The sequence below is a fragment of the Electrona antarctica genome, assembly GCF_951216825.1.
Source record: "Electrona antarctica genome assembly, chromosome: 21".
In the NCBI taxonomy this organism is placed as follows: Eukaryota; Metazoa; Chordata; class Actinopteri; order Myctophiformes; family Myctophidae; genus Electrona; species Electrona antarctica.
In genome coordinates this window covers 23,443,168-23,565,063 of record NC_136802.1, presented here as the reverse complement: position 1 = coordinate 23,565,063, position 121,896 = coordinate 23,443,168, and the positions used below count along the sequence as shown (strand labels likewise).

Here is a 121,896-nt window from a genome sequence, read left to right as displayed (position 1 = left end):
TTCTTTAATGTGTTTGTACTCTCTACACTTAGGTTACCAAGTCTATTTATGTATTATTTATGTTCACTAGAACTAGAACCATTGATGATATGCACACGGCTGCCATCTTGCCAGCAAGGTGCTACCTAGGTGCAACTTCCCATAGACAGCCCATTCATCCAAACAGAAGTCCTATTTAATTCACCAACATGTACGAAAAGCTTGAATTATCATCTTACTATCTGCAAAGTGTTTGTTTCATAAAAATCCACTGATACTGGTTAAGGTCATTTACTAGTCTCATGAATGTCATCTATTCTGGTCAAGGTAATTTATACTGGTGAAGGTCATTTATACTGGTCATGGTCATTTATACTGGTGAAGGTCATGTACGAGTCTTATGAAGGTCATTTCTACTGGTCAAGGTCATTTCTACTGGTCAAGGTCATTTACTAGTCTTATGAAGGTCATTTATACTGGTCACGGTCATTTATACTTGTCAAGGTCATTTATACTGGTCAAGGTCATTTACTAGTCTTATGAAGGTCATTAGTGTCGGAGGGCATACTAGTATGTCGTTTTTTACGATTTCGGAGGATTTGAAAAAAGGTGAATATCACGGAAAAGCGAAAGGCTATAGTCCATGGTGTCGGAGGGCATACTCTAGGGGGCCATTTTTCACGATTTCGGAGGATTTGAAAAAAGGTGAAAATCACAGAAAAGCGACAGGCTATAGTCCATGGTGTCGGAGGGCATACTATAGTATGTCGTTTTTCACGATTTCGGAGGATTTGAAAAAAGGTGAAAATCAGGGAAAAGCGAAAGGCTATAGTCCATGGTGTCGGAGGGCATACGTCTAGGGTGCCATTTTTCACGATTCCGGAGGATTTGAAAAAAGGTGAAAATCGTGGAAAAGCAAAAGGCTATAGTCCATGGTGTCGGAGGGCATACTATAGTATGTCGTTTTTTACGATTTCGGAGGATTTGAAAAAAGGTGAAAATCAGGGAAAAGCGAAAGGCTATAGTCCATGGTGTCGGAGGGCACTGTCAAGTGGCATTTCTTCCAAAGCCTAGTGGGAATATGCATGCACAGTTTCACCACAATCGGACGCTGCGTTTAGTAGTTGTGGCGATTTGTACAAAACAGGTACAAGGCGGGCTACTCCTGAAAAGTTTAGAAGCCAATTGTAGCCAATGAGGGTGGATTATGAGAAATCAAACAAACCCGTCTTGATCACATGACTATGGAGAGCATGTGTACCGATTTGCGTGAAATTTGGATAAAATCTGAAGGAGTAATATTAGAAAATGTGTTTAACATATGTCGGCCTCCTGGTGGCGCTATAAAGAGCAGATGTGAAAAATTCCAGGCAAAGGTTTTTCCTTGGCTTCTAGGGAGTTGGCATACAAAGTTATCCACAGATCCGTGCAGTTGGGCCTCATTCACACGTACACAACAAATGTTTGGTCCGTGTGTGATGTCTGATTGCTGTTTGATTGCTGCTCCAATTCATTTTCAATGGGAGTCACATGGTCTGACCAAACATTTTTGTTTGATGAGGGGGGAGCAATCGGCAATCAGCAATCAAACACAAATGGTTGATCAAACCATGTGACTCCCATTGGAAAAGCATTGTGGTGGCCCAAAAAAACGACCAAACATTGCTTGATTGGTGTTTGGTACGTGTGAACTAGGCCTTGGAGGTAAAAACACTTTTTGGCCAGTTATAGCGCCACCATGAGGCTGAGTTGAAAATGTTCATGTGGCATTTCTTCCTCGGCCTAGTGGGAATGTGCGTGCACAATTTCACGGATATCACACGATGTGTTCATGAGTTGCAGCATTTTGTTTGAAACTGGGCACTCCTGCGAACTTTGGAAGCCAATCTTAGCCAATCAGGATGGAGTCTGAGAAATCTGAAACACCCGTTTCGTTGAATGGCTCTAGAGAGACTGTGTACCAATTTGCGTGATGTTTGGACCAAATCTGTAGGTGTACTGTCCAAAAACTTGTTTTGCACAAAGCGGCCTCCTGGTGGTGCTATAACAGGCCGTTCTGGAAATTTTGGGGCAGAGGTTCATCGTTGGCATCCAGGGAGTGTGTGTGCAAAATGTGGCATCGACCGGGTTAACGGTGCCGGAGATTAGCTGTTCACAGACGGAAGGACGGATGGACGGACGGACACACACACACACACACACACGGACGGACGGACGGAGTGCAAAACATACTCTCTCCCCATGCCTTCGGCCTGGTGGAGACAATCAAGAACCTAACATCTAACAGTAGAATAATATCCAAAGAAAATCTATTCAAATGTATATGGGCTGTATGTTTGTAACAATTTTGGAAATCTACAATGTAAAGTTCCACAGGGAAAGTCAAAGTCTGCATTGAGGAACACAGGTCCACATGAGGGGAGAGAAAACAGTCTGCATTGAGGAACACAGGTCCACATGAGGAGAAAACAGTCTGCATTGAGGAACACAGGTCCACATGAGGGAAAAAAAGTCTGCATTGAGGAACACAGGTCCACATGAGGAGAAAACAGTCTGCATTGAGGAACACAGGTCCACATGAGGAGAAAACAGTCTGCATTGAGGAACACAGGTCCACATGAGGAGAAAACAGTCTGCATTGAGGAACACAGGTCCACATGAGGGGAGAGAAAACAGTCTGCATTGAGGAACACAGGTCCACATGAGGAAAAAAAAGTCTGCATTGAGGAACACAGGTCCACATGAGGAGAAAACAGTCTGCATTGAGGAACACAGGTCCACATGAGGAGAAAACAGTCTGCATTGAGGAACACAGGTCCACATGAGGAGAAAACAGTCTGCATTGAGGAACACAGGTCCACATGAGGGAAAAAAAGTCTGCATTGAGGAACACAGGTCCACATGAGGAGAAAACAGTCTGCATTGAGGAACACAGGTCCACATGAGGAGAAAACAGTCTGCATTGAGGAACACAGGTCCACATGAGGAGAAAACAGTCTGCATTGAGGAACACAGGTCCACATGAGGGGAGAGAAAACAGTCTGCATTGAGGAACACAGGTCCACATGAGGAAAAAAAAGTCTGCATTGAGGAACACAGGTCCACATGAGGAGAAAACAGTCTGCATTGAGGAACACAGGTCCACATGAGGAGAAAACAGTCTGCATTGAGGAACACAGGTCCACATGAGGAGAAAACAGTCTGCATTGAGGAACACAGGTCCACATGAGGGGAGAGAAAACAGTCTGCATTGAGGAACACAGGTCCACATGAGGAGAAAACAGTCTGCATTGAGGAACACAGGTCCACATGAGGAGAAAACAGTCTGCATTGAGGAACACAGGTCCACATGAGGAGAAAACAGTTTGCATTGAGGAACACAGGTCCACATGAGGAGAAAACAGTCTGCATTGAGGAACACAGGTCCACATGAGGAGAAAACAGTCCTAAAACAATCATACACTCATCATATTGTTGCTTTGGTTTAAACCTTTTATGTCCAAAACCGTTACTTTTCATGAGATGTTAAAAAATCACACCCGTGTGAACTGAGTGGTGTAAGGTCTTATATAGACTGATCAGCTGTGGTCTGACGTAATGTCTGATGTAATGAAATCACACCCGTGTGAACTGGGTGACCATAGCAACCATGCTCATTTTTTGGTACGAACAGACAGACAAACAGACAGACACGTAAACTAACAAAGCCAGTTGTAGGAGTGGTTTACACCACTCAAAAATATATAGAAATAAATAAACTGTATTCCAATGGATTCAATGTAGGTCTATTATTTTAGTCGCAAGATCAAGAAAATACCCAAAATAGTGGAGCTCACAATAATAATAGCACACCTTCTAAGTTTGTAGATTTTCAATACTTTTGCATGACACTGTCATACAACAAAGCATTAGGGGGGGAAACTAAAATGATGAAATATGGAGATCCAAGTTTTCTGCCTGACAGTGTTCAAAGTGATCCATTCATTATTAAAGCGCTATTAAGGAAATGCTTTTTCCTTGCCTGGCATTGTTTTGCATATCAGCACAGGTGATACTGTCTGTATGTTGGTAATAATTCAAAGGTAACCATAGTTTGCTCCACATTCAGCACAGGTTGTCCTTAACCTGCTTGGTTCCTGCTAGGAACCATGTTCTGGGCATCTCATATTAGGTGAACATTTGGCAAAAACCTGATGAATCTTGAAAGCAGTTAGCAACAACACTTATTTCCACACCCAGGGTGTAGGACCTATAGTGACCTTTACTGTTCACTATAATTAAGCCCACAATTGAGGATGCTAGAAGTTATTATTACCGATTATCTCTGATGGTCACATATGGAGGAAAGTATACTTTCAAAAACAATAAGGTCAGTTAAAAAGCATCCAGGATATCAGACATTTCCCAGACACTCACTTGTAATGTAATGTAAGATTCCGTGATGACAGTGCACTGAATGTCCACGCAAAAGGTCCTTTCCCCAATTAAAATCCACATGTCACCAATGAACTGCATGTCCATGAAGGACAATAGGCGTGTTGCAGGAAAATCCTCATCCTTTGTTTTAAAAAGCACCTCCCTGACCATCATCTCATCATACTGTCTGGAATTGTATGGGACCCATAGGCTCTGAAAAGGTTGTGACCATCCAAGCAGAACACATGGAAGAACATCGTCATCAAAATTACTCTCATGTCCTCCTGTAAAGTGTGTGTGTGTGTGTGTGTGTGTGTGTGTGTGTGTGTGTGTTTTCGTCTTATCCACATAGAATACCCATACTGGCCATGTCCTAATAGGCTATCATTCAGCGAAAATAGGAGACCTACAAGCTCACAACGCATCATATTTTAGACTGGCTATTTTAGGCAAAGACATTTGATGTAGAGGGTTCTAGTATAGACCCTTGGGGGACTCTGGTCAGTTGAGTATTTACTGTAAGTGGTTAAATACATTATATAGGAATATATATATAAATATATAGGATACCATCATACTGCTTAGCAAACAAAATAGTTATAGGAAGTAATAGCAAACTTCCTTCCTAGATATCCAAACTGGAATTGGCAAACTCAAGTGAGACAGCCATCGACATCAGGATAGAATTCTGGCTCTGCAGCTGGTGTCCATACTTTACAACCAGGCGCCTTTGTGACAAGGGTCCTCAAGTTGCAATGGGTTTCATGGAAACATCGTCCGGCCAGAGAGGGGTAAGTGTGAGTCACCCAGATCCAGAATGAGCGTGGTAGCACCCCTGGCCGATGAAGAGGACCTATCAACACTCTCTACAACTACTGTGGGGGTACCAGAGAACAAGTGCGTAAAGCAGAATTTTGTGAGGCCCCAGGGCCCCTTCTGAGTGGCTTGAGAACATTTTTCCTATGATCTTGCACCCCAGGCTTCAGATAGCAAAAGGATATGAGCTAATGTTTTGGGAAATGTTATTGTTCAACCTCCAAGCCAGTCTGGTCCAATCAAATGTTTCTTGATACTTCGCTATCCTTTGCGATGGGGATAAGGGACAACTGGCAGCAGATATGGATGTCAACTCTCGCTTACCTCCAGAGAAGGTAAGCGACAGGTGCTAATGTACAGCGTGCGCACACACACACACACACACACACACACAAATGGTAAATGGTGCATTTATATAGCGCCTTTATCCAAGGCGCTTTACATAGATTGTGCATTACATTCACCCATTCACACACACATTCATACACCGATTGCGGCGGAAGCCATGCAAGGTACCAACCAGCACATCGGGAGCAATTTGGGGTTCAGTGTCTTGCCCAAGGACACTTTGACATGTAGACAGGAGGAGCCGGGATTCGAACCACCGACACATGGATCATTGGACGACCTGCTCTACCTCCTGAGCCACAGTCGCTCAGGAGGTACACACACACACACACACACACACACACACACACACACACACACACACACACACACACACACACACACACACACACACACACACACACACACACACACACACACACACACACACACACACACACACACACACACACACACACACACACACACACACACACTTTTTAACAGTTTGCAGAATTAAAGTAAATGTCAAGCACAACTCAATACAAAAAACTGTTTACTGTGAGTGGACAACCCAATAAAGCACTACACTTGTTTACAAGAGGGTCCACCTTGTTCAATTCATCATAACATTTAGAGACATACAAATATACACTTCTATAGCCAAAAAACAGGAAATCATCATCATCATAAAGGAGGTAAAAAGGGAAAAGAAAACATACAGTGTCTGAGGGGAAAAAGGGGTGGGTGGGGGATTCAGATTTTACGGGGGGCAGTTTCGAATTGCAGCCATCCGTAGGTGCCCTTTGAGAGCGGAGTCAAGGGATTTGCATGCCTTAATGACCGTTGGTAGGGCGTTCCACATTTTGGTGGCATGGAGCAAAATTAATTTAGTGTTTAGTCCCTTGTTTGTGCCAAATCTGGGTTGCACATGGTTTGTTGAGCTCCCTCTGGTGTTGTGGGTGTGGACTTCGTTGACATTAAGGAAGTATTTAGACAGGTACATGGGTATCTTGGTGGTGTATCGATGCAGATTCGTCATACTGAAATTTGGAAGCCTAGGCCATGCATGTACATAAACTGGCCACGAGTGGCCTAACATTAGCTGGCATGACAAAGAGCAAGGCCAAACAACTTGCCAAATACTGTTCTGTTTCGGCTGTTATTTATTTTATTTAACCTTTATTTAACCAGTAAAAACACATTGAGACTACGTCTCTTTTACAAGTGGGAACTGGCCAAGAGGCAGAAACAAAACTAGACTTCAATACTATATCATAAATGTTAAAACATCCATAATACACCTCAAAGAACTTCTGTTATAGGCAGTTTGTCTGTGTGGAGAAGGTGCCATGTGTATCCTTAGGAGTCCATGAACTCTCAACCCTGTTATATTTGTTTTGCTGTAAAATTAATTGTATTTTTCTGATTCAAATAAAGAACTATAGTGTGTGTGTGTGTGTGTGTGTGTGTGTGTGTTACATTTGAGGGCTTTTTTACTAACAGCATCGTAACACATGAATGAATGAATAAAACTTTATTTACAAAAAAACTACTAATAGATGTCCAAAAAGGAGTAGGAAGAAGTACTGTACAAACGTATCTAATACTCCTAGTCAGTCGACTTTTTTTAGCATGGCTCTGGAAGAGGTGCATGTATGTGTGTCTGTCTGTCCATGCAGAGCTAATCTCGTAAACCACACTGTCACTTGGCTAATATGAAATATATATTTTAAATCAAGTAGAATTCATTAAAGCACAGATTGGCCATTGGGACAGATGACATACTGCACACAATATGTAATCAATATATGATTATGTCATTAATACTGAACTCAACAATAACAATATTTTCCCCAAAAATATATGAGCATGATAAATCCCTTCAGGTAGATCACTGATTCTCAACCTTTTTTCAAGGACCCCCAGTCTGATATGATTTATATTGTTAAGACTCAAATTTACACTGTAAAAGACTGCACAAATGGAATCAATTCGTTTTTTTCACCATTTGTACAGTCTCAGTGTTACAGACCTGTAGAGGTTCCTCGACCCCACGTTGACAATACCGATATAGATAATGGTTAAATCGCATTGCAGTTATGTTAAGTACGTACATGAGTCACATGGTCAACTGCTGGACAGCAACCTGGCCTCCAAAACCAGGAGATGGAGCCAGCAGAGGTCCAATGAATCATGTTAAGACAATTCCGTCTCCCTCATTCTCTGCAGCCTCCCCTCCTTGGAACTCACCTCCCTCCTACCCACCCCGGCCTCTTAGTCACTGCGCGGATGTGTCACTGTTTCTATCAGTTTAGAGGTTCATGCCCACTGAAGCGCAGCGAGGGAGGTGATCTCCAGAGTGCCAAAATCGGTGCCAAGACTCAAGTCCTCTCCCCCCTCCTTTACCCCCTTAAACCCCAACATCCCTCCATTCCCAATGGAACCCAACCACCACCACCACCACCCCGGCCCCCGGGTCGTGTGATGGGGCTAATGACCCCGCCTCCGCACCATGGCCACGCAGCTCCAGGGGTATAAATGGAAGGTGCAACAGGGAGAGAGGAGGAAGGAGAAACGGGGTGATCGAATCAAAAAGAAAGATGGACTCGTCTGTGATGAACTGGGCACTCACCTTCATGATGGGCACTCTGCTGTGGAGTGCCGGTTGCTCAGCGGCACCCATGGAGTGCAACTTCAACGCCAGAGGTAAGATGGCTGCAAGCTGCTTGTGTGCGGTGTACTCTTTCATCAGGACCTGTTCATTTTCCATGGGGTTTAGCCAGGGCTGCAACTATCGATTATTCTCTTTGCAAATATTCTATCAATTGTTATTGTCAATTGTGATGAACTGGCAGTTCATTTGCAGAATTGCAGATCTCAAGTTCACAACGCGTTGGAATATGATGCGTTGTGAGCTTGTAGATCACAATGCGTCCCCTCAAAAATCACTTGTTTGACTTAAAACACACATTTTGGGATAATGAAGTTGTTTAGTTTAATTAACCGTTACACCACTAGGGTCCATATGTCTTTTCTTCCCATTAATCATTCCATCAAGCCTGGATGTAAATGTGTTGCTTGGATTTGTATCTCACTCGATATTTCGTTCAACATAAAATCAATCTAATTTTGTCAATTGTCTCTTGACTTGAACTCACAAAAACTGTGCCGATAACCTTTGTCAATGCTTGACATTGTCCCATGCAGCGGTGTGTGTGCACGAGGGGAGACACTACACCCTGGGAGAGAGCTGGATGGAAAACGGCTGTCTGCAGTGCACCTGCCTGCACCCTATTGGTGTGGGCTGCTGTGAAACGTGAGTACACAAACAAACATGCACATGTTTGGTCTTCACCCTGGTTCACACTGTAGTGCAGCCAGCTTCAGGCAACACTTTTTATCAACTTGATCAGACATTCTGGTAACACTTGGATAATTATGGTTGCTATGCTTTATAACAGTAATCATAACACATACGGGGCAGCATTTTATAATGACTAAGGTCATGTATAACTAAGCAATGTAATCTGTTTATAACACTACAATTACAGGTAAGCACTCATAATGCAATTATACCATTATACAGCCTCACCATTATAAAGAGGTCAAGTATCATAATACTAAAGAGTTAAGTCTTAAAAAGACAAAAGAGTGGCTGCACACACTGATAGCCAAAGTGCCGATTATTTATTAGGATGCAGAGTCAGAACCAACGTTTCGGCAGTTTCTGCCGTGAGCTGGCACCACTACTAAGACTGGTGTGCGTTTAGCATCCTCCTGCAAAGTATCATAATACTTCATAACTACAGGACACTCACAGATCTTTTCTTATCTATATAATATGATCTACAAATGTGGAATGCCAGGGCTAACATTATCAAAGATGACCTTTTCCCTTCCAGACATTGTTTTTTACTGTAGGTGGATAGTGATAACCATCAATTGAAACAAATTCTTATTAGGCAGTTTTTTGTTGATTCATTTAGATAAGCGTGCATCTAGTCAGTTACCGGTACACCACCCCAGATTTTTAACTTGAGCCAACCCCAATTGCTCCCCACCTCCAGTTTAAAATGCTTCTCAGATTGTGTAATCTCACCTCCTGAATCTCTAATTGAATAACAGATCCTTTTGTGCAGTAGTTGTAGATTGGCTGTCAGAAAAGTGATCTCTCTCTCTCTGGTCTCGCTCAGTGTTCATCGGCCAGTGGATTTCCCCCCATGGTGTGAGGTAAGCGTGGACGCGGTCACCTGTAAGGTGTCTCTGGTGCAGGCGTCCGACCGCCGTCTGCCCTGTACCCCAGGAGAGGAGAACCAGGACCCTCGCCATGGATCACTGAAGCTACAGCAGCAGCTCCTGGGATAGCCAGTCAGTCACTCAGACCAGTGATTAATGGACACCATCTGTTCCGTCGTCCTACACAACAGGCTCAACTACGCTATCGTTGCATTAACTCTGTATGCATTAACCATTTTTACATACCATGCATGTTAAGTGCACAACATTAATTAACCACATGGAGCATTCTTGGACTGCTCACAACGTTAACTTGTACAGTACATCAGCTGTTTTTGCTATTTTTGAAAATGTCTGAACTTCTTGACAATGGCAACATATATTCCCAAAATAGGGATGCCAGGTTGACAATGGTTAAGCAAATGAGGGAAATTATAAGTATACCGGTAGTAGTATTTATCATTGTCTGGACCAACTGCATTTTAGTAGATGACGGAAGGTGATATACTGTATAACTGCATGCACATACATATATATATATATGTGTGTGTGTTAATATATATTATATACACATAAATATATATTATGTGTGTGTTTTAAAGTAGTACTGCATATTATTTCTATAAAGGTTCATAGCAGAGATACCCAGCACTCTGAGAAAAATGTACTCTTTTATTTAAAGGCTTATCCAATATCATCCAATGCACTATTGTAAATATCAGCTCATAAAACAATATAGTAATATATTTGTTATGTATGGAAGCCTGTTTAATATCCAAATAAAATTATGATATTGGAAAGAAATGACTCCTGTATTCCTGTATTTCGAATCACACTTTAAGTTAATGAATAACATCTTGGTGCAGACTTCTTACACTGGAAAAGAGACAGTTATAAATCACTTGCATAATAAACCATTTTACATAATAATAAAGAGCAGAATGCATGTGGGCTGTTGAATACATGGATCCAGAATTAAATAAATACAGAAATGCAAAATGACCATGGATATAGTTGCACTTTACAAAAGGTGATACAGTATATCTCCCTAAAAAGGAAGAATGTATTAAAAGTTAGACTGCACTGCCAAATGCATGTTAAAATACATAAGCAAAAAGGCAAAAAAAAATAAAAAAAAATAAACTACTACATACTTTACATACTGTATGGAGTACATTTTAAATTCTGAATATACAAATGGAAATGTTCTCCCTTTTCCAAAAAAATACACTCCTCTTCCCTTATCCAACAATACAGTTTTGAGAAGTGAAAAAGAAAAATCACACACACACACACACACACACACACACACACACACACACACACACACACACACACACACACACACACACACACACACACACACACACACACACACACACACACACACACACACACACACACACACACACACACACACACACACACACACACGTTGGTCCCTGTAAACTCACATGCACACTCTCCCTCTCTCAGATGTTGATGCTGTTGCTCCCTGTAAACTGGGACATGTAGGACGCCAAGGCTGGATTGGTGGGCAGGACTTTGATGGGCAGATTCCAGCTGAATGTATCCACGTCCACATGCTCTGCCCCTGTCCAAACCGTGACTTCTGATTGGTTCTGCTGTACAGTGGGCGGCTCCATGGGCTCCCGGGCGGTAACAAACTCAAAGTGCAGACGCCACCTCAGAGTCACTGTAAAAGTCGGGTGTATATCAGACATTCATGTTAGTGGTCAGTTATTATCAATTTACACCAGTACACAACACCACAATAGGAATGAAGCTTGTCAATTAAAATTTCATGAGAACATTCCAGGTGACTGTGGGGGAATAAAGGACATTTTCCTTTCATCAGTTTACAGCAGGGTGTCCAGGGTGCCGGCGCTTGTCGTTGCAGTGCGTTGCAAGTGATTCAGTTCAAAGGAGCTTTATTGGCATGAGAAAACATTAGCATTGCCAAAGCAACTGTCAAAAAATATAATAAATAATACAATAAAAACAGCTATGTCACATTGGGTCGTTTATGGTAGCTAATACAGGGTATAACGCTCTTGGAAACGAATTTGTATAGTATAGTATAGCAGCACTCCTTTTCAGTCACTTTGGGACAAATAGCAGCATTTCTTTCCTCAAAACTATATACCAAATAGTATACCAAAAAAGCCCTAGATTTAAATGAAAAGGGTAGCAGTTCTGTTTATGTGCAAGAACGGCAAGCATAAACGTGTGGGTTTTGGGAACTTGACCGCTCGCACTGCACACAGATGTGTCGCTTTACATCAAGTCGCAAAAAGACCCGTTGCCGCGTAAACTCTGCGGTTTACGTTACTTCGCAAAAAACGTTGCTGTGGAAACAGATATTCTTTGCAGCTCGGTGCTTGTGTGTGGTATCATGGTATGACCAGTTAGTTGCATGCCGAATCATTGGTGTGGTTTGGGCTTTACAGTAGAACAGAACCTACCTTCTACCATAACAAGAGCATATTGAGAAGGGCTGTGCACTCAACAGAATGACAAGTAGCCTTTAGTGTCTTTTATCATACAGAGGAAATATATCTCAAATTTAAAAGAAAAACATGATAAGTACACAGGTCATACTGACCTATGTCTGTGCTGAACCCTGGTGTGACGTTGAGGGGGACGGGGAGGGAGAAGTGGCTGGAGGCAGTGTGGAGGCAGGACTCCATGTGGCGGCCATGGCCCGTCACACTGATCGCCTGGCCGGGTCGCCGCTGGTACTGCTGCTGGATTTCCTCCTCGCTCTGGAGGCTCACCGAGTACTGGGATACACAGAGTACGATTAACTTCATACTGTGTACAATACAGTTATGCCATTTTATGTTCATATATTCCGAAGACACATTGTAAAGCCTGATGTATACTCACTAACTTCATTGCACGAGATCTTCACGCAAAAAATTGCCAATCTACTACATTTTGTACAACATTTCTGTACAACATACACACCTGTAAGCAGGGGATATCGCCTTCTGAGAAGTTAAATGTGCCGACGATGTCTTCCCCTAGTCTGTAGATGGTTTTGAAGATGCAGAACTTTGCTACTTTCCCGCGCTGGTTGGTGATGTTGAACATGTCTGTGGGGGAGGAACAAAGGTTCACAGTTCAAATACTGTACCTGCACATTCAGCTATTGAAGACTTTTGACAACACACAGGGTTCCGGCACATTTTTACCAATAATATGTTGTAACTTTTCCAAAGTATTTTACCACGGTGGAACTTGTCGTTAGCTCTTCTAAGCCTTTATTTGACAGGTAGAAGCGGAAAGAGGCCGGAAATAAAAGAAGAGTAGGGGAGTGATATACAGCAAATTGTCTGGCCAGCTGGGAATCAAACCGGGGACTCGCTGTCTGGCATTAGAGCCCATGTGGTACATGCGCTAAATATTTGACTAGTGGGTCGCCCTCCGCACAATCACTCAATCAACTGCTTTTTCCATTGTCTTCCATATTTGTCTTATATGCTTTTGAATGTGAACTTGTAGAAGGTCCCAATGTGATAAGTCAAAGTGAAAACATGCAAGAGAAGGTCTTGAACTCACGGGCGCAGCGTCTTGAAGTGGTGATCATGAGCATGTCCAGGGCTCTCTCCAGGGGCCTGGCGTCCCTCCGGCTCCCCTCCTCCTCCTCCAGGAAGGGGTTGGCGGGAAAAACTTCCTCGTCCTGTGGAAATGGCGGCTCTGGCATGCCTATATGATAGCCATTTTACACATACATGGGTAAAACATACATACATATATATACACATATACATATACACATACACATACACATACACATACACATATACATATATTCTTGTGTGATCACATTTCACGTAAGTGTGAGTTCACATTTCCCTGGTGTTTTCTATGGCTTCAGAACATAAACAACATTCCCCATCAACAGTGAAGCATTTGAAGTTACACCAAGCTGAGGTGAGGTGAGATCGGGTTCAACACCTTACGCTTTGCCAGTGTTGCATTGGTCATTGCATGCGGCACCACGCCACAGCCTTCCCCCAAATATTTGTCAGGAGCACGCTCGCACACATTAACCTATTTAGACTGGCTGCCGTGGGCACGTTACTTTACCCTGACTGGTTTGCCGCGGCAGTTTTGTAATCATTTTCTGTACTTTTCCGGATTCAATTCTTTGAAGTTTCTCAGAAAGACTTTTTTTAGGGCGTCTTTCAAAAAACTGCCTTAGGAACACGCAGCAATGGGTATAAAACAGGTGAATGAAATCAAGTTTAATTTTTATTCATGCGGGGCTCGACACGTCATCATGCATCACGTTTTCGGGGAAGTAATTAAAATAGGCTTTTTATGGACTTTTGAAATAAAAAATTCCCATTGTTTTGGCATCTATCGTTAGGTATGCCCATATGATGTGAATAACGTAAGTGTGAATAACGTATTTTTCACTTCCCTACATCTTTAATATTGTGGACAAAAACGGTACTCTATAAATTAGGAGGTTTGCTCACCCTGCAAGACCAGCACTCTGAAGGGAACTCTGAGTAGCTTGATGGGAGAGTTGACCCTCTGGCAGCCGATGGTCAGCTTGTAAACGTACTTCACCGCCTGACCACGGAAACTAGGGGGACCATCGTTGGGCACGACCTCACTGTATGAATCTGAGGGAGAGAATATGTGTGAGGGAGGCTTAAACACTTACTGTCTACTTCATTGTACACCAAAATACCAAATCTACAAGCTTCCATTGCACTCTGTGATACATTATGAGCTTGTAGATCTGCTATCTTTAAAAACAAAAACACACAAAAAAACATTTGCCTATAATTATTACATGGCCAAAATAGGGACGCCAGGCTTGAAATGGTTTTAACAAGACCACAAAAGTAATGTGGAAGCAGACAAAGAGTGACTTACAGGTTTTGCTCTCACCAGGGTCCAGGCGTAGGTCACAGAAGAGGATCTTGGGCGGTGTGTCCAGCATGCACTGGCCTCGTTCTCCTGGGAAACACAAGAATCGGAGGTTAAAGGACAACTTTATTTTTTTTCAACCAAGATTCATGTTTAAGGTTGTTATTAGAGAAACTAAAAGATGAGTGTTCATTTTTTTTCATTTGCTGCTTTCTTTCGTTTTAGGGATTTTAGCTGTTTTTGACAGGGGGCGGGGGCATTCGAGCATGGGGCTAAATATGTATTTCTTTATCAAATTTTATAGCGATTTCTTTTTTTATTATTTACTATAGTCCTACTAGACCCCAATAAATTACATCTGGCCACAAAAGATCACAGGATCTACTGAATGTGAAGGTAGCCTACTGGGGGGGAAGCCACACTGTGTGTCATAGGCTAAATATGTCAGTTTGACACATTCAGTAGATCCTGTGATCTTTTGTGGCCAGATGTAATTTATTGGGGTCTAGTAGGGCTATAGTAAATAATAAAAAAAGAAATCGCTATAACATTTTGTAAAGAAATACATATTTAGCCCCATGCTCGAATGCCCCCGCCCCCTGTCAAAAACAGCTAAAATCCCTAAAACGAAAGAAAGCAGCAAATGAAAAAGAAAATACACTCACCTTTTACTTTCTCTAATAACAACCTAAAACATGAACCTTGGTTGAAAAAAACGAAAGTTGTCCTTTAAAACCACTTTCAACCTGGTGGCCCCATTTTAGGCACATAAGATTATTAGCTAAATAAATAGTCCCCAAGATCAGTGGCCAGTGACCAGATTATACACTTACCAACGTGACCTAAAAAGCCCAAACAAACAGATTATTCTGATAATTGTCACTGGGGTCAGTGCAAACATTGACAATTAATTAAATATAAGGTTACTGATTCCAAACTCCATCTCACTTCAAATCATGCATCTTCCTCCAACCTACCAGTAAAGTTATTTTGGGAGCATCAAAATAATGGTGTGCGGATTTTTTCATTTCTTCATTGTGACTTTATTTTGATCCAGCACCCAGCCTATAGGTTTAGATGTGCGTGTCCTTTTTGACTGTTTATTCAGCCTCCTCTACTACTCTTCCTCAAACACTACCATTCTCGCCATTTGTCTTTCCTTTCCTCCCACACTTCATCCATCAGTAGTGGATTCATCAACATCACTGACCTCTGCTTGGAATGAGCACTGTGTCACTCTCAGCCTGGACATCCTGCTTGTTGCCCTGCATCGGCAGAGCCACTCTGCCCTCACTGGCATGAAACTGACAGTGGATCTGGGCACTGGCCCATGCCAGCATCTCACTGTGATACAACGCAGGAAGACAAGGGAGCGGCATGGTTATTTTTCTAGAGACACATCTGAAATCTACAGAAAATTGGTTACGTCAAGTGCACAATTTAGAATTTAACGTGGACATCCTTGAGAAACAATAATCCTAACAATGGCCTTACCTGCTGGCAGAGGTAGAGAGGTGGGACATGGGGTTGGTGAAGGTTATGAGGCACTCCATAAGCTCCCCGGCCAGGAACACTGGACGTCGGGCCATGGAGGCCACGACCTCAATCATCTGGATAATACGAGACAGTCAAAAGTTCAGCTGAGAGTCGAGCTCATCTACAGTAGCCATAAAAGAATATTAAAGGAAACGCAGAAAATAAATGTAATCAAATGCTGCTGTGCTACAGTTAATGTCAATCCAGGTAATTTTACTGAAACCAATTATGCACATTTAGATGTTTATGAACTGAAAGGACAGTGCTTACTTGTCAAGTTGTCTACTCAGCAATAAGTCAACTTGTTTGTGGAGCTTGCCTTGTTTGTGGAGCTTGCCTCCTACTAACCTACTACTAGGTTACTCAATTTCCTGGACTGTTGTACAAACCTTGGTCTTGAATAGGACTGCAGCAGCCTTTATACGCACACAATCCTAAAACAACCTCTGTTCTTCTACTGGAGACGTACAGGACAAATACAATGTGAGGCTTTCTCCTACAGGCATCAAAACACAGCTAGCATAGACACGCTATAAACAATAACAATAATGGAGAATGCCAGATCCGCTGCTGCACTACCAAACACTAACCGCGGGGTTGGAACACGTAACTTTATCCACACAAAAACGAGGTAATACACTTTGCATTCTAGATGTTATGCAACAAGAAAACACTGAAGCATAGTCAATGCAGATACAATGCTATTCTGAACACGAATTAAACATGATGGAATAAAGTAATATCCCCATCGCAATGTTTTGGTTGGACTGACTGGACACCGAGAGAAAGCTCCGTGGCATAATGTGACGTAACGGACTCTACGATGAAAGCTGTAAAATGGGGGAATATCCTCACTCACTCGGATACATTTGACAGAGACCACATTAATTAGATGCATTGTGTACATCTGTCACAGCCTATACTTTGTACTTCAGTGCTATGTGTTTCAAGCAAACAATGTCACCCCAAACCGTTGCAATTTATTCGAAGTCAAACTTGAGCAGAGACTATGGCTTGCTGAACCTCCCCTATGTTTCCAGTGCATGTTGGTTCAGCCTCGCAGCAGGAGAGGCTCGGCTCGCGTTTTATTTACGGGAAGCGAATATTTTGTCGGGTGACGACCGGCTCCGTTCTTTTGGCAAATCTAGAACTTCCTGCCAGAGAGCTAGCAAATTTAAGACATCCGGTTGCTTTCAGAATAAAAGCGTGGTTAATTAAATAATTATTACATTACATTATTAGTATTGTTATTACATTACAGTTATTGTGAAGACACACATTATGTTTCTGTGTAAAAATAAGTAATTAAATAACGTAAAAAAGTTATCTAAATGGATAAATGCCCAAGTCCATGCACTGGAGTGCCCAAGTCCATTCACTGGAGTGCATGGACTTTATAAAGTGGACACTGGACAAAAATCCCTGCTATGTATCGACTAGTGTGACATACGCACATGTCCGGGGAGACCTCCTCTACAACACCACACTGTCCGCTAAGCAGCAGAGGTGTAAAACAAAAATTGGCACGCCATACAGCGAGGTGAAATATAAAAAAATGTCCCATTTCCAGACTAAAGTCAACTAAAGTGGACACTGGACAAAAATCCCTGCTATGTATCGACTAGTGTGACATACGCACATGTCCGTGGAGACCTCCTCTACAACACCACACTGTCCGCTAAGCAGCAGAGGTGTAAAACAAAAATTGGCACGCCATACAGCGAGGTGAAACATAAAAAAATGTCCCATTTCCAGACTAAAGTCAACTAAAGTGGACACTGGACACAAATCCCTGCTATGTATCGACTAGTGTGACATACGCACATGTCCGGGGAGACCTCCTCTACAACACCACACTGTCCGCTAAGCAGCAGAGGTGTAAAAATTAAATTGGCACACCATACAGCGAGGTGAAAGATACAAAAATATCCCATTTCCAGACTAAAGTCAACTAAAGTGGACACTGGACAAAAATCCCTGCTATGTATCGACTAGTGTGACATACGCACATGTCCGTGGAGACCTCCTCTACAACACCACACTGTCCGCTAAGCAGCAGAGGTGTAAAACAAAAATTGGCACGCCATACAGCGAGGTGAAACATAAAAAAATGTCCCATTTCCAGACTAAAGTCAACTAAAGTGGACACTGGACAAAAATCCCTGCTATGTATCGACTAGTGTGACATACGCACATGTCCGTGGAGACCTCCTCTACAACACCACACTGTCCGCTAAGCAGCAGAGGTGTAAAACAAAAATTGGCACGCCATACAGCGAGGTGAAACATAAAAAAATGTCCCATTTCCAGACTAAAGTCAACTAAAGTGGACACTGGACAAAAATCCCTGCTATGTATCGACTAGTGTGACATATGCACATGTCCGGGGAGACCTCCTCTACAACACCACACTGTCCGCTAAGCAGCAGAGGTGTAAAACAAAAATTGGCACGCCATACAGCGAGGTGAAAGGTCAAAAACTATCCCATTTCCAGACTAAAGTTAACTAAAGTGGACACTGGACAAAATCCCTGCTATGTATCGACTAGTGTGACATATGCACATGTCCGGGGAGACCTCCTCTACAACACCACACTGTCCGCTAAGCAGCAGAGGTGTAAAACAAAAATGTAACAACAGACATTGTAATTACTGGTGTTGGAACACTAATGTCTGCATGAATGGTAATGGTAGTACTATTACTGTGAAGTACTATGTAAATCGACCATTAACAGTCGTAGTTAAGTACTACCACTGGCCTATAACAGACTACTGATATGCAAAGGCTATGTAGATCACTACTATCACACGTGTGCCATATGTGTGAAACATTGATAGCTCTAAATTAGGTTGTTAACGGCATGCATGCACACTTGAGTACAGCCATTACTGCCCACACACACACACACACACACCAGGTGGAAAGTAACCAAGTACTTGATTTCATCCCCAACCAAACAACAACCCAACCATCTTTCTTCTGGCTGTCCACCACTGGCTGGGCGGTGCCCAGGTAATGAGGTGACAACGATCAATCGTTGTCACCTCATTACCTGGGCACCGTCACCTGGGCACCTGGGCAATCGTCGTATTACAAATGGAATGTCTTTGTTTCAACGATCAGCTCCCATTTGTTGTCATCAAACATGGGAGTGTCCTCCAGTTTTAATATAAATTGAGGTCAGATAGAACTGACTTTTAATTCCAAGTGACTTGCGAAGTTGCATGTAACATGGCAGTTTTTGGCAAGCGTCACACAGTGCTGCGATGGCCACACTCTGAGGTTTCCAAGAAGCGTCACAGGACAGTGATTCCGTCAGTGGACATCATCCAGGACAAAGAGGTACGTCTCATATGGCTATATATGGTGCGTGTCTTGAGTGTACAGGGTTTGATGAGGTCAGATCAACAACATATGGAATTTTAAAATGCATGTTGTAGTTCCTTTAAAAGGTAACTAGTAATGGGTAATATATTACTCAGAGGTCAGAGGTCAGATCAACATGCAATTCATTCTGTACTTGAGTGTACAGGGTTTGATCAACATATAGAATTTTAAAATGCATGTAGTAGTTCCTTTAAAAGGTAACTAGACATTGAGAATGTTATTGAATTAAACACAAGTCACAAGTTCTTTCCTAAATTCTGTGATGTCTTGCATTCTAAATGGATTTTGACTGTCTGTTTCTTTGCGCAGTTTGTTTTGATCATAGGCGATTCACACCTCAGAGCTCTAGTTGATGGGTTCGTGGACATGCCAGCCGGCCGGCTGGCATTCGGATTCATGTCAACGCCAGGTGGATCAGCGGACCATATCAGAGAAGAGATTTGCTCTTCAGCCCTTCCCTACTCACCCGACTTAGTCTGTCTTCTTGCACCCAGTAACAACTTGACATCCAGCAAAACGATTGAAGAGGCCGCCACAGCGTTTCAGAGACTGCTTCGCACAGCTGTCTACAAATGGCCAAAGGTATACAACCAGTGAAATCATGTCACCAAATACATATATGTCTCTTCCCATGCAGACTGTTATATTTCTTTCTTCTTTTTCATAGGTCTTTGTTCTGGATTTTCCCCTCCGTCGGGCTGATTTCGAGAAGGACATCAGCTTGGATTACCAGCAGCATCTAAAAAATGCGTACCACCGAATCTCTGCTCAAATGGGGATTAGATACATGTCTTCAGAAAGGAACTTCCCTCACTCAGAGAGGTAGGCCTACTCTATTTTTTCTTTATAAATGTTATCACACGATTTGGTAACATTTTTTTCACCCAGTGTCAATTATCTAATCTGTAATCCTGGGCTCTACACTCCCTCAGCCGGCTGTGGTGCAGTGACAGGATCCATTTGAGTGACGACCATGGCATGGTTGTCCTGAGTGAACTCATCTGGCAGACATCGTACAAAGTTCTACATGTGAAAGAGCCAGTGGCCCCGTACCGAGCAGTGCACAGTCTACCAGTTCGTCGCCATCGTACAGGCTGCCAGCAGACACAACCAGCTCCACATCCTCCCCGCCAGCACCACAGGCCCGCAAGGAAACGGGGTTCGACAGGTCATGCTGACAGGCAACGGGAACTGTCAGTAGCTGAACAGAAACTGATTTACCTTTTTAGTCTTTGTGCTTACTGTGATCATCTAAAAACAAACGTTTGAAATGTTTGGACTGAGCTGGGTTTGCTTTATATACGTACATCTAACTTTTGATCAATTTATGTGTGTGTGTGTGTGTGTGTGTACAATGTTTGCACTTTATGTTTGCAGTGATGTTTTGCACTATAGGTACTTACTGCATGTTGTACCTTTTTATACATTTGAGTGATGTGTGCACTTATAGGTACATTGCATGTTGTACCATATTATACATTTGAGTGACGTTTGCATTGAAGTACATTGCATGTTGTACCTATACTTTTGAGTAACGTTTGCACTTGGTACATTAAACGTCTTACCTTTTTATACATTTGAGTAATGTATGCACTTATAGGTATACGTTTGCACTTATAGTATCATTTTGAATTTTTGAGTGACGTTTGCACTGATTGACGTTTGTAGTTTTTGCATGTGTTTGAATAATGTTTGCTGTATTAACACAGATGCACACACATACAGTAAATTGATCAAAAGTTACTACTAAACTATTAAAGTAGATTCTCAGTCCACCTTAAGACAAATTACGTTTAAAAACAAATATTGTAGGGATTTGGAAACTTTTTTTGCAGAGTGAATTTTTCTTCTTCTGTGTAACAGTGAATGAGAAACACCGTAAGCAAACTGTATGCCTTTTTCTTTCCATTGAAAGTGTACACTGTTATATTAGCAATGATTAATTAAAAGGTATTTTTTTGTAACTTTCAAAGCCTTGTCTGTATTCTTTTATATTCTATTGTATTTTAGTCCACTTTTTGACCTTTCACCTCACCTTCAAAAGTCAGTTCTATCTGACCTCAATTTATATTAAAACTGGAGGACAGTCCCATGTTTGATGACAACAAATAGGAGCTGATCGTTGAAACAAAGACATTCCATTTGTAATACGACGATTGCCCAGGTGCCCAGGTGACGGTGCCCAGGTAATGAGGTGACAACGATTGATCGTTGTCACCTCATTACCTGGGCACCGCCCAGCCAGTGGTGGACAGCCAGAAGAAAGATGGTTGGGTTGTTGTTTGGTTGGGGATGAAATCAAGTACTTGGTTACTTTCCACCTGGTGTGTGTGTGTGTGTGTGTGGGCAGTAATGGCTGTACTCAAGTGTGCATGCATGCCGTTAACAACCTAATTTAGAGCTATCAATGTTTCACACATATGGCACACGTGTGATAGTAGTGATCTACATAGCCTTTGCATATCAGTAGTCTGTTATAGGCCAGTGGTAGTACTTAACTATGACTGTTAATGGTCGATCTACATAGTACTTCACAGTAATAGTACTACCATTACCATTCATGCAGACATTAGTGTTCCAACACCAGTAATTACAATGTCTGTTGTTACATTTTTGTTTTACACCTCTGCTGCTTAGCGGACAGTGTGGTGTTGTAGAGGAGGTCTCCCCGGACATGTGCATATGTCACACTAGTCGATACATAGCAGGGATTTTTGTCCAGTGTCCACTTTAGTTGACTTTAGTCTGGAAATGGGATATTTTTTGACCTTTCACCTCGCTGTATGGTGTGCCAATTACATTTTTACACCTCTGCTGCTTAGCGGACAGTGTGGTGTTGTAGAGGAGGTCTCCCCGGACATGTGCGTATGTCACACTAGTCGATACATAGCAGGGATTTTTGTCCAGTGTCCACTTTAGTTGACTTTAGTCTGGAAATGGGACATTTTTTTATATTTCACCTCGCTGTATGGCGTGCCAATTTTTGTTTTACACCTCTGCTGCTTAGCGGACAGTGTGGTGTTGTAGAGGAGGTCTCCCCGGACATGTGCGTATGTCACACTAGTCGATACATAGCAGGGATTTTTGTCCAGTGTCCACTTTAGTTGACTTTAGTCTGGAAATGGGATTTTTTTTTATGTTTCACCTCGCTGTATGGCGTGCCAATTTTTGTTTTACACCTCTGCTGCTTAGCGGACAGTGTGGTGTTGTAGAGGAGGTCTCCCCGGACATGTGCGTATGTCACACTAGTCGATACATAGCAGGGATTTTTGTCCAGTGTCCACTTTAGTTGACTTTAGTCTGGAAATGGGAAATTTTTTTATGTTTCACCTCGCTGTATGGCATGCCAATTTTTGTTTTACACCTCTGCTGCTTAGCGGACAGTGTGGTGTTGTAGAGGAGGTCTCCCCGGACATGTGCGTATGTCACACTAGTCGATACATAGCAGGGATTTTTGTCCAGTGTCCACTTTAGTTGACTTTAGTCTGGAAATGGGACATTTTTTTATGTTTCACCTCGCTGTATGGCATGCCAATTTTTGTTTTACACCTCTGCTGCTTAGCGGACAGTGTGGTATTGTAGAGGAGGTCTCCACGGACATGTGCGTATGTCACACTAGTCGATACATAGCAGGGATTTTTGTCCAGTGTCCACTTTAGTTGACTTTAGTCTGGAAATGGGATAGTTTTTGACCTTTCACCTCGCTGTATGGCGTGCCAATTTTTGTTTTACACCTCTGCTGCTTAGCGGACAGTGTGGTGTTGTAGAGGAGGTCTCCCCGGACATGTGCGTATGTCACACTAGTCGATACATAGCAGGGATTTTTGTCCAGTGTCCACTTTAGTTGACTTTAGTCTGGAAATGGGATTTTTTTTTATGTTTCACCTCGCTGTATGGCGTGCCAATTTTTGTTTTACACCTCTGCTGCTTAGCGGACAGTGTGGTGTTGTAGAGGAGGTCTCCCCGGACATGTGCGTATGTCACACTAGTCGATACATAGCAGGGATTTTTGTCCAGTGTCCACTTTAGTTGACTTTAGTCTGGAAATGGGACATTTTTTTATGTTTCACCTCGCTGTATGGCATGCCAATTTTTGTTTTACACCTCTGCTGCTTAGCGGACAGTGTGGTGTTGTAGAGGAGGTCTCCACGGACATGTGCGTATGTCACACTAGTCGATACATAGCAGGGATTTTTGTCCAGTGTCCACTTTAGTTGACTTTAGTCTGGAAATGGGATGTTTTTTGACCTTTCACCTCGCTGTATGGTTTGCCAATTTTTGTTTTACACCTCTGCTGCTTAGCGGACAGTGTGGTGTTGTAGAGGAGGTCTCCCCGGACATGTGCGTATGTCACACTAGTCGATACATAGCAGGGATTTTTGTCCAGTGTCCACTTTAGTTGACTTTAGTCTGGAAATGGGATTTTTTTTTATGTTTCACCTCGCTGTATGGCGTGCCAATTTTTGTTTTACACCTCTGCTGCTTAGCGGACAGTGTGGTGTTGTAGAGGAGGTCTCCCCGGACATGTGCGTATGTCACACTAGTCGATACATAGCAGGGATTTTTGTCCAGTGTCCACTTTAGTTGACTTTAGTCTGGAAATGGGACATTTTTTTATGTTTCACCTCGCTGTATGGCATGCCAATTTTTGTTTTACACCTCTGCTGCTTAGCGGACAGTGTGGTATTGTAGAGGAGGTCTCCACGGACATGTGCGTATGTCACACTAGTCGATACATAGCAGGGATTTTTGTCCAGTGTCCACTTTAGTTGACTTTAGTCTGGAAATGGGATAGTTTTTGACCTTTCACCTCGCTGTATGGCGTGCCAATTTTTGTTTTACACCTCTGCTGCTTAGCGGACAGTGTGGTGTTGTAGAGGAGGTCTCCCCGGACATGTGCATATGTCACACTAGTCGATACATAGCAGGGATTTTTGTCCAGTGTCCACTTTAGTTGACTTTAGTCTGGAAATGGGACATTTTTTTATGTTTCACCTCGCTGTATGGCATGCCAATTTTTGTTTTACACCTCTGCTGCTTAGCGGACAGTGTGGTGTTGTAGAGGAGGTCTCCCCGGACATGTGCGTATGTCACACTAGTCGATACATAGCAGGGATTTTTGTCCAGTGTCCACTTTAGTTGACTTTAGTCTGGAAATGGGATTTTTTTTTATGTTTCACCTCGCTGTATGGCGTGCCAATTTTTGTTTTACACCTCTGCTGCTTAGCGGACAGTGTGGTGTTGTAGAGGAGGTCTCCCCGGACATGTGCGTATGTCACACTAGTCGATACATAGCAGGGATTTTTGTCCAGTGTCCACTTTAGTTGACTTTAGTCTGGAAATGGGATTTTTTTTTATGTTTCACCTCGCTGTATGGCGTGCCAATTTTTGTTTTACACCTCTGCTGCTTAGCGGACAGTGTGGTGTTGTAGAGGAGGTCTCCCCGGACATGTGCGTATGTCACACTAGTCGATACATAGCAGGGATTTTTGTCCAGTGTCCACTTTAGTTGACTTTAGTCTGGAAATGGGACATTTTTTTATGTTTCACCTCGCTGTATGGCATGCCAATTTTTGTTTTACACCTCTGCTGCTTAGCGGACAGTGTGGTGTTGTAGAGGAGGTCTCCACGGACATGTGCGTATGTCACACTAGTCGATACATAGCAGGGATTTTTGTCCAGTGTCCACTTTAGTTGACTTTAGTCTGGAAATGGGATGTTTTTTGACCTTTCACCTCGCTGTATGGTTTGCCAATTTTTGTTTTACACCTCTGCTGCTTAGCGGACAGTGTGGTGTTGTAGAGGAGGTCTCCCCGGACATGTGCGTATGTCACACTAGTCGATACATAGCAGGGATTTTTGTCCAGTGTCCACTTTAGTTGACTTTAGTCTGGAAATGGGATTTTTTTTTATGTTTCACCTCGCTGTATGGCGTGCCAATTTTTGTTTTACACCTCTGCTGCTTAGCGGACAGTGTGGTGTTGTAGAGGAGGTCTCCCCGGACATGTGCGTATGTCACACTAGTCGATACATAGCAGGGATTTTTGTCCAGTGTCCACTTTAGTTGACTTTAGTCTGGAAATGGGACATTTTTTTATGTTTCACCTCGCTGTATGGCATGCCAATTTTTGTTTTACACCTCTGCTGCTTAGCGGACAGTGTGGTATTGTAGAGGAGGTCTCCACGGACATGTGCGTATGTCACACTAGTCGATACATAGCAGGGATTTTTGTCCAGTGTCCACTTTAGTTGACTTTAGTCTGGAAATGGGATAGTTTTTGACCTTTCACCTCGCTGTATGGCGTGCCAATTTTTGTTTTACACCTCTGCTGCTTAGCGGACAGTGTGGTGTTGTAGAGGAGGTCTCCCCGGACATGTGCATATGTCACACTAGTCGATACATAGCAGGGATTTTTGTCCAGTGTCCACTTTAGTTGACTTTAGTCTGGAAATGGGACATTTTTTTATGTTTCACCTCGCTGTATGGCATGCCAATTTTTGTTTTACACCTCTGCTGCTTAGCGGACAGTGTGGTGTTGTAGAGGAGGTCTCCCCGGACATGTGCGTATGTCACACTAGTCGATACATAGCAGGGATTTTTGTCCAGTGTCCACTTTAGTTGACTTTAGTCTGGAAATGGGATTTTTTTTTATGTTTCACCTCGCTGTATGGCGTGCCAATTTTTGTTTTACACCTCTGCTGCTTAGCGGACAGTGTGGTGTTGTAGAGGAGGTCTCCCCGGACATGTGCGTATGTCACACTAGTCGATACATAGCAGGGATTTTTGTCCAGTGTCCACTTTAGTTGACTTTAGTCTGGAAATGGGACATTTTTTTATGTTTCACCTCGCTGTATGGCATGCCAATTTTTGTTTTACACCTCTGCTGCTTAGCGGACAGTGTGGTGTTGTAGAGGAGGTCTCCACGGACATGTGCGTATGTCACACTAGTCGATACATAGCAGGGATTTTTGTCCAGTGTCCACTTTATAAAGTCCATGCACTCCAGTGAATAGCATTTATCCATTTAGATAACTTTTTAATTACTTATTTTTACACAGAAACATAATGTGTGTCTTATAGCATCATATAGCATCATTTAAATGCTTCATTTGTAGTTTTAATGTGCAAATTAAACTTTTTTTCAATACTCTAGAGGGTACTCTTATTTTGAAGAGATCGTCCACCGGAAGTCTTATATTTGCTCACTAGATTTGCCAAAAGAACAGTGCTGTGACGACCATAGAGTATATATAAGGTGACGACGGGTGACGACTACTGATATATTGACGAGTTCAAAAAAGTGCCCCCTAAAACTTCGTCACCTACAGAATCCGGGGACTCCGGGGCCGGGCACAATATTAGCGCACAGGACAGCAGTTGTATTAGCCCAAACATTTAGACTCTCTAAATGTTTGGGCTACAGTTGTATCATGTCTCACAGTCTGTTTATTTCTCTGGACTTTAATCATTTTCATTGTGTTGATTCATTGAATACATGGACAATAGGAACACAATGTAAAGAAGTCCCCTGGACGTTGTGTTATCCTTTTAGCCTTAGATATCCTTAGGCATTGTGCCTGTGCCTTAATTGTGCCATTTTTCATTTTCTGTCTAATAAAAGTATTCAATCAAACTGGATTCAAACTGTACAGACATTCACAGAAATGAATTCAATTTATTTGAGTAGCGGACCGGTAGTAAACTAGTTGAGTATCTATACTTCACGTCACTACATACATTTCAAAGATTATACTTTTGACACACACGAGTAGTTTTAAAGACTATTCCTGCTTTCGCCACAAGAGGGCGCTTGTAGTTAGTTTTATAAAGGTCAAGCAATCATCCCTTGCAATACAGAATTGTCCCTTATTTAGAAACTAAAAGACCCTTATTGAACTGATAAGGGAAAAGGCACACTTTTACCTTGTTCCTTACTTTAATCATTGACAAACAGTTTAAGTTTAAACTGATCATATATACACTCAGGTTGAACAGATCCAACAGGATCTGCCAGGCACCTGTGGGTGTCCACTGTAGGTCACTGTTGCTCCAACAGAGGTGAGGGGGTCAGTTATGTCCTCAGAGACGGTCAGAGTCAGACCGCACCCACTCCAGGGACACACCAGCTTGGACACAGATCGTTCAAGTCCGGTCACTGCGGCCAGTCTGATGAAACTCCAAAGCCCAGGAGCGGGTGTCCAGTTTCTAACTGGGGTTCCTTTTAAACCCAAGAAAGTGGGGCTCTGACTCCCAGGCTAACAGGATCTTGAGTCTCCTCAAATCAAGGAGCAGGGAACATCTAGCCAGCTCCCCAACATCCCTGTCATTCAGCATGCTCAATAGATGGGATATTCACATGCCATGTATCGTGAACGTGAACTCGGACAAGATGATGTTAATTTGTTCTTTCCATTCTCCTGCAATGTTGAACTTATGCACGAGACAAGAGTATGTCTATGAGAACACCCATATGCGTTTTGTGGCTATAATTTACATTGGGTTTTGGGGTGGTACCACCAATTTCCTCCACTCCTTCTCTCATACAGCAAGGCACATGTTATGTCCTTATCTTCTAGGCCTGACCACCACTCAAGAAATAAATCTATCCTGACAAGCATGTTTTTAATTACTCTCTCTTCCCTGGAAGCCAACTGGACATGATCACCTGCATAGCCCTGTACTGGGTTAGGGATAATCACACCGTGGGGGGGAGAAACAGACATAACCACTTTAACCACTGGTTGATGGCAATTATGAAATTCACTGCACTCCACTCCAGTCTTAATGCCTGTCTAAGTGGTTGAGTCAGCTGTTTCCCACAGATTACCTGGATGGAGGACTTACTGTAAATGTCTTTCAGGTCAATATACACTTGAGGTAGTTTTATTTCCTCAAGTCACCTGATCAGAGTCCCAAATGCATCTCTAAAATCAATCATCTATCCCTGTTTTAAGGCAGAACACATGCTCATTCATACCTTGCCTGTTAATAATATATGCTTTTTGCTTGTGGGACAAAATATCAGCATCTACTGACCACGGAATGATTCATTCTAGCCAGCATGCATTTCATAAAACCTTATATGTTGTTGGGAGGAATATGTCTCTCCATGTACGTAGATGGATCTTCAGGAATATTGTATTTCGTGGGAATATGATGGATAAGTGCTCCTTTTCAGGCCTCATGATCTCGCACTCCTATTCTCCAGACACATTCAAAATTGTTTAAAACAATTGTAACTCTGAAATGACACACACACACACACACACACACACACACACACACACACTTTAAAAACCTTTTAAAATAGTTCAAATTGCCGATCTACAAGCTCACAATGTAGATCGGCTAGTTGAACTATTTTAAAAGGTTTTTCAAAATAGTAAAAAATAGCAAATAAGTTTAGGGATAAGGGTGGCGCAAGATGGAGCCCTACATGTCTATAGAGACATGTTCGATGGTACCGAATTAATAACTCATCTCCTGAAATAAACCCAGATTAAGTAATTACAAAACAAGAATTGTGTGCGGATGTTTACTTGGACTGTAGTTCCACCTGCTATCACCATGGTCATTGGGGGGGGTCCCCAGCTAAATGATAATTAGGAACTAAATGGACCCTTAGGTGTCTGTAACTCAGAGTTAGACACTCTCAGAGTTAAATTAACTTTGATTTTACAATATAAATTGGGGTCTCAGAGATAGGCATGCCATTAAATGGGAGCCCGTAGCCTGTTGCATATGAAAGGGGGGGTCCTTGAAATGAAAATAGTTGAAAATCACTGCTAGAGCTGTACAAATCTTCTCTTATGGGGGTCCCTGGCATATCTTTTCTAATGGGGAGTCTGTGGGATAATGAGTGTCATTTTGGGGGTCCTTGACATGAAAAAGTTTGGGAACATGAATCAATTCGTTTTTGCATAAATGTTACATTTCAAGGCAAATTAAGGAATGCAGAATTAGGGCAAAAAGAGAAACATTCCAGAATCACTGCATTCTATATCTTTTTATTCAATGTCTTCTTTTTAAATAAGTGCTTTTAACAGGCAACCAGGATGCCATACAACAAAAATAACTCAGTCATAAGAACAGTGTAAGGGACACACTCTCAACCACCTGCTCATCTTTTCTCCACATGCATTCACAAAGCACAACTTCTTGTGCACAAAGGCGCGCGCGCACACACACACACACACACACACACACACACACACACACACACACACACACACACACACACACACACACACACACACACACACACACACACACACACACACACACACACACACACACACACACACACACACACACACACACACACACACACACACACACACACACACACACACACACACACACACACACACACACACACACACACACACACACACACACACACACACACACACACACACCATTGTGATTTGAACTCACACAATATCGCTCACAAATATGCTGCGATTCCCTGACTTGTAGAACACACCACAAGTGCACCATACACCTCTTGATAATGAAAGACGAAGCAAAACTGCCCACTCATTCAAAACAGCATCAAACATTGTAATTATCGCAACAGTAATACTAGGCATGACATTCCTCATCGTAGCATCATTATCATCAGTCAAAAAGCATTTACAGTAGGAAACATACACTGTCCAGCCATCTAGACCAGGAATAAAAGTGTTTTCATGCCAAAAAGAATTATTGTCATCGTTCATCTGTCATGTCACAGACCTCAGTGAGATCTATACATGTCCATTTACAGCAGAAATGACATCCAAGTTGTAACAACCCCAGCCCAGCAGAGGGCGTCAAGAGTCCACGTTACCAGGCAAGCCACTGGCTAGTGGTCAAAAAGGTCCATTATCCTTTAATGCAGTTACAGGCTCAAGCAGAACAAAAAGCATAGGAGTGTAAGGGGAGTCATCTGATCCTAGATCAGTCAATGGGGGGAGGGTTCTGCTTCCTCTAGACACATCCAATCTTTATTACTGTGCTCCATCTGCAGCAAATGACATGTTTGGAAAAGAAGTGGGGTATTGCTGAGTTGAAATCTGTGCAAACTAGTAAGACCCACTGATTTCCAGGACAGGGCAGATGATGCGAGGAGGCATCGGGAGCAGATCAGGACCACTACACGTCAGAAGGACCAGCGCAGACCTGAGCGGACCGACTGGTACTCCTCAACGCTCGCAGAATGTGGAGGGAACAATCAGCTGGCCGTTGCCATGGCAGAGCAAGAGTTTGGCATCCAGCTTGGTGACCGCATGAAATGGCCGTGGAGAAGGTGGCCGTGGCCGTGGAGAAGGAGCCGAATCCTACCACTCACAGTTCTACATTTCCTGCGGGAACTAACCAGGGAACGCGATGCTGGCTCAGTGGGGCCAGAAGAAAAGAAACCATCACCTGCTGAGGACACCCAAAGATAACAAGAAGCTTATAGAGGACAGTTCTGCAACCTACAAAACAAGGTGAACAGCAGAATGCCACGGCTAGCTAGTGAACCCACTGCCTTTTCCCCTGGTTCCCGGGTGGTTCCTGGTACATTTGGTGTTGAGCTCATGTCCGAGTCCCTGGCAGGGACCGTCCTGGCTCTGGGTTGGTGCCGGTGTTCGTCGTGGGGTTCAGGCCTTTGGTCCCCGCGTGGAGCAGCCCGCGGGAGGCTGTGTGGTCCCCGTTCAGGTTCTTGTAGGGGTTCCTCCGTGGCGGCGTGGCACGCAAACACATAGAGGGGAAGCGGAGGCCCGCCAGGCAGCAGCCAGGGCAGGAGATGACCTCCTCCTGTTCCACGGAGTGACCGCTACCGGAGCCGAACGGAGACGGGCCGGCAGGGTCGCCAGTGAGGGTGGAGTGGTAGCCGTTGGAGGTGGCCCAGCTGAGCGGGCTGCTGATGACCACGTTGTTATTGTCCAGGTTGGATAGCGGGGGGAGGCACGGTGGGCCGTTAGAAATGGTGGTACCCCATCCGTTGGAGAAAGGAGGCGTAGAGGGCTGGGAGGGTTTGGAGTATGGAGACGAGGAGGTGTCCAGTGTGTCCGGGGAGCTGGTGCAGTCCATGGGCTCCCCGAGGTCTCCGTACAGAGACAGAGTCTCGAGGGATTCGTCGGCCGGGTCGTCCCGCGGTTCCTCCTCTACAAGCAGCGACGTCTCATTGGTCCCTTCCTCTCTCTCACTCAGTCCCGACGTATCGGTGTCCACGGTGCACCCGCTAGATAGAGGTCCCCTGTCCTCTTCCGTGAGGACACCGAAAGGGCTTGACATGAGGTTCGGAGGAGGGGTGCAGGGCAGCGAGTTGCACCGCCGGTGCCTCCTGGGACAGACCAGGATTTCCGACGAAGGGGCGCCGTCGTTGCTGGGGGAGGGAGGAGGGGGGAGGGTGAAGGTCAAGGAGATGACCGACTTGCTGGGCGTGTCAAACAGCTTGATCTTGCCGCCCTTGAGGTCCTTCCGCTGAGAGAAGGGGTTCACCCGGGTTTGAGGGGTGGACTGCGGCAACGCAAGCGGTGGGGGGAGCACGTCCGATTTGCTGCGGCAGAGCCGGGTGTCAGTGGGGACAGACAGGGAGTGTCTGCGCAGGGGGTCCACTTCTGGATTCATTACTGAACATGACAGAAAAACAGAGACAGAGACGATGATGATTTCATTATGATGACTACAGTCACTTTAAGCTGCACAACACAACCATTGTGTTCTTAATTATAATAATAAATAAATTATATTTACAGTGCAAAAAAATCCTGGATTTTGGACCAGTAAAATGAACACTTAGGATTTTATAGTGTACAGCGTACGCACATAAAAGGCCCAAAAATAATTCACAGCTCAAACAGCTTCATGGGAAAGAAAATATTGTGCCTCCCTAAGAAAAAACATTAGCTCCAAACACAGGGCTCAAACACTAAGGAACAGGTGTATACTGTACAAACATCTTCATATATTTCTAGCCGTAGGCCACCCTGGGAGTCTGACTGGCCTCCAATAGTTAATAACAAGCATCTGGACCTCAGTCTGCACGACTATGTCTGAGCACCACAGCACTCCGGTGATAACATCTATGAGCTGGCAGTGCACCCCACAGACTGCTCTAAGACCCCCCTGGCTTCTAGGACCCCCAGAGAGACACATGGAACACACACACACACACACACACACACACACACACACACACACACACACACACACACACACACACACACACACACACACACACACACACACACACACACACACACACACACACACACACACACACACACACACACACACACACACACACACACACACACACACACACACACACACACACACACACACACACACACACACACGACTCACTCGGAGTCGCTGGCTCATCCTTTGGCGTTCTCTCAGCCTCTCTCCTTTCCAGCTCTGCAACAATCTGAGAGAAGGACGGACGGAGCTTTGCATTCATCTGGTGTGGGGGGGTGGGGGGTTGACAGAGACAGGACAGCAATAGAGTGAGTATATCGTTGCTGTCGGTTGGAAACCTTGTATGTCAAAAACAGTTCCTTTTAATCATTATTTGTAAAACATTTTAAAATTGTAAAAATAGCTGAGCTACGAGATCAAACTAATTTTGTGCGACAAGCTTGTATGTTGAAGTAGGGGCATTATGACGTCCACCTTTTGAGGAATAGATCTATTCCATCTCTATCTATAGATAATTACAAATGAATAGAGTGAAAGAGTTGCAATTTCTGCCTCCTGTGCAGCTTTTTGTTTTTAAATAGTGGCCATGACATGACATTCCATTCAACAATAGGTGTGCTAGTCATAACTGTAAAATATATATATATTTCCCCCCCCCCCTTTTTTTTTTACATGGCCCTGTAGTAGTCCGTGTGTGTACTCCTAGGTTTACACATCCCCCAATTGAGAAACATTGGCTTAAATGAGAATACTTCCAGTACACAAATTGTACTATATGGAGTCAAATGTAAATTAGTTCCTCAAAACACCTCCAGGGGGCTCAGTAAAACACCCACACAACACCAGCATTAACCATACATATTTCATCGCACAGGTGCAAATTAAGTATGCAATTAAGTATAAATCATGCTTTAGAGGTGTACATAGTTTAGCCACATGGCTCGGGTAGGTATAGATACTGTATTATATGTAGTTTCATGGCCTTGTGTTATGATTTGACGATGATAGTGTACAGAGTCATTGAGGACAGGGTGACATATACAGACAGACAGATGGCCTTGTTGCAATTGCTTCGCGGCTACTAATAACTGCTCCACTCCATTGAATACATGGATTAAAGCAAAATCAAATCTTACGACTGAAAATATTTGTCCTATTGTGCGATTTGTCAAACCAATAATATGTAAAAATCGCTGCTGCTGTCATACTGCCAATCAGGTGAAGAAATCACAGTCTGAGGCTTTAACCTATGACATATCCGAGACGATAAGGATTTTATGGAAGATGCTTCTGAAAATATTTCTAGTTTGACCACTTAAAAAATAACATCAGACTTACATTGCAGCAGGTGACGGCCAGCTCCAGGAAGTGAGAGGGACAGTCCCCGACCATGTGTTGGAAGGCCTCCAAATCCAGGCCAAAGTCCTACAGACACACACAATTCACAGTTTAGCATTTGAATGTGTGTCAGGTGAAAACCTGACCTCAGTAGGCGTTGTGCGATTGCTGCAACATCCACTCTGCTGTCATTTGTAACGGTCTCATAGCTAGGCTTAACCTCTTCTTGTTCTGCATTAGATTGTATAGCGTATATATATATGTCTGTATATACTTTACTGTCTTTTTGTTCTGCACCAGGCAAAATATCCTTTTAGGGCAGGGGTGTCAAACTGGTGATCCGCAGGCAATTAGCAGCCCGCGGAGACGTCCAATGCAGCCCACGACATGATAACACTACCTCTAACAGACATAATTAAAGTATACAGACGTATACACCCTATACTATAGGGTGTATACGTCTATACTTTTGTTGTTGTAATTTTGTGATGTTATTCTTCTGTACGTGGCCCTGTATCTGTAACTTTACTGCTGTGCTGTCTCTGGCGCCTGAATCCCCCGGCAGAATTAATAAAATAATAATAATTTTCAGGGAATGGAAAGAAGAACCTGTGTTCCAATAGATCCAATCTCCAATCCAATTATTTACCGTAGTCACAGCATTTTATTGGTAAAATATTTATAAGACCCACAGACAGACTTGACCACTTTAATTAAAAAAAAATAATGTTTGCCACTTCTGTGCCACACTCTTGTACAACAAAGGGAATTCATTATTTCATTCATACAAACAACCATAAAAAGTTTGAATATGGAGATTCCAAGTTTCTGCCTGACAGCGTGTTCTGCCAGTTGCGTGTGAGTGAGAGTGCATGTTGTGATGTGCACCGTGTTGGCAGGAAACCAGCTTGCTATTGGGTATTCTTATGCCAGTGAAACATAGCGGGCAGTGAAAAAAAATCAATACAAGGTCAAGAAGCAGCCACAGATGAACCGTTTGTTTTCTAAGATGTCAATATTCGGCCGCCCAGACGGTCCTCAAAACACCCTCATGGCCGTTTACAGACAAACATCAATGTGTAGTCCTTCCACACGTCCCAGTCCCGGCAGAGTAGTTCCGGAGCAACAGATTGTGTGGCCCTGGTCTTTCCCTAATGGGACTGATCCAGGGTAGCTACTGGGACGTAAGTCGGGACTTGATCACCTCGGCTGGGTCACCTGAGTGAGGGCTATGATGTTGCGAGACCCGAAACCCTGATGACCTTGGGATACATCACTGAGGATATGTCCCAGGTACATCCATGCAACGTTTTTTTTGTCTACTTTCTAAAGAATTACTTAATTATTATAGTTATAATGCACATTTTAAATGCACCTTCTTGGGGTCTAAGCAATTACATTATAGCAAAACAACATTAACCGTTTGTAACACTTTTGGAGAGATAATCACTTTAGTTTCAAATTCCTCGAACAAAACAGAAGTCATCTCAATTCATCTTCACCTAAACGGGCAAACGTGCTAAAAAAGCATCCGTGTCCAGAACCATGACCAGAACCAGAGGCTGAAAAGGGTGCAGTGCAGTTGAATCACCACTAGGTGGAGGCATATTCATCAGCAGCACCATATTGTTGCCCATTCCCAGGGGGCATGGATGTAATAATTAATCTGATGGGCCCTTAGTGAGCCCCATGGGACACATGTCCACCACAAATTCAATAAGATGCTTTACAAGTCCACCGTCTGCCTATAACCATTAGTTGAGTTTCTTTAAAAGAGATTAATTTGGAAAATGTGACACCCACTGATAAAATGATCACAGACAACAGAACATTAAAGTTCACTGTTTTTAAGGTTATCAGAGGCCATGCGATACCATTTTCTAGTCTGTGTCTAGTTTAGTGTATGCAATAAATCTGTTTTACTGTACCATTATTTTAAAATGTATATTGAAAATGTATATCGAAATAAAAAAATAAAAAAATCTGAAATAAATATTTTCATGATTTTTCAAAAATAGCAGACCTACAAGCTCGTAGCGCGCCACTCGGTGGCGCGCGATGAGCTTGTAGATCTGCTATTTTTCAATAGCTAAATTATAACAATGTTTATAACACCAAAAGGGGTTCCCGCCTGGGGTCACACAGGGGTCTATACTTGGTCCGTTCCCTTTGTCTGTTTAAACCAAATCTCTTTGCCAGAAATATCAGATCTCAAATACTGTAGCTCACGAGTTGCGACACAGAACTTCTATAGATCTGCTGTTTTTTTTGTTTGCCAATTATGACATGCCCAGAATGGTCAACGCTATGCTTCATGGTATCAGAAAAATTTAGCATTTATGGGTTTTATCAGTAAGTAGTCTATGATGCCTCCAAATAAAGCACAAAACTATGATACTGCTAACAACTATGCATCATATATTAAATGCAATATCGCTCTTGATGAAAACCTTGACAAAGCATGAAGAGTGACTGCCGATTATATTAAAACAGGTGAATGGTAGAAGCGATGTGATGAAAGACTCGTCACCGGTACCTCTGTGCGTGGCAGGATGTCAGGGTCAGCCTGTATCCTGGCAATAATCTCACACAGAATGATCCCATATGCAAACACATCCACCTGAGGAGAAACAAAGACAGGCCTGTGAACATCTCTCATCCCAAAACCTTCTCATCAACACTTATTCATAAAACACATTTTTGTTACCTACATACATGTTTTCCGATCAATTATTCGCCCCGTGTTTTGTTGCTGTTGCATTCCTTGACAGTGAATGAAGACAAAAAAAAAACTAAGAAAATACTTGGTGAATTGAAGAAAATAGGGTAGAAGATTAACAACAGCAAAACTATATAAGATTTATGTAAAATAAATCTCACAACTCTCAACTCTGACAGTATAATGCAAGTGTCTTGTATCTAACCCATGTCCACATTACTTGCATAACAAAAATGTTTTGCTCCACTTGTCTATTTAAAACATTTCCGGGACAGACAGTCTCATGTGTGAACGAGAAGCCTGTGAACTCTGCTTGCGTTGAACCCCAGACGCTCTCCTCATTCTGGCAAGAGACTGTTTACACCGGAAGTGTTTAAACAGTAGTGCAAAAATGAATGCATTTTGGGCGTATTTGAGGATATGGACTATACTGTGAGAGTTGTGTTGAGAGTTCAGAAAACAGATTTGATATCATTTTGTTGTTAATCTTCAATTCTTCCAAGTGTTTTGGGATTCTTCATTCACTGTAATAAAGGTAAAAACCACCATGAATTCAAGGCTTCACATGGCAAGCAATTGATAGAAAGGTCATTTTCGGGGAGAAGTATTCCTTTAACCGCATCTAAACAATCTAAACAATGTAAACAATCCTGTCATGATGTTAACCAGCAGAAACTGTCGACATACTAAAACAGCATTAGAAACGTTTGAATGCTATCAGACAATGAGAGTGATTAGCGCCACTTAGCTGTACCCTGTAAATACTAGTGTAGTTGCAACTACTGCCACAAAGCATTCCTCCCAGGGGTGTAACTTTAACATTTTGGACGCTAGCCCAGTCATTTTAGTTGATTGCCATCTGCCATGTCCACAGTCAAATCCCATTAGCCTCCATCCGAAATTGGCTGTGATGATGCATTTAGGATTAATCAAAATAAAAAGGTTAGACATAGGCCAGTTAGTGAAACCTCCCCCACATATTACTGAAACCACATTTTGTTTTGCATAAAAACAAAGACTAACTCAGTGATTCTCATGTTTGAGTGATTCTCATTAACACTTTTGATCCTCAAATGTGTATGTAGTTCACCAGACTACTTTTCTTTTACTCCAAATGTTCCAAAACATTCAGGATTTTTCTAAATCTTTTAAAAATATCAGATTGACAAGCTCACGGCACGTTGTGAGCTTGTTGTATAAATGCCATTTCTGAAGTATAAAATTGTTAAAAGGCTATATAAATGGTTAAAAGTATTTGAATGCTATGTCAACACATTTTTCTGGGGACACCTGGAACACACTCAAGGACCTCTGGGGGTCCCTGGACCATACTTTGAGAAGTAGGGTCTAAAGGCTAACATATCGGTTTCAATATCTGCTTTGTACGGGCTTTGTTTGACTGCTTGTCATCGTATCTATCATACTGTGTACTTTGAACTCTTGGAATATTACAGAGCTAGTGAAAGCAATCCGTCACTACCTTCTCATTATAGACCTCTCCTCGAAGCACTTCCGGAGCCATCCAATAGGGGGAGCCCACCACAGCCAGAGGCTCCTGGTCCTCAGTTTCACTGTAGACAGGGACAACACAGCATGGGTTAAGTGGTTAAGTGATGGAAAAATACAGAGTGACAGAAGAAGATTGAATAGTTGGATTATACACATTTAAATCAAATAAACAGTTATGACAATTTATTCTTATTCACAACATATATCACATCACGTCAAATAACAGTGTAGACCACAATGCCAGAAACTGTAGTTGCATGAATCAGGAGAAGACCATTTACTCCCCCCGCCCCCCCACCCATTTATCCATAATTTCCCGAAAACCTTCCCAAAACCTCCAAATTGTCAAATTCCTTTTCCATCCCTTTACCCCCTACTTGAACTTTTTAGAACGGTGCGAGAACCCAGGATTTCATATGGGGATTAAATGCCAAGCAAGCATGCCTAATGTCTAGCTCATAGAGGTTCAACGCCACAGCAGGGGTATTACTGGGTCAACCCTTGCAGTGTGTGTGTGTGTGTGTGTGTGTGTGTGTGTGTGTGCGCGCGCGCACGCGCACACACACACACACACACACATATATCTTCTCTATTATCCATAAGGCTAGAGCGTTTTTCAGTTAATGTGGCGATATTGTGGTGCAACTTTAAACGTACAAAAAGGAAGGAACTCACAAAAGTGCAAGGACAAATGTGCATGTATACACACACATGTAGACCCCCACACACACACGCACACACACCCCTGCTGGCAGACACTTCCTCTCTGTGCTATTTTCATCTGCTACTGTGGGCTATGATACTGCAAAAAATACAGGGAGGGAAGTGATGTTGGGAGAGAGAACTGACAGTCATGGCTCCCAATGTAAACATCATCGGACAGAGAGGGACAAGAACAAGAGATAGAACAAGAGCGAGAGACAGCGAGAGAGAGAGGGAGAGAGAGATAGAGCTTTAAAAAGTGGAGCAGCCGTGGTCAGACAGGGAGGGAGAATGACGGAATATGCAAGATCAAAGCAATTAAATGGGAAGACAGACAGAATAGCATCTTAAAGCAGAGGTCAATAAAAAAAAGTCAAATTTATATGCAAGTGTATAAGAGATGGAGTGAAGGAGAGAGAGGGAGAGGGGGGGGGGGGGGGGAGAGAGAGAGAGAAGGTAGTCTGGAATAGTTTGACCTTATTTGGAGTTCTGTCCTAAACCCTCCTGCCATCTCCTCTCTCCCTCCCCCACCCACCCTCCCTCCCACACTCACACTGCAAGTACAGCACCACTGCACCAGTAAAACAATTTCTTAGTTAGTTAGCATTCTCAGACGCAGTAAAGTTTGGAATGCACATGTCCACATTTACTGGGGATGTACCAATGAGACATTTTGGCCGATATCGACATCTAATATACGGTAATTAATTGCCGTTATGGCTGATAACCGATATAACCAACGTCGATATGATATGTATTAAAAAAATCAAATAATGTTGTCCATTCTGAAAAAACACTGAACACTGAATTTGAAAAAAGCAATGCCTCTTTATTCCAAAACTAGCGATGCACTGTTATTGAAATGTTGGCCCATATCCCAACATAAATAGCTTGAATGTAGTATAAGCTTCCCCAGAAAAAAGTGATAGACTTCGCAGCCTTCATCATCAGAAAAGGCATTTTCAGGCTTTATTTATTTAAACATAATTACAATATCTGCTAAAACTGATATTATTTTGATAGATTCGATACCGGTATTGTATTTTAAGGCCAATATCGGCCGATACCGATGTGATGACCGATAAATTGCCCATCCCTAATTTTTTCCACATTTAGAGTTAAATGGACACTCATGATTTTATAGTACACAGCTTCTGTACTGCATAGCTGTAACAAACAAACACACAGACAGACACTCTAAAAAAGGTAAATATTACAACATAGTGGTAGTTGAGAGCAGGCAGAAACGTTATTATTGATAATTAGGGCATGGCACAGAGCAGGTTCCAGCAGCAGCTGTCTCCTCTCAGCACCAGTAGAATGCTTACAAAATGACTTCTGCTGACACAGTCGCTAAAGAGACTGCGGGGGAGTATGACGGCGCTAATGGGATCTGTGTGTGTGGGGGAGGCACCAATATGTGTGCTTGTGGAGGATTCTAGGGGCAACCTCCCTGGCATTTCTTTGAGGTCAGGTTGGTCTTTCCGTTCCTCTGCCAAGCCATTTTAGAGCACTAACTATTCCCCATATCTTACAGTACATAAAATTACTGAACAGTCAAAGTTGGCTAAACATTCACCATTCAATCTTGGTCAAGAAGTCATGGACATTTGGAATTCGTTCATGAAATCAACCTTTTCAACAGGGCCTATTTTTTGTGGCTAGATTAAAATGAATATGTGCTTTAAAACCCATAAAAAATAACACCATTTGACAATAAATTAAATTAAATTGTGTTTTTTTTTCTGCTGAAATTAACGGAAACCCTGGCTTACCGGAAAACCTAACTCACTCACTACAGTATTCAGTGTATTTTAAAGCATTGAGACCATTTAAAAAGGTCTTTTACTTTTCAAAACCTTCTGTACCTCAAGTGCCCGGACCTGGATTTCTTTATGCGCTTTTGGTCATCATAACTTTCCCTTTTCCCTGAATATTATTCATCACTTCAATGAGCACCGGTGGTTTGAAGAATATCAGTAGGCCTAGCGCTCCTGTAACATTGAAGAATATCAGTAGGCCTAGCGCTCCTGTAACATTGAAGAATATCAGTAGGCCTAGCGCTCCTGTAACATTGAATATCAGTAGGCCTAGCGCTCCTATAACATTGAATATCAGTAGGCCTAGCGCTCCTGTAACATTGAATATCAGTAGGCCTAGCGCTCCTGTAACGTTGAAGAATATCAGTAGGCCTATCGCTCCTGTAACATTGAAGAATATCAGTAGGCCTAGCGCTCCTGTAACATTGAAGAATATCAGTAGGCCTAGCGCTCCTGTAACATTGAAGAATATCAGTAGGCCTAGTGCTCCTGTAACATTGAATATCAGTAGGCCTAGCACTCCTGTAACATTGAAGAATATCAGCAGGCCTAGCGCTCCTGTAACATTGAAGAATATCAGTAGGCCTAGCGCTCCTGTAACATTGAAGAATATCAGTAGGCCTAGCGCTCCTGTAACATTGAAGAATATCAGTAGGCCTAGCGCTCCTGTAACATTGAATATCAGTAGGCCTAGCGCTCCTGTAACATTGAAGAACATCAGTAGGCCTAGCGCTCATGTAACATTGAATATCAGTAGGCCTAGCGCTCCTGTAATATTGAAGAACATCAGTAGGCCTAGCGCTCCTGTAACATTGAATATCAGTAGGCCTAGCGCTCCTGTAACATTGAAGAATATCAGCAGGCCTAGCGCTCCTGTAACATTGAATATCAGTAGGCCTAGCGCTCCTGTAACATTGAAGAACATCAGTAGGCCTAGCGCTCCTGTAACATTGAATATCAGTAGGCCTAGCGCTCCTGTAACATTGAAGAATATCAGCAGGCCTAGCGCTCCTGTAACATTGAATATCAGTAGGCCTAGCACTCCTGTAACATTGAAGAATATCAGCAGGCCTAGCGCTCCTGTAACATTGAAGAATATCAGTAGGCCTAGCGCTCCTGTAACATTGAAGAATATCAGTAGGCCTAGCGCTCCTGTAACATTGAAGAATATCAGTAGGCCTAACGCTCCTGTAACATTGCTCTTCCAAACGACAACAATACGCTGTGGAAAATGGTCGTCAAGTGTACCGTGAGGTGAGACGCATTCAGTTGGCTAAACATGCCAGACCAGCAGTATGGTCCTAGCTTGGCCTTTATAGTCAATGCAGAGTGCAGACTGGAGGAGAATTGATGGCGATGAATAAAAAATGCCACATAAATGTCATGGCATAATAAAAAGCGCATCTGCCCTGAGCGAGTGGGAACATTCTATGCGGGTGTCAGGTACGTCATGACAGGACAGATTAAATATTGACACCGTCTCAGTGACTCAAACCACCCTGTCGGTCCAACCACCTTGTGCTCTTTTCCCCCTTGAAATGGGGATTGTTAATAATAGTTCCACCACAGATGGCGGGATGAGAACCCACAAGTTTGCATATTTTGGAAAATTACACTACATATTGGTGTAGTTCTGGTGAGTTCTTTTTTGTGTGCGTGTCGTTAGGTCTCGTCCAAGTGTCACTCCGCAAAGACATACAGGCAGAGACAGACAGACAGAAATACCTTTTTGAATGGGGCAACCACTCCTATAGACAGCTTTGTGTGTCCCTGGGTTCCTGGCTGGCTGTCCGAGCACGAAAATAGTGTTTGGTTGGTTAAGGTTTTCACGACCAAGTGTTACTGTTGTGCAGCCTAACACACACACACATTAACTATGATGATTTTGGGTGTGACAGTACAGTACAGTGACAGTACAGAACAGGGACCCCCTGGGGACCCCCACACGGTAACTCTGTCATTTCTTGGCCGTTTCGGATGCGGACCGGCTTGCCGGAACCGGGCCGGCACCCTGGGTGCGTTCCTGTGGGTTTGGAACTTCCGGGGACCCCCACACGGAGTTGCACCACTCACTTCACACGGGTGTGATTTTTCACACTACTTAGTTGACCAGAGTCCCTCAGGGCTCTATACTAGGTGTGCTACCATTTCCCGCTACACTACACAATCTCTAACTAAAGCTGAAAATAGCTGGTCTAAAAGCTGACAATGCATTGTGTTGCGATACATTGTGAGCTTCAGCTTGTAGATCTGCTATCGTCTCCAAAGGTCAGCCCAAGAATGGGTTCAATTATTTTCATACAGAGGAAGTGACCAGACAGTTGGCATTGCCACATGCATGGCATACAAGGGCCTGCAACAAGCACAATAAAGCAACACAGAGAGAGGAAGTGGAAGGTGGGGGGTGCTCAGTATATTGGGTGTGTCTTATCTAATCAGTGTGCGCGTGTGCTGATAGAAATTTGATGATTAGACTGTTAGGACTGACCTGTACTCCGGTATTTTCTCTGCCAGACCAAAGTCCCCCACGACGCATGAACACACACCACTCTCCCAGCGCACCAGGCAGTTCTATACAGAGGTACACAGGTCACACACACACACATCACTTTATGACTTCTGATAACTGTGTGTCTGATGCATATACTGTTAGAAGTGTGTGTGTGTATGTATATGTGTATGTGTATGTGTGTGTGGGTGTGTGTGTGTGTGTGGGAGCGTAGATTATTGTGCATTCATCCGTGTGTAATACATGTTTCTTGCTACCATGGAGGCATGGTCCCTCCGGAGGAGGTACTGTACCTGAAAACATGTACTAAGCTGTGTTTGGGGTGTGCGTGCATATACGCTTGTATTACTTATTGAATTGAATTGTATTACTATATACACGTCCCCACAAGTAGAGTCGAATTTGAGAACTACGTCATAAGTGCTCTAAACTAAACAAACATTCAAAATCCCATAGACTTGGCTGCTATATGACGTAATCATCAAAAGCCATGCATTGGAGGGGCTAGGGCCCCTCAAAGATGTGTTGATGTACAGTTAATACAAACATGGTGTGTGTGTGTGCTCATGTGTCAGCGTGCGACCATGCATGTGTCATTTGGGTCCGTGGCGTCACCTTGGACGTGAGGTCCCTGTGGAAGATGCCCTTGCTGTGGAGGTACGTCAGACCACGGGCGATGTCCAGGGCCAGGTCCTGCCGCACGTTCCATGACAGATACACGTCGCTGTCCAGCAGCTGCTCCACGTTGCCACCGTTGATGTACTGGAGGAGCCACGAAGAAACAAACCATTCATTAAACATTCTATAAATGCCTTCTAGACCAGCGGTTCTCAAACTTTTTCGTGTCGAGGACCCCCCAAATGATATGTAATTGCCCGCGGACTGGGGGTTGGGAATCGAACCCGGGTCTCCCACTTTGGGAACTAATCATCGACCGCTCGCTCACTCACCCAAAGGGGAACAAACCCCCACCCCAAAGTCAAGGGATAGATTAGGTTCTTGGGTTTCAGGCAGAGCTACTCTGCTACATACTGCTGGCACCATCATTTCATTGATTTCTCACGTCCATTACATTGTGAGTTGATGGGACACGTTGACAGAAGCCAGCCTGGACTGGGTTTACGTGTTCAGCCATGGGGTTTTCCAGCATGAGGCCTGGAGGTCGAGTGACGCCCTGTCTAATCCACTGGTTCTCAACCTTTGTCATGTCAAGGACCTCCAGTTAAATATGCAACAGGCCACAATCTACACTCAAAGATTGTACATTTGTATACTCTTGCATTCCATTTGGATGCCTGGTGATCCCCAGACCCGACGTCGATCCAGTAAATCGATCCAGTGTGATGACATGTCAATCAAGTACAGCCGACACAAGAACCCCAGCCCAGAGCTTCCTTCAGTCAGCTAGTATCGATCTACTGAAGTCACCATGTCGACATCAGGTCAGCCCAGCAGGTGAAGTGGCCTGAACCGCCTGACTTCAGTGTGTGCTAGACATCACTAACTAACCACTTCAACTCTGAGTGTACAAGAGGAACCAAATAATATACCCTTAGGTCCATTTGGTGTTTTTTTTTACAAAACTCTCAGAGATAAATTAACACTGAGGATTGAGTCCCAGATTTATATCTAAAAGGTATCAAATGGGGGTCTGTGGACTAATGCATATCAACCGGTGGGGTGGGTTCTTGAAATCTAAAAGGTTCAGAACCCCTGTTCTAACAAAGAGAGAATAGCTGCCGTGTTCACTTAGTCTAGCTTTAGGCATTGCTGTAACAAATGAGGGTAGGAGGTGTTCGTCATTTGCCCAAGCTGTTGCCAAGTAACACATGAAAAGGTTTTTTGCAGTTTGGCACTCTGATCTTAACCACTTTTCCCTATTTTGGGCATGTCATATGCAAAATGTTTGAGATAGGGCTTAAGTTGTTAAACTCGATATTTTAAACTTCTGCTGTTTAATTATGAATCTAATCTATAATGCAAAGCACTTGGGCATCAATGTGCAATAGTGAGCCATTTCAACTGAAAAACAAGAAATTATTGTATTCCAAAAAGAGACTCCCAGTTAACATGCAGCCTCAAAGCCCCACATCCCCCGTCTCCTACACAAACATTTTCCCACAGGACTTCAGGTCTCCTCTGAAAATCTTCAACCTTCACTGTGACTGGGATTTGTGCCTGACGGAAATATATTAACCACTCTATACACCAAATGTCTTCACGGAAAATAGCCGATCTACAAGGTCACAATGTGTCGTGTTGCAAGTTTGTAGATTGGCTATTTTCACAGAATGTTCGCCCCTGAATAGGGACGCTTGGGATGCTTCTATACTGTAAGATTTTCAGAGTTCACGATGGCGTCTTACCTCTGTTAGAGCGTGGAGCTGTCCTTCATTGACACACACTCCTATAAACCTGGAGGAGCACACATACACACACATAAATAAATACAAATACACGCAATTGCAATAGCAAACATCCAGATGTAACAAAAAAGGCAAATAGGAAAAGGGACACCACAACAAAGTGCTAAAAGAACAAAACTCGCAAGAAAGCACTTGTAATGTTAAGTTATACAAAACACACACATAATACCTGAGTATGTTGGGATGTGAGAGTCTGTTCATGAGTTGCACCTCCCTGAGCATGTTGGCTCTGTTACTGACCATAGTGTTCATTTTCAGAGCCATCACCTGACCGGACACTCTGTGCTGCACCTGGACACAGAGAGAGAGAGAGAGAGAGAAATAGGACAGGGAGAGAGACTCATTAAATCAAATGAATACAACAGGCGTTGACACTAAGGGTTGCCCACCTGCCCCTGGCAGGTAAATAAAACTTTCTGCATTAAGGTTTGCCCGACCGGGCAAGTGCTCATTTGAGAGCGGATGCAACAGTCTATAAACACAACACGAGATGTATGTCTAAACACCTGAACGTGGCCGGAGCGCTGTCTTCTGGTCTGTGGAATGTAAAGCACTGTTTACCACGGGGCCCATCAGATGTTTTCTTTATTAAGATTTTAAATGGACGTGCACCTCCACCACTGAAACAGTTCATAGGTCAAAGGGACAGTGGTGACAGAGCAACAAGGGCAACTGCCAGAGGGGCCTGCGAAGTGCCAACCAGATATAGTGTGTTTGGTAAAACAGTCTTCTCTGTTAGAGCCTCCCATCACTGGAACAGTCTCCCAACAGAAGTAAGAGAGACCTCCAACTATCTGACCTTCAAAGTCAACCTTAAGAGGTGGCTAAAAACTAATCAAATCTGTACGTGGACAGAACAACTAGTTGTTCTGTCCCCTGTACCATGTTTATTGTTCCTGTATTGTATGTTAAGTCTCTCCCATTTACATGAATGTGAAAACTGCCGTGTTGATTAATGAGCATTGTCCCTGTCAAATAAATAAATAAATAAAACAAATAGTCATGACACAAATAGTTAGTCACACGAGAGAGACTCGGAGTAGGACCGCTGCTCCTTCGCCTGGAAAGGAGCCAGCTTAGGTGGTTCGGGCATCTGGTTAGAATGCCTCTCGGGCGTCTCCCTAGGGAGGTCCTCGACGCACGTCCCACTGGGAGGAGACCCCGGGGGAGACAAAGGCGCAGTTGGAGGAAACACATCAACTCACTGGCCTTGGAACGTCTCGGAATACCCCAGGAGGAAGTCACTAATGTTGCTCTGGAGAGGGAAGTCTGGAGCACTCTGGTGGAGCTGTTGCCCCGCGACCCGACTAAGGATAAGCGGTTGAAGATGGTCCGGATGGATGGTCATGACATTTTTTTTAATCGCACAGCCCCAGAAAGTTAAAAAAAAATAAGTGTTAAATTGAACTGTAAAGGTCATTTCAAACGGGCAGTGATTTAACGTGCCTATAGTTTATTTTCAATGAGACCTGCGTTTTTTTTCTGTACGCGCGCAAGCGTATTTATGTGGGAGCGGTCCCGTGAAATTGTCGCATGCTCGTTTCGTGCACACGCCCGCGACTCACCAGACCTGGATTCTGTTTAGCTTTTTTTTAAAGTGGTGCAACCACTTCCTTAAGTGACTATGTGTGTGGGTGGCTGGCTGGCCGGGTGGCTGGGTGCGTCTGAGTACAAAAACAGCATGGTTGTTTTTCACCACCTGTGCGCAACCTAACACACACACAAACACACGCACATATTAACTGTATACATGGTGATTTCAGGTGTGCCAGTATAGTACAGTGACAGTACGGTACAGTAGAGGGACCCCCACACGGTAACTCTGTCATTTCTCAACCGTTTCGAACGCGGGGCGGCTCGCCGGAATCGGGCCGGCACCCTGGGTGTGTTCCTATGGAACTCCCCCCCCCCACCCCCACGGAGTTGCACCACTTACTTCACACGGGTGTGATTTTTACACTTGCGTTGTTGCGCCCCTCTTGAGCAGACCTGTAGCAGACCTGTAGCAGACCTGTAGCAGACCCGTCGTTGATCCAGGCAACAACATGTGCGTTCATCGCTTCCCGTTTGAAAGGCCCTCAAAGTGTTCAGTCAATCAAGTCTGTGTCGCGTAAAAAAGGTTTGAGACAGAGCAGGATCGTATGTGCTCTGCAGGTTTATTTCCAATGCACCCGTTTCTAAAGCCTTGTCTTTTGCAACTGTGCAAAAGTAGTCCTTTTAGCTCTTACAGCAGCAAGAATTAAAAAAAATATGGAGAGTGGTTTAAGGACATTTAAGACAGCAAAGAGAACACTTTCCACTTCAAACGTGTCTCCGCCTGTCAGCTGGTCACCACACAGACATACAGTTTTATATATATATATAATTTATTTTATTTTTAGCATATACTACCATACACTCCACACCATAAACAGCATTTACAATCATAATGTGACATGTTGTAGTTACACGAGCAGCACGCTTCATGCTACAATTGCCACAACACAGGATCATCCTTATACTAAATTACTATGGCAATGACATTTGGCACCAAGTTATCTTGGTACTGCTGATGCCGTGCAGACAGCAGGAAGGTCATTTAAGCTCATTCATTCATTCCGCAGCCGCTTTGTTCCTACTATACGCTGCTATGGCGATGTACTACGTCTGGTATGGTAACCATGGTGATACGATATGCTCCCCTTTGCATACGATCTCATCTGCCTGGAAGGGAAGCCCCCCCGAATACATTTAGATCTGTGAATTTGTGCAGACTGCTGCACTTACTGCGACAATGACTGTGCTGACTGCATGTCTAAGACCGACTGTGGGGGTGTGTGTCTGCGTGAGCGAGCACACGTGTATGCCATGGTACAACAGTGTATTAATGTCATGTTCACTGGTGAGTGGAGGGAATGAGACTACACACTACAAGCGATAGTGCTGTAAGCATGAAGATGGGATTAACGGGGGAAAGCGAGCATGGAAGTTATTCGAAGCGCTTGAACATGCATCTACGTGTGTATGTGCATGCAGGATGTAACGATTGGTTACAGCTCACGTATTATTGGCGTGCATTAACACAGTGAGAGTACGCTTGTGGGGGAGGGGTGCACAGGGATGAGAGGACAGAGTTAGAGCGAGGTGGGGGCTCGGTAGAAGAGAGGAGTGGGAGTCGCTGGAGAGACTGAAATAGGCAGATGTGATCCTGAAAGTGACACGGGCGAGGGAGTCATTGACTAGGTCCAGTAGGAAGCAGAGAGCTGGCGGCCTGGATTCTGAACTACGCCACAGGATCAGGATGGAGAAGGGAAATCCACAAAGCCTATTAGGGACCCGGCTAGAGTGCAGAGAGTAATGCTATTAATATACTCGCACGTCTGGGCTTTTAACCTAGTAAGATCAAGGATACCTGCTTCTGCCTCAACCGCCAGTCAGTGAGAGTCAAGCTCTCCTGAATTAAGTCCCCTTCCCACCGTGATACCAGACACGCTCTCTCTCTCACGACTTGAATGAACTAGGGCTGGGCGATATCACTTCAAATCAATATCATGATTTCAGAATTTTGCCTTGATTATGATTAATGAATGACTATTGCAAAAAGATTTAAAACAAAAAACTGCTTCCAAATTATTCCATTAACCTATATTAGCAAGATTACGTTTTTGGATTTTGATGATGTCACACCATGGAAGCAAGCATTGCCTAGCGATGGGAAGTTAAAATACGGTAACAATAATAATAATAATTCTGGATTATTACTCTTAAAAGGGGCATTGCACTCATTTTCAACATTTTACTATGTCATTAATGTACCTTAGAGCTGTTGTGTGGAAATAATAAAAAAGTTCCCCCATTCTGTGTTTCCTAGAACTAGAGGTCTGAAAAAAATCATTAACATGGTGAAACACATGGTGTGTTTCACCATGTTAATGATTTTTTTCATAATTACAGTTCTAGGAAATACAAAATGGGGGGGACTTTTTTATTATTTCCACACAACAGCTCTAAGGTATATTAATGACATAGTAAAATGTTTAAAATGGGTGGTTTTCCCCTTTAACATTTCGTGTTTGGCAAAGGAGGGTTTAATTAATACATATTCGAGATTTCTCGAGTTTGGCATAGATTGTGTTAATTACCCAGGCCGGCCCCGATCTGGTTCCATTCTCTCTCTCACAGGTTTCTAGCACAGGCACAGATGCACAGAGAAAAGATACTACTGTAGTAGTACAGTATTTCAGTGCTCCATCAGCCGTAGAGTCTGCTGCCGGAACGCAGTGCAGAGGATTAGAGGCTTCATAACGGCCTGTATGATAAATCACTGCTCTTTTCTGCTTCCATTGTACAACTGCAGATTTACTCCGAAAGCAGGAGCATACAGGGTTCATTGCAATGAGCGTGACAAAAGCAGATTTTACACTTTTCCAGCCCGATTTAACTATCAAACAACACTTTCCAAAAATAGCAACAATAGCTGATCTCTAAACTCACAACACGTGGGCTTGTAGAATACTCTCCCCCACGCGATAGTCGTTCGACAAAGTATAAATTATGGCTCAAGTGGACCGAGGATTTTCATGTGCATGCTAAAACTGTTAGCTCGGTGCCTCGCTCACTCTCTCTGACACACGCTTCACCCAAAATCTCACACCCAGCCTATAATGCAGATGTGAGCCAAGTGCTGATGCAGCATGTCCCAGCAGTAGGTGTGTTGCTATACTTGCTGGAGGAGCAGACAGCCTGCAGGCTGTGTCACACCATCACCGCCATTACAGTCCAGGGCATACATGGGCAACTGGCAGCCCCCACCTTCACTTAACCCATTTAGACCAGACGTCGACATTTAAAAAATGTCTTTTAAATCATGACAGTTTTCTGAAATACCTCCGTTTCTGTATCAGTGGTGCTCAATATTTGATGTCAAGGACCCCTAAAAATATACATGTATTTGGACGCCGACCACCATCTGAAAATATGTTGTTCCAGTGACCCCCCCGGAAGCAAAGATTTGAGTTAAAAACGTTCGCTGTGAAAGAATATATATTCAAAGATTTGCGCCACATTTTCACGATTTTTCAAAAATAGCAGATCTACAAGTTCGTAGAGCTCGGTGCCACACTATGAGCTTGTAGATCTGCTATTTTTCAATAGCTAAAGTATAACATACGGTAATCCTTAAAACCGCAAAAGGTGTTCCCGCCCAGAATGGGTTAATGCAGGTTAATATCAATATTATTGATTTGATATATATTAGATATATTTATTGAATTCAGTTACAATGCAACATGCAAACATGTCCCGCTTTAATTACTTCAGTCTATATATGTAGCTTAATGACTAGTATTAAAATGTTTGTCCTTTTTTGTCCAATGTATTTGTATTTAGTTCATAAAGTTAACATAACTATAACTAAATGCATTTGAAATGAAATAAAAATGTTACTTTTCGGGATTCCAATTAAAAAAATGTCTAAAAGTTCTTCAGGATTTAAATTATATAGCTAAAATAACTGATCTACAAGCTCAAAACGCGTGATCTGCTTTTTACGACAGAAATATGCAATGTGGCCCTCTGGCGTGAGTGTGGAAATATATTGGCTCTCTCCATCGTCAAAGTTGCCATCATTAGTCCAGGGGACGGACACAGGCTTTCTCTCTCTCAGTTGTGCGTCTGCGAGGTGTGCTTGCTTTGTTTTCTCAAGCGCGTGCATGCGTGTGCGTGTGTGTGTGCGTGCCTGTTGGGAGTCCTTGTCCGTTGGAAGAGTAGTCCAGTGGTTCTCAAACCAGGTGCCACAATATATACAGTAGCCTACTGTGTGCACACTCATTTACATACGTATTTACAGAGGCAAATTCTTGTGGATTGTCTATTGTCAAAAAAAAAGTATGAAATTACGTTTTTTTTCTTTTATTTGGCTTAGTAACTACAAATAAACATTTGCAAGGTGACAACCAGGCAAATGTTATCTTCTTGAAAAGATATGAATACTGTATGCATACATGTGACATGAGGTTTTTACTTTCCCTTTGGTGTGCCATGGGTACAACAGGATTGAAAACCACTGAAGGTGTGTGTCTTCAATAGGCGTCTCCATGGAATTGTTGCAAGAACACCGATGCATAAGCCCTACACAATGGTTACTCCACTCCACCTTATGGTGCAATCAGACAAGCATGCACCGCACGTGCACACTCTAGTGCCAGCTATCAGAGCTGAGACAGTGGTGAAGGGCACACCTCTCTCCTCTCAATCATGAACATGCACTCAGTCTTCCTAAAACATACTCCGTCTTGTAAAGTGCAGTTGTCAGCTGAAAAAGGTCACGGGCATCTTTCGCTCCGTCTCTCTCCGTCCCCCTCTCTCTCCCTGCAGTGAACATGTGCAGTAGTGTCTGTAATTAGCCAGCGGCAACGATGAGACAGACGGATAAAGAAAGAGGGAGAGAGACATGGAGATTTAATGCATGTCTGAGACTGCGAGCGGTACAGAGACAGCTCTCCAAGAGCAGAGACGGGGGGAGAGAGATGGAGAGAGTGGACGCGGAGAGGAGTAGAAATAGAGAGCAGAGGAGAGACAAGACATAGGAGAGAGAAAGAAAACTGGGTTTGCGGAGCACATCACTGCACATTGCGCTCTGCTGCTAAGGTCAAGAGTGTGTAGAGCACGAAAGAGAGGGAATGCATGACTACACACACAATCGCACATACACGGCATGCACACACACACACACAACAGTGGGACATTGCCAGTGGATTTTGGCACTCACACCCTCTTGTGGTTTTGTGGTTTTGGTGGCTAGGATTGAATCGATAACAGCAGTTAGCTGGTGTCATTTAACTCTGGCTTAATATAAACCCAGTACATCAAAAATAAACTTAAAATAAACCCCACTGAGGTTTCCAAACAAATGACACGTGAGAAACCCTTCAAACATTCGTTTCTTCTCATTGGGAATATCTGAGAGCACTTGAGGAGCTTCACTGGAAACGTTTCAGTCCTAGCTAAATATTATACTTTTCTTTGGCATCTACACCACCGCTGTGCAAAGACGAATTGCCTCTATAATCAATGACACACTGTGAGCTAGAAATGGAGAGGGGGGGGGGGGGGGGGGGGCTACCAAAATGAGGCCTTGAAGCTGAAAAACAGCTTCTTGTCTTCTTCTATTGAAACACTCAACCTCTGCCTACACATATGCTCTTCCTAGAACCCCCCCCCCCCCCCAGGAAGGATGACAACAAGAGTCGAAGTGTGTGTTTACATAAGTGTGTGTATAAGCGCATGCGAGTGCATGTTTGAAAGGAGGCGAGTGGCCAAGTACAGTCCGTCAGTGAGCGAGCAGGGAGGTCTCTCCGCTAGCTGGGCTCCTACAGAACCTGATCTCAGTTCTGTCTAGACCAGGCAGGTAGTGACCGACACACAACCCTTTAGCCTGTTGCAGAAAGCCAACATTACACACACACACACACCACCCACCCCCCCCCCACATTCGCGTGCCTAAACACAAGGTCACTCCAGTTCACATGCTGCCTCCAGGAAAATATATGTTCATGCTCGTGCGCACATGAACACACATTACGTCTTCAAAAACATGGCTTATTGCTTGTAAAATAGACGTTCTGTTGGAAGGAGTGAGTGAAAGCGAGTGTGCAAGCCAGCTGATGGTGGGTTAGCGTGGCCTAGGTCTTGCTGTGACAAGTAAGGCATTCAACGGCAAATAGGACATTCAAAGAAAAAGGAAAAAAAGCATACTAAAACATTCCCCAACCCTCCAAGTCTTGAGCAACTTCCACGGAGAACACTTCACACACCTGAGTTGTTTGTTTACCTTTAATGGGAGGGGCTTCCCTTAAGGCTCAGCTGAGAGATTGGATTACCTGTACTCCACAGTCCACACACGCACACACAGTTGCACGCACGCACACACAGTTGCACGCACGCACACACACACAGTTGCACGCACGCACAGTTGCACACACAGTTGCACACGCACACACACACTTCTGAGCTTGTAGCACATTTGCTATAGCCCTGAATCGCTACAATTGAAAAAATATGTCCTGGCGATTCAGGTCTGCCTACGGCGGCGTCAGTCTCGATCGAAAATCTGATCGCAGCAGCTGATTGGCTATCAGCCCCGTCACTCGACAGCGTCAAACAACAAACATGGCTGCCGCCACTGCGGAGAAGTAGGTAGCCTTGCCGAGCCATGGGGCCCATAGGGCAGGAGCCTATCTCCTGTTTCTGTAGTGTGAGGCAGCTTGATGTACAAGTACACCCCTGGACATGATGCTAGTATGTCGCAGGGACTTACCCCCAATCCAACCCTTATGATGCCGAGTGTCAAGCAGGGAGGCACTGGGTCCCCAATGCCTTTGGTATGACCCGGCCGGGGATTGAACCCCGACCTCCCAGTCTCAGGGCGGACACTCGAACCACAAGGCCACTGCTGTGACTCGCGACCGTATCAATCTGGCTATTAAATCGATCTATGATAAATAGTTTCTTTGCAGAAACGGTTATATAAACATCATCCGACATATTTTACCACTATTGTTTACATGCTAGTAGCGCTCTTTGGCTGTGTTTGTTTGGTTAGCAATAGCAACCGGGTTAGCCATAGCCACATCCCAGAAACTGCTGCCGTGGGGAGGGCTTTCAGTCTTAATAATGAAGTGAAACGAAATGAAAATTCAGACGACAGTCAGGCTACATTTGCTATTTTGGGTGAAGAGATTTGGTTTAGCGTGAAAAAGCAGCAGACCTGGATTAGAGCCCTGGGGGACCCCGGTCAAATAAGTATAATTATAGTGTATGGTTAAGACATTTTGCCTAGCCGAACAACTCCACTTGCATGACACACTGCAGATCACCAACAGAGAAATTCACAAAGACAGGCGCGCGTGCACACACAAACACACACCTCTGCTCTGAAGTGTCAGCAGAGCAGGTCCTGACTGGAACGAGGGAGGAGAGGAATAATAAAGGGGAAAAGTGTTTTGCTAAGCCCTGGAGGTTCAAGTCAAAACTGGCACTCCATCCAACACCGCGATCCAATGGCAACAGAGTCAGACACTGTGTGTGTGTGTGTGTCTTTATTTTAATCACAAGCATATGGAAGATGGATAAGGTTTTATGTGTGTCTTAATAATACTGCTTCTCTCCTGACATTTTATCCTCACAGCAAAATCCAGAGTGGCACTCTTCCTCTGGAAGTCTGGATTGTACTGTATAGTGCTGCCAGAGCTAGATGTTTTCCAGAGCTAGTCCCTACTTGTCTTGAGTAAGACGGATCCCATATCCAGACAACATACCCCCCTGGTCTTTCAGAGGTCTCACACACACACACAATTGATGACACAAGAGCAAAAGGTAGCGATCAAATGAAGCAGACACATGAACACACATGTAAAAGGGGACGTTCTACTTTGCCAATCATTGTATCAACCCCGTACACAGGTACTAGTGTCTGTCATTACCTACGCAACCATTGACATTTATTTATATTTTTGTGGTTTGCAATGTCCCTTCAGCAGACTAAAATCCCTCTCATGTGTGAATCCATTACAGAAAATGCCCACACACACACACACACACACACCTCACCAATACAGGCTGTACAGTAATTGAACTAATCATAGCTTTATAGGATAATTATTGTGATGTTTCAATGTTTACTATGGCGAAGCATCTCACTAGTAGGTGATTCACAGACTATCGCTTATGTCCGTTTTCCACAACAACTGCAATGAGCCAATCGCGGCAAACCATTGAAGCAAACCCTGAAATTACCTGTCGTGCCCATACCAATAATAGCATTGCAAGTTATTTTGAATTACCAGGGAAAAGCCATCACAACACACTTCACCCTGTTCCGTAGGGTTAGCACACCAGATTTAAACAAGCGATTAAGGACTCCAAGTAGAGCATCACATTTTTGGGCGCACACACACTGGGAAACCGATCCACACTGTGCACTCGCTCTCTTAGATGGTCCATTTTGGGAAAGAAATTCTTCAATTCAATTTAACAGTTAACAATTAATTGAAATTTCTGCAGTTCCATCATTGGGCGGTTTTCTGTGAATGTAATAGTGTCTGCGTGCGCGCACGGCCGAGGAACACACATGTGGGCCGGTTTAAAAACATCCACCCCATCTTGGTAGTCACAGAAACGTCTCTGATGTCACATACAAGACTTTATTTTATTCCTTATAAAATATGTCATTGCCTGGCCCTGCATCTCAAATGGTCAAATAAATATTTGATTAAGGAATATAATATGCCTTTTGTATTCTTTCTATATCAGAAAAATGTAGATTTTTATGTTAGACATTGAGGGAAGTTAAGATTCTCAGATAAATAAATAAAAACATTGCTTATCAACTAACCGGTTAATCGATCGATAAGGTTATCAGAGAGAGAGATAAGGTTGGATATAGTTATCAATTAATGAATTAATCGATAATTCCCATCCCTAATAAATAACCAAATATTTCTCATTTGAAGTGAACAGAAGTTATGTCGAGAATGTAAATCCAAAGTTTAAAAGGAACATTGGAACAATGGTACTGTGTGATTTATTTGTGATTTCCATTGTGTTCTGACCAACAGTGGATCAGGTCTGGTTTGAACCTGATGGAAACAAAACTGGGAAACCAGCAGGAATCCTGCACATGCAGACCAAAGCAGGGTCTCACACACAAAGTCAAACCCTGAATGTTAATTTAACTCTAAATGGACCTGTATGGGTCCGTTCAGAGTTAAATTAACAACACTCAGGATTTTGCCGTGCACAAACACACAGACCAGCAGGACTCTTTCTTTGAAGAATATTAAAGAAAGATGAAAAACAACACCTGAAGGATTTGTCTTGACATGCATGCACCCTTCCTTTCTCCCAACCAGCTCCCCCAGCCCTCCCACACCCCCCTCTGCCTTTTGGGGGGGCTGGGGGGGGGGGGGGGGGGGTTGCACAATGGCACACCGGTGAGGTGAATGGTTGCCTTGCTTGCCGTGAGGCTCCATTGATCTTACATTGACGGGGGAAGAAATGGCAGGTCGCCAGAGTGTTTGCAGCAGAATGAAGGATGCAGTAGCGAGGATTAACACTTCAAAGTCTACGTGCACTACAGCACAGACCCGCGTGTGCGTGAAAACTTGGCTCAGTTGAGTTTGTGTCCTTCGCAGCATAAAGTTGACAGAAATCCATCGTATCTCTGAGAGGGCCGATCAGTAAACTTCTTCAGCAAACGCATTTCTATACCCTAAGGCAGTGCACAGCAACAAAATAAGTACAGTCTGCATAATGCTATTAGGAGACAATTACACAACACGACATTGCCACCAGCTAACTTTATGGCAGTTCTCCTGAGCCGATAGCTGTGGTAATACATTTGCATATATATGGCACGCTATCAAAGGGCGAGCCGATCAAAACCCAAGTGGCATCTCAACAGGTCAGCAGTAAACACAGTGACATTTGCATCCTCATTGGCCATTCAAAGGGCAAAGCGGAGGGGAGGGAGTGGCTTATGAGGGCCCAGTGGCCCCTTGTGCCATTCTCTGGTTGTCCAGCCGTTTTCCTCAAGAGTATGGTTACATTAGAAGAATTGTTCAACAAACTGAACTCCAGTGAGTTCATGCCAGGCACATTTTATGATATACCAGGGGAAAAAGGAAAAACTTTACCCAAGTTTCCCCAATGTGGATGATGTGGATAAATAATAGGCCATAGTTCCAGATTACCAGCATACACTTATTTATGAAACGTGTTACGTGATTTGGTTCAACAGGTTTCAACAGTATATAATATATTGCGTGCGTGTGCGTGTGCATGTGTGTGTAGAGTTAGGTTCAACCACCAAGGTGTTCTGTATCTGTTAACGGCATACTGTAGGCCTACAGTAAATAAGTACTTAAGAAAGTTCTGCCTTTATAAACAGAGAGCAGACAGACAGTGTGGAAGGTGAGATGTGTTCTACTGGTCACAATGAGTCCCTAGCTAGCCAATACTTTTACGGCGGACATGATGGGGAATGTAAATAGACGTAGGGCTTTAAAGTGCGCACACTTGATTTCCCGCTCCTCGTCCTCCCGAGCAGTCCGCGATGGAGAAGGTCGACGCGGAGCAGGAGGGAGCATCAGAGGGGTTAGGGTTTTGATGCTTGGGCCTGTATACAACCGCAAGATGGCTCAGGTATGTTTTTCTTGTCAGGACTTGGGCATTATTCCTATACAACACATAGAAATACTAGCGCAGCGCACCATAGGAGGACACCTTAACGAGAACAACAACTAATTCCTTCTAGAGCCCGACTGATGACAGATTTTTCTGGATTCTCAAAAGATCATAATCGGTGGATTATCAATGTTTTTCGTAAAACATTATGCAACCAAGCAATGATTGTACACGTTCCCTCTTCAAAGGCCCATATTGTTTTAAACTTATACATTAGGGTTATATGCACATTAAAGGTTTTTTTTGTAGATGATTATTTTTGTCTCACAGATCTGGCCTTTAATGATGCAATTTGTTCCTTAGGCTCATTATATTTTATCTCCCATTTATTTTATCTCTCACAAGCACTTTATGAGGCAGTTCAAAGAACCGAGACATGCTGGTCCCAACAGACAGAGTAGGGTTACCAGTACCTGTGCTGGATCTAGCTGTCCTGACCGGATCACTTACAAACTAAAACACTGTGTTCCCCATCCATGACATGTGGGTCAGTGGGGTATGGCGGGTCATCATTAGCAGGGTCAATGAAGTGTAGGTTTCCAACATGACGCCATCGGTAAATCCTCACTAATCCTACAACAACATTCTGTTCTCTGCTCGTCTAATTTGGGATGTTTGTTACCAGAGAAACCACTTGTTTTCTTGATGGGGAACTAGTAGACAGTCATGTTTTGGGGGAATTTGTTCAGCTGACTGACTGGCATGATTTCTGGTTGTCATGCGGTCTCTGACTCTGACCATAGCTACCAAATTGTGTTCTTTATCAAGTGACTATAACTGGATACTTAGCCAAAAAAGCTTCAAGGAAGTGACTTAGTGGGTGGGCCCAAAGCACCTTTAATATTTTAGTAAAAACACAATTCAGCTAGCTCCAATAAATATCTAGATTCTAGCTAGCTCCAAGCTAAATCCAGACCATCAATATTCTATATGTACTCTGAATATTGACTTTGTCATACTCTATGTTGTTTAATACAAAGAAAATAACTGATGTTCAACTGAAAAGCATGGGGCCTTCCATCTGGCCAGTTGAAAATCAGTTATCAGTCTGACACAGAAGTATACACCATAAGGTCTTATGGTTATAAATTACCCATATGAAAGCAGCCTAAGATGTGTGGACTATAGTATAGCCACTTAATGGTGCTTCTAACACAGACCTTAACCCGGCCTACACCTACGGTAATCGAATGCTTGCCCCCAAAACACACTGCCACATTTTTCTTGCGGACCACTGAATTAGACCTGGGGCGAGCATGTTTTGGAGTGAGTGTTCTTGTATTCAACCCTACTGCTACTACTGTAATGTAGGATCTACACTACAGTAGGCTACCTACCATGTGCATGTTCCTAACACAGGACCTCACTCACGTTTAGTTTTTCAGGCCAGGGGTTAAATAACATAACTGCTAGTACATAACTATATCATGCAGTCCCCACACACACACACACACACACACACACACACACACACACACACACACACACACACACACACACACACACACACACACACACACACACACACACACACACACACACACACACACACACACACACACACACACACACACACACACACACACACACACACACACACACACACACACACACACACACACACACACACACACACACACACACACACACACACACACACCCCTCACCTTGAACACCTCCGAGAAGAACCCTGCACCGATCTTCTCGCAGATAAAGTCATCTATGCGGGCCAGGCTGGACACGGCGCTGCGCACGGCCCGGTAAGATGAAGGCCTGATCCGGTTGGGTCCATGGACACTGTGGATGAGCGGCTCTGATGCTCCCTCCTGCTCCGCGTCGACCTTCTCCATCGCGGACTGCTCGGGAGGAGGACGAGGAGGGGGAAGTCAAGTGTGCGCACTTTAAAATCCAGCCCTACGTCTATTTACATTTCCCATCATGTCCGCCGGCCGCGGCGGTGCGCAGGGTTCCGATGGCCAAGTCAGTTGTTTATTCCAAATATCAGTACTGTGGGAAGTCCGGTTTGTAATTATAGGCCGTTAAATTCCCCAGCTGTCAAAAAAGTCCCTGCCGCTCTCTGGTTATTTCTTCAGACTAGGCAACCGCAGTGTGGCGGTGAGTGAGCGGTGGTGCACTGGGTTTAATTCCGTCATGCCTTCGAGCAGTGGAAGGCTCGGTGGTTCTGAAGTGCGCAGTATAGGCACCACCAGCGTGTAGAACCACAGGGTTCCGCCGTCTTGGCAAGCGGTCGCCCCGGGTTTCCTTCCCTCTGCAAGAGTAGAGCTCCCCTCCCGTTCCGTTCCACCAATTCAATCCACCGTTTCCCGTCGGTCCGTCCGCGGCTCTCCTCTGCTGCAGATCACTGCGGTCACACGACAAAATACAATACAAACACGAATGTCACTGACTCACTGTAGTAGAATGAAATGCATCGCGCCGTTTATTCTGGTGCACTTCTTACGGCACTATTCTGGTTATCTAGTTGTGCAATGCTGAGAGCGTCTGTTCTGCAGCTGACCCGTTTTCTGCCTGCACTTCACACGCGCTGATCCAATAATCACCTGCTGCCAGTAGCCTATTCATTCATAGATTTTCCGATCGCTCCATCAATTGGAAACGGGACGTATAAAATAGATAGGTAAAATGCATGTTGTGTTGGATCATGCCTTCTAGTCCGTGTATCGTGACACATTCTCGCCACAGCTCGACTGCGGCTCCGGCTCGTAAATAATGGATGATAAACTGATCTGAGTTTGAGGGTTCATCTGTCACCGAAGTCCCACCGGATACACAGACACACACACACACACACAGCCTACAACAACACATGTCATCATTAGACCGAGGGCTTTATGAGTCAACAGGAGCGCATCATAAACCAGTGCGAGCAGCACATGCATTGCGTAGCCTATGGATTTGACTTACCTGGCCTCTGTCCTATGATGATAAGATAACCACCACGCACGCTTGTCCTCGGTGTGCTCCGCCGCCGTTCAGGGTGTCGTGTCCAGTTACCGAGGGCATTTATTTTACTAATTAATCATCTTTGTGCACCTTTGGACCGAGTCACCGCCGGGGTTTCGTTTTACCTCCGCGGCGCCGCCTCTCAGCAGCGTTTGTTGTGCGGCTTGTGTTGCATCGCATGAAGGAAGCAAGCACTGCACAGCACACACTAGTACACACACACACAGCACAGCAGAGACTTTTGGTGTGTGTGTTTTATTGGAGGAAGCGTCTAGGCTGGGCGGATCCACACGTGATCACCGCAAAAATGCACCTGCGGGGGCGCTTAAATGGGTGTCATTCTCACCTATGCTGGGCACTGAAGGCAGGCTGTATTAATAATAATAATAATATCTGGGATTTATACATAGCGCTTGTCTAAGTAGACTCAAAGACGCTTTACATGTGTGGCAGTGTGGGGGCCGGGGGGAAACAAAATAACAACTTTAGGCCTTTTGTCTAGACATTAATTCTCCAAACTGAGTGACCACTGACCAGAGTAGCAGATATGTATTAATACATTTCATGGTTGATTGCGAATATCGTGTCAGTCAGCCACAATAATTTGGTCATAACAATATTGTGATAAAATCCTTTTTGCAGTGCTACACCACATACCTAACATTATGGCACATTGTGAACACATTTTACTGCTGCCAACGTTTCCCCAGATGGACAGCCTTTACAGCGGCTGACCCCCGACACCCCCCAGTCCACCACCCCAGAGCAGACACAGCTAAAACCTATTCTTGATCATTACATTATTGATAACTCATTCTATTGGTCTATTGGTTCTGTCCTATTTACAATAGCTAAGCCAGGGGGGTGATAAAAAAGGCATACAAAGGTCTTAGACAATGGTATGAAACATATATTATTTAGTGTTACTGCTCACTTATTCATTGTGCTTAAATTGTATTTCCTTTGAGAATAGTCCAAGAGAGTGTGTGTGTGTGTGTGTATGTATGCATGCATGCATGCATGCATGCGTGCGTGCGTGCGTGCGTGCGTGCGTGCGTGCGTGTGTGTGTGTGTGTGTGTGTGTGCGCATGCGTGTGTGTGTGTGTGTGTGTGTGTGTGTGTGTGTGTGTGTGTGTGTGTGTGTGTGTGTGTGACTGTGTGCGTGTGTGCGTGCGTGCGTGTGTTGACCCCTGTGACCCCTCTCAGTTGCCTCAGGGTGACTTTAGCTTCTCACAGAGCTGAACCTTCCGACAGCCATTCTCCCTAATGACTTCCTGGCATCTGTACAGACCAACTCCAGGCTAAATCATTCATTCAGCTAACACATCTTATGACAACATACAATTGATCCAAAGCTATACAATTAACACAGAGATGAACCAAATCAATATGATGAAGTCCATAAATCAAAACAAGACATTATATTATCATATTCCACACAGCCTATCCTAGACAACATGTGCCATTCTTAGTTAAATTCTGAGTTAAAATAAGACTTAATTTTGCTGTACAGGCTTTTTCCAATCTATAGAATTTACCCCTTTCTTCTTCTGAAACACTTTAACTCTTCAACAAAAGGCCACACTATAAACACACCTATAGGCCTTTTATTGAACCCTTAATTGTTGTGGTTTCATTATACATAAACATCAAAACTGCAATATGTTGACTACATCACCAATGTAAATTTGTTTTGCTTTAAAATTACTAAAATGTTGTTTCTTTATAGGACATGGGTCATGTCCGAAATTAGTGTCCGACATGGGGATAGGAGAAGTATAGGTTTTATCCTTCGCTCTGGGCAGTGCCTGGTTAACATGTAAAGTGTATCCCAAATCAGACTTAACAGGGCAGGAGAACTCTGGCATTGTAATTCCTGTTTAACCGCAGACTATAGAACTGCAGCCCCAGAAAATCAATATCCTGTGGTTCCCATCTGACTTTGCTAGTAGACCAGGAGAAGCATGGCTCCTGTTAATGCCTTCGGCAGGCGCTAACGACCACACTTTGCCGATTCCCCTGCTTGGCCTATAGCAGGCTGTCCCGGGCACCGAGGCAGGGGGCCAGGGAGCTCTAATTGGCTTTCGGACCACACCAGCTGTTTCACACGTTCGCCTGTCCCTGAAGAAGGGAGGAGGGGGGAGTGGGGCAGTTGCCACATGGTACCCCCACTCTTTGATGGAGGCCTGCAGCCAAATCAGCTGAGATGGGGGTGGCTGTACAGTATTACAGCACACAGCACACAGACGCTGCATAATGCATATAAAGAGATATACATTCACAGATGCCCTTGCCCTTCATCGCCATGGGAGAGACACATGACTCTAGGTTGGTCACCAGGGCAATGCATGAAAGTGGATCAAAAGGGAAGTGCTCCTGTCCATGAGGGAATTGTAAAGTACTTAAAGATAGACCTATAGGCCTTGAGCCAGAAGGGTGCTGGATCCCTTAGGACCTGCATAGAAATTATATTTACTGTGTAGATAGATTAGAATAGATTGTGTTAATTTCTTTGTGACTGTTGCTCAAAAAGAAACAAGCGCACAGTCTAGTGGCAGTCCGCCGCTTAGGAATATAAGCATTTAATACACATGATATGACTATGTCTGCATTCTCTGCTGCGGCACTAACACTATACTTAGTTGATATCATACACAAGAGATGGTGAGATTGGTGACTCAATACCCGCTGCTTTTTTATTGCTGTTTTTTTCTTTATCAATGCCACTTTACCCATGCTCATGAATTTATAACTGCTGCTATTTGATGTGATTTTATTATCTGGTCTGTTTCATTTAATTAACTAAGTCACTTCAACCATGCACATTACATACATGTACATACACACTCAGATTTGATGGCCATTCATGCTATTCTTATCTGCTGGATTTCCACCTGTGTACAAGAAGCATTCTGCCTTCCATAGTGTTTCTTAATCATGCACCTTTTGTATATTGGACTTTGTGTATTTGATTTGACTGCTCCTGTTATTTTACTTCTATATTCCTTTAATTCTTCTCTATTCTCTTACCATATTCTACCTCTTCCTGAATATATTGAGAACACAAAATAATTGATCTTATATGTGTAATCGTGTGATGTGACAATAAAGGTGTTTCTGAGTAGCTCAACTACAGTATAAGGCCTGTCTCATGTGTGATGAAGGCAGAGCTAGGGGTTGTATGTGAGAGTCAACATAATGAACTATAGGATGACGGCCTCATGGTGGCTATCCCATGACAAGAGGGAAAAAAGAAGGAAATCAATGCAAAAAGACCCTTGAGCCATACTCTCTTGTACTGTGTGTGTGTGTGTGTGTGTGTGTGTGTGTGTGTGTGTGTGTGTGTGTGTGTGTGTGTGTGTGTGTGTGTGTGCGCGCGCGCACGCGCGTGCATGTATTCATCTTTGCACGCTTGCATGGGTGTTGTGTGTGTATTTGCAGTGAGTGAGTGACTGACCCATATCATGTTATCCTGAGGGGCTGAGGTCACAAAAGCATTAAAACACCCATGAAATATGACGGAGCGTTATGAGTCTGACACAGTGACCACAATGCTTCACTCTAAAGAAACTATATACTGGACATGATCGCTAAATATTGGACTTCAGCAGACAGTTAACTTCAGCCGTATTCCCTGTTTGCACTTTGCTAGACAGCAACAGTGTCGCTGTAGCCTGTTTTGGGGATACAATAGACTGTTTTTCACATATTCTCACTCCTGTCTCTACATGCCCTGTAGTTCCTTAGCCTGAGTGTGTGGGCAGGTTTCACCTTACAAGAAAATATCTGTTTTTTCTGCACTGAGCTAAGATGGATGCATTATGTTTGACTGAATCACTTGACTTAAATCCTAGTTGACCAGAATTCCTGAAGGGACTATATTTGTTCCTCTTCCACACCAAATCACTTGTAAACTTGCTATTTTTGTTAAATGTTCATCTATTATGACATGCCCAGAATAAGGACTCTATAGGGTTCATGGTTAAGCTTAGCGTCCAACATGTCATATGACGAAGTATTAGCCTTCATGGTCTGCTCGTACTGTGGAATGGATGTACCCTGTTCATTGACCACACAAGTCCAGTCCCACACAGTCCCTATTCTATAGCGCATCGGTGAAAATAGGAAACATATGTCAAACATACTTGATGTAGGCTACAACAAAGCATATAGGAATAAGTGGTTAAGCCTTTCTCAATTCAAAATGCATCACTCATTCTGTTCTTTTTTTGGTTGCATTATATAGGTCAGTGTTCTCTCATGCCAACATTTGCTTTTCCCTCCAATTTACTGGAAATGGAGGAAAATACTTTCTACTTTGAGTGATTTTAAAGTGAGCTGACCCCCCACCCTAACACTAATATCCTTCCCACCCTCTGTTTTAGCAGCTCTCATCTGTCTCAAAATCAGGCATGAAATGAAGTCCCTTCTTCTGAATGAGAATGACGTAGATCAATGAACAGCCTACTCCATAGAATGAATGCATAGGCTATTCTGTGTCAGTCCCATTGGCAAAACCACTAATGGCTATAGATATAGACTAATGCAATTTTTCACATTGATGTAATAAATTCCAACACTTGCTTTTACACGTTACAGTAGGCCTATATCAATTAGGAATCTATACAACAGTATATACATTGAATATATAAAACATGCCAACTGCATCCAAATTACATTGAGTTTGGTCAGGTAATCAGAACGGGGAAAATCAGGTGCAATCAGGCCTTTCAATAGACTGAGTAGACGTCTACCCGTCTACTCAGGTGCTCAGTAGGTTGATTCCTTCCGATTGTGTCGGTTGATCTGTGCAGTTTAATGCATCGCATGCAGCTACTGGAGCGGTGCCGTTAGTCAGAAGGTTCCTTGTTCCGAAATTACTATCCCTATCTCTAATCCTAACCTAAACATAACCGCAAGCACGGGAGCAGTGCATCTCTAATCCTAACCTAAACATAACCGCAAGCACGGGAGCAGTGCATGTTCGATGTTACGGCTGCATTGAAAGGAATGATCACCTACTGAGCTCCAGTAGCTGCATGCGATGCATTAAACTGCACAGATCAACCGACACAATCGGAAGGAATCAACCTACTGAGCACCTGAGTAGACGGGTAGACGTCTACTCAGTCTATTGAAAGGCCTGATTGCACCTGATTTTCCCCGTTTCAATACACTGATCCCATTCGAAGCGGGAGCCTATTGCTTTAATGGTGAAGAGTAAAGATCAAATTAGTGTATATGAGAATGAGATTGACTATTATGCTATATAATCATCTTGAAGTTGTACAATGGAAATTGCATCCAATTGTCTAAAGCTACAGTGCTACACTATTGAAATAACTAGTATCATTTCAAAGTGATTAAATGTGCCAAAACCTAAATTAGGCCCAATTCAATATTACATTGGCTATCCTATCTATTCACCATACTAGCACTGAGCCTGAATTCTTCTGCATGTATAATGGCAGGAGTCCATGCATGGTGATGGCATGGCACAGACAAAAAGCTGGGTTAGCAGATACAAACGTATGGAATAGCTGCTAACCCACTGACCTGCATTGCAGAGGCCTTTTTTTCTCGCTCACTCGTTCTACATGTTCTGATTAACTAATGGAGCGCCATAATAATGACGCTTAAATGCAGCAATGCTGCCACCGTGTGGCTACCTTTCAGCATGTATTAAATAATAGTTATCCAATATAGCCTATTTTTAGGCCTATGATGACTAATACTATAATAGCTATTATAATGTTTTGTTTTGTTCAATTAAATGTAGAGGTAGCCTAAAGTCTTCTGCAGGTTGGAGGTGCAATGCAATGCATTTATTTACCAAACTTAAGCCTTAAAGGACCACTTCACCACTTTACCATAGGAGGGCTGTGGACTGTGGTGGGCGGAAACCCGTCCACCAGTGACATCATCTATGGGGAATCCAAGCAGGCTTTCTTTCTATTTCTGAAAAGTTGCAATGCGATAATTGAAGCCATGGTTCTCACGATAATACAAATCTAAATGTTTTTTATTTTTTGTTTGGTTACCCTTCCTAATTCTATGAGACACAGTGCTGTTTTTGCTGGAGGCGTGATCAATGCCATTTGGCTATTCTGAGTGGCCAAAGAGCATTGACCACGCCTCCAGGTCTTAAGTTAAGTAATAAGACCTGGTACTTAAGACACGCAAAATACAGCCCACAGATTGAGAAAATAATGTGCATTTTAGAATGAACATTAAGGACCAATTAGGCTAAAAGCATATTATAAGTTGAAAATTGGTGAAGACTGGTCATTCAATAGCCTGCTTATAAGTGCCTTCGTGCATCATAGTTAATGGTGAATCTTCGATTAAACTTTACGTGAGTGTGACACAATAATTTAACAAAGTCCAAGTGCTGTAACTCTCCAACTCTCTCAATTCCTCTCTCAATGTGCATGCTGGAATGATGGCGTAACACCATTGTTGTGTTGCGCAATTAGTGTTCCGTTACTGTAGGCTATACTGTAACTTGATCTACAAATTCACAACACTTTGCACCTACAATGAGTTGTGAGTGATGAATATGTGACAAATGTGTTACTCCAGTCTCCGAGTCAAATTGCATTAGTTTGTTTGTCCTTAGATACCGGCAAGGATATCTCTGTGTGACTACCTACTACGACGAGAATGTGTTTAGACAGGATTGTAAGTAATTTACACTAGCCTGCTAAAAAACAGGGCCCTTTGTGCTTTGTGGGGATACGGTAATAAACACCGTACCCCCCGGGGTCCAGGTGGAGCGTCCTATCTTCTGTACTCAGTGCCGGTTCTATAGTCAGGTGGCCCTATGCAGGCACGGATTGGACTTCTGGCAATTCTGGCATTTGCCAGAAGGGCCAGGCAGGGTGGGGCCGGCTGAGAGCCCAAAAATAAATAAATAAATAAAATCCCCCGCAAAAAAACAAACAAACAAACAAACAAACAAAAAACATATAGGCTGCACCCAGCCTGGCCACCGGCTCTATTAGAGGGGCCGGCCTGGTCCATAGGGGGGTTAAAGTGATTGTGGCATTGGTGGAGGGGAGGTAGAGACCCCCCCCCCCCCCCCCCGGCCACTAATGTGGTTTGCCCCATCTGGGCCGTATGACGTAAGCCACTTGGTGCCAGTGGTGTTTCCAGGAATTACATTTTGGGCAGGCAAGATGTGTTAATTAGCCCTTCACTAAGTCCCTCCCCAACCCATCCTTGTCCAATAGGCACGTTAGCAGCGAAGAAAGCTTGACCTGCATAGCAACGTTGCTAAACTATTTGGATTGGCATTGAACAATCGCTTTTTGGGGTGGGATTTAGTGAAGGGCTAATTGACGTCCCCCCACGCGCAATCGTAGCACTAAAGGTTTTCAAAGAGATATACCTGCCAGAAGAGTATGAGAGGCTGAAAGGCATGCAAGTACATTCCAATGGGTGATTGAGGGTCGCGCTCTACCGCAAAAGCCAATCAGCTGTCCACTAAAGTTCTCAGGTCTTGTTTTTGTCCTCTCTTTTTTCTCATTCTATGGATTTTGGCATTTTGGATTTAGTGTTGTCGGTGAGAAAGACGAGGAGGAGGAACCGGCTACCCGGCACCGCTGCTGCTGCCGAGGATGGTGGTGGTGTTTCAGTTTCACCCAGCGGAGGAGAGTCAGGAGCAGGAGTCATCACCATGCAAGCTTGTGATGGACATTTTCATCAATATTTCATTTTTGCCACAGACAAAATTAGTGATCAATCATTTGACCATAAATACATAATAAACTAATGTGCTGCACATTTTTTTAATTATACTATAAGTATAATAAGTTATTAACGAGAAAAGAGAAAAGTCAATTTACAGGTCTATAATGACATGCCCAAACAAAATGGGGATGCCAGGGTTAAAGATTTGTGGTTTCAATAATTGGGTCTTATCAGTAGGCTACTTCCATCGCACGTTACATAACATGAGAAAAGGGCCAATTAGGTGCTGGGTGCGTGTCATATGGTTATTATAGAGATTGCTTGCTTTTCAAAGGACAGTGTTACTGGAGGTCAGGAGGAGATCAAGTTCTACCAGTTCTACCATATCAAACTGAAACTATTTGGTTTGGTACGGTAGCTTCGATAGTTGGTGACGAGACATCCTAGACCTAGAGACAGTCTTAGACCTTGCAAGGCTTGCATAGTTGTGATGTCATGCATGAAAATGGAACAATGGAAACAGAAAGATAAGAGTCAAAACCATCATGTACATTTACGTACATGATGAGTGATTAGATAACGATAAAAAGAGCATGCCAGGATTTAAAGGAATGCACTGTCACAGCTAGTTCCATGCAAGGGCTACTAACTTTGATCAGAGGTGAACAAGCTTCTAAGTGGATATTGTGGACGCCCAGGCTGTGGATCAAGTGTCTCCACGGATTAGGATTGTGGAGAGTTATTATAGTTATATATTGTTACACCACCAAGATCAAGCTCAGTGAGCAGATGGAGGTTCTGGGTCTTTGCTGTTTTTCTCAAAGCCTGTATCTGTCTAAGCTTAAAGGAGCATTCAGTGATTTGGGTGATTTGGAAAACCACCCAGTCCGCCCCGGTAACAAAATGTGCACATGCACGCTCTACAGTGGGGGGAAGTGCAACAGGCCAACAGCATGTGCACCAAGGCCCGCCCCCACTCGATCATGATTGGAGGAAGGGTCTCATCCTGATTGGATGAAGGCTTTGCCACCCGCCACCAAAACTGAAACTAGGGTTTTTTGACCCCAGGGGCTCACTGGGGACAGGGAGGAACTCCTTATATGGTCAGCACACTCTATAGTAGGGAGGATTATCCAGAAAAAAAGAAAAAATAAGTGATATTTGAATTAAGTCAAATCACTGAATATACCTTTAAAAAAAGAAAAGAAACACTTTCTCTCAACGGTGAAATCGTTTTTCAGCAAGTTTATTTGCTCAGTACTGGCCTCCTTTGCTTAATGCTTTTGTAGCAAATAGATCCTTCTGAACAGAACTGTTTTTGCTGCACCATTTCCCACTGTAAATAATACATAATTATAATAGGCCACAGACACATGTGGCTGTGTACGGACATGTTGATGACCCCTGGTCAGGAGACTGATAATAATAATAATGTTGCGGCTGAGGTTGTGATTGGTGGAGCTAGAACGGCCCATAAGAAGCAAGTAGGCCTAATTCAGTTGTTGTTGTAATAGTTCTTTTGAAAGGAAAGTGCATAATGACGTCATGAAGACCACAAAGGGCCAATCTGTGCATGTAAGATTATTTGATGTGCCCCCCCCCCCATGCACTATCACAGCGGGGGTGTAAGGCCCCTGCAGGGCTCCAGATAAAAAGTTTGCGATGAAAATGCTTCAATCTCGTGCACTTTGAGATCAAAGTTAAGAGACTAGGGCAGTATTATGCGTGTCTTAAGTACCAGGTCTTATGACTTAACTTAAGACCTGGAGGCGTGGTCAATGCTGTTTGGCCACTCAGAATAGCCAAATGGCATTGACCACGCCTCCAGGTCTTAAGTTAAGTAATAAGACCTGGTACTTAAGACACGCATAATACTGCCCTAAATCTATAAAGAACTACACACATCATATTAGATTATTATCATCTTTACTCTAGCCCAGGGGTTTTCAACTGATTGTGAACCAGGGACCACCACCCTGACTAGAATCAACCTGGGGACCACTGTTGTGTTGGGTGGGGATATGGGCTAAGATTAATGCTTTTGTAACACTTGCTATGCATCCCATGTGTATACATTCCACTGTTTCTCAACCAATTGTCCACTGACTAAGTATAATTTCCTAATAATAATGACTCAACCAGACAATCCGCTGCACTTCCCGCTCTTGAGATTATTTTCTGTTGAATTTCTTGACCTCCAATTTGTCAGTAAATGACTACATGGACGGTCATCATAGGTCACCAGGTCATTCAGTTCACTGTTTCTCAACTAGTGGAAAGACATTTTAAAAAATCAACAAATCCTACATTACTAAATGAATGGTCAGGGACCACATGCAATACTTCCAGGGACCACCAGTGGTCCACGGACCACCTGTTGAAAACCCCTGCTCTAGCCTATTGCCAACAATTCAATCAACCAACTGCAATCAATGGCAAACCACTTCACTTGTGGGCAGTGGGCCACATGTACTGTATTGCATAATGCAATTTGCAACTTGCATTCAACTGCATGTGGCATATTATCAAATGATTCTGTTGTGTCTTGTGTGAGATCTTAATTTTATTGCATATTAAAATAATAACTCTCTCTAGGTCGTCCATCGTTGCTTCCAGTCATCCCGGTTCTCCATACATCTGGCCAGCTCGTTGGTGCTTTGCGCTCCTGCGTCCTTCTTGAGTACATCCACGTATGTTAGCGTGGGACGTCCTCGTGACCGGTGCCCGTGTGTTGGTTCCCACAGCACTAGTTTGCTGGCTGGAAGCTCTTGGTGTCTTTGGCAGTGTCCTGCTAGTCTCATTCTCCTGGCTGCTATTTTCTGGCTCATCCTTTGCATTCCATCATACAGATTTGTGTTGGTAACATGTGTGCTCTTACTGATGTTGAGTGCTGCATGCAGCATTCTGGTGTAGCACCCATCAAGAGACTTCTGCAGGGTTGGCTTCAGGGTCCAGCATTCACTGCCGTATAGGAGAACAGACTCTACTGTTGCGTAGAAAAAGCTGAGTTTGGTTTGATGGGGGAGGTTGGAGTTCCATACAGATAAGGCAGGTTTGGGGCCACAATGCATAGAGTAAAAAATAGCTGTCTACAGCTCAAACTGCAACGCGTTTTGAGCTTGTAGATCTGCAATTATTTTTTTTAGCTATTTCTGAATTGGAATCCTGAAAATTAACATTTTTATTTAATTTCAAATACATTTACATGTTCTAATGTTAACTTTATGAACTTTTTGCAAATACATTGGACATAAAAAAGACTAGTACTTTAAGCTTATTAAGCTACTAATATAGACTGAAGTAATTCAAGCGGGTCATGTTCGCATGTTTGGAATTGTAACAGCTGAAATCAATAATATATCAGTATTCCGATATTAAAGGAGCATTCAGTGATTTGGGTGATTTGGAAAACCCCTCGGTCCGCCCCGGTAACAAGATGTGCACATCACGCACTACAGTGGGGGAACATGCGACAGGCCAACAGCACACACACCAAGGCCCGCCCCTGCTCGATCATGATTGGCGGAAGGCCCCTCTCTATCCTGATTGGATGAAGGCTTGGCCACCTAGCCAAAAACGATAACCTAAGGTTTTTTTCCTGGTCAAAGCAAAGAAAAGCAAAGTTACTATATTTACCCAGGGTAACTGGACTAAGCATCACTTACAGCCAGGCCCTGCTCATAAAACATTTCATGGTAGTGGTTCAATGCCTTGCTCAAGGGCACTTCAGCGGTGGTAATTTTAACGTGTCGGTCCGGGGATACGAACTGGCGACCTTCCGGTATCAAGACCGCTCCGCAAACCGTTCGGCCACCGCTGCACACTCTGTAGTAGGGAGGATTATCACAACAAAACAAATTGAATTAAGTGAAATCACTGAATATACCTTTAACCTGAGGGACGCATTAAGTGAAGGTGGGGGCCAGGCCACCAGTAGCCCATTTGGAATTGTAACAGCTGAAATCAATAATACATCACTATTCCGATATTAACCTGCGGGCCACATTAAGTGAAGGTGGGGGCCTCCCGCCACTAGCCCATGTAGGGGATACATACAAAAAGGGAGAAAGAAGAGAAAAAAACTTCTCCCTGTGATGTGGCCCCCTTTGTGGTTGTGGCCCCAAGCGACCACTTATATTGCTTATGCCTATAGAACCGACCATGTCTGTACTTACCCCTAAACCTCTCAGCAGCTGTTTCACTCTGGTATGTATTTGTGCCTATAATCATTTGTAATAAAGAATGCATTGTAGGCCTACCTTTCATTTTCATTATGATATGATATGATATATGAACTTTGTTAAACAAAGCTAGCGTATAGCGTCAAACCAACAATAACTCAGAGCTAGCCGGAAACATGACGGAGGATAAATAAAGAAACTCAGAGAGACAGATATATCGTTGCTTCTTAGACAATGGCTGAGATGCGAGTGTGTTTATTTCACGTCATTATATACATGTCAGACACAATTGGTACATCCGGCATCCGGTCATATGATTTCAGTATAAAGGTATATATATATAATAAAGGTATATATATAAATATACATACAATGATATATATATATACACAGGCAATTAATGATCATCTTAATACATTCCAACAAACTTTATTTGGGTGCGCCCTGATTTAGGGAGGGACAGCATCTGACGGATGTAAATAGGGTCCAGCCCGTTTAGGGCTTTGAACGTAATTAATAGAATCCTAAAGTCACATCTGGCGCTCATCGGCAGCCAGTGAAGATCTGCAAGTATTGGTGGTATATGGTCCCTTTTCTTTGTATTAGTCAGTAGTCGAGCAACAGAGTTCTGTATTAATTGTAGACGGGATGTAATTTTCTTCGGAAGGCCAGAGTAGATGGAATTGCAGTAATCGAGACGTATGATATGAGGGCGTGAATAACAGTTTCGAGGTCCGGGGCTGAGAGGAATGGCTTGATTTTGGCTATGTTCCTTAACTGGAAGTAACAGGACTGGACGACTGTTGTTACCTGTTTTTTGAAAGAGAGGTCTGAATCAAAAATCACCCCCAGGTTACGGGCTGCAGGAGTGACATTAGTGGAGAGGGAACCAAGTTGTGAGTGTAGTGCAAGGGTTAAGCTAGCGCTGATCCATAGCTCTAAATTAGAGCTACGCATTAGAGAACGCATTAGAGCTATGAACCAGAGCTAGGGTTAAACTAAAGGGGCCAGATAAAATAATCTCTGTTTTTGTTAGATTATGTTCTGTATATACTTCATGTAGCGGATGTATTTCACTTGTTTTATAGACCAATTATTTGTTTACAAACATTGGGACTGGGCGCACGGGTGACTGTTTCATGTAATCAATTCCCAACAGATCTAGGAGACATTTATACTTCAAAGCCCAACAGTATTGCGCACAGATAACTGCTGATATACAAGCTCACATCGCATCGCAAATGCGACTGTTGTGAGTGTAGAGGTCTGCGTGCATGACACCATCGCGGGACGAAGCATAAATTATACTTGATGGGCTGCAGGTGCGCGTGCAGCCGTGCACAAATAGGCTCTGCTGCCATGTTGTTCATGAGCGCACCTCCCGTTCTTATGACAGCGACTGGAGGTGTGGTTTTGAATTGCTATTAATGTTCAAACACAACAGAAACCAAGGATTATATATTTCAAGGGCGAGAGATCACAATAAAAATCCTAATCATTCTTCTTCCACACTGGGAGAAAAACAGCATCTGAAAGTTTGATGGGGCATTTCTTACACGTGAGTGCAGTTAGAACTTTTCCATTGCATCTTATGAGAGGTGGTGTTCTTCTGCTGCCTTTATGCGCGCACATGCTGTTTCTTATCAGTGTGACGTCGTCTGATAAGGCGTCTGTAGGTAATGTAACTAAGCAATGTCATAATGTAGTTACATTGGTCATCTGCTGTGAGGTAGACCAGCCTAGCTCAGAGGAACATCCCGTCTGTAAACGTTCTGATTGGGTCCCATCAGCGGAGGTTGTCTCTGCTAGTTTCCAGGATTGAGGGACTTTGGAAAGTTTGATGTCTTTCATTCTGTTGTGTAGCCTGGCTCCAGCCCTGAATCGCTAGCCACGCCCATTAAGAATATAATGAAATGGAAATTCAGACTGAGTGAGTGTCAGGCTATCTGTTGACTTGTGTGCTCACACATTGATCTAATCATTGGACCTGGTAGATGTGTATATGACTCCTATGTCACAGGCCTTTGTTCTTGTGACGCCTTGTACTTAGATGTACTGTTCAATCTGTTGGTTTCATTGACGGTCTACACTACATCATGGCACTGACTCGTCTAGAGGTGGTCCGTGCATGGCTCCATCGGGCCCTCATGGGCTTTTTCTATGGACTGTTCGTGCTCCTGTCATCCCGGCGGCCCTCGGCGTCCAGAAAGCTTCCACCTGTTACAAACCCGCTGCTCACACTGTCTGCCACGCAGCTCGCACACAAGATTCGACGCAGAGAGGTCTGTAAATGTGTGTGTGTCAGTGTGTGTGTGTGTGTGTGTGTGTGTGTGTGTGTGTGTTTCTTTCTTCTTTTCCCCCCCATGATTTGCTTCCATTTAACGTTTCCTATGATTTTTTTTAGTTTTAAAGCTCTTTAAGCCTACATGTTGTGCTTGTGCATGAAAGTTCCCAGCAGCCAGCAGGGATCACCATGCCAGCCTGTGATGGACATTTTCATCAATATTTGCCACACATTATATGAAATAACAAAGCAATAATTTTACCAGAAATACAGAATAAACTCATAATGTGCCATAGTGTCTATGCCAATGTGCTGCACATTTAAAAATTATAGTTATAATATAATATAATATAATATAACTAGAAAGGTCGCAATTTTTCAAAATTGCAAAGTGTGGTTGCCGCAGTCGCTACATAGGCCCCTCCCACTAATATTGCCAGGCAATTACAATGTCGCGTCACCCCTGTGATCATGTGTAAGTAATTCGGAGGGGATTTATGCCCCCAAAAATCATGTTCTTTGCGACAAACGGTTAAACATTTCGCATTTGCGGCGTCCCCTATGGATGAAAATGGAATTGCTTTTGGTTGATTAAACCACCCACGACATTTGATTCAAATTTGGAGTTGATTGGACGTTTGGTTCGTGATTTGTGGCGTTTTTTGTAAAATAGGCCCCTCCCACTAACTTCGGAAGCCGATTACGGCCGAACGATACGCACTATCAATATTCCGCCATGTGGTGTTTTCATCGGAAAGGTCCAGAGATCATGTGTACCAATTTGTGAGATTTGGACAAAATCTGTAGGAGGAGGAGCAAAAAGTGTGTTTTGGAGAAAATTCAAAATGGCGGAAAATCTATCATGACGCAAATGGGCGTGGCCTATATGGGGAGATGCGTCATGACCCAAGGAAGTCAGGAATTTTTTTTATTTTATGACCTACGGTTCAAGATTTATAAGCCAAAACGTAAAGTGGGCTGTTATAGCGCCACCATGAGGCCGACCGATAACATTATAAGTTGATTAATTTTAGTAATTATTATGAACCTACCCTCCAAGTTTTGTAACTATAGTGCTTACAGTCTCTGAGGAAAAAATACGAAAAATCGCATTTTCCCATTCATGTCAATGGGGAAATTTAATTCACTAATAAATTAATATCAATTCAACTATACAACATTTCTCTTAACAAAATACAAGCACATCCTTCCCGATTAAGCCGGTCAATTTGAGATATGACTCAAGTGCGTGCTGCCAAAACTGTGGGAGGAGTAGTGCGTCAAACAAAAGACTAATCCAGTGGAATAATAAAGTGTTACAATTGCAATAGTCTGGTTGCCCTAATAATAGTCAAAAAAATAAATGAATTAATGTCATGAAACCTTCAAAGGAATTAATGCAAGGTCACAACTAGTTTAATGCAAGGGCTCCTAACTTTGATCAGAGGTGAACAAACTTCTAAGCAGAGATTGTGGACGCCCAAACTGTGGAGGGTCAAGGGTTTACAAGGATTATGATTGTGGAGTGTTATAGTTATATATTGATACACTTTGAAACACTTTGTCTCAAAAGCAACATTCCCCCCCCCCCCCCCCCCCCCCCCCACACACACACACACACACGCACACGTGCGCACACACACACACACACACACACACACACACACACACACATATATTGTTTATTGATGTTATTGGTGTCTTATAACAAGGCACGGAAATAAAAATGTAATCTTTTATTCTCTCTCTTGTCTCTCTCTGTCCAGGTGTCCAGTGTGGATGTGGTGCAGGCTTATATTGACAGGATTCAGGAAGTCAACCCATTAATCAACGCCATGGTAAAAGACAGGCAAGTCTTATGAAGGTAGCCACTTTCAAGCTGGGATCCCTAGTCTGTCATTATAGGCAAAAATGTTCCACAAAAGTGTCTCTTTGTTTTAAAATAGTGAACTAAATAGTATATATAGGGCTTTACAATACTCATCTGAACTGCTTGACTCAATTAAGGAGTTATGTCAGCACAAACCTGAAGGCACTTTGTGTTCTTTTTCCACAGTTCCCAATTAGTGCAGCTTGTTACAACAAAAAATATTTAATCTCAGAGAGTCCTGTTAGTAGTTCATCATGACATTTTTCGGTTATTATGCAGTGTTTTCACCCGTGCTCGAAAAGGAGACAAAGTGATGTGGCTTCCTGAGAGGTTAGAAGCAACCATCTTCCATAGTCTGTCTGGCCACTTGAGAAGTTGTTACCCAGATCAAATGAAAGGGACTGAAAACCTCTTTGTCTGTCTGTCTGTCTGTCTCTCTCTCTTTTTCTCTCTCCTCCACGTCTCCTTCATAGGTTTGATGCTGCCCTCCAAGAGGCAGGTGAGGCTGACAAGTTGATTGTAGAGGAGACGGGTGGGGAGAAGGTCCTTGAGGACAGACTGCCTCTTCTGGGTGTCCCTCTCTCTGTCAAAGAGGCCTTCGCCCTGCAGGGTAAAGCCAACTGCTGTTTGTGGATGATGTTCAAAAGCGTTTGTGTGTTCTTTTCCCCAAGATGTTTGTTTTACAAAACCTGTAAGTCCTGAAGTGATGTAACTCCCCTGGCCTATACTAATGACACTTGATTATCTCAAGACAAGCATGTCTGAACAATGTAACCAATTAATATTGTACATACATTTAGACTAAAACTATTTGCTGATGGGAAATAATCAGATGTCTCAGAAAATAATAAATATTGATGCCCCCACCCCACCCCACACACACACACACAAGTAGACACCAAATCACAAAAACTATTACAATTGTACAATTGTACAACTGTACAATTGTCAGATCGCTCAGTTCCAGCTTAGTGACACTCACCTATTTAATTTATTGGCTTTGTTTCTCTCCTTCTACCAGGCATGCCTCATACGTCAGGGCTGCTTTCCAGGCGTGGAGTGCTAGCTGCAGAAGACGCTCCACCGGTTGCGCTGTTGAAGAGAGCTGGGGCGATCCCGCTGGGCGTCACCAACACCAGTGAACTGTGCATGTGGTCCGAGTCCAACAACTACCTGTACGGCATCACCAACAACCCATACGACCTGGAGAGGATACCAGGAGGCAGCTCAGGTTAGCAACTGTTAGATAAATTCTGACATGTTGTTTACACGTCATGTCAAGTTGGCCACTCCATCATATTCTGTTGGTCAACACAGATAGAACTTTGGCCCAGACCGTGTTCCATATAGGTCATATTGTCACCTTATTCTTCACATCATCATTTTACTCTTAGCCTACTGCCTGTTTACTCCGGGTTGTTCTCCTTATCCTATTTATGTCATGTCACCATCCACGTGCCTAATCATCTCAGCCCTATATTATCCTTTATATTATTTTATCATATTTATATTATGGATTTCCTGATGCCACATTCAGATTTAATATCTTGTTGACTCCTTATTCGGTCTCCATAATGTCTGTCCCCAGTCAAGTAAACTTGCCATAATGAAAGGTCTATTTTGATTCGAGACTACATGTATTTGACCTTGATGCCTAGTGAGAAAGTAGATAGGAGTATTTCTCTCTGTCGAAAGTTTACAGCTAGCAGGGAAAGATGTTATCTTCAGGTTGCCATAGCAACGCCAGCCTCTGTGCTTTCCCGGTCTATGGCCATCAATGACTGAACCAAGGAAGATGTCACGATACCAGTCTCATCATCCATGTGCTGGTCCAATGAGCGCTCGACAACCAGCGCCACTGTGGGATATTGCGGACATGAACTATTTACCAACCAATGAACGTTTATCAACAACTGACGTGATCTACAGTATTAATGCTTGGGACATACTGACAGTTCAGGTTCAGTTCGGATCCATATTGGAACAATTGAATACTCTAAATTATAGTGATGTATTGTACTATTATTATTATTATCTGAACCATGAAGCACATTCTCTATGTAAATTGACTTTATTACCTACTAAAAATTACAGTTAAAACCTTAAACTTCCTCTCAGAACTTTATTTCATCTGTCTCCAATTCGTTTTTAAGGTATCCTTCTATTTTTTATGGTACCGTGGCTGTCATTCAAGATTTAAAGGGCTAATCACTCATTTCTAAGGTAAATACAGCACGGTATTTGGTCTCCCTGCTGGGTTATTGAAGGTATATATATTTACAGTCCTTTCTAATTAACATTACAGAATAGATATAATTTATTTTTATCCATTAAATGGCCTTTCTCGCCATCTTTCCAACAGCAACTACTCAAGTAGTTTGGATTTTAAGGAGGTACTTGTTTAGATACTGTAGTTAATGTCCCCATTATTCTGGGCTTGTCATAAAAGACAAACGTTTCGTGAAAATAGGCAACATTTGGACAGAATCATTTCTCCATGACCAGCGTGCAACCCAGACCAGCGTGTTCCTGACGTCCCCGCCACACAGACATCCTTCACACCTTGACTGTGAAACATAACAAAATAATAGCCCTAGGCTATGTGTAATGTCCATACTGCAGGCTGCAGCAGTAGCATAGTCATGGAAAACCAAGGACAGGATATGTCGCTCTACATGCACCGATTGTTGAATGGTTCAGCACCAGCGACAGGAAATGAACAGCTGTATGTATTTTTTACACAGCGATCAAACATGCAAGAGAGCAAAGCGCTGTGAAAATCTCACCAAATACAAAGAGACGGAGAGAGAGAGCAGGTGAGTGAGAGCCTGGAGTTACCGTTTTCTTTCCTTCTGCTCCAGGTGGAGAGGGGAGTTTGCTGGGGGCAGCAGGCGCCGTCATCGGGATCGGTTCAGACATCGGTGGCAGTATCCGTATGCCCTGTTTCTTTAACGGGATATTTGGCCATAAAACCACTCCAGGTGAGTGGTTTTACACATACTCACACCTGCCTTTAGTATGGGACCGATGTGTCCCTTCGAATGCTTAATTTATGCTTCTTCGCATGAAGGTGGCACAGACTGACAATATTTCCGGTGCACAACATGCAATGCGACTTGTATACATGAGGCTTAAAATGGTATCATCTCATTGTAAATCTTTGGTCTGAGAATCTAGACATGCACTGCATTCCAGAGCATGCAGCTTGCATGTACTGTACTGTACACCATAGTGAATGCAATTATTATGGATGCATGCATGTGTGCATGTGATCGTAACCAAATCAAGTTTCCCTCAGTGGAAATGATGTGTTCTAGGTCCTAGAATCTAGGATGCTCTCCCTAAGATGTGTCTTTTTGCAGGTGTGGTATCCAATGACACCCAGTACCCTCCATGCACTGGGAGACAGGAGGAATACAACAGTACTGGCCCCATGTGTCGCTATGCAGAGGACTTGGTGCCCATGCTGAAGATCATGGCTGGGCCCAATGCTCAAATGTAAGACACATGTCACATGACACTGTCTATATCTGAATTTGTTAGTGCAGTACATTTTGTGAACTACATTTTGCACTTCTTATGCATAATTTATGTCTAGTTTGTACATTTACAAATGATGTTAAAGGCTAACACATTTGCAGGCCTATGAAAACAATCTGCTGTAATAGGTTAACTGTACATGTCTTACAGACAGTATGTGGTATTGAAGGCACCCTTTGTATGCATAAATGCTTTAAAATGCCTTTGTTCTTCTCTCTCTCTTGCTGAAATATTTCAAACTCGATTAAACAATGAATTTGATGCAAATTGATCATAAAGACATACAGATAACGTGTGTGTGTCTGTGTGTGTGTGTGTGTTGTGTGTTTGTAGGCTATCTTTATCCACAGATGTGGACCTAAAGAAGCTGCGGGTCTTCACCATCCCGCATGATGGAGGTTCAGTGTTTGTGTCTCCTATAAACAAGCAGCTCATTCAGATCCAGAGAAAGGTGGGTTAATTAGGAGAGAATTGGCCCACTCAAGTTTTCCGTGCATACCAAATTGCTTCGTCGAAAATGGCAGATCTACAAGTTATCAGCAATTTTCGCCAAATATTCATGCTCAGAACCTATTATGGCATGCCCAGAATAGTGATGCTAGGATTCATGTGGTTAAGCCAAAGATTTGATTCAGTCGACTTAGGTGCCACATGGCAATTGACACATAATGCAGTCCTTGATATTTAGTAAGTAAATATCAAGTATTTGAAAGTAAAATTTCAACAAGGTCAAAACGTTTGATGCTGTAGTAGTATGATAAGTAGGGCATTCATTTACGGGGAAAAAAACAAAGACGTAGAATGATACAGATGATCATGTCCAGAGCAATACACATGTCATGTGTCTCTCCCTTGGCATAGGTTCTGCTTGAGGGTTAGACACACACACACACACACACACACACACACACACACACACACACACTCTCTCTCTCTCTTGTGAAGGCAGCCCTCATGAGGTGTTTCCTCAGGTGGTGGAGCGTCTGGAAGCTGACCTTGGCTTGAAGGTCCAGGAGGTGCGTCTCCCAGGGCTCAAACACAGCTTTCGGATCTGGGACACCTACATGGGCCTGCCGGACGAGGAGGGCAAGGTAGGTGGACCTGGAGTAGTAGTCTGACTGCAACACGCCAAATAGCCTGCTGCATCTCATTTGTTAGGACAGAACCTGTAGTGTAGAACACAGTGAGTGGTTCCCAAACCTTTTCAGCTTGAGACCCAAAAGAGAAATGTGGTGTCTCCCTGAGACCCAAATTACAAAAATACACCATGAATTCAAGCTTAGTAAGTAGTGTTTTTCTGTTAAAACAAAACTTTTTTGTGGGGGTTGGGGGGGCACGGTGGCACAGTCAGTAGTGCTGTCGCCTCACAGCTAGATGGTCCTGGGTTCGATTCCCGCTGGGGACGATGTGGGGGAGCTGGGGGTGTGCTCTCTCCTCCGACACCATCAGTGCCCATACCCAAGGCGGGGTTGGCGAAAGGGCCCTTCTGTGTGGAGTTTGCATGTTCTCCCCGTGTCCCCTAGGGTAGGTAGTGGTACCCTCACAAAAAACATGCAGTAATCCTGGTCTCTAAACTACCTCCCCCTGGCCAGCCAGGCCACCTGATGGAGGGGAAAGGAACTGGTCGGAATAACGTGTTCCTTCCACGTGTCCGGTCGGGGAAACTCCACCCGGTCAGGTGAAAAGAACCAGCGCCTTGGACTCCTCATGCATAGAAGGGGGCATGAGGTCAGTCCGCTGCCCCCCCAGGTTGGCAGAGGAAGTGTAGCGCCCAGGATTACATTATATAATTGACACTGGTTGAAAAAATGGGTTGCAAAATCATGGGATAAAAATGATAAAAAAAACGTTATTTTGTTTTGTTCTCTCTAGTTCTATCTCTCCAGCTCTTTAATGAACAGAAAATACATTTTCAGGTGGTTTGCAAAATTAGGAGAGTACCCATTTATCAGCTAAATTTTATTGCCTTCCAGTTCCAATTTTGTCTTCTTATTTCTTTGTTTCATCACTCCAACCAAGTAAGTGTGTGTGTGTGTGTGTGTGCGTGCGTGCGTGCGTGCGTGCGTGCGTGCGTGCGTGCGTGCGTGCGTGCGTGCGTGCGTGCGTGCGCTGAAGCGTCCGCAACCATTTGCAGAGTTGATGGGAGAGCCAGGGCAACCAGCAAGGCCCCTGTGGGAGCTGCTGAAATGGATGATGGGAAAATCGGTGCATACTCTGCCTGCCATAGGTATTTCCCATAAATGCAACACAGTATATTCAAATTCATACACAGGCATCCTAATCCTGAGAATTAAATACTCTCTATACACTTTCCAATCTATGTTGATGAACAAAATAGATATGAACTTAAATTTCAGGTTCTATCTGCGTTCAGGGGGGTTTTGAAATTGATCGACTAGACATTTTGAACATACTGTATATGTGCACGTATTCCTGGTATTGTGAGCTTGTAGACTGGCTAATTTTAGTGCACGGGCACAGCAAAGTATAACTCAGGCTTTAGGATTAAAAATGGCATTTATACATTTGCTGTACTAAACTTTTGATGTTCTCATAAGTACAGTGGTGTCATGCTCGTAGCATGCAGTACCACTGCGTGGTACCACTATTTCTTTCACGCGCACTCGCAGGTACGGCACGGTACGTGCATGTGCGTGCACGCTAGAACGCGTCCCCAATCCCAGCGTCTGTTGGGAACGGAGTTTATGCCCAGCTAGGCTGCTGAAAGCCTAACTGACGGAGATCGGGGCAGCCAATGACAACAATAAATCATTGGCTGCCCCATTCGCACCTTTTTTTTTTACCACACTACAAAAGCTGCAGACGCAAATTGTACATATCAATGTGCGTGATCTGTTAAGTACCTACTGTAGGCAAGTCTGTAGGCAAATAGGCTGTGTGTGTGTTGACAGTACAGTCATGTCGGAACCAGTAGATTATCAACACAGTCATGATGCTAGTCACAACAGTAACAACACTGTCTACCGACAGATAGTTTTATGGTCGTTTGAATTAATTAATTTGTCACAAGTTGACTCATACACTCAATTATACCTGTAGACTCGCGCATGCACGTGACGTCATTAAATTGCTGTGGTACGGGGAAAAATAGATCACCATTATACCACTGCATAGCAGCATAAGTATAGTAATACAAACGTGTGTGTGTGTGTGTGTGTGTGTGTGTGTGTGTGTGTGTGTGTGTGTGTGTGTGTGTGTGTGTGTGTGTGTGTGTGTGTGTGTGTGTGTGTGTGTGTGTGTGTGTGTGTGTGTGTGTGTGTGTGTGTGTGTGTGTGTGTGTGTGTGTGTGTGTGTGTGTGTGTGTGTGTGTGTGTGTGTGTGTGTGTGTGTGTGTGTGTGTGTGTGTGTGTGTGTGTGTGTGTGTGTGTGTGTGTGTGTGTGTGTGTGTGTGTGTGTGTGTGTGTGTGTGTGTGTGTGTGTGTGTGTGTGTGTGTGTGTGTGTGTGTGTGTGTGTGTGTGTGTGTGTGTGTGTGTGTGTGTGTGTGTGTGTGTGTGTGCCGCTAACACCTTCAGGCCTGGCCCTGTTGCAGATGACCCATGCAGGCAAGCCTCCATCCTTCCTCCTTCAGCAGAAGGAGCAGCTCCAGGCGGAGGTGGAAGCACTGCTGGGGACCGATGGAGTCCTCCTCTACCCCACACACCCAAACGTGGCCCCCAAGCACCACCACCCGCTGCTGAGACCCTTCGACTTTGCCTACACCGGTCAGTGGCGTCATTGTCTACTCTACTGTACCTTACTATGCCGTATCTGTTCAACAATCCTGAGTGTTTATTTAACTCTGTACGTACGGACCCAGAAGATAGTGCTCCCACAAAACCTTTGCCTGGTTCTAAATCAGTGGTGAGGAGCACGTATCGTGATGATCAGCCAATGCCAGATGGTGAAAGCCACCTTTTGTGTTTAATTCTTATCGGCAGCTATGTAGAATACAAGCTTAGAGGTCAAACGAAGACTGAGTCAATAATTTAATATGAATGATAAGATAAATTCTGACAATCTGGGGAGAAGTCTAAAGGGCCTTTCAAATATGAAGTGATATAACGCGCCTATAGTTCATTTTCAATGAGACCTGCGTTTTTGCGCGGAGCACTGGGGAGCAGTCGCGGTGCGACAACGCAAGCGTATTTACGTGAGCGCGGTCCCGTGAATTTGTTGTGCGCGCGCTCGCTTCGTGGCGTGCACACGCCCGCGACTCACCAGACCTGGCTACTGTTTAGCTTTTTTTTACGCTTGCGTGGTTGCGCCCCTCTTGAGCAGACCTGGAGACCTGTCGTTGACCCAGGCAACAACGCCTGCGTTCCTCGCTTCACGTTTGAAAGGCCCTTTATGCACATAAATTATGGTTAGTAATGATAATAATGATCAAAATAGTTTTAACTATCAAAAAACAACTCAGTTGAATGAACTCAATTTGATCCCCTCAGCAGTGCAATCCGATCTCTTTGTTGACCACCCCTGCTGTATAACTTGATACAAAACTTTGTTGTATGACGAATAGTGAAAATAGTCGATCTACAAGCTCACGTGTGAGCTTTGGATAAGTTATTTGTTCTTCCTGAAAATGTTTATGATGATAGAACATTGCCGGTTTAAATGTTAACCTATGATGACATGCCAAAAATAGGGTATAGGGACACCAGGTTGAACGTGGTTAGGCAATAACCACCATTCTTACAACTTCAGTGAAACCCACATCTGCAACGGGAATTTACTGTGAAAAGAAAACATTAAAATGACTTTAAAGAAAATAAAATAAATATTTGTCGCCCCACGGCATGCATTACATATGCTTTTGTTCTTATTATTGTTATCTCTGTGCACAATAAAACAGTAAGTTGGATTTGGAAATATATTATTTAATAAATGTGAAAATTCTTCATTTACAACAAAAGTCTATAATGGGGATGTCTTAACTCTCTCAATGGCTCTGAACCCAGTCTAGTCTCTCTTCTGGGTGAAATCAATACTGCACAAAACAAGGAGCACTTGAGGTGTGTTGAGCTGTTTTCAGCACCCTCTGGTGGACACTGATGTGTACAAATTATTTGTACACTCAGTGACAGACCTGTTATGGTCATTTGGGGCCATCTCTTCATGTGTATCATTGTCCACCCATTTTGTATGTCTGTGGCAAAAATGGAATTTTGACAAATGTCCACACAAGCCATCATGGCGATGACCCCTGGGACGGACATCCTGCTCCGTACGCATGATAAATATCTCTGGGAATGCCATGAACCAGCCTGTCCTGAAGGCACAGGCAAAAATGTATAAAGAATCTTAACTTACCCTGGCAACGTACCTGTAGAGTGAAGAGCAGGTAATCTCAATATGTTTTGTATAATCCTTCCATCTCCGTCTCTGTAGGTATAATGAATATCCTGGGCCTGCCGGTGACTCAGTGCCCGTTGGGGCTGAGCGAAGAGGGACTTCCCATGGGGGTGCAAGTAGTGGCTGGGAAGCTACAGGACCACCTGCCCCTGGCCATGGCTCTGTTCCTGGAGAAGACCTTTGGAGGATGGAGGGACCCAGGGGCCAACTAAAACAATGTGCTGTACAAGACGTGTATAGTAAACACATACAGAAATCAAACAGAAGATAGCATTTTATAGCAGTTTTGACCAGATGAAGAGCCTTGGCTCGAAACGACGTCAATAAATAACCTTTTGGAGCATACGAGTTCCCTTCTCTTTTCCTGTCACTTTTTGAACCCAGCACCTCCACCGCTCCACGAAGTGATGTGCGTATTTTACTATAGTTTCAGCATTTTATGTAGACATAGCACTCTATAGCGTATAGTCAGCCTTTGTGTACAATTTTCTACTGTTGCTAGGTTCTTAGCTTCTTTATGATTCTTGATGACTTTTTTTTATATTACCATGTTTTGTTCGGGATGCACACGCAGATTAGACACACCAATGGACCGACATGCAGAAACAACGGTCGAACATGCGCTGCTCCTGTGCTTGCGGTTAGGGTTAGAGGTAGGTTGTTGGTCTAATGGCAGTTAGACCAATAGTATGTCTAAACTAAAGCCAGTACCCGATATTCTCCAAACCAAACAACTTTGTTCTGGAGTCTTATATGGGTGATCTTTTTATTTATATAAAAATGTGGCATTGGTCCATCTCCTAATCCTGGGGCTGGCAAACTTGCCTCAGTTTACAATTTGCATTTGGCAAACGCTCTTAATCCAGAGTGATTGTCTGCCAAATGCCTAAATTGCAAATTGTAAACGGAGGCAAGTTTGCCAGCCCCAGGATTAGGATAAACCAATGCCATCTTTATATACACAAAGATCACCCATAAAAGAATATCATCAATGGGCCTTGAGGTGGCAATAAACCCTTTTGTACAATGAAAAGGGATTCCCACAAAGACGAGTTGTGATTTTATACATTTAAACTTACTGTATATATATTTACCTGGAAGGGACATGGGCATAAGCAATCACACTTATTTGTCAATGGTGTGGCTTACTATGCTGGCATTTTTGAGGGGCGCTGGCCCCTCCAATATTCATTCAGCTATTAGTGTAGATTTTCTACACTTTCATCCTACAAACATTAAATTCCCAATGACAATGGAGAATTTTACGTCAGTGTCTGAGCAAATGTTAAGTCATAATGTACGATAAGAGCGGCCCTCACTTCACACGGGTGTGAGACAGATTAAGGCGGTGTCCATTTCATTCACATCACTTTCACAACATATAAAATATACAGTGTAATAAGAGGCAGTGCCATTGTAGGCCTATTATACCCTAGAAAATGATCGTTGGGTATTTGTTATATAACCCGCTTTGTTTTTAACCTGCTGCTGTTGACAAGATGGAAATTAAAAAATCACACCCGTGTGAAGTGAGTGGTGCAACTCCGTGTGGGGGTCCCTGGGGGGTCCCCAGAAGTTCCAGACCCACAGGACCACAGGCAGGGTGCCGGTCCGGTTCCGGCGAGCAGCCCCATGACAGCTTTCTGTGCATCATTTTTAAAAGATGGAATGTAGACTGTAGCATTTGATTGTGCAAGAGTTGTCTGTTCGGGAGTCTAGAGGCTTCTATTTTAGAAAAAGAGTCGGTTCGGCTCTGTAGACTACAATGTGACGTCATTCAGAGGTTCGGGGGGACGGGAATCGTCCTAAAGTCGGCGCTTCAGTGACACTGACGGCCAAGCTACACCAGGCTTTTCTCGCGCGTTTACCCTAAACGCGCGGCTCGCGCATGCGTTTTTTTAAAATAGAACTGGACCTAAATTCAATTCAGTTTTTTGTGCGAAAAGCCTGGTGTAGCTTGGCCGAAAAATGTTGTGACGACCAGCGGTATTTCCTCATTCATTCAGCCAAGCTTGAAGTTCAATTTGTCAGCGTTGAAGCCAACGAAACACCGGGAGTTTTGGAAGAGACAAGCCAACTTCCAAACGCTTGTGGCCGGGAAATGAGCTCTGCACAGCGGACACAGTAGCTGCATCTGGCTGCAGTGTTGTCAGACTAGGCACGGCGGTGGTAGATATGTACCTGCTGTTGCTTGGTTCATTTCCCGGAAAAAAACATTCATGTCAAGGACCTTCAATATTTACAAGCGACTTCAGCGCTAGCCGTGAGAGAGTATGAATTGACTTATTGAGCCGAACTAAAGTACCAACTCTTTTTTTGCACTAAATAAGAGTATGTATGTGGGAGCAGAGATCTTGCAGAATCAGATGAAATAGGACACAGGTCAACACAGATCCACATTTTCAGAGACAAACATTTTCAGAAATCCCTGAAAAACACTGGAGTAAAGAGGAGCTGTGGAGTCCGTTTTCAATTTATTTTCTTCCTTTATGAAAAAAGGATGAACTAACTAAACATCTTCTGAACAGAACTTGGGACAGCCATTATGGAAATATGTGTCGACTGTCTGTTTAGTCTGTGATGCATACACCGCTGTGTCACTAATCTTATCTCTAAAACACAGGTCGCAAAAGTCACATTCATACACAACATGGACAGTTGCGATTTTTTTCTCCCTCTAGACACATGACGCGTGCAATGCATACCCCCATACAAGCGCATCTCGTAAAAGGCACCGGCCTGCCCGAGATAATGATCTCTCTCAGTTTCATACAACTCTCTTCACCATGTGGACCACAATGACATTCAGGAATTTGAAGGGAATTAAAACCAAAACAAACGATAAAAAGAAAAAGAAATAAGCAAAGTCTTGTCTTTAAGAATCCTGCATTTTGGCGGTGCAGGAACTTTGGGATCATGACCCCCCACCAAGCGCTTCGATTTGGCCCATGTGTGTCTGTGTACTGTATGTGATCATCTGTATCAATGTAAACTTGTATTTTGTTTGTAGGTAGAAGTGAAAACATAAGTGTGTGTGTACGGGATTGTCCTCGGTGTCCAAAGTGCCTCAGGAGGTGTTTGTGATGGGTTTGTATTTCTTGAGTCGGGTCCACTGTCCTGTAGAGTAGTTCATCTCGAACACTGTGTCGACCAGCATTGTGGTGCTTCCGGTGCCGTCCGCCTTGGGCAGGACCTCTGTGTGCTCGCTTAGCTTGATCTGGATAATGTCCCCTTGCTCCGGGCAGGGGTTCTCTGCAAGATGAGGGTTAGGTTCATTATTATGATCTGGATAATGTCCCACTGGAATTTTATTTGAATAAAGGATGACAACGTTTCGACCCCTTATGGGTCTTCCTCAGGTCTTCGTCATACCTGACGAAGACCCATAAGGGGTCGAAACGTTGTCATCCTTTATTCAAATTAAATTCCAGTGGGAGCTACTCAACAGTGTGCGGACATTCTCTCCTTACACTGTAATGCATGGACATTACAATAGTAAAAATCACACCCGTGTGAAGTGAGGGGCGCCAATATATTAAAGTCTAACTCATGTTGATTAGGTGATGTAAAACAAACGGTGCCAACACAAACATTAAACGCCATTAACAATAAAGAGACAATATGACGTAATGAGTTACATTATGACGTAAATTTTCCCTTCATTGTCAATGGCGTTTACAAAACAGCGGGCAGCGGTGGCCTAAGGGTTAGAGGAGCGCCCTTGTTGCCGAAAGGTTGCCGGTTCGATTCCCCGGACGGGCAGGAAAGAATCTGGGTGGGGAAGTGATTGTCATCACTCACCCAACACCGCTGAAGTGCCCTTGAGCAAAGCACTGAACCCCCAACTGCTCCCCCTGGAGCTGCTTAGTGGCCAACAGTATAAGACTGTGGTTGTACTGGTCAGCTCCCAGGTTTGTGTGTGTGTGTGTGTGTGTGTGTGTGTGTGTGTGTGTGTGTGTGTGTGTGTGTGTGTGTGTGTGTGTGTGTGTGTGTGTGTGTGTAGGGCACCTGTGCTCAGCTACTTCCCTGGGTAAATAAAGAATAAAAAGAAAAAAACATTGAACTAAAGACAAACATTAAACCTGTGTATAGGAGGGGCTGGCTCCCCTCAAATATATACAAAAATTATAATAAGAATCCAAAGTGAGAAGCCCCCACCAGGAGGACGTAGCGTCTCCATCCTACTCCTCCAGTTCAACATTTCACACTGACGGGTACTCTCAAAGCCTGTAGGAGTATGTACTATTTGCAATGATAAGTTATCATTATTGGCCCTAAGCCCCTAAGCCCCTAAGCCCCTAAGAGACAAACTAGCCGACGAGAACTTTTCCCTAGATGGCATTACCTTGGCCTCCAAGGCCACTGTAAAGAATCTGGGAGTTGTCTTTGATCAAGATATGTCCTTCAAATCTCACATCAAACAAATCTCAAAGACTGCCTTTTTTCACCTGCGTAATATTGCAAAGGTTAGGCACATCCTGTCCAAAAATGATGCAGAAAAACTTGTCCACGCATTTGTTACCTCAAGGCTGGACTACTGCAACTCGCTATTGTCAGGCTGCCCAAGTAAGTCTCTGAAAAGCCTACAGCTAGTTCAAAATGCTGCGGCGCGTGTGCTGACAGGTACCAGAAGAAGAGACCATATCACTCCTTCACTGGCCTCTCTACACTGGCTCCCGGTTAAATACAGAATACAGTTCAAAATTCTTCTCCTCACCTACAAAGCTCTCAATGGTCAGGCACCACAATATCTCAAAGAACTCATCGATCCCTACAAACCAAATAGAACAACAGTGCGTTTACAGTATGCAAATATGCTTACTGTCCCAAAAATATCAAAAGTTACAATAGGAGGCAGGGCGTTTAGGTCCCAGGCACCTCAGCTGTGGAACCTTCTCCCGGCTTCGGTCCGTGGGGCTGACACGCTCTGCACATTCAAGACTAGGTTGAAAACCTTTCTCTATGACAAAGCCTATAGCTAGACTTGTCTCCAGTACTCGCTCACCCGATAAAGTCATAAGGGTGAGAACTGAGTAAGGGGAACCTCCCACCAAACCCCGCACCTGTGCTGTGTGTCTGCTAAATACCATGATTGTACATTGTTTGTGTGGGTTTGTCTCCCAGCAGTGCTTGTAATATACACCGTATAGGCTCCAGTAAGGCCTGCCACTAATCCAACTCCTTCCCCGGAGTCTCTTTTTGTCCTCCACTTCGCAGTTCCGTGGACCTCTAATATTAACCCCCAACTGACTGCCGAGTGTGACCGTGGACCAGGCCACTTCATGGAGCCCAGCAGTCTCCCAGCAGTGCTTGTAATATACACTGTATAGGCTCCAGTAAGGCCTGCCACTAACCCAACATCCAGGGAATCCTTCCCCGGAGTCTCTTTTTGTCCTCCACTTCGCAGTTCCGTGGACCTCTAATATTAACCCCTAACTGACTGCCGAGTGTGACCGTGGACCAGGCCACTTCATGGAGCCCACCAGAAGTGTGACCGTGGACCCGGCCTCACAGTGCACGACCTGGACCAGATGTGGACCAGGCCCCTCCATGGAGCCCACCCTGTCTATCTCTCTTCTATTCTTTCTTCCTATTCCCCTCTACCCCCCCCCCCCCTTTCCCCCGACACGGTCGAGGCAGATGGCCGCCGGCGCCCACCCTAGAGTCGGGTTCTGCCTGACGTTTCTTCCTAAAGGGGAGTTTTTCGTTACCATTGTCGTAATATTGCTTGCTCTGGGTGGATCTTTGTTGGTTGTAAAGTGTCTTGAGACAACTTGTTGTGATTTGACACTTTAATAAAATTGAATTGAATTGAATTGAATGACAAAGTTCACCCTCCCCGTCAGGACTCCCTCTCCTGAACACAGCCAACTGTGTTTGTATAGAGTATAGACCGTGGGGCCTAACTGAAAGCACTGCGGTGGATTTTATACTGGGCAGGTTGTGGGCAGGTACTTTAGCCTTGCAGCACCTGAACAGGCAACCAATTGCTAATTTTAAGACTCTGTATAAACAGTTAAAAATGGTTTTAAAAGCAAGCGTGGAAAAAAAAGAGGAGCCATTTTCACATGCATTTGCTTATGTTAACATAAATCAAAAAAGAAAATCAACAGTGAAATATGTACAATTGGTAAACAGGAATATTTGTTGAAAAGCCAATGTAGATATACATTTTTAAACGGGCAGTAAGAGAACTGTTGTACCTCTGGATCCAGCCATAAAGCCCAGAATGAGGGCCTTCTCTGGTCTGGTGACCTTGTTGGCCGTTTTGAACATCTCCTGGGCAGCATACATCTGGTCTCTCTGGGGAGCAGACAGAGCATATGGCAGAGCATTTCACACAGCACATCTAAGGACTCTAGCAAATCTGTCTGAAAGCAAGTATGAAATTAATGCAGAATAAACACGACCACACACTCCCAATATTAGCTATACTACTGTAATACTTACAACACTATCCCATTTAGTTTATTTCCCTGCATAATAACACTACTATACTATTTGAAATAGGGCTGGAAATCTATACTCGATTCGAGCCATCCTCGGGGTTGTTCCTTACCGTGAGCGAGAGGTTCTTTTTGGGCTGCGGCTGAGGTGGCGTGGGGGTCGGGGTGGCGGCCTGCGGCGTGCTGGGGGGCGGCTGGGCGGCGGGGGTCTCCGGCTGGCTGGCCGTGGCAGCGGCCGGGGGCCCGTTGCTGGCGGGCGTGGATGCCGGCGTGCTGGGGGAGGCGGGGGTGGCCGACGTGGTGCCGGTTGCGTTGTACATGGGCGTCCTCTGCTTGTACTGACCGGGCAGGGTGGTGGTGGTGGTCCCAGCAGCGGCCGTGGAGGAAACAGAGGTGGCTCCGCCGCCGCCTCCCCCGCCCGGCGTGGCCGACTCCTCTGGCTGCCGCGCCGACTGCAGGGCGTCCCGGCCAGACCCGCCTGCGTTAGCTGGGGAGGAGAGGGGACAGAGAGTTGTCTCAGTATTATGTGAGATTATTCTGTTTGACCACATGGCTCACAGTGCGCTGCTGAAGAGCATTGATGTAGAAATAAAAAAGTACCGTCAACAAAGCATAAGGTTTAGGTGGCCACAGGAGCACATTGACATTCACAGCCTATAAGGTTATGACATGCAGGGAAAACAAGACAGACCTGGCTGTGCCTCTGAGCTGGGAATGTACGAGGAGGACGGCACCATGCTGGGCGTAGCCGGCAGGTAGCTGGTTGACGGGAGGGCGCTCTCATTACTCAACGCCCCCAGTTTCTGAAACACAAGACACATGGGTGAGCGGGTGCACATTAGTGAGAGAAGATTTGAGAGAGAGAAACTGAACAGAAGTTGATACTGTAGGTGTGGGACTAAATATCGGGCCAAGAACTTTTGTGATATAAAAATTGAATCACACACACACACACACACACACACACACACACACACACACACACACACACACACACACACACACACACACACACACACACACACACACACACACACACACACACACACACACACACACACACACACACACACACACACACACACACACACACACACACACACACACACACACACTCTAAGGCTGTCCCCAAACATTCAAGGTTCGAATGTTCGCTCGTTAGGGTTGGCACTCGAATCTTAATTAATGGGCTTGAACCATTCGTTTTATTTATTTTTATTTTTTTATTAAATAAAAAATATTATTATTTTTTCCCTTTTTTTATTAACTCGAAAATATATCTCGGCGAGAATGCGATATGAGCATGTAAAAAAAAAAGTAAGTTTCTAGTGCATTCCTGTCAGAAGTTATGATTTTTTTAAAGAAAGCTGTTTTAGCTGCCTGCCAGCAAGCTCACGTGAGCTTGCAGATCAGCTGTTTTCGCGGAGCCACTTGACGGTGTTTGTGTGTGTGTGTGTGTGTTGGGAGAGACGAGAGAGATTGATAAAGAGCAGGGGAGACGCGCTGCGCTCTGATCGAGACGGATATCTCAAAGGTTATTTTTTAAATTAATTGGAAACAAATGGTCCGGATGTTCGCTCGGGAATTCCTGCCGAAGTTCGAGTCCAAAAAAAAGGGCTAAGGTACAGCCTTAACACACACACACTAAATATCGGGCCAAGAACTTTTGTGATATAAAAATTGACACACACACACACACACACACACACACACACACACACACACACACACACACACACACACACACACACACACACACACACACACACACACACACACACACACACACACACACACACACACACACACACACACACACACACACACACACACACACACACACACACACACAGTGTAAATGCTTGGGTATGGGCTAGTATTGTTAATAGTACTGAGATTGTGAACACAGTATTGCATATCGTATCATAAGCTGAGTGAATTGTAAAACAAGACAAAAACAAATACCTGTGTAGAGACCAGGCCAGCAGCATAGTCTGGCGTGGCGTTCTCAACCACCGCCGTTTCCTCTTTGTCTTTGGCTGCTTTCTCTCCAGCCTCCGTTTCTGAATTGGAGGACACACATTTAAGAAGATCAAAAACAACAACGTTATGGCCCTGAACCTCAGCCAGGTTTTCATTATTTGATGGACTGGAAGAAAGTCACAACAAAAACACCAATGAAGTAAAATAAAATCTTACCCAATGTCTTTCTTCTCCTCTTAGCCTCTCTACCAGCTCCAACCATGTCCAACTCCGAGATGTCTAGCAACTGGAAAGAAAAACCACAAAACAATCAAAAATGCACTCGGTTCATGCATTCACTTCCAAAACTTGGTTGGTTCAATCCATCATGTGGTAAATAACACAACATATAATAAAGCATTACCTTGACCCCCCTCTCCTTCCGCAGAGGCGTGCGGGCTGGGGGAATGGCTGTGCGGTTACTGGGAGGGCTGAACATACTGGGGGTGGTGGGATTGCGGAAGGGAGCCTTGTTGGGAATGCCTTTGAGAGGTGCTACAATGTGAAAGTAACGAGTTTTACATTGAGAAAAACCCAGGTGCAAATGGAAGAAGAAAGAAGAAACCAACAAGAGAATCAATGAGTTGACAAATATCCTCGTCTGCCTCCCTCTAATATGCGCAATTCAAACTATCATCATCATTATAAAACTGAATGCGCATGTGCGTGTGGGCGTGCATGCATGTTGAACTCACTAGTGGTGTCAATCTTTTTGACCAATCCTCTCCCTTTCGCATGGAAAGGCAATGTCTTTTTCAGCTGTTGGGCTGTTTCCGTGGCTGAAAAAATACAAAATAAATGGTGACGTGACGATTCAACACAACAACAGAAACTTTGGATTTTTATCAAAATAGTAAATATTCAATTCAATATATGTCCAACAACAGGCAAGGATCCACACAATGGTTCTCTCTCAATTCAGTCTTTAAGAAAATATTCACACATACACTGTAAATGTGAACAAAGCAGATTCTACAAAAGCCAATATTTTAAAAGAATTAGTCATGATATGGCTCTTCATGTTATATATGCCTAGTGCAACATGGAGGATTTTGTTAAGATATTGTCAGAATCTGCTTTGTCAAAGTTTGTTTGTGATTAGCACGATGAAAGTATTCGGTTTGTGTGATTTCAAGACCTGCTCTGCTAGAGTGAAGAGAGAGAAATCACTATGTTTTGTTCCCCCCTCAGAGCACAGGAGCCCTGTGATGCTGTCGTGTGTGTTTGTGTGTATTTATATACAGTACAGTACAGTACAGTACAGTACAGTACAGTACAGTACAGTACAGTACAGTACAGTACAGTACAGTACTTGACAGAGAGATGGCCAGGCTTACATTTCTGTAGCAGCTCTGCCCTGAGGGTGGCACTCTTGGGCTTCCTCTTCAGCTGGAAATGTTTGACGGGGGGCGTGAGCGGTCCCACCAGGGTTGTAAGGGCGTACTTGTTCAGGTACTGGCACTCCAGTGGCAGCATGGCGGAAGCTTCACACTCATTCACTGTGGGTTAGATCAAGAGGAATCCTTTTGTTTTGAGTTTTTAAAAAAAAGATCTACTCTAAAGCAGCTAATCATTCTGAAGTTCTTTCATATTGCAATTGGAGCCCAAGTGAAGCCAGACATTTGGGTCCGATGCTCGAATCTCTCGATTAGTCCTAGGGAGACCAACTTTTGTTGTTTACTTTAGACTGATATTTTGTCAAAGAAAAAACAAAAGGGCAAAATAAACCTTGAAATCACCCATTTGAAAAACTAGGAGACCATTTTACTTAAACATAAAGAGCATTTAACTTTAAATTATACAATGAACAAGCACATAAACTGAACTTTATTTCATCTAAGATTTTATAGAAGATCCATAAGCTCAAAGCGTCAACGTGCAACGGCTTTTGAGCTTGTAGATCTGCTATTTTTGATTTTTTTTTTTTTAAAGGAACCAAATTTGGACACTTGGCAGCATAATTTACAAAAAGATGCCTCTATAGACCTTCATCATTTAGTTGTCTGTGACTGTAACTGTGTGGATCACTTCAATTTCAAAAAACGAAAACAATGGCCCAAAGCTCGGCCAAACCAATATATCGGTTTGGCTTCAATTTCTATAATCAATGTGAAAGATGTGTCGGATTAGTTTCTGGAAGCTGTATTATGCCAACTTTTCCTGTTCCAGCATCTGAACATTCAGGCTTCAGAAGTATTTTCGTGCAAAACTCATGCTTGGAATGGATTCAGCATCATGAAAACCCCCTAGTTTGACATGTCACATGCTACTTAAATGGCATAAATTTGGAATTATTTGCCTTATATTGGTTGTTAATGGTACCCCAACTTTCAGCAGCTGTCACAAAGTTTCCCAAGGGAGTTGGGTTGGAACAAATCTTTCTGTGATAGTAGACACCTTTATGAACACATCTGTGGAGAAAGCTAGTGGTAAGCATTTCTTTTTGCAGATTTGCCACAACTTAAGCTAACTTTACCTAACTATCTGTCCACACATCCACTACGCTATTTGGACATCCAATTTCCTTCACTCTTAACAACAACAGATGATTCGATGCCGTTTTCACCATTGTAAATGTAAGCTGGAGAGACAGCCTCTAAATCAGTACTTGCCTAAGATTGAAAAGTCTAACTTACTTAACTTTATTATTACAGTACCAATAGAGCACCGAAGTCTGACGTCACTTTCAGTAGAGGGCGCCAGTCCACAGGTTCATGTATTCATTTATTTGCATTGAAATCCCTATATGGGGATTTTAGGTCGCTTCATATAAGAACTGTGTTTGAAAAATAAATTAATGAATGTGGCCGCAAAACCCTTGAAACTACAGAAAGCAATGTCGCTGCTAATATACGTCACGCCAAGCTGTCAACACATTGCGTTCCTGAGATTCCTCGTTGACGTAAGCTCAGCTGACTCGACTCACAGTAACCACGAAACATTAAATATCAATAAAATAAAAATAAAAACTTAATTAACATGTCAGTTTCTGTTGTGCGACGTGCACAGTTCTGAAGAGAGAGAAATCACTATGTTTTGTTCCCCCCTCAGAGCACAGGAGCCCTGTGATGCTGTTGTGTGTGTTATACCCTCTTATAGAGGGTATGCGCGTGACGTCATCGTACCTGGAAGTTATGCGGGAACGCCCACTGAGTGGCAAAAAACTACTTTCTGGCCTTGACCAGCCCATTCATCCAAACAGAAAAGTCTGTCTGATTGCATTAAACAATGTTAAACTCACCAACATTGCAGCTATACGAAAAGCTTGAATTATCCTCTTTCTATCTGCAAAGCACATCTTAACTCTTTTTTCCCCAGGTACGTATATATACCAAGTCCGTATATATATGTACCCCAACGTAGACTCCGTCTATATAATGGTCGATGCCTAGTCCAGTCCCATAGCAACACCCCACCGTTACAAGTAACTATGGGATTGGAAATATATTCACAGTGCAAAGCAGGTATGCTGGCCCCTGGAGCTGGGGTTTATGCTAACAGCTAGCGGTAGAGATAGAGCTAAAGAGTTTTCACTGGCAGTGAGGATGGGGTCATTGGGGTGTAATAATCAGGTGTTACAGGTCTCCTCCTATTCTGATGAGAACATACGATAGCAATGCCTACCTTTCTCTCGGAGTTCCCCTAGGATGTCCTGCACGTTGGGGTTCTGCTCTTCCAGGTCCAGATTGAGGGAGCCAGTCTCTGGGAAGGACTTGAGGATGTCAGCCACCATAAGCACCCAGGGCTCAGAATCCACTGTAGCCATTTGGATGATTTCTGACAGGGCCTCCTTCATCTGAAATAAGTAGAGCAGTAACTGTAAGCCCAGAAGTTGGGTAAATAATGAGGACAAGAGTCAAAAAAGGTTGAAATGTGAAATTCTGTTGCTAAACTGTGCAGTGAAATAACCGAGAAATGTTTGGATCAACACAATTTTTTTACCATTAACAACTTGAACCCTAGTGTGTGTCCCTTTTCTGGGCATGTCATAATAGGCTAGCCCGTCTCCGGACCCCCCGGGTTGAGCTCCTTTGGACCCCTAACCCGTAGGGTCCGGTCTCATCGACTTCAAGCGACGTGGTACGCAATCTGACTTACCATCTCCGACGGGTGCCAAACGGTCTAACAAAGATTAAAAATACTTAACGGCTTCTCCGCCGTTCGCGGGGGGGGTCAGAGGGTTCGTTGTCTCCTATAGCTCTTATATGCTTCTTTTGGAATATGTCAGCATCATACCCACAGCGCAGACACCCGTCGGAGAGGGGTAAGTCAGATTGCGTACCACGTCGCTTGAAGTCGACGAGAAGGAACCCTACGTAAAGTCATCAAAATGTCAGAAACTTTAACGTAGGGTTCCGAAAGGAGCTAATAATAGGCAAGCATTTGGCTATAATAGCCAATCTACAAACTCAATACATTCTCAATGTGACTTGAGAGCTGACAATTAAAAAAAAAAGTTAAGATTATGCTTAACCACTTGTGCAATCTTCAACAAACTCTTCATACATTTTCAAATATTTAAAAACAAAGCAGAAATAGCAGATCTACAAGCTTACCTAAACCTACAATAATTACAGAAATGTGGCATGTGCAGCCTAGCTCCTTTTGGAACCTCACTCTACGCTTTAGCTCTGAGAAGAGGTTCTGTGTCAGGATATCCCTGCAGTCATCAGTAGAACGGGGGTTGAGCAATCCAAAAACAGTGGCAAAAACCCTTTTCGCACTATTGTTTCCAAAAAGTAAAGATATGTCTGGCTAGCTACAGATGATAAACTTAGGACAGGCATATAACATTTTTAGCCAGGGGTGAAACAACTGCTTACGAAGCTTATGAAGTTAGCAAGTACCATGTTTTCCCAATGCAATCTTACGGAAGCAGTACTGCACATATGGATGGGGGTTGACTGGCCACAGGCTGACCAAAATATGCAATTTAAGCCTCATTTAAGCTGTTGTTTTACCCCTGTCTCAACCCCCGTTCTACCAATGCAGGGATATCCTGACACGGAACCTCTTCTCCGAGGTAAAGCGTAGAGTGAGGTTCCAAACTTTGCAAGCATGTGCAAAGGTTTCAACAGTGAGCAACCTGTCACACAACCTTGCAGAAGTCCTAGCCCCATATGTGCCCTCTCCCTACGCTCATTCTGTAGCTCGGAGTCCCAACATCCTCATGGACTTAGAGATGAGCCTGTTGCTCTTGTGCCATTTATGATCGAATTATATTAAACTGTCTTCATGAGGTATAAGATGCATTATAAAAGTTTTTTTTTAGGGTTTTTTGTGCAAGAGAGAAAAAGAAAAGAATATAGTAAATGTTATGTCAACTTTCCACCTTTTTTTAGTAAAACATGTAGACATGGATCAAGTCTATAGTCTGACTTTTACTTTTTGTCGGACTCGATAACACACATATATGGAAGCTAGTCTTCATCCAAGGATATAAAACATTCATTTTTGACCAATGTTCCACAGACCTTTGCATACAACTTTAAACGGTAAACCATGCAATTGAATATCAATTTAACAAGTCGGAGAGTTTATAAATAGAACGGTTCCACGGTCCACCAATAAAAACCTCTTGAGGTTGGTTGGATGAGGATTTTACTGTGCAGCCCCCTTATTGCAAGCTGCCATGAAACATGCAGACTTATTGCCACACACACACGCACACACAGTTGAATAGATCTCCAGCACACAGACACACAGACAGACAGACAGACAGACCAATTAAACCAGTCGGTGCAACCTGCTTCTCTTCTGGCTAACGTTAGCCAGTGTGTTAGCCGCTGTCAACTCAACAGTATCAGTGAAGCTAATTAGCTTGCTAGCTTTGGTTGGATGAGCTGTGTGTTGCAAGTTGTGACCACAACACAGTCTTGATTAGCGACAGTGGGGCGACAGACAGCAACTTGGCTTGGTCTTTTAGGATTATGGCATGGTTATTATTGCGGTTTGTGGTGTTGTTCAGCCAACACGGCTCCACGGATTTTATGTTAGCATGATGCCGTTCGCTTAATTTGCAAGCAGCAGCAGTCACAGCAAGCAACCCACCTCGTCAACGGTCCGCCGGGGGAGATGCAGCATCCCCAGCAACAGTTTGAGCTTCACCGGGGGCGATAAACTGGAGAAACACAAGCGTATGTTGTCGATGACCGACACGGTGAGGAGAGAAGCGATGCTAGAAGGCGCCCATAGCTCGTCCGTAGACCCTAGTTTGTTGTGAAGCCACAGGCCGGTGTCGCTATCCTTCATCGACGCCATCTTGGAAAAAGAAGTGTTTTTCAGTCGGGCATTTTAACGGCTACCTAAGAGAACGTCCGCGAGGACCCCGCCCACCCCAGTGTTCTGTTTGATAATACAAATAAATAAATACATCCAGTGATGGGGGAAGATTAATATTTGTAGGATTAGCAAATTAGCAGATTCAGCATCATTATTATTATATTTATTAGTTATTTATAGGGCATAGCTGTGGGGTTTTCAGGTTCCACTGGAATATCAGCCATTCATTTTTCCCATAGAGATTTACAAAAATATGATTTTATTATTCATATTATATAAATCATGAATCACCAGGATCCTGGGTGGCTTGATTCTAGGCTTAAAATAATTTATATAAATAAATATATCTCTTTGGGAAAAATGAATGGCCGATTTTTCAGTGGAACCAGAAAACTACGCCCGCTGCTATGCCCGAAACAGATCTACTACAAGCTAACTTATAAGTTAGATATAGCTGTCCCTTATTTGTATTAATTAAATACATTGAAAGTCACCCCACCCCCCAAAATGTTTGTTATAATCTATTTTTTTACAGTCTATGGTTATAATGTTGCACAATATAATGTGCTGCACCTCACACAGTTTGCATTTTTCTGCATAGCCTACCAAATAAAGCCTACAAATAAACATTCGACTCTTGTAATATTAATTTCATTCATTCTTTATCTTTCAATGCAGAAATCATTGACTATAATAATGGGACAAACACTCATACTTTGTTATTTTAACTAACATTTTATTCCCAACGAAAAATGCCGCTTTGTTTGCATTATAATTTTTCGAATGCACATTTGCATTTTGTAGTTTTCTTTTTTAAAACATCTACTCAGTTTTATTTCTAAAGTCTAGAACCGGATGTTCAAGTTTTGTCACGCTTCAATATTACTTTTATTTTGAAGTCATTGATAGGAAGGCTGATGTGTTTGTTATACTCTGATGAATTGACACTGGTGGCATCTCTCACATTGTGCTTTGTGAAAAATCTTACCGTATTTGTGAGTATCGGTACATTGTAAAATAATTATGTCTGTAGACATAGATATTTTGTCGTTACAATGAATTGGGCAATTTTAGACGTGTCATCTGAAGCAGATGATGGTATTACATTAGCCTATGCTATTTCGTTATATCTATGTAGGCCATAATAAATTGGCTAGTAATAACAATGGGGTTGTTACCGTTGTTTACGTATTCCAATTTCCAGGTAATTGACCTACAGTTCCATCGTTATGGCGTCCAGTGGGTTTGTGCAGGCAGCGATGCTTCTTCTGGCCGTGCAGCTGTTCTGTCTCCGGGCTGCTGATGCTGAGGAGACGGGCACCGTAATCCCTGCTGAAAGTAGGTCCATTTATATTCCATCCATCCTGTGCGGCGGTTTCGTTTCACCTGTTTAATAAACAGTGTAGCCTATTTTTGTGTGCATAAACAGTAACAGTTCGGCTCAATGCTGCTATAATTCCCCATTAGTGACCAATGAAAGTAATGATTATTAATCTCGTCCATCTCTTTGTTGACATGTCTCATCATAACATGTAGGCCTGGCCATTCATTCTAGTTGGGTCTACAGACTACACTGCAGTATAGCAGTCTGGGTCTTGCCTAGAAAGACCCATGATGTTTCTGATGTCCATCTCTTTACCTGTCCCTTTTCCCAGGCCGCCCATGTGTGGATTGTCATGCATTTGAGTTCATGCAGAGGGCATTGCAAGATTTAAAGAAAACTGCTTTCAACCTTGACGCAAGGGTATGTGAAATATAGCATGGATTTTATCTGCTGTAACCTTAGCTCTATTGTTTATCATCTGTTATATTGTGCCTCTACAGTCTACAGACTAGTCTACACTAAAGCCACATAGGTAAAATACTGTAGATTTTGTACACAAAAATGTGGCTTTGGGTTGATGTGTTCAGACAGCAGGTTGTCTTATATAACGGTAGATATGTTTTCTCTCTCTTCCTCAATAGACAGAGACGCTGGTACTGAGGGCCGAGAGAAGGGCTCTGTGTGATTGTATGCCCACCAATTCACTGCGTTGAACACCGCTCTACATCACACCCTGTCTGGTGAAAACAGTCCTCTTCCAACCTTTGCCTCATACTCGGTCCAGAATCTTGTAGATTTATTTACATGCTTGGAATGTAATTCCATTTTTCTCACATATCAGCAATAGTATGGGTTTTTATTTGACTCTATGCATTATTATACATAATATTGTTTAGCTGTTTTTCAGATTAAACGTGAAACCACCTAGTTGTTTTTTTGTTATATTTTAAAACGCTACTTGGACATTTTAAACCAGCTTGATTATTTGTTTGTTTTTGCTCATGGGTAAAGGTATTTATACATTCTTATTTGGTGCATTTTTTTGTATGCGGCAGCTGTTATTTGTAAACCCTAGTGTAGAGGGTACATTGTAAAATGTAGATAGAATCCATATACAATGTATTTCTTGAATGTGTTAAAAGAGATTTATCTTTGATTGCTATAAATGGTAGCATTACACACTGATAACCCTGTTATTTGTTGAACTGTGCTAACAAACTGTAACTACTGTAGTTGAGTTGCTCTTAATAATCAAGGTTATTTTACTAAACCGCATAATTCCATAATAGCTCTATGAATTGATTTTGAACCTAGTCTGCATTCTGAAGCGGTCAACAGTTAAGCAGGGCTCCCACAGTCATGAAATTCCTGGAAATATTTAGAAATTAGAAGAACTGTTTTCCAGGCCTGGAAAAGGTTTGGAATTATTCAAATGTTTTGGAAGATGTTTGAATATTGTCTCTGTCGGAAGGAAACGTCAAATATCCAAAAACTGTTACTTTTCAGGATTCAAATATATATTTTTTAGCAAAAGTACCAGATCTACAAGCTCAAAACGTGTCGCTTCATGACACGTTTCTAGCGTGTGGTTCTGCTACTTTGGAAAATACTTTAGAAAAGCTATGAAAAAAAGTTTAGAAAAGTCATTGTTAAAAATGTGTGGGAACCCTGGTGCAGTAGTACTAGTTACTAGTTGCAAACACTGCAGTAGTAGTTATTATAACTTAAGTTGAATTTGCAATTATAACTTGAGTTACATACACTGCAGTAGTCATTATTATAACTTAATTTGAATACACTGCAGTAGTAGTTATCGTCTCAAGAGCAACACAAAGTGCGCCCAGAACTTCCAAACATTATTTTAAGGCAGCCTGGAGTGGGTGGAGATTATTTAGAGTAAATTAACTGGTTTGTTTAAATTTAGCACAATGATGTAGCATGAATCTAGAGCACTTTTCGTTAACTTATTCTCAGTATAGGCTATATGTGTACATATGTCAATTGTTTCTACATACCGGTATATTCTTGAGTGAATGGAGTCATCAGTAATTATGTCAATTGTGTCATTGGATGTTACAAATGTATGACACCCTACAAAGAAACTGTCAGGGGGGATTGCTCACTATTGTACTTGTGTAAAGTTGTCTTTACTGTTATGTAATAAATATATTTAAAATTAGAGCGACATTTTAGTATTCGCTGAACCGCTATAAGACATGAGGACATAGATGTTAGTTGCTTATCATCTATGTACTAAGAACATTGTTCTTAGTTTTTATGTCACAGGAATTGCCTTTAGTATTCTTAATATATTAAAAACACTATACAAATCGTCACTGCTTTACTTTATTTTTTTAAAGAAATGCTTTTCTGCCTTTATTTATAGATTACAGTGTAGATAGACAGGAAACAGGGGTAGAGAGACGGGGAGAGACATGCAGCAAAGATTGTCGGGAACGGGGCTCGAACCCGCCAGGTTGCTTATGTGGCTATAGGAGCCTGGACCGCTCGACCACAGCCCAGGCGTCACTGCTTTACTTTCTGCCCCCCACACACCTTTACAAAAAATGTGTCTTGCCACGGTTTAGCTAATAACTCATGTTAAATGGGAGAAGATCATAAAGAACAGCTTACCGCTCCATCACATATACTGAAAAAGAAAAAAAGGGACTCTCCAGCGTTCTCAATCTTCTGCTGTGCGTAGCAGGGTTTGGAAGCTGCAGTCAGTCCAATTGTTGTTGTACATCCAGCCTCCAGGAATCAGGACGGTAGGATGGTAAATGGTGCATTTATATAGCACTTTTATCCAAGGCGCTTTACTTATTCACCCATTCACACACCGGCCACTCTACTCCTGAACCACTGCCGCCACAATAGAGATGAATAAGAGAAATGTATATATTTTTGTCTTTTTTTGATAGATATCAGCTACTTTTCCATAAGATTAGTCACATCAATCTCATCATTACTGTTAGTTAGTCCCTCCCTTCCATCAACAGAATATGTACCACTACCAATGTACAGTCATGGTTGATATAAAAGATCAAGGTCCAAAGCAGCTCCTGATTATAGTTGCTGGCATGACATAAAACAGATTTTAGCCTTATACAGTATGATGGTGTTGAGTGTCAAAAATAACAGATCAATAAGCTCACAGCATGTTCTGGAATGCAAACAATACTCAGCATCCATTGTGGGCATCTCCTAGGTTTCTTAGCCACATGGCTATTAATTAGCGTAGCCTGGAAGGCTGGAAACACCGGCCTGTCAAGAGTTTAATGTTATTTAAACACAAATGCTTTATGAATTCTTCATGTTATTCAAACATTATGGTTTAAAAATACTTGAATAGAATATGTTGTATCCACCAAATGCACAGTATCATGAAGTATATGCATTTTTCCATACTGTGAATGTGATACTGTACAGCATAGGGAAGTGCAACCCTAACTGCTCTATGGGTTGGTAGGTATATGTAGGCCTAGGTAATGTATTTATTAACACACATAAACATTGCTTAAACTAGCCCAACACGCCCATTTCAATGCTCAAAGGATTAACTTCAACCATATCAGCACTTCGCTCCAGGTTCAGTTGTTCGAAAAGCTGTGGCCTGCAGAGGTAGTCACAGAAGTGCTGTTGTCAGGTCTTGCTGTTCTAAGCTAAACTCATCTTCCAATGCAAAACATCTTTACTTATTTATGAAGGGACTTGAAGTATTTACAAAACCTGCTATCCACACCACTAGGAGGAGCCCTAAGCCAAGACAGGACTCTGGTGATGTCGCATCAATGCAGCACTCTCCATTCTCTTCTCCTCATGGCAGTAAAAGCTGGTTCTCTGCAGAGATCAGCATATATGGGGAAATAAATAGATACAGCCACAGTAAACACAAACCCAAGACTCTACAATGGCCACAAGGACTGTTGGCAACCAGTCCACCTGCAGTGACCTGGCAGGAAATGCAGCTCCAATACAATGCCATCTATAGAAACAAGCAAAACCCCCTAGATTATTGCAACAGGAGTTACAGGACATAAGCAGTTTCATATTGACAGTAGTACCTACAGCATTATTTTACGGCTGTCTGGGTTTTTACATTTCTGTGAATTTCTTTCATGTCGCCTGCATTAGAATCATTTCAGTGGAAAGGTCTCATCATGTATATTATCTATTTGATTGTATTTTTCTGTAGAGGCCAAAGGGTAAGCGAGGTGTTTGGGGTTGGGCTAAATTTGTTAATTTAACTATATGAAATCAGAAAATGTAAAAGTTGATTGAATTAATCCAAATGAGTGTAGCTGGTTTGTTCTAAAAAAATTAGGTTGTGGAGGAAAAGTATAATTACTTTTGCTCCACCTATAGCCTATACCTTCATAGGCTCTCTCACGGCTTGTCCTCCTAGTGTTTGCTACTGTACCATAATAGACACAGTAATCACACAGTCACTATAGCATTCAGTATACACGGTTCTGCGTTTTGGATTTATTTAATTGGCTGATATATGGCTCTCCACCAAGACACAGACAGTATTGTGAAAAGTTAAACCTCTCACATTTGTCCTGCACCATGTTTCACTATGGGATGATAATAATGTAAACATAACACTTTTCAGGACAAAAGGAAGGAAATGCAAAAACAAAATGATGGTCTGGTAATACAAAAAACAAAATTTCAACAACAAAAACAAACAAACAAACAAAAAAATCCAATATGTCAAGATATTCCATTAAGAGCATTACGGTTTAGTAGTATAAAAATAAAACCTTCTGGATGTGAGGCCTGATATAGCTCAGTCTGTGCCAGCATGAAACACTGTTGCATTGAGAATTAGCTGAATCACCTTGAAAGAGCCTCATACTGCTTTCATGTAGCATCTTCTCTGTTTCTCTCAAGAGGCCTTTCAAGTTGTCTTTCATCTGCTCCTGTGGAAAAAGGACTGGATCGTTACCAGTGTGTTGAAATTCTTTGGCAAGCACAGTTATCTGCGCTTTGTTCCCCTTCTCTCCCTCTCCAGATAAGTTGTTTGAGCTCACTGTGAAGGTTTGCCCACCTCACTCAACCACAGGGCAAATTCAGCATCTTAGGATAGATTCAGCCAGGACACGTGCTAAGCTGCTGCAGTCAAGTGTTGTGTAACTGTATAGATAGTGGGTGTGGCATGGTTAAGGGTCATTCGTGGATGCTCATATACCCTACCCTTTCTTCTTTATGTCACCATGCAGCAAGGCAAGCCCCAAGAAGGTCTCAACATCAAGTGTCAATTGTAATATTTTGAAAGAGAATTCTACACAAAATACAGACAGTTACAGTATCTTGCGAATTGTTTACTCGTTTCAAGCATTCTGAACTTGAATGCAACCTTTTTATTTGGCTATTGTCACCCTGACCCAACATGGTCATACGACAAAATATAAATCATGCAGGCTCAAGTTATTAGAAGTGCGGCCAGTCATGAACTTGTATTTTGTTCCAGTGCGAAGTAGCTAAAAATACAAGAAGCTGAAACATAATAGAGACTCAGACTAGTATGAAGACTAAAATCACACCATATGTGAAGTGAGTGGTGGCTTTGGAGTCAAGCACAGTTGTTGAATTAACTTAATAGAATGTTTGACCCCTGGGTGTAATGCAAAAAAACTATTAAATAAAAAATATAATAAAAAATAAAAAAGACAATTAAATAATAATAATAGAAAATAAAATTGACATTGGTGTTACACAAAAAACTTCCCATCATGCACCTGTAACTAGTTCTAGTTCACAGTGTGAAGTTCAACAAATCAACAGTGCCACTTGGTCGGACATACATGGAGACCGTACTCAGACATACAGACATACATAATGACACACATAGCTGTGCACATAGGAGACGGTGTGCCACTGCTCAAAAAATACATCACGGCCTGGGCCGTGGCTCAGCGGTCCAGGCACCTTGGCCGGTAGTCCAAGTCTGGCAGTGTGCCGCGGGTTCGACTCCCGATCCCGAGGGCCTTTACTGCATGTCACTCCCCCATCTCTCCCCCCCCATTTCCTGTCAGCCTACTGTCTGTCCCTCCATAAAATATATAAAATAAAGGTGAAAGCCACAAAAAAAACATTAAAAAAAAAAATACATCACTGCTCCAGACTCCAGTACATGCACACCAAACTTATGTCTGTCCAGTAGGGGGCAATGGGCAATAAGCGCTATCATGTTTCAAAGAGCAATAGCTAAGTCTCCATGACTTTGGGGGAATAAAACACTTTAGATCAGTCGTTTTCAACCAGTGGTCCGGGGACCACCAGTGGTCCTTGAGGGGGTGCATTGTGGTCCTCAGCTACATGATGGAGAGTTGGTAACAAAATGGACCAATTTTGGTTTACTTTAATTTTCTAGTCTACACAATTAGAGAATGTAGAATAATTTTAATTTATCAACGCCTGTTATCTCTGCACATCAATACAACATGGAATTGTGGACAATTGTGGTCTTTGGTCTGAGAGGCTAAATCTCATCAAATGGTGGTCCGTGGCTCAAATGCCAAATAAATAATGGGCCTTGAAATCATCATTAGTCGGTCAGACTACACGCTGATTGGTCGGTGGTATGTGACTGCACTGGTTGAGGCCGATAGAGGAGCAAGTGCTGGCAGGACACCATGAATAAGTGATATGCATGATAATGCATTAAATATGCATACATATTTTTGCAGGGCCTCTATGAATTACTCATTACATGGCAATCTATGTACCGTATATGGCTGGCCAGCACCACTGACAATTTCAGTGGTGAGCGAAAGAGTGAGACATGAAGAGGTAGAAGAGTTGTGCTTATGCATCACTCAAAATGTTTATCAAATCTGAGTGATACCATCACTCATCAGTTCGGTCCAATGAGCGATGTTCAATCTGTTCAATGTTCAGAGTTAATTTACAGTAGCCTAAGTAGGCCTACATCTGGATCCATGGAGTAGGCCTATTTATTTTAGAGCAAAACTAGATATTACTGTAGTTACTCTTAGGTTCAATACTCAAGCAGAAAATAATGATAAACAGCCTGTCTTTGATTAAAGGTAACTCACTGAAATACTTCAATTTAATAGACAGAATGACAACCATGATGTACAGGGTGAAAAGGGAGGCACAGACCTTTGTTAGTTCTTCCTATACTCACAACATTGGTTGGTCAGGTTCCTCGTTCCTGCCTTGCGGTGCCGGAGGACTTTGCCTCCATCTTTCCATGTGTGCCCCATCTGCCTCTCCGAGTCCTCTTCTGAAAGGCTGGCGCACTGTATAAGAAATTCTCTGTGTATTTTAAATTCATACGGAAGCGTATTGCTGCCATGACATGACAGGACAGGACCCCAGTGGAAACAAGCCATAAGGCTTTCTTGGGTTATCCTTTTTAGCATCCGTTTGTATGAAACTGTACCTCTGTGGGTTTTTTCAAACTGTTAATAAAGTATTCAATCAATAAATCAATCAATTAATCACACATTATAACAAGTCACTAACATAATCTCACAGAATGTCATGTCACTAACATTAACAAAACATGTTACTTAAGCCTGATATATACTCCATGGCGTGTGTGCCATGTCGTGCAGATCTGCTATTTTCCGTGACAACCGAAATATCCCAAACTACTCAAAAAATCACCCAGGCCAAAACTACACAAAAGTATCCCAAACTACCCAAAGTATCCAGAAAGTGTATACCAAAATACATGTCAACAGTGAGACAATTTGTCAGCAGACTCATGCTCATGGATCAGATTCAACAGAAACAGTCTTAAACATGAATGGTTTATTGAATGCCAATAGCAATAATAAATATGTATTTTATTATTATGAAGCATGCTTTAAACTCCAGTACACCACCACAAATAACCTTGACCCAATTATAGCACACTGCATCTTACCTTTTAATTACAATTTAAGTATAAAATGAACTAAAACACAATAAGGAATTTCCCTAATCACTTTTTATCCCATCTGATCCTTTTGAATGCCTCTCCTGTCTTGAGTGTAAAACACCATTTATATAATACAATTTATATAGCGCTTTTCAAGATACCCAAAGTCTCTTTACAAAACAAAACTTCAAGACAAAATAACTAGTCAAAGGATGACTTCACCCATGTTCATATAATTGGTCCTCACTAATGCTGACATGGTATCCTTTTCTGTGTAAGACGAAGGCTGTGGACAGTTCAGAAACCTGCCTACCAGTGATCATCGATGGAGAATTCAAGCTAATAGAAACTGTAGGCTCTCATTTCCTGGAAAGTTAGCATTCTATAATGCAATCCATAGTTTGCGTGTTAAAAATAAATAAAAGAAAAAATAAATAAAAGAAAACCTGCCTAACGATGATGATGTAAGTGGTAGGTGGGTTTCTGAAGTTTCCGCAGTCCTCCTATGAGACACAGAAAAATAGGACTATTTTATCATGAGCATTAAGGACCATAATTGGTCCTTAATATGTGTAGAAAATGGGTGTAGTCGTCCTTTAAAAAAGGTTAAAAATTAATAAAAACAAAATTGTAAAAATAAAATCAGATGAACGATGGGGGTTGGGCCGTGCAGGTAATCCAGTCTGGCAGTGTGCCACGGGTTCGACTCCCGATCCCGACGGCCTTTACTGCATGTCACTCCCCTATCTCTCTCCCCATTTCCTGTCAGCCTACTGTCTTTCCCTCTATAAAAAGATAAATGGCCACTCAAGCTGGCCATTCATTGACAATGGCATTCAATGTTTGTGTTTACACAAACACTCAAAGCTGGACATAGGAGGGGCTAGCTAGCGCCTCTCAAAAGAGGCAATTACAAAGCTTGGCTAAAATAATGTCACAGGAGTGAAAAAAACAACTCACCAAGGTTGGATATTCACACAAACGGTCTTAGCTAATCGAGATCTGTGCACAATCAGACTGGGTTTATGTAATCATATAACTATTGTTTTTGTTGATATATAGGTGGCATTATACCTGCCCTACATGCCTAAAATGTGCCTTTATAAGTTAAGTGTATTGCACGGCTAGACCATTTGCTGCATCTCTCTTCCTGTCTATCTCCACTGACTATCAAATCAAGTCTCAGGAAAAAAGAAAAAAATATATAGAGAGATTTTGTTTTTTTCCCCGTTGCTATTGAAGTATCTTCTCCTTTTTCGATGTAAAACGGTTACCGTGTTGCTGATCTTTGTGAGTCAGAAGGGTGGGACCAGAATGCAAGAGCAAAATATAAACAATTTAATATATAAACAAAGGCAAAAATTCATAATCATAACAAACATTAAGTGGACTGTGGGGGTGCCTGGATGGGAGGGACAGAGAGAGTTAGTGAAAGAGATACATAGAGAGAAGGGTAATACATGTCCAGTAATAAAGGTCTAAATGATGGAGAACATGGATAAAGGAGGCCGATGAGGGGGCTGGTTTTTGGGTTTTTTGAGGTACTTTGGGGTGCTTTTGAGAACTTTTGGATACTTTTGGTTTGTGTTTAGCTTTGGATGTCTTGGGTTGAGTATGTTTGTGTTCTTTTGGGGATTTCTTTGTACTTTTGTGTTGTTTTGCTTTCTTTTTGGTAATTGTGGGTTTATTTTTGGTACTTTTGGGTTGTTTTGCTTTCTTTGGGGTACTCTTGGGGTGTTTTGCTTTCTTTTTGGTAATTATGGGTTTCTTTTGGGTACTTTTGGGGTGTTTTGCTTTCTTTGGGGTACTCTTGGGGTGTTTTGCTTTCTTTGGGGTACTTTTGTGTTGTTTTGCTTTCTTTGGGGTACTCTTGGGGTGTTTTGCTTTCTTTTGGATACTCTTGGGGTGTTTTGCTTTCTTTGGGGTACTCTTGGGGTGTTTTGCTTTCCTTGGGGTACTCTTGGGGTGTTTTGCTTTCTTTGGGGTACTCTTGGGGTGTTTTGCTTTCTTTGGGGTACTCTTGGGGTGTTTTGCTTTCTTTGGGGTACTCTTGGGGTGTTTAGCTTTCCTTGGGGTACTCTGGGGGTGTTTTGCTTTCTTTGGGGTACTCTTGGGGTGTTTTGCTTTCTTTGGGGTACTCTTGGGGTGTTTAGCTTTCCTTGGGGTACCCTGGGGGTGTTTTGCTTTCTTTGGGGTACTCTTGGGGTGTTTAGCTTTCCTTGGGGTACCCTGGGGGTGTTTTGCTTTCTTTGGGGTACTCTTGGGGTGTTTTGCTGTCTTTGGGGTACTCTTGGGGTGTTTTGCTTTCTTTGGGGTACTCTTGGGGTGTTTTGCTGTCTTTGGGGTACTTTTGGGTTGTTTCGCTTTCTTTGGGGTACTCTTGGAGTGTTTTGCTTTCTTTGGGGTACTCTTGGGGTGTTTTGCTGTCTTTGGGGTACTCTTGGGTTGTTTTGCTTTCTTTGGGGTACTCTTGGGGTGTTTTGCTTTCTTTGGGGTACTCTTGGGGTGTTTTGCTTTCTTTGGGGTACTGTTGGGTTGTTTTGCTTTCTTTGTAGGTTGTTTTGCTTTCTTTGGAGTAATTTGGGGTTGTGTTGCTTTCTTTGGGGTAATTTGGGGTTGTTTTGCTTTCTTTGGGGTAATTTGGGGTTGTTTTGCATTCTTTGGGGTAATTTGGGGTTGTGTTGCTTTCTTTTGCGTAATTTGGGGTTGTTTTGCTTTCTTTGGGGTAATTTGGGGTTGTGTTGCTTTCTTTGGGGTAATTTGGGGTTGTGTTGCTTTCTTTGGGGTAATTTGGGGTTGTTTTGCTTTCTTTGGGGTAATTTGAGGTTGTTTAGCTTTCTTTGGGGTAATTTGGGGTTGTGTTGCTGTCTTTGGGGTAATTTGGGGTTGTTTTGCTTTCTTTGGGGTAATTTGGGGTTGTTTTGCTTTCTTTGGGGTAATTTGGGGTTGTGTTGCTTTCTTTGGGGTAATTTGGGGTTGTGTTGTTTTCTTTGGGATAATTTGGGGTTGTGTTGCTTTCTTTGGGGTAATTTGGGGTTGTTTTGCTTTCTTTGGGGTAATTTTGGGTTGTGTTGCTTTCTTTGGGGTAATTTGGGGTTGTTTTGCTTTCTTTGGGGTAATTTGGGGTTGTGTTGCTTTCTTTGGGGTAATTTGGAGTTGTGTTGCTTTCTTTGGGGTAATTTGGGGTTGTTTTGCTTTCTTTGGGGTAATTTGGGGTTGTTTAGCTTTCTTTGGGGTAATTTGGGGTTGTGTTGCTTTCTTTGGGGTAATTTGGGGTTGTTTTGCTTTCTTTGGGGTAATTTGGGGTTGTTTTGCTTTCTTTGGGGTAATTTGGGGTTGTGTTGCTTTCTTTGGGGTAATTTGGGGTTGTGTTGCTTTTTTTGGGGTAATTTGGGGTTGTGTTGCTTTCTTTGGGGTAATTTGGGGTTGTTTTTCTTTATTTGGGGTAATTTGGGGTTGTTTTGCTTTCTTTTGGGTAATTTGGGGTTGTTTAGCTGTCTTTGGGGTAATTTGGGGTTGTGTTGCTTTCTTTGGGGTAATTTGGGGTTGTGTTGCTTTCTTTGGGGTAATTTGGGGTTGTTTTGCTTTCTTTGGGGTAATTTGGGGTTGTGTTGCTTTCTTTGGGGTAATTTGGGGTTGTTTTGCTTTCTTTGGGGTAATTTGGGGTTGTTTTGGTAGCTTTGGTGTGCTTTTGAGTATTTTTGAGTTGGTTTTAGTTTTGGGTATCTTGTTGTGGGTAATTGTGGGTAGTTTTGGGTTGTTTTCAGCCTTTACAGCCTTTACAGTCTTAGGGAGGTCTTCACCCTTTACAGCCTTAGGGTGGTCTTCAGCCTTTACAGTCTTAGGGAGGTCTTCAGCTTTAATTGATTTAGGGAGGTCTTCAGCCTTTACAGTCTTAGGGAGGTCTTCACCCTTTACAGCCTTAGGGTGGTCTTCAGCCTTTACAGTCTTAGGGAGGTCTTCATCCTTTACAGTTTTAGGGAGGTCTTCAGCCTTTACAGTCTTAGGGAGGTCTTCAGCCTTTACAGTCTTAGGGAGGTCTTCAGCCTTTACAGTCTTAGGGAGGTCTTCAGCTTGCATCGATTTAGGGAGGTCTTCATTCCTGATAGGCTTCGGGAGGTCTTCAACCTTATTACCCATATGGATGTCTTCAGCCAAGGCAGTTTTAGGGAGGTCTTCTGCCTGCTTGTCATTAGCTACAGCAGCATAATAATAAGAAAGTTTTCTAGGGTCAGTTTACAGTGTAGATTAATAATGAATATGATTACCTGTAAAGAGTACCGGTATGTTGCTTTATAAATATTGTCAAACTTAAAGATATGTGTACATTCATTGTCATCATGAACCAGTTTCCGTCACAAAATATTGACTTAATATTCAAGATTTGTATCTATTACATCAAAATTATTTTGTTTGGTCTCCTAACAAAAAATATTAAAGATTAACAAATATGTAATTGTTAAGAAAAACAATTTTGCAATATATATAATATACTGTAATCATCGCACACTTTGAGTTGCCTTTGTAAGACAGCAGTCTGACAAGACTAGAAGAGACAGTGAAATGGTATGACATGATGTCACATCAAATTAATCTTATGAAATTGGTTACCTGACTTGTTTAGTTTTGCATTTTGCACTTCTGGTGCATTAATAGTGGCCAACAGAGCAAAAAGCAGGAGCACAATAAGGTTCTTCATTTTCTGCAAGAATGTAAAACAATGTTAGAAAAGCTGTCAGTAGTTATCAGACTCTGTATGCCATTGGTCTTCAAGAGAGGGTTTAAAAGAATAAAAGTGCACAACAGCATTGCTCCTCAGTGTTTCATTTACTTAAAACACAGACATTACAGGGTACACAACATTTCGTCCACAGTTGGCCTTCATCAGAGTATAGGGTCCTCAGAGTTACTACTGCTTTGAAAGCCTCTTAATAATGGAAGGCTTTCAAATAAATAATAATAAAATAGTAATATGCAACACAAGTTTGTACAATAGTGGCTATATAGGTTCCTTCGTCTTTATCTGCTAAGGGGTCCTTGGCCTGAATGACTTTGAATACTCCTGCTGTCATTGGGTCTTCTACAGTGTACATGGCCAACAATAATTATAAGAACATTGATGTAATTTTCACAAGCAGTCGTTTCATGCATACTATAGCAAGTACAACAACTAGTAAGGATTGATCTCACCTTTAGTAGTTTGGGGAAATCCTTGGTGAGAATAACCTTGTAAGTGATGTCTTCAACATAACTCAACTAGTCTGAGTCTCACGTGTATCTGACCTATAGTTACTGCGCAGTATACTGTATGTATGGTTTACTCACTCTGCTGTTTAACAAAGGTGTTTAATGACGAAAGGCTTGCAAATAGCCCTGAGCGATGTTCAGGGCTATTATTTGACACTGAACTGCTCATCTGAGTTGAAACACAGGTTATTACATAAAGTTTCCTCTTCACTGTCTTCTTTCAGACACATCAATGTGAGTGAGATTCCAATGAAAACTGGGGTAAAAAAAGAGCTGTTGGTTAGGGTTAGAACAGCTGTTGGTACCTGTTGGTAACAGGATTGAACCTATACAGTATTTAGTTGAGGTAATTACATAATCCAACAGAGAAAGGGTCATGTTTGTGTAGTTTTGCAACCCATGTTTTCACCCTGTGTCAATTATCTAATGTAATCTTGGGCCATGTGACACCCCAGAATGGTTTTATTTGACATGTGGCCATGTGACAGCCTAGACTGGTTTAATTTGCACAAGGCAGAGGCAATGCAACCATCTCAATATACTGTAGGCCTCCAAACATGATAACAAACTTGTCTTCGACATACCACACTTTTCAGGCCAATGATATGTGGCTACCTGACCTGGGTTCAGGAGAGTCACAATATGTTCTTGATCTTGTCCATCACGTGCTTTAAGGCCCTGTCGCTTGGATGAGATTAGTGGAACAGCCCCTAAATGGCCTGTTAGAGTGGGATCCTATGGGGAGACATGGACACCCTCAGATACCCATACCCGTATGAGTTAAACACTCACAGTTCATGCAATTCCTGCAGTTTAGCTGAAAGGACAGAATGGAGAGGGTTGTTTCTGTATCCATATAAAGGAATTTCTGTATAATTGAGTGCCAGCATATCCAAACATAATATAACCATATAGCCTGGAGAGTTTCTATCTCAGTATACAGTACAGTTTGTTCTGTATTTTCAACATAGTGTACAGTACCTTACCTGGGGGTATCTTGTGGATCCGCCAGAGTACACAGACCACATGACTGGAGCTTGAATCCGACTCCTGCTGTCATCTCTCTGTCACAGTCACAGACTTTTGTCATTCATAGTCTAGGTCTTGTATTTCTATGTATTGTTCCCTGGTCTAGTTTTCAAGGTTCTATGTTTGTTTGCTCCAGCTGTGTCTCATTTTGTAATCAACCCTCATGTGTATATCAGTTTTGTTCCCCAGTCAGTATCCTGTCACCTGTTTCAGTTGTTCATGTTCACCTGTCTTTTGAACACTACCATGGCTGGCTGTCCTACGTTTGGGTTCTTACCTCACCTACATGTGAAAAAATCCCCAGATCCCTAAAAAAAAGAAAAACCTTAAGGTGAGACACAGGTGAATAGGGAAAAAAGGTTAACTAATAGCTATCACAATGATCTCCAGTTGATTACTTGAAGACTAAGAATTTTTGTATTACAAGTTTTCTGAAATGATATGTTTAAATATGCAAATTAGGGATTATATGCACTCATTTGCATAAATTTTGGGACGATAAATCTGAAGATCGGATAAAGCCAGGTTCAAAATTTGTTTAATTTTGTTGACAAATTAGAGACAAAGGAAATTAGGGGATTTTAGATAACTCCATAAATCAGAAAATACTGTCAATAGACATAAAAAAACCAATTTTCGCCATGTTTTTAGGAATAAAATGTGATGTAAATCAGGCTATGAATGATATATCAACAAACCCTTCTGTAAATTCCTGAGGGAGGGCAGAATCCAAAATAGCCGGCCGGCCCGCCGACCGCTTCGATAGGCCGGCCGGTCCGTGGAAAGGCTGGCCGGATAATTTACAGGATAAATAACAAACCCGTCTTGATCACATGACTATGGAGAGAATTGTGTACCGATTTGCGTGAAATTTGGATAAAATCTGAAGGAGTAATATTAGAAAATGTGTTTTACATATGTCTGTCTCCTGGTGGCGCTATAAAGAGCAGATGTGAAAAATTCCAGGAAAAGGTTTTTCCTTGGCCTCTAGGGAGTGTGCATACAAAGTTTTACACAGATCCGTGCAGTTAGAGGTAAAAACACAAATTGGCCAGTTATAGCGCCACCATGAGGCCGAGTTGAAAATGTTCCAGTGGCATTTCTTCCTCTGCCTAGTGGGAATGTGCGTGCACAATCACACGATGTGTTCATGGTAAATGGTAAATGGTCCATTGTATAGTGCCTTTATCCAAGGCGCTTTACATAGATTGTGCATTACATTCACCCATTCACACAGATGGCGGCGGAAACCATGCAAGGCACCAACCAGCACATCAGGAGCAATTAGGGGTTCAGTGTCTTGCTCAAGGACACTTCGACATTAACTCTGGGGGAGCCCGGGTTCGAACTGGGACCTTGTGGTTACCATCCAGCCACTCTACCCCTGAGCCACCCCTGAATGGCTTAGGGTCGACGACAGAGTACAGCATCTTGCAATGGGTCTGGTCCACAAGATTCGATACACCACCAAGATACCCATGTACCTGTCTAGATACTTCCTTAATGTTAACGAAGTCCACACCCACAACACCAGAGGGAGTGCAACGAACCATGTACAACCCAGATTCGGCACAAACAAGGGACTAAATTATTTTCGCTCCTATGCCACCAAAATGTGGAACGCCCTACCAACTGTCATTAAGACATGCGAATCCCTTGACTCCTTCAAAACCGCTCTCAAAGGGCACCTACGGATGGCTGCAATTCGAAACTGGCCCCCGTAAAATCTGAATCCCCCCCCACCGCCCCCCCCCCCTTTTTCCCCTCACTGTATATATTTCTTTTCCCTTTTTACCTCCTTTATGATGAATTCCTGTTCTGTCTATAGAAGTGTCTATTTGTACGTCTCTAAATGTTTTGATGATTTGAACATGGTGGACCCTATTGGAAACAAGTGTAATGCTTAATTGGGTCGTCCACTCACAGTTAACAGCCTTTGTATTGAGTTTGTGCTTGAAATGTACTGTAATTCTGCAAACTGTTAATAAATTCTTCAATCAATCAATCAATCAAAACCGCCGTTCATGATTTGCAGCATTTTGTTTGAAACCGTGCACTCCTGCGAACTTTGGTAGCCAATCTTAGCCAATCAGGATGGAGTCATAATTTGAAAGACCCGTTTCGTTGAATGGCTCTAGAGAGACTGTGTACCAATTAGTGTGATGTTTGGACAAAATCTGTAGGTGTACTGACCAAATTGTTTTTTGTACAAAGCGGCCTCCTGGTGGCCAATTTGAAAACCTTGGGGCAGAGTTTCAGCTGTGGCATTCAGGGGTGTGTGCAGAGTTTGGAGATTAGCTGTCCACAGACGGACGGACGGACGGACACACACACACACACGGACGGACGGACGGAGTGCAAAACATACTCTCTCCCCATGCCTTCGGCCTGGTGGAGACAACAAACTGGAAGGTTTGGTGTATGAGAGTGCAACTGAAGTGGAGTTTCTTTGTCCCAGGTATGAGGAAAACTCATTTTGAGAAAACGGCCCCAGGGCCAGATCAATGACGGATATTTGTCTAACACCTTGCTGCTCCACTATTGGCTCCACTTGGACCTATCTGTGGATTATATCCAGTCTATGATTATACCAGGAACACTGGGACAGTCATGACTTGCACTTTTTATTGTCTAGCTTCCTCCTGCAGATTATACCAGTGTCAGTTACTTTATGTGGACTAGAGGTTGACACTGACAGACACGCAACACTTCGCACATCAATCTCACACCTTAAAGATGGTGTGCATGCCGTGAATTTTACAGTATTTGTTAAAACCCACCAGTTCATTAAGTATGCCTGGTTTGCCTGGTGGGTGGTGATGGTTGGTGATCCACATGAACAGTTTTTTTTCATCGTCATGTTTGACGTTTTGTAATAATCAAAATCTGAAATGTAACTAGTAGGCCTATACCCATACGTACAGTAATGCTGCATTCTGGCAGCTATAAAAAGATACAGGCTACCATTCTTTTTCAATGGAAGCCAGTGAGTGACATAAAGATATACAAAGATACATCCAACGTAACGTTTATAGCTGCTACAAAAACTACAAAGCTGCAAAAAAGTTGAACTGCATGGTTTCAACTTTAGCTACAAAGCTACGAACTTGCTATAGCTTTGTGTCTTTGCTATCCTTTGTATCTGTCAGTGTGAACTGTGAACACAGCATCCCTGCTTTAGATGGCTCCATCTTTACCTTTACATGGTAGCGAAGGCTTCATTCCCTTTAGACCAGGGGTGGGCAACTTTGACGATGGAGAGGGCCACTATATTTCCACACTCACTCCCTAGGGCCATATATTACTGTCGTAGCAAAAATAGCCGATCTACAAGCTCAAAACGCGTCGCGCTGCGACGCGTTTTGAGCTTGTAGATCGGCTATTTTTGCTATATTCGAATTGAAATCTTGCATTATTTTTTGTTATTTTTGAATTGGAATCCTGAAAATTAACATTTTTATGTAATTTCAAATGCCTTTAATTATACGTGTGTTGAGCATTGGGCTACTAATTTAGACTGCAGTAATTAAAGCGGGTCATGTTTGCATGTTGTGGAATTGTAAACAGCTGAAACCAATATTATATCAGTATTCTGACAATAACCTGTGGGCCGCATTAAGTGAAGGTGGGGGCCGCATGTGGCCCCCGGGCCGCCAGTTGCCCACCCCTGCTTTAGACAGACTGATGTTTTGATCTTTATCAAACAGTAATCCATAGAACAAGAAACAGGTGATTCCAATAATCATCAACAAGCATTAACCAATTAGAAATCAGGGCTTGGCTAATAGACAATTGATAAATATTTTAAACACTGCAAATAGCAATCTGCATGTAACATTACATTACATAGTATGTAATAGTAGTAGTAGCTAGTAGTATATGCAACTGACCTAAACTAGATTCTATTAACTTGCAGTGGCTTTTGTGAGAATATTCAACAAATCCTTCTACATCTGGTTCTCAATGCATGTGCCATTATATGTTATTTTGTAATTAGACCTTTCCAGCATGTTCACCTAAAAAACAGACAAGCTACACAACAGGGTGCATTATATGGCTTTTATTTGAGGGTCACAAATTATGAAGAAACATCCTTGAAGCCTCTGTGCGCCTTTTAACAATCCTCATGCATTATTAAAAACAATGGTGAGGAGATGATAATCTGGGCGTTACTCTGGAGCTGTGGAAGAAGCACAGAAAGACATGAATACCAAAACCAATGGCAAATAATTTACTCACATGTTTTTGTCAATGATTCACCAGTTGTTATTGGTGTTATTCAAGAGTGCATGTAGTTATATTCTTTGCCCTTGCGCATATTATTACAAAATATTATTTGATATTGTTTTCTGTTTGAGTAAAAAATGCACTCAACTGATAAATCATACTACAAAGCTTTTTATGTCTATGCCTGTTTATGACCTCAATTATATCCTAAAAACCTGAACTTTGAACATTCAGTGGATTTTATGTGGTCTGGAGCTTTCTCTGGGGTTTGGAAGCCTTTTGAGCTGCAATGAAAACAGGCAAAACAGTGAAAACAGTGACATCTGCTGGCAAATCCCATTGACATAATGGAATTTGCAGGCTGTGACATCACAAACAGCAGGAAAAGCAGAGCACTTGTTTGAGCCAGAAAACCCCAGACCACAGAAAATCTACTGAATGTTAAAAGTTCAGGTTTTTTGGATGCAATTGAGCACAGAAAACCTAAAAAGAAAAATTACATGTTACAAGCCCTTTAACAATACAATGTTTTTAATGTGTACAATACAGTACCTTTGACCAACAACTTTTCTTCTCTGTTTATGGGCCTATGCGGAATCCTCAGCCTTTTCACCCTCTTCCAAATCCTCAGCTGTTTCACCCTCTTCCAAATCCTCAGCCATTTCACCCTCTTCTGAATCCTCAGCCGTTTCATCCTCCTCTGAATCCTCAGCTGTTTCATCCTCCTCTGAATCCTCGGCCATTTCATCCTCCTCTGAATCCTCGGCCATTTCATCTTCTCCCAAATCCTCAGACATATCATCCTCTCCCAAATCCTCAGACATATCATCCTCTGCCATGTCATCCTCCTCCGCATCCTCTGACATGTCATCCTCCTCATCCTCTGCCATGTCATCCTCCTCATCCTCTGCCATGTCATCCTCATCCTCATCCTCAGCCTCTTCTGTCTCAGGGACATCTTCGGTCTCTTCTGTCTCAGGGACGTCTTCGGTCTCTTCTGCCTCAGGGACGTCTTCGATCTCTTCTGCCTCAGGGAAGTCTTCGGCCTCTTCTGCCTCAGAGACATCTTCGGTCTCTTCTGCCTCAGGGACATCTTCGGTCTCTTCTGCCTCAGAGACATCTTCGGTCTCTTCTGCCTCAGGGACATCTTCGGTCTCTTCTGCCTCAGAAACATCTTCGGTCTCTTCTGCCTCAGAAACATCTTCGGTCTCTTCTGCCTCAGGGACATCTTCAACCTTTACAGGCTTGGGGACATCTTCAACCTTTACAGGTGTGGGGACATCTTCAACCTTTACAGGCTTGGGGACATCTTCAACCTTTACAGGTGTGGGGACATCTTCAACCTTTACAGGCTTGGGGACATCTTCAACCTTTACAGGTGTGGGGACATCTTCAACCTTTACAGGCTTGGGGACATCTTCAACTTTGACAGGCTTGGGGACATCTTCAACCTTTACAGGCTTGGGGACATCTTCAACCTTTACAGGCTTGGGGACATCTTCAACCTTTACAGGCTTGGGGACATCTT

At 43.1% G+C, this 121,896-nt stretch overlaps 7 protein-coding genes across 12 annotated transcripts in view; 3 read left to right on the top strand and 4 right to left on the bottom strand.

The window, feature by feature from the left end:
• Positions 1 to 8,131: 8,131 nt before the first annotated feature.
• msmp1 (microseminoprotein, prostate associated 1) lies at positions 8,132 to 9,906 on the top strand (the record flags this gene model as incomplete). Its single annotated transcript, XM_079490751.1, has 3 exons — positions 8,132 to 8,247; positions 8,749 to 8,857; positions 9,735 to 9,906. The coding sequence occupies exons 1-3, from the start codon at positions 8,142 to 8,144 to the stop codon at positions 9,904 to 9,906; spliced, it is 387 nt and encodes a 128-aa protein (XP_079346877.1). The 5' UTR covers positions 8,132 to 8,141.
• Positions 9,907 to 10,429: 523 nt separating this feature from the next.
• rgp1 (GP1 homolog, RAB6A GEF complex partner 1) lies at positions 10,430 to 16,984 on the bottom strand. Of its 3 annotated transcripts, none has more exons than XM_079491774.1 (9): positions 16,474 to 16,984; positions 16,162 to 16,324; positions 15,878 to 16,011; positions 14,674 to 14,757; positions 14,268 to 14,417; positions 13,342 to 13,488; positions 12,748 to 12,875; positions 12,383 to 12,560; positions 10,430 to 11,473 (listed from the first exon to the last, which is right to left on the bottom strand). In XM_079491774.1, the coding sequence occupies exons 2-9, from the start codon at positions 16,275 to 16,277 to the stop codon at positions 11,250 to 11,252; spliced, it is 1,161 nt and encodes a 386-aa protein (XP_079347900.1). In that variant the 5' UTR covers positions 16,278 to 16,324; positions 16,474 to 16,984; the 3' UTR covers positions 10,430 to 11,249. The 3 variants fall into 3 exon arrangements, with proteins under 3 accessions (XP_079347900.1, XP_079347898.1, XP_079347899.1); XM_079491772.1 differs by having other exon boundaries at positions 16,162 to 16,277; positions 16,474 to 16,983; XM_079491773.1 differs by having other exon boundaries at positions 16,162 to 16,277; positions 16,593 to 16,983.
• A 12,599-nt stretch (positions 16,985 to 29,583) lies between these two features.
• On the bottom strand, positions 29,584 to 61,213 carry tesk1b (testis associated actin remodelling kinase 1b). The gene is made up of 11 exons (XM_079491516.1): positions 60,936 to 61,213; positions 59,678 to 60,372; positions 45,958 to 46,079; positions 45,729 to 45,777; positions 43,978 to 44,124; positions 43,342 to 43,424; positions 38,303 to 38,393; positions 36,640 to 36,723; positions 34,104 to 34,190; positions 32,931 to 33,027; positions 29,584 to 32,194 (listed from the first exon to the last, which is right to left on the bottom strand). Exons 2-11 carry the CDS (start codon positions 59,858 to 59,860, stop codon positions 31,155 to 31,157), a joined length of 1,983 nt encoding a protein of 660 aa, XP_079347642.1. The 5' UTR covers positions 59,861 to 60,372; positions 60,936 to 61,213; the 3' UTR covers positions 29,584 to 31,154.
• Positions 61,214 to 73,370: 12,157 nt separating this feature from the next.
• Positions 73,371 to 86,242, top strand: faah2b (fatty acid amide hydrolase 2b). 4 transcript variants are annotated; one of them, XM_079491056.1, is made up of 12 exons: positions 73,371 to 73,426; positions 74,963 to 75,129; positions 76,898 to 76,980; positions 77,475 to 77,611; positions 78,023 to 78,232; positions 79,863 to 79,982; positions 80,364 to 80,499; positions 80,875 to 80,992; positions 81,513 to 81,632; positions 82,657 to 82,768; positions 84,076 to 84,264; positions 85,931 to 86,242. In XM_079491056.1, exons 2-12 carry the CDS (start codon positions 74,995 to 74,997, stop codon positions 86,104 to 86,106), a joined length of 1,536 nt encoding a protein of 511 aa, XP_079347182.1. In that variant the 5' UTR covers positions 73,371 to 73,426; positions 74,963 to 74,994; the 3' UTR covers positions 86,107 to 86,242. The 4 variants fall into 4 exon arrangements, with proteins under 4 accessions (XP_079347182.1, XP_079347184.1, XP_079347181.1 ...); XM_079491058.1 differs by lacking the exon at positions 73,371 to 73,426 and adding an exon at positions 73,602 to 73,675; XM_079491055.1 differs by lacking the exon at positions 73,371 to 73,426 and adding an exon at positions 74,210 to 74,405 and having other exon boundaries at positions 74,898 to 75,129.
• Positions 86,243 to 88,349: 2,107 nt separating this feature from the next.
• nelfa (negative elongation factor complex member A) lies at positions 88,350 to 100,628 on the bottom strand. The gene is made up of 11 exons (XM_079491461.1): positions 100,414 to 100,628; positions 97,987 to 98,158; positions 95,700 to 95,861; positions 95,058 to 95,141; positions 94,727 to 94,857; positions 94,540 to 94,609; positions 94,306 to 94,403; positions 93,032 to 93,143; positions 92,454 to 92,827; positions 92,098 to 92,197; positions 88,350 to 89,146 (listed from the first exon to the last, which is right to left on the bottom strand). Exons 1-11 carry the CDS (start codon positions 100,621 to 100,623, stop codon positions 88,962 to 88,964), a joined length of 1,698 nt encoding a protein of 565 aa, XP_079347587.1. The 5' UTR covers positions 100,624 to 100,628; the 3' UTR covers positions 88,350 to 88,961.
• A 924-nt stretch (positions 100,629 to 101,552) lies between these two features.
• nicol1 (NELL2 interacting cell ontogeny regulator 1) lies at positions 101,553 to 104,301 on the top strand. The gene is made up of 4 exons (XM_079491471.1): positions 101,553 to 101,639; positions 101,849 to 101,982; positions 102,300 to 102,388; positions 102,610 to 104,301. Exons 2-4 carry the CDS (start codon positions 101,874 to 101,876, stop codon positions 102,679 to 102,681), a joined length of 270 nt encoding a protein of 89 aa, XP_079347597.1. The 5' UTR covers positions 101,553 to 101,639; positions 101,849 to 101,873; the 3' UTR covers positions 102,682 to 104,301.
• Positions 104,302 to 120,186: 15,885 nt separating this feature from the next.
• LOC306914047 (uncharacterized protein) overlaps positions 120,187 to 121,896 on the bottom strand; it is a 3,750-nt gene continuing 2,040 nt past the window's right edge. Inside the window, exons 3-4 of the mRNA XM_079490934.1 lie at positions 120,921 to 121,896; positions 120,187 to 120,321 (exon numbers count right to left, since the gene is read on the bottom strand). The exon at positions 120,921 to 121,896 is cut by the window's right edge and continues 123 nt beyond it. Of these exons, the coding sequence (XP_079347060.1) occupies positions 120,956 to 121,896 (941 nt within the window). The 3' untranslated portion in view covers positions 120,187 to 120,321; positions 120,921 to 120,955. The remainder of the gene's footprint in view (positions 120,322 to 120,920) is intronic.

Excerpts from the sequence above, each read along its gene's own strand:
- rgp1 (XM_079491774.1), bottom strand. The coding sequence starts at position 16,277 with ATGATTGAGGTCGTGGCCTCCATGGCCCGACGTCCAGTGTTCCTGGCC. Across the intron at positions 14,758-15,877 it reads AGTGCTCATTCCAAGCAGAG|GAGAACGAGGCCAGTGCATG; the intron begins GTCAGTGATGTT and ends TGTGTTTCCCAG. Across the intron at positions 11,474-12,382 it reads AGGGTTCAGCACAGACATAG|TGACTCTGAGGTGGCGTCTG; the intron begins GTCAGTATGACC and ends CGACTTTTACAG.
- tesk1b (XM_079491516.1), bottom strand. The coding sequence starts at position 59,860 with ATGGAGAAGGTCGACGCGGAGCAGGAGGGAGCATCAGAGCCGCTCATC. Across the intron at positions 46,080-59,677 it reads TCTTCTCGGAGGTGTTCAAG|GTGCAGCACAGAGTGTCCGG; the intron begins GTGAGGGGTGTG and ends CTCTGTGTCCAG. Across the intron at positions 44,125-45,728 it reads AGCTCCACGCTCTAACAGAG|TACATCAACGGTGGCAACGT; the intron begins GTAAGACGCCAT and ends TGGCTCCTCCAG.
- faah2b (XM_079491055.1), top strand. The coding sequence starts at position 74,944 with ATGGCACTGACTCGTCTAGAGGTGGTCCGTGCATGGCTCCATCGGGCC. Across the intron at positions 77,612-78,022 it reads AGAGGCCTTCGCCCTGCAGG|GCATGCCTCATACGTCAGGG; the intron begins GTAAAGCCAACT and ends TCCTTCTACCAG. Across the intron at positions 80,500-80,874 it reads GCTGGGCCCAATGCTCAAAT|GCTATCTTTATCCACAGATG; the intron begins GTAAGACACATG and ends GTGTGTTTGTAG.
- nelfa (XM_079491461.1), bottom strand. The coding sequence starts at position 100,623 with ATGGCGTCGATGAAGGATAGCGACACCGGCCTGTGGCTTCACAACAAA. Across the intron at positions 95,142-95,699 it reads GGCAGAGCTGCTACAGAAAT|CCACGGAAACAGCCCAACAG; the intron begins GTAAGCCTGGCC and ends GTATTTTTTCAG. Across the intron at positions 94,610-94,726 it reads GGAAGGAGAGGGGGGTCAAG|TTGCTAGACATCTCGGAGTT; the intron begins GTAATGCTTTAT and ends TTTTCTTTCCAG.
- nicol1 (XM_079491471.1), top strand. The coding sequence starts at position 101,874 with ATGGCGTCCAGTGGGTTTGTGCAGGCAGCGATGCTTCTTCTGGCCGTG. Across the intron at positions 101,983-102,299 it reads CACCGTAATCCCTGCTGAAA|GCCGCCCATGTGTGGATTGT; the intron begins GTAGGTCCATTT and ends CCCTTTTCCCAG. Across the intron at positions 102,389-102,609 it reads CTTTCAACCTTGACGCAAGG|ACAGAGACGCTGGTACTGAG; the intron begins GTATGTGAAATA and ends CTTCCTCAATAG.